This window comes from Podarcis muralis, chromosome 10 (assembly GCF_964188315.1).
Source record: "Podarcis muralis chromosome 10, rPodMur119.hap1.1, whole genome shotgun sequence".
Classification (NCBI taxonomy): Eukaryota; Metazoa; Chordata; class Lepidosauria; order Squamata; family Lacertidae; genus Podarcis; species Podarcis muralis.
In genome coordinates this window covers 47330060-47473714 of record NC_135664.1, presented here as the reverse complement: position 1 = coordinate 47473714, position 143655 = coordinate 47330060, and the positions used below count along the sequence as shown (strand labels likewise).

The 143655-nt window shown below is 44.5% G+C and overlaps 4 protein-coding genes and 1 long non-coding RNA gene across 11 annotated transcripts; 1 reads left to right on the top strand and 4 right to left on the bottom strand.

Moving 5' to 3' along the window:
* Positions 1–5410: 5410 nt before the first annotated feature.
* DNAL4 (dynein axonemal light chain 4) lies at positions 5411–13437 on the bottom strand. 3 transcript variants are annotated; one of them, XM_028746864.2, is made up of 4 exons: positions 13315–13437; positions 10374–10575; positions 8729–8812; positions 5411–6428 (listed from the first exon to the last, which is right to left on the bottom strand). In XM_028746864.2, the coding sequence occupies exons 2-4, from the start codon at positions 10443–10445 to the stop codon at positions 6264–6266; spliced, it is 321 nt and encodes a 106-aa protein (XP_028602697.1). In that variant the 5' UTR covers positions 10446–10575; positions 13315–13437; the 3' UTR covers positions 5411–6263. The 3 variants fall into 3 exon arrangements, with proteins under 3 accessions (XP_028602697.1, XP_028602698.1, XP_077791089.1); XM_028746865.2 differs by lacking the exon at positions 13315–13437 and adding an exon at positions 12996–13308; XM_077934963.1 differs by lacking the exon at positions 13315–13437 and adding an exon at positions 11740–11835.
* A 5389-nt stretch (positions 13438–18826) lies between these two features.
* On the bottom strand, positions 18827–49162 carry NPTXR (neuronal pentraxin receptor). 2 transcript variants are annotated; one of them, XM_028746707.2, is made up of 5 exons: positions 48293–49162; positions 27535–27751; positions 26626–26870; positions 25424–25603; positions 18827–24564 (listed from the first exon to the last, which is right to left on the bottom strand). In XM_028746707.2, exons 1-5 carry the CDS (start codon positions 48920–48922, stop codon positions 24340–24342), a joined length of 1497 nt encoding a protein of 498 aa, XP_028602540.2. In that variant the 5' UTR covers positions 48923–49162; the 3' UTR covers positions 18827–24339. The 2 variants fall into 2 exon arrangements, with proteins under 2 accessions (XP_028602540.2, XP_028602541.2); XM_028746708.2 differs by having other exon boundaries at positions 27535–27748; positions 48293–49028.
* A 10659-nt stretch (positions 49163–59821) lies between these two features.
* CBX6 (chromobox 6) lies at positions 59822–79230 on the bottom strand. 2 transcript variants are annotated; one of them, XM_028746709.2, is made up of 5 exons: positions 78996–79230; positions 78758–78801; positions 78403–78468; positions 78215–78281; positions 59822–71583 (listed from the first exon to the last, which is right to left on the bottom strand). In XM_028746709.2, exons 1-5 carry the CDS (start codon positions 79062–79064, stop codon positions 70627–70629), a joined length of 1203 nt encoding a protein of 400 aa, XP_028602542.1. In that variant the 5' UTR covers positions 79065–79230; the 3' UTR covers positions 59822–70626. The 2 variants fall into 2 exon arrangements, with proteins under 2 accessions (XP_028602542.1, XP_028602543.1); XM_028746710.2 differs by having other exon boundaries at positions 59822–71529.
* Positions 79231–79478: 248 nt separating this feature from the next.
* Positions 79479–91929, top strand: LOC144328990 (uncharacterized). Its single transcript, XR_013394385.1, has 2 exons — positions 79479–80757; positions 88520–91929. It is a non-coding gene; the product is annotated as an uncharacterized LOC144328990 (long non-coding RNA).
* Positions 91721–117204, bottom strand: CBX7 (chromobox 7). Of its 3 annotated transcripts, none has more exons than XR_013394384.1 (7): positions 116780–117204; positions 114464–114507; positions 108461–108526; positions 107416–107482; positions 106049–106385; positions 103393–103544; positions 102189–102324 (listed from the first exon to the last, which is right to left on the bottom strand). XR_013394384.1 is itself a non-coding variant. In XM_077934961.1 (7 exons), the coding sequence occupies exons 1-6, from the start codon at positions 116846–116848 to the stop codon at positions 103522–103524; spliced, it is 606 nt and encodes a 201-aa protein (XP_077791087.1). In that variant the 5' UTR covers positions 116849–117204; the 3' UTR covers positions 102189–102324; positions 103494–103521. The 3 variants fall into 3 exon arrangements, 2 of the variants coding, with proteins under 2 accessions (XP_028601794.1, XP_077791087.1); XM_077934961.1 differs by having other exon boundaries at positions 103494–103544; XM_028745961.2 differs by lacking the exon at positions 103393–103544 and having other exon boundaries at positions 91721–102324; positions 116780–117191.
* Positions 117205–143655: the final 26451 nt, after the last annotated feature.

Sequence of the window (143655 nt, the reverse complement as noted above, 5' to 3'; positions counted from 1 at the left end):
GCCTCCAAGACTTCCCCAACTCCCCCTGCCCTTTTACATACCAGGGAGAACTCACAAGCTAGTACATCACTTTGGTTGGTCTAATAAAAGTATTGTCCTAATGCGGATTTTGGATTTTCGTTGCTGTTCTCGGGCCAAACACACCTACATTCTCTCTCTCTCTCTCTCTCTCTCTCTCTCTCTTTCTTTTTTTGGTAAAGTGATCTCTTGCTCTTCCTGCACAGTGACTTAGGTGGGGTTCTCTCATTTTATCTTGGAAACAGCTTTGTAAAATACAAGGCTTCTCCAGATGATCTATTCATTCAGAATTCATCCTGATTTGCACAAAGCTTACACAGGGGTTAGTGTGGCTTTTATTGAGCATCCAGCCCAATTTGCCTGCAGGATGTTAACACATCTTCTTGTCAACCACCCATCCATTCTGCACTTTTCAATGTGTTTCTCTGTCACTTTCCAAACTGCAAGAAGTCCTTTTTGCTTTTAAGTGGATTTGTTGCAATTGGACAGCAGAGCATTTTAACCCAATTCAATTGCACAAACCTCAAGTTCTGGTGAGTGCTTGAATCTCTCCTGCAAAATAATGATAGCCCAGAGGCTTCCACGATGCTTGTTCTGCCCAAGGTAACCTTTTTGAGCTTTCTAGCTGAATGATGGCACAGCACCTTTTAAATCTTTGGCCCCATCTGCACTATACTTTAAAGCAGTATCATACTGGTTTAAACAGTCATGGCTTCCTCAAAGGATCCTGGGAACTGCAGTTTAAGAGTGCCATGAATTGTTAAGATAACACCTATTCGCTTCACAGAGAATAACATTTTCATAGTGTCTTAATAATCAATCCCTCTTTCCCAAGCAGCTCTGGGAATTGTAGCTCTGTGAGGGGAATAGGTATCTCCTAAAAAAAAACCTCAGCTCCATTAGCAAACCACAGATCCCAGGATTCTTTGGGGGAGGCCACCGCTGTTAATAAAGTGGTTTGATACTCCTTCAAATAGATATGTGGTGCAGATGGAGCCTTTTGTCTTGGCAATTATTTCTAGGACACTGAGGGGAGAGATGTAACCATGCTCATACTCTCTGAAAATACACAGTCACTTCCTCACCAGCATACCATTCACGACACGCAGCCGCGCATTTGCTATGGCACATTCACTTTGTCTCACACACAGAGAACAAATACCGTGAGCTGTGGAGAGAACGACGAGCTCTCGGCTTACTTATGTCCCATGGTGCGGCGGTTGCCTAGTAACTGTCTCCAGCTAACACTTTCAGTCGCCCCAGATTCTGACAACACCATATTTCTTTTTTTCCCCCTTTTCCCCTTGCATTGCAGTAATACCGAGGCGAGGACAAGTCAAGTAAGTTCTATAGCTCCCTCAAGGTGGAGAAATAGGCTCTTGCTTGTGCTCATGTGCGAGGCTTGGGATGAACTGAGCTTTCTGGTCAAAAGGGCTGACCTAAAACCCTGCTTGGAGGACTGAGGTGTCTAAAAATGATGACTGGTGAAGGTGGCAGAGAGCCTTTAAGCAAGGCATTTTTAAGGCAGGGGTGGGGTACATGGGGCCCTCCAGATATTGCAACGTCAGCTTCCATCAGCCCCAACCAGCATGGCTGACAGGTCCAGTGACACCTGGAGATTCAAAAGTCCCCCACCCCCCTTTTAAGGGCTCTTTGTCAAACCCAAGTGGCTCAGGTGATCTTAGCACATTATGTGCTGGCCCAGTAAAGTAACCTACTGTCAAGAAAAACTCTGTGTGTGTGTGGTGCCAGGCCCAAGTCCTGACTGGAAGCAGCATCCTTGTCTCTAGTCCCCAATCTATGATCCTTGGTTCTGTCAGTGGCACAGCACCCCACATGAGCTCAAATACACACATTATTATAGCCCAGGTTTCAAGGGAAGAGGGCATGGAGGTCTAGTACTGAAAACTGGTTCTGAGGTGGACAGTTAAACCTTGCCTCACATTAAATGCTGAAGGAAGTGAGACATTTATCCCCATACAGGTTGCCACTGGAACATGCTTGATGAGCTGATACAGGCCGCTGTTATCCCATACAAGTGATTAAACCAAGATTTGGGGGAAGGCCAGCCCTGGGCCAGACATTCAGTTTGGGGGGGGGGGGGTTGGCCAAAATAAGCTCAAGAACCACCCAGCCCTCATTTTCAGGCCTCTTGTGCAAATCGTGTTCAAACATTAACACCTGAAACTATCTGCATATAACTGAACTGAGAAACCAACAACATATGCATGCTGTGGGTCAGTGCTTCTGGACAAACAACATATGAACCGGGCATCAAAAGTATTACAAATACAGTATAATAAGTTCTTAACATTGCTAATAAAGCATAGCAACACATTAACTTCTCAAGTAGCTATGAACCAAAGACTCTTGCCATCTGCTAGTTATGTTTTCACACTTCTGGTGAGATGTAAAAACAGGGGAGGGGGGAATGTGCAGGGTTTAAATGTGCACATAGTCATGCTTGTGCATTTTAAACGATGCAAGTTATTTTCAAATGCTACACTTAAGCTCAGAAAGAAGAAAGGCAACCTGCTTGAAGATCTACCACTGACTTTTTGTTTCTTTAAATAAAGCACATTTGGTGGCTTATGTGAAAGAGCCTACAGATCTTGGACTGTTTTCACATGGGGCACTCACATTACAAAGTCTCTGCAAGCATTTCTCCAACTTTGTGTCATATGTAAATGCTATTTATAGAGAAGACAAATTGAAAGTATCACCTGGTGCAGACATGTTTAGAACAATTTTGTGCACAAAATGAATCAGGCCTTGCGTGACAATGTCTGAGAGACAGACAGGAAATCTGTAGTTCTCCCTTGCTGTTACAATTTTACTGTATTTTGAGAGTTTGTCACACTTGTCCTGCGCTCTCATTTTGAATCGCTTTGGGGTCTCTTATATGGAAAAAAACAACAGCATTTATAGACAAATAAAAATAATCATTGTTTCTCTATATGAGGGTAGAGAACCTTCAGCATGGGTTCCAATTTGGCCTGTGAAGCCATTTTGGGGGACTCGACTGCATCACTGAATCCTGCAGAGAGCAGAGCTGAAGTGACCACCTATCAGCTGATGAGCAGAGTTCAACCCTCCTGCACCGGCTGTGCAACCAAGTTCCAGCAGCCAATCCCTGCAGATAGCTGCTTTGCAAGTCCTGTGCATGGTGCTTTGCTGGGCCCAGGGCTGGCAAAAACCCAAGTGCCGGAAAACTAGCTGGCTGCCAGGTGCTTGGAAAGCATTGTGCAAAGGACTTTGACAGGCGGGTGCCGCAAGGCATCTGTCAATGATCTGGTGTCATAATGATGCCACATGACTGACAGGTGGGTTGAAAGGCGTGGTCTACCCCCTATGTCATACAGCCAAACCCCTGAAGGGAGCTGCCAGCTATCTTCTCCTTACTTCACGTAATAATAATAGAACATCTCAGGGGGAGGGGAATGATGAGATCCCATGTAGTTGATAGGTTCATGATTGCCTTCAAATGTTAGTCTGATGGCTCAATGATCCATCTTGGAGGAGGCTGGTTTTGTGCGACAGAAGGAAAAACTAAGCAGGGATGAATCTTGCCACCCTCTGGCTTTGCGTCACTTCATTGCTGGCAATATAAACTGGAAGATTTTTCGTCGTTGGGTTTGAGTCTTGCAGTGAAATGAGATTTTCAAAGCCAGCCCTTCACACCAGGCAATCTGTCAATGTGCTTTGTTGCCATGACACCACTGCAGAGCAACACTCAAAATTCTCACCTCTTTTTCCTTGATGACAATGCATTAGTCACATTGTTGCAGTTGCACAGTCACTCCTATTGCTACCATTGGATACATGGTGTATAGCTCAGTGACAGAACATCATGTTCCCATGGCTCCCTCAGTGGGAAAGCAAGTCACAGTGGTTCGCAGCTTAAAAATGGCATGCTAGAGCATTGGGGCCTAGCACTCAAAAGACATGGGTGTTTTACAGCAGTAAATATTACCCTCCAGTTGATCACTCCCACATCTATGACTCATTGTAAAAAGCACCACCGTACGATATAACTCTTGTTATGCCCAATTAAGGAGAAATACATGTTAGATTTTGCAATAATGGAATTGTGGAGCCACTGCATAACAGCACTGTCAAATTTTCGGAATGAAGGCATTGATTATGTGTAACACAGAGGAGGTTTTATGAAGGTAAAGCACACTGAACTGGACTCCTGTTACCAAGGAAGAGAGAGAAAAAATCCCTCTTCTGCTGGAGTTCTGTAGCAGGGAGTTCAGACCAAAGAGCTGGGGATTGGCTAAATAAGGCTGGCCTTGCTTGCTTCATACAGGTCACAGCTACAGCCACATGACCACTAGATACTGATAAGAGACAGGCAAAGCAGCCAACAGATTGTTTGCTGAAATAAGCCCCCACCTTAGCAGTTTGATTTCTGTAGGTCAGCCTGACACTTGGTTGGGTCATCAAGACCAACATATGAGTGTGCGTGTGTGCTTGTTCAAATATGGACATTGTACTTATTTCTGTAATGTTATTAAAGAAACTATATCAATATGCATAGAATCTCATGCCCCATGTTTGCAAGAGAGATAATTATATACCTTCTGCAATGCCATATTCTATCATCAAAGAATGATGTTCTCTCTCATATGCCCATGTAAATCTATGAAAAAGATCAGATGGCCTATTAAAATTAATGCTGAGCACTAAGAAATAAGTTGATGAGTGAGGAAATATTAATGTGTTTCTTGGGTGGGGACTAGAGTCCCACTGATTTTAATGGGATAATTCAATGGCAAGCCATCAGTGAATTATCCCTTAAGGAAGCTTTCAGGTGCACATTCCCATGGTGTCATATTGAATACTATGCATGTTTATCATACAGATATTTTGCCAGATGTATATCAATGCAAGACTTGGGAAGTCCCTCGTTGTAAGGCATGATCATCCATGCAGTAATCCCCCACTATATAAGCATGGTGGACCAAAAGTAGATACCAGCTACAGTGCAAATATCAGCACAGTACTCAGGTAAGTCATATATCATAGGAAGAGGCAAAAATGTGATTCCTGGATATGGTTTAGGGTTAAAAAGTTTTTTAAAAAATAAATTGTGGTATGTTATTTTAAACTTTATTGTTAGCTGCGCTGATCTCTGTTGAGGAAAGGCAAGATACAAATGTTTTAAGTTGTTTTAAGCCCTACCTACACCACCCTGAGTTCTATCACAGAAAGATCAAATGGGGAAATAAGCCACAACTGAAGTACGAAAATTGACATCACAAGCCATCCTTTCATAACATACACGGTAGAATTTGCTCTTCTGGCGAATATATGAAAAGCTCATGCCACCCTTCCACCACCACACACAAACACAATGGATCCAAGTGAATTCTCCAGACATAAGCCATGCATTTAAAAAAAGTTTATTGTAAAAAGTAAGTCCCCTTCACACTCCAAATTCAAATAGACTATATAGAAAATACAATAAGGACCGTTAATCAACACCCTCGTGACAGCATTATTAGACTCTACAAAATGGAAGTACAATTGTACTTAAAAGTTTTGAGAAACTGGCAGCTCAGGCAGAGCTTCTTCCCACGACCAGTTTCTGAACAAGATACAACATATTGGCATCGTGACACTCCCACCCCATCCCACATGCTATGCAAAATAGTCTTATTTGTGTGCCATACGCTTTACAAGCTATATCAGTGCTCTGTAGGTGTAGTGAGGAGGTGGAAGGGCAATTATCCTAGCAACCGTCCACTGGGTCAGGTTTGTCAAGCTGGCACACACACTTCTGACAACCAGGCAGCTGTCATCTGGGCAAAGAGAAATCAGCTGCCTTTTTCTGGTCTTCTCCCAGAAAGTGGGAAGAGATAGCAAGGAGAAGCAATGGGAAGTTTGGATTCAAACTCTTCATGCTCTCTCTGCAATGTATGGCTTCATAAACTGTGACTTGCAGTCACCATCCCCTGATCCCCACCTCTAAGCAAAAAGCCACATTGGTAAAATCAGAGTCAAGCACTCTATGAGCTGGATTAAGTAGCTCAAACATATTTACTTACACTCACGCACACACTCAGTATTTGTCATAAAGCTGGTATATAAATAAGAAAAAGCTCAATATTTTATTATTAAAAATAAGCCTGCCCTTTAAATTGTACAAAAACCAATGCAAAGTCTGGGGGGAAATCTCCTGAATGTGGTGAGCTTGAAAAGAGAGAGAGAGAGAGAGAGAGAGAGAGAGATGGAGTATGTCAGGAGCACTTCCAAACGCAAACAGCAAGACTGCCTCCAAAGAACATGTACAGCAGATTCTTCACCTCGTGGGTGATCTCGAAACCAAAGCCCTCCCCAATCACGACATGCCAGGAGGAGCCAAACTTCTTGTCCATTGTCTCTTTGATCATCTTGGCAGCACTCTGAAGGGAAGAAACAAGAGATTCAACAAGGAAAGGAAGAGGAGCCAAAGGGGAAGGAACAGCAAGTTAGAAAGAGAGAGAAATGGATTCTTTCTCATATGCCGCTGAAGCTCACCAACTGTTTATATATACAGTGAGGGGGGAAAGTATTTGCTCCCCTGCTAAATTTGCCCGTTTGCCCACTGACGAAGAAATGACCAGTCCGTAATTTTAATGGCAGGTTTATTGTAGCTGTGAGACAGAATAACAACAGGAAAACCCCCAGAAACCCAGAAAACAAAAGTCAGAGATTGATGTGCATTATAATGAGTGAAATAAGTATTTGATCTCCTATCAACCAGCCAGCCAGATGTCAGGCTACCTGGTATCTTCACTGTTTGTAATGAGCTGAGATTAGAAGCACCTGCTGTAAGGGAGAGGTGTTACCTGTAATCCCAGCTCGTTACAGTACCTGTACAAAAGACACCTGTCAACAGAAGCAATCAATCCAGCAGATTCCAAACTAGCCACCATGACCAAGACCAAAGAGCTGTCCAAGGATGTCAGGAACAAGACTGTAGACCTGCACAAGGCTGGACTGGGCTACAGGACTATTGCCAAGCAGCTTGGTGAGAAGGTGAAAACAGTTGGTGCAATAATTCGCAAATGGAATAAACACAAAGTAACTGTCAACCTCCCTCGGTCTGGGGTTCCATGCAAGATCTCATCTTGTGGAGTTGCAATGATCAGGAGAATCGTGATGTTGCAGGCCAGAACTACACGGGGGGAACTTGTCAATGATCTCAGGGCAACTGGGACCATAGTCACCATAAAACAGTTGGTAACACATCACACCATAAAGGACTTAGATCTTGCAGAGCCCGCAAGGTCCCCTTGCTCAAGACAGCACATGTACAGGCCCGTCTGCAGTTTGCCAATGCACATCTGAATGACCCAGAGGAGAACTGGGTGTAAGTGTTGCGGTCAGATGAGACCAAAATCGAGCTTTTTGGCATCAACTCGCCGTGTTTGAAAGAGGAGGGATGCTGCCTACGACCCCAAGAACACCTTCCCACCCGTCAAACATGGAGGGGGACATAATATGCTTTGGGGGTGTTTTTCTGCTAAGGGGACAGGACACCTTCACAGCATCGAAGGGACAATGGACGGGACCATGTACCGTCAAATCTTGGGTGAGCACCTCCTTCCCTCAGCCAGGGCATTGAAAATGGGTCAAGGATGGGTATTCCAGCATGATAATAACCGAAAACACACAGCCAAGGCAACAAAGGAGTGGCTGAAGAAAAAGCACATGAAGGTCCTGGAGTGGCCTAGCCAGTCTCCAGACCTTAATCCCATCAAAATCTGTGGAGGGAGCTGAAGGTTCGAGTAGCTACACATCAGCCTTGAAATCTTACTGACTTGGAGAGGATCTGCAAAGAGGAGTGGGACAAAATACGTCCTGAGATGTGTGCAAACCTGTTGGCCACCTACAAGAAACGTCTGACCCCTGTAATTGCCAACAAGGGTTTTGCCACCAAGTACTAAGTCATCTTTTGCAAAGGGATCAAAAACTTATTTCACTCATCATAATGCACATCAATCTCTGACTTTTGTCTTCTGGGTTTCTGGGGGCAAATTTAGCAGGGGATCAAGTACTTTCCCCCCTCACAGTATATAGAGAGAAATACACACATACACACGCTGTTTTATCTGCTGTTCTTGGCTTCATTATGTAACTGCTTTTTAAAACAAACTGTTGTCATTATGCATATCAATTATATGGTCATTTTTGTTAGCTCTGATACATTTATATTTTGGTCTTGAGATGAATTTGTAACTTTTATTGAAGTTATCTTTTTAATTGAAATTAGTTGCTCCACCAATTTAAACAATCATGTGTTTACATGGGTATTTTGTATTAATATGATTCCGGTATCATCACTGAATTATTTCTATTTATTGTTGTATTGGCTAATTAAATTTAATTTCAAGTCAACTGACAGAGAGATCAAACAATTTCCCCCCACAGACATGGGAGCTTAATAGTAATGTGTGGAACGCCCTCCCATCAGATGTCAAACAGATAAACAACTACCTGACATTTAGAAGACATCTGAAGGCAGCCCTGTTTAGAGAAGTTTTTAATGTGTGACATTTTAATGTATTTTTAATCTTTGTTGGAAGCCGCCCAGAGTGGCTGGGGAAACCCAGCCAGATGGGCATGGTACAAATAATAAATTGTTGTTGTTGTTATGTATCTTCCTTATCATTCAAAAATAAATAAATCCAAGCACGTAGTTCTCAGAGATGACCAATACCTCATTGTTGGTGGAGTATTTCTCACACGCAGTGACACACAACTCCATGGTCTCTACTCGCATCTCCTCTGGCATGTCTGTGTGCTGGAAGACAATGCAAGGAAGGCCATCAGCCACAAAGCAACCCACACTCCCAGACCCATCTGGGAGCCACCACCTCTTCTTTCTTTCATGCTTGGCCAGGAGTGGGCAAAGGATGGAAAGTGTAGAAGCCAGGCACAGGAATTCAAGAGAAATCCTCTGTGACTGAGAAGTTTATTTAGGCAACTGGAATATCTCCCTGTTTATAGAAATGGCAGTCCTGAAGCAAGACGTCTTTCCAAGCTAGATACAGCTCTGAGGTACATTGGTTTTCTGTCCCATTCTCCTCGTCCCATCCTTACTGGGGGCAGAAGCATGCCAAAGATTTTAAAACCTAGCTGTTTGTATTAAAATATAGATATGTATAACACTAAGGAAAACCTTGCTAAAATAAGTAAGTTTGCAGTTCTTGAACTTGCCATACACACAGAGACTTTCAAATGCCAAGATAATTTTACCTTTGGAAGATACAAAATGGTTTCCAATCATTCTGCTTTCCTATTACACAGGTAAATGTCTCAGCAGCACATGCTAAAAATTGCAATACTCCATTCCTAGAGATATTATAATCCTGCCCATGTTTATTACTTCTGTGCTAAGAATAATGTGGAGGCAGGAAGTGAGAAAGAACAAGCTAATTCCACCCCTTCCCCATGCAGCAGGGGGACTTGTTCTGCTTTTGTAGCCTCTCCATGCAATGTAAAACCCAATATTTCAGAGTCTTAAATAATGGATGGAGCCTGCATAAGTAGAGGGAATGGCAAGAGGGGTCAGAGCTAGGACACTTGTCCTCACTCTTCTTCCCCAGAGTGGCTGGGGAAACCCAGCCAGATGGGCGGGGTATAAATAATAAATAATTAATTATTATTATTATTATTATTATTATTATTATTATTATTATTCCTCTTGTGTTCATTTAACCCAGAAGTAGTATGTGTATACAGGACTTATACCTCCTCCACATGCATCAAATGTTCCATCATTTTTTCTTGCTGCCCACTTATTGTCCCATCTACTATCAAGAACTCCCTCATAACATCACATGCCTTTCCTCTTTCCCATAGGCATCTGGTTGGCTGCTGCAAGAACAGGTTCCTGGACTAGATGGACTACAGGACTGATCCAAAAGGCTCTTCTTCTGGTACTCTGTTTACCCTTCCAGTTTTCTTTCATGCCTTCATGCACACCACTTTCTTTTGAGCAATCGTTCAGAAATTGTTGAGCCACTGTAGACAATGACCACAATGACTTCTGCTTCTTCATGTGTACTTTGTAAAATACTTGATAATAAACTCTTTGGGGAAGAAGCGTGGGATAGAAATTTAATAAAGAAAGAAGATGGTGTTTGCTGAGCAATAGACACACATCCCCATTTTAACAAGATTGCTGGGAGTGCCTTGTGCAACTGTATTTTTATGAGATATACCAATAAAGTGTCTGCGTCACCCCACACCTCAGTACTCCTATTTAAATTAAGTAGCAAAGTAAAATGGAAGCTAATGGCACCAAGCCCCCACATCTCCTGATCCAAGAACGTATCATACTTCATTATTCTCATTCTTACCCTGATCAGTGGAAAGCTGTGAAGTCTCTTATAGTCCGCCTCCTCTTTTTTCCCCTCCCCAGTGTCTGCCATTGTCTGTCCACTGTGACCCTGGGAAGGGGCAGAGCAGCCTGTAGGGAACCAATCAAGGGCAGACTAGGAAAAGGCTAGGACCTTTTAGAATTCAGTCTGATCTGTTTTGCAGAAGCAGGGTATTCCAATGCTTAAGAGAAAAAGAGAGGGAGAAAATAGTTCAGTTGACGTATCCTCAGCATGAGGATATCACACATCTGAGATCTTTAAAAGAGTCAAAATAAAGAATGAGCCATTCATCTAGTCATGATTATACATGGCTAGATAATATACACGCATTATGATGCTATAGTTTTAGATGATGGTCTTTTTTGCAACGTCTGTTGTTATTAGCATAAGACGTAAAATTGACATGGTAACAATATTAAAATACTGTGAAAATCCCAGCCTGCTTGACTTTGCTACTGCCATTTCAAAATGCCAACTCTATTTTGCAAGCAAAAGCTTACAGAGTAGCAAGTCTTCTGGCTTGTATATTCCTATCTGTCACTAAAGGAACAATTTCCTTTACATCCTGCCTAGTTAACAGCTATTCAATCAAATGTGCCCATAAATACTTTGAGGTATACTGTAATTTAGAAATTATATCCCTCCTGGTCTAACAAAAAAAAGGCTGACACTTAAAAATCCTTATTTCGTCAACTTTAAGAATAGGAACTTAATCCCACAATAACCTTCTCTGATTAGCTTTGCACAAGCCCTACTTCTTGCCAATCTCTGGTTTGAAATGGATTGATTAGCTCACAAAGGTGGGCAGACATCTTTCTCCTAACCTTAAAGATTTCCCCCCAGGCTGGAGCTACTCTAGGTTGAGAGATCATGGATATGGAATCTTTCAAAGGACCTTGGAATAACCCAAGCCAAGCGATGAATAGAGGTATCAGCCTAGGTAAATCCTATATTTTGCCATGTTATGATATTTTTGCCAGTTTATCATCTATCAAAAGCCACTTTTGTGCTTAATTTCCCCCTAAAAACGTACACTCAATTTATAAAAGATCAATTGAATGCTTGTTTAGATGCCTTCTTGGGGGGGGGGGGGCGGAGTACTGATATGAGAACAGCAGGCCTAAAAACAGCTTTTCTTTGCAGTTGTTGTTTATTTAGGGGTATCCAATTAGCCCACGCGGGTGGTGCTGTGGGTAAAACCTCAGTGCCTAGGACTTGCTGATCGCATGGTTGGCGGTTCGAATCCCCGCGGCGGGATGCGCTCCCGTTGTTCGGTCCCAGCGCCTGCCAACCTAGCAGTTCGAAAGCACCCCCGGGTGCAAGTAGATAAATAGGGACCGCTTACCAGCGGGAAGGTAAACGGCGTTCCGTGTGCTGCGCTGGCTCGCCAGATGCAGCTTGTCACGCTGGCCACGTGACCCGGAAGTGTCTGCGGACAGCACTGGCTCCCGGCCTATAGAGTGAGATGAGCGCACAACCCTAGAGTCTGGCAAGACTGGCCCATACATGCAGGGGTACCTTTACCTTTTTAATTAGCCCTTATACTTTGGTGACAGTTCTAGAAAAGCAGTCCTTGGTAACAGCTTAAATAACTAAATGGGCTTGGATTTTATTCCAAGAGATGCAAAGAACCTCTCTGTGAGTGAGTGTAATGGTGGCAGATGTAGGTGCCTTTCTTCCACTGATAGGTGGACATATCTTTGTGCTCTGGTCTCTCTCTCTCTCTATCTTGCAGGCAGGTATTTCATGTTATGCAATGCCTCCCACAAGCAGCCATTTTGTGACTGCTGCAAAATTCCAAATGTGCCCACTGGCCCCCAAGCAGGCAGACGTCATAAGTCAGTGGTAAAGCCCATGCTTTGCATATAGAAGGGTCCAAGTTCATACCATTGCAGCTCCAGTTAAAAGGATTGATTAGCAAGAGGCAAGAAAGATCTCCACCTGAAATTCTGGAAAACTTCTAATAAAGAAGGCAATATCAGAGAGAGAGACCCCTAGCTTGACTCAGTATGTCAGGCTCATATGTTATCGAAATATCAACATCCAATGCTGCTGCTTATATAGGAAAATATCCAATATTAGTCATACTCAAAGTAGGCCCTTTGAAATCAATGGATGTAAGCAGCTTAGCTATATTGATTTCAGTGTGCTCACTCTGAGTTTCCATAGCTGAGCTGTAAATGAAAAAAGCACATTTTAAAAAATTAACGCCTAATGCCAACTTCCTGGAAGAGAAAAAGTTCGCTGTTCTCAAGAGACTGGCAAACATGAAACATCCATTAGCGCCTGGGCATTTGTGTGAATGACTTTCCTCTTCTATTAGTAATGTTCCCTATCTATGAGTACAGCCATGGGCTAAAGGAAGTAACCCGAACAGGAGACGGTATGTTTAGGTTTGTCTTCTGCCTTCTTCATGGATTCTACTGTTCCTAGTTCTCCCCTAGCAGCCTTTTTTTTGCATTTGCATTTGCACAAAACATTGCAAGAAGACCTAAAGTGTTCTAAAGCAGGTGAGCTAGAGAAATGATCTGCAACAGCGGAACATTTGGTGCCTTTGTTGCTCCCTGAGGAAATTCGTTTCATCCAGCCTAGACCTCTTACCACGCCAGAGTCCGCCGCCCCGCCAGGCTCCGCGTCAAAACCCAGCGAAGATGGTAGCCTGGGATGACCCCCCCGCCCCAAGGGGGCCGGACCGCGCGAGGTGCTCAGGGCCAGGAGCGCGCTTCATCCTGTGAGGGGCCAGAACCGCCAGACCGAGCGGGCTGGGGGCGCTTCGAGTGGCCCTTGGCCGGCCGGGAGGGAGGTGTGGTGGGGGGCGCTGGGGTCTCCGGGCGGCGGGAGCGCCCAAGGCTCCACTCCGACGGGGCGGAGAGGGGAACGGGGCGCAGGGAGCCCGACCCGCCTGCCCGGCTTCTCTCACCTGAGTCACCTCGACCCGGAGCCCCAAATACCAGCCTCCCTGCGGTTGTTAAGGAAAGGAAACGTGCTTGTCTTAGCAACCGACGCCGGAAGTCCCGCCTTCCCCCTTCACCCATAGGGCGAGCCGCGAAGGGCGGAGAACGCCGGGTAGGTTGCGAGCGCTTGTCGGTCACGAGGAGGGGGGAAAAGGTCCTTCAGGATCGTCGGCGGCGGGAGTTGGGGGTGTCTATCAGCTGCCGGATGCGATTTGGGAAATAAATAAAATGCCTACATGCTGCAAAGCGGCACCAGAGGTTTCGCAGCTGTGATCGTGTTGTAGGAAGGAAGGTGTGATTTGTCCAGGCAGTTAAAGGTGCTCTGTCCCCGTAGGCACAGTCCAAAGCACCCGGCATTCTCCTGCCTCTCTCCCCGTCACGTTGGGAGGGAAGTATCCCAGCAGGCGGGTGCCAGGGAACTTTTTTTTTAACCTAACCCTGTGTAGACCCTGAATTCTGTATTTATTAAAAAATAAACTGAACGGTTGTGAATAATTCAAATAAAAATACTAAGGGGGCGTGGGGGTTGGGAGAAGAAAGGAAAGCTGGGGGAAATTGATCAAGGCAAGGTGGTCAGAAAAAATCTGGATTTGCTGGTACATCTCTGCATGGTTCTCAGCATAGCTGTCAACTTTCAGGTTTGAAAATAAGGGATCAGCAGCCTCTCCTGTCCCGGGGACAGGCTACAGGATATCTAACAATCCGGGATAGCAGCGGGAAACGGCGCTGGAATAAGGGAATTTCCCGCAAAAAAAAGGGAAGGTTGACAGCTACGGTTCTCAGTGGAAGTGCCTATGATTTCTGACTCCCAATTGTGTCACAAGAGCAGCAACTAAACGCCCTCAATTATACCGCTGGAGTGAGAGCTTTGGAAACGGAGAGTGGGATTTTATTGAATCCTGGAGGTTCTAGTAATGAAACTTTGATCCCACAAGCCTGTTACAGTAACAAAGAACATTAATTTCACTCATGGAGAAACAATGGCCCTATCTGAAAAAAGAGAACAGTTGCAAAGAGAGGTGTGGGTCAAGAAAGCATGGCTGTCAACTTACAGATTTGAAAATAAGGGACCAGCAGCCTTGAAAATAAGGGACCAGCAGCCAAAATAAGGGGCCTGCAGCCTCAACTGTTCCAGGCACTCTAGTCTTCCTGTCCTCCTGCAGTCTGGTCAAACTCATGCTGGTCCAACCAACTTTGTAACCAGAGGTTCAGCTGAATAGAATCTGATTCACATACACCACAAGGCCTATGCAGCCTCAACTTAAGATGGCTCCCCGGCCTGGCTTTGCACTGCAAAGTTTGCAGCAGCACGTGCAACAAAATGGCGTCCAGCATTCAAAAAACCCCTCAGCTTGCATTAACTAGCCACACACAAGGCATGCAAGCTCCACCCCCCCAGTCGTTCTTAGACTTCTTATTGGGTGAGCAACACACCCAAGCAACACAGTTAGAGCCTCCTTCCTCCCTGGCCGGCAGGGAGGGAGGGAGAGGAGCTTCTTCCTTTGAAATTTAAGGGACATCATTTAAGGGACATCTATCAATAAGGGACAGCAGTGGGACATGGCGCTGGAATAAGGGACTGTCCCTTCAAATAAGGGACACGTGACAGCTATGGAAGAAAGGGGAATACTGCTCATCATCTTAAATGACTGGGTGAACTGGCATTGCAGCGAGAGAGAGAAAGAGTGCAGAAGGAGGCTGCAGTTGGAGCCATCCTCCCCTAGGACTGACCCTAGACCCTAGACACTAGAGTTTAGGCAAAGTGGAGCAGTGTTATGAAAGAGCAGCCAGTTTGGGAGGAGAGGGGCTGGTGGTAGGATTGCCATATTTTGAAGAGCAAAAAAGAGGACACTTCCACTTTTAACTATTGATCACTATGACGACTCTACCCATGAAAAAGAGGATGTGTCCTGGAAAAAGAGGACATATGGCAAACCAACTAAGGTGTTCTGCTTCAGGTGTCAAAATAACTTAATTGTCCTCAGGCACCAGGCACTTTGGTTTGATGTGGGGCAGAGGCACCATTTTCTCCTCTGCCTCAGAAAGCAAAATGTCTTGGGCCAGCTCTGAGTCTGAGAGTCCTGACCCAAAAATGATTGTTTTAAACCTCATGCCAATTTGGCCTCATTGGGCTGTAGTACGTGGCTGGCGGACTGCAGCTATTACATGTTAGGCAAACCAGACTGACAGAAATGCTAATCAATCCAAGTATATTGTGTATTTGCAACCCATCTGTTTGGCTATTCACGATTTCAGTTCTCTGCTAACCTTAAGTCTTATTTATAGTGGCTGATGTTTCTGCTTTTTTTTCCATTTGCTAAATTACACATTCTTTCTGGATCCCAGGACCTCTTGAACCATGTCCTATTTCTTGGCTTCCTTTGCAGCTTCCTTTTTTGATTGAGATTATATGTGCTCTTGTTTTGCATCCCTAAATAGCTCCTATGTGGAATTTTAAAGTTTTTAATTTCCTCTCCTTACCTTTTGTCTCCACCATCTCATTTCCTCACCACCACCCCCATATGTCATCATAGCAGAAAGGCTGTTAATATATTTTTTTCATTGTTCAGCAATCTGTTGCTGTTCTTTGTGTGAAATGTACCACGCTGGTCCATATTTATAGTTTTCTTTGCAGCTATGCCATTTTTATTAAATACTTTTGAAATCATTTATTTTTCTGAGGAAAATGTTTCTTTGATCTCAGTCAACCCTTCCTCCCTTTCCTCAGTATTTTCACTCTGCTGTAAAACCCCCCCAAAAAACCCCACACATTTATCTATGGTTCTGTTCATTCTCCTATTTACTTACCACATTTCCTGTGCTAGATTTTTAGTCTGTGACACATATTATCTGAAATGCATGTGTGTCCTGGACTTGGTTATAAAATTCTACTTTTTGAAGCGGTTTTTCTTAAACCAGCCTCACACCAGCTAGAGTTCTTAAGGCATTGCTAATCCATCTCTAGCTATGCAAATACTTATAGACATCCCTGTTACATCAAGGCCCCTGGTGTGTACAAAAACAGAAATGAAGCTGACACTAATGATGCCATGCTGATGTATGGTGAAACACTGGAAAAACAACAGCCTCACCACACTTCAAAGTGGTAATGTGAACACACCCTCTGTGTTTGAACTCCACCAGAGTTTTCTGGTTCTGTTCAGAGCAGATTGGCACATTTCCCGATATGCCATGAATATGCTGCGACAGCAACCACAATAGTTTGGAGTGTAGATTCACTGGTTCAGATATAGCCACCTGTGTGAAGCTCTTAAATGTGTTGCAGCTACATGTGCTTGCAGATCACGTGTGCTGGTTGAGTAAATGTACAACTCATGTTAAACTAACCTGTAGATTTGGGATGGTGCAGAGACAGCACTGGAGAGGCGAAAGCAGAAGATGCTGGCCCAAGCTTTGCAATGAACATTCAACATCCAGAGTCATAAATGGTTCTGTATCAGTGCCATGTGGATATTTCTCTGGTGCTTCCTAATGCCTGTTAGTTCATGGGCAAGAGCAAACCTTGGAGGTAACACAGAGCTGCACCTCTTTATAGCTGCCAGTAGCTGTGAGGTTGGGTGTGAAGGGTGGCAGGAAGATTAGGGCAGGGTATATAAATCCAGGAGCCATCTGTTGGTGGCTGCTTGAATTTCCATTGCTCAAAAAATAGAAGACATTGCAAGATTTACAGTCGTCCTTGTGGTGTAATAAAGTCTGGAATCTGGTGATAGGTGAGAAAACAACACACAATTGAAAAGTCTCAAAAGGATCTGAAGAACATTTCTACACCAATTAGTGGGAATTTATCACTTATGCAACTGCAAATGATCTGCAAAGTTATTGGTACTAGTGTGTTAATTTTGGACCTCATAACTGCGTTATATAAAAATTGTTCTCTGTTGATCTTATTCCGTGGTTAATATTAGACGAGTTCCTCTGTAAGGTGACAGTGAAAAAAAGTATTCTTAGATGTATATCCCATAATTGCAATTGTTAAGTCCTTTTCCTTTTTGTTACAGAATTCAATAAAACATTTAAAAAACAAAACACCCAGGAGTCACCAGCAAATTAAAAATGGGACTTGAGGTCTGGTACCTGGATTGGTGAAGAGGATAGGAAGAGTATTCTTTTGCCTCCTCAGTAGCTGCCCTATTATACCAGGTAAAATTATTTGCCCCTTTAGCCTGGCATTATTTACGCTGAATAGCAGCAGCCCTCCAGGGCCTATTTCCCCCATCTGATCCTTTAAAATAGACATACCAGGGATTTGAACCTCTAACCTCCTGCTCTCAAAGTATGCGCACTAACATTAGCCGTCTGCCACGCACCCCACCCTGGCAACATGCTGCTGTGTGTAGGATCTAGCTAACCTCACTTTCTTCAAGGATGCCAAGCATTTTCCTGTTTCTCTTTTCTTCTCACTTCAATATATACCGTATTTTTCGCTCTATAAGACACACCAGACCATAAGGCGCACCTAGATTTTGGAGGAGGAAAACAAGAAAAAAATATTCTGAATCCCAGAAGCCAGAACAGCAAGAGGGATCTGGCTTCTGGGATAGCCTCTGGCTGTTCTGGCTTCTGGGATAGCTGCGCCAAGCCTCTTCAGGGCAGTGGGATGAAGGCTCCCCTTGCCCGAAGAGGCTGCGCGTGGCTAAGGCAGAAGCCAGGATAGCAAGCGGGATCGCTGCCCGGCTTATGGAATAGCAGCGCACAGCCTCTCCTGGGCAGCAGGATGAAGGCTTCCCCAGCCCAGAAGAGGCTGCGCGCGGCTAAGGCAGAAGCCAGGAGAGGTGCTTCGCTGAAGGGGCGCTGCGTAGCTCTCCCTCTCTGTGCAGCGCCCCTTAAGCGAAGCGGAAGGAGGAACAGAAGGAGCCCCTTCTGTTCCTCCTCCCGCTTCGCAGGACAGGCGCATCGCTGAAGGGGCGCTGCGCAGTTCTCCCTCTCTGCGCAGCGCCCTTCGCTCCATAAGACGCACTCACACTTCCCCTTATTTTTTAGGAGGAAAAAAGTGCGTCTTATGGAGCAAAAAATACGGTAATTTCCTTCTGGAAAGAAAAGTGATTTCTCAAGTTTTTGCAAGTGTTGCATGGAATGTGCAAGTGCCACTCAGTGTATGTGTGTGCGCGTGCGTGCGTAGCGGGTGGGGGAGTAGAAACTGTGACATCACTAACAGGGGGCCATCTTAATGTTTCGCCATCAGAAGCAACAAGACCTTTAACAGTGTGACACTTCAGCTCTCTCTAGCTCAAGTACCTGCAACTGCATTTGCTTAAATTCATCCCTCTCCTTGTTGCCTTCCTTGCTGTCAAATATATATGTAAGCTCCTTGGTGTCAGCGACCTGTATTATTATCATCAAGACCTGTAATGCACATCAATAGTGCCTTATGAAATAATCTCCTGCACCCATTATTATTATTATTATTATTCATGAAGTCTGCCATTTTACACAATACCCTCAGCATCCTAAAGAGAATCAAATACAAACACCAAAGTTTATTGTCAACCATCAAATATACAAAAAAAAATACATATGACACATACATGTGTGAGCACATGTCAAATCCTGTTTAACAACTGTACAAAAGAAGGAGGGGGGAGCGAGAAGGAGAGTGAGAAAGTGACCGGTGGTCTAATTATGCCCTCAGGCTTGATCACAGTGTTTTACAACTTGAACATCATTGCTTCCATCCCCTCACCGACTTCTGTTTAGTCTCCTCCCTCAGAGGGGTTTGGGTTCCCTTGGCAACAGGACAATTTGATAGCAGCTTTATATGTTATAGTTTTAGTGGGTATATCTTGCAAGAGTGGTGTGTACTGACATGACACTAACAACTCCACATACACTGTGGAGAGCTAGTGTATGTGGCTCCAAATAATGGGATGAAATTGGGGGTTGCAATGGATGACCTCAGGGTCCCTTCAGGCCCTGTGATGCTTGCTTGTAAGAGTGAGGTATGCCAAACTGGTTGGACTAGCATGGCTGCTGCTAATGACTCTGGTAATGTAGTCAAGAACCCTTAATGGAGAACCTTGTTAGGGAGATAGCTCTGTGTAGCTGGAGTCTTCCGGAAGAAAGAGCCATTCGTGAAGCAGGTCTTGCCTTCTCCCATGGGGTAATTCTGTACCTATGCGGAATATAAACAGTCCTAACTGTGACTCAGCTATACAGCTGCAAATAAAATGTTTGAAGGGTGTTTTAAGTGCGATATACACTAAATGGCGATGGTGAGCCTTATGGAAAATTCAATGTAGTTTTTAAAACGCTTTTTTTTTTTTTTTTTAAAAGCATTTTCAGAACTTTTTTTTATATGTGTGTAGATTCCACCCCAGTCAGAACATAGAGGGCTGAGCTGTTCTCCAGGAAATCCCAGTGGTGTTGGCAGTTTCTCTGGAAATCTGATGGGGAGCAGCAAACTCTGTTGATGGGTTCAGTTCTGTGAATCTCCACCTATGCTCCATCTGAATATATGTGTAAATAAAACATATATCACAAACTACCAATAAGTCTCTGGCAGCCTCTTTCTGAAGGAAACAAAATCCAGCAATGCTTCACCCCTGGGTTTCTCGCCAGTTGGAGAGTAGTAGGTTTCTGTGGCTTATACTGTATCTACCCTACATGTAACAGGAGGCAAGTGGTTATATGCTAGACCAAAGATATAACCTCCTCCAAATGTTGTTAGGCTAGATGTTGTTAGCTCAGTTGGTTAGAGTGTGGTGCTGATAACACGAAGGAAGCAGGTTCAATCCCTGCAGGTAGGGGACAGCTACATATTCCTGAATTGCAAGGCGTTAGACTAGTAGATTCTCAGGGTCTCTTCCAACTCTATGAACTTCTGGAGGAGCACCACCACATTGGCTATTCTGGTTCTAGATCTACTTTGCCCATTAAAAGTGCAACATATAAAGCAGTCCTTAAAGGAGGAGCCAGAAATCTATGAAACGACTTTGTCCGCTCTGCCTTCCCTCACCCCTTTTGTTCAGAGAGAGAGAGAGAAAGAGAAAGAGAAAGATCCAACGTGTTGTATCACCAGTCATGGCAAGTGGTAAGTTTAAGGTGAGGGAGGAAGCAAAACACGACACAAGCAATCACAAGATCCCCAAAGGAAAGCAAAATAACTCACAGGTGCAGTTATCAGTGGGTTCACAGGTTTCAAAACCATTGTAATATATCAGGCACTCAAAAGGCATACAGACTTCCCCAGCTACTACATTTCTGACCCGTGGCTAACCAGCCACCCTTCCAATCTCTTCCCAACGTCTTCTTTTCCACTAGAGTAGTGAAGACTCTCTCGTCAGCTGCTCCAAGAGTTATCGTAAGTCCCTCCCCCTAAGTGGCACATTGAGAATGTGGGGGGGGGGGAATGGCGGGGATCAGAACAGGAAAAAAGAACACAGCTAGATTAACTGCACAGACGTGGCCTCCCATCTCAGAATATGGCCTGTTCAAGGCTGACGCACACACAGCATTTTCTTTTACAGGGTTCACACAAGGGGTGAAGGGTTATCACAGATACATCCAGCAACAATCACGTGGTCACCAGAGAAGCTTGAAAAAGAATCATGGCAGTCCATGGGTATTCCAGTTTGACGCTTGTCAACTAACCACTTAAAAAAACACCCAAATCCTAGCCTGGGTAGCTTTTAAAAACAGTTTTAAGTCTAGTTTCCAGAAAAGCAAATTGCAAGGCTGTTTCTGCCTGCTCTGCTGCTGCTAGTAGCATTTCTTCTCGTGAAACTGTGCATCTTAAATGATGCAATGCCTTCTGTGCTTAGCACTATCCCTGGGGCCAGCAAAAACCACTGGCTAAGTGCAGGCAACCCTACAAAATTCACGTTACATTTATCTGTGAATGTGTGCTGGGAGAACAATTCAACCAGGCCTTTGGCAGATTAACAGTCTATGTCCTTTTAAATGTGTTTGGAGGAGAGGGGTTATTGGTTTGTTTTGCTCTTGTTCTTTATTTTATTTTATTTTTATATTATTATTATTTATTATATATATACCACCCTTCATCCGAAGATCTCAGGGCAGTTCACAAGAGAAACGTATTATGTGCTTTGTGGTTTTAGTCTGTATTTTTATGCTGCGTTTTACAAATTTGATTAATACAAATTTATACAAATTTATTTCATTTAAATTTAAATAATTAATAACAAAACAATTGGGCCTGTGGATTTGTGTGATCAAATCCATGTTTTATTTATGCGGCAATTGCTTCTTTTGACTGGTGGTACTACTGAATAATCATGCATAGGATTGTACTGTAAATACCAAGTGGTCCATGATATGCAGAGATTGGGCTGGGAACAGCAGGCTACTCTGCAAGCACTTGGGTCACTTACATCATTGCTGTTTAAGCCACAGAGGAGGAGGCACACACGGTTACCGACTCAGGATGAGAAAGGCTCGCCTTAATGAATTCAAAAACAGAAGAAATATTTTGACCTTAAATGTAAACATTGCAACAGGTTGGAGGAAAAAAACAGGGAGGGAAGGAGGGAGGCAAGCTTCTTCTTCAATGCATGCTTTATGCTTGACTTGGGAAATACTTAAGTATCCACATAATTGTGACAATCTGGAAAAAGGGAAAGAGTCTTGAGGGTGCTTCCCAACCACTGCTATTTGGGGGAGGCATTCACAGAGTGGCATATTCAGGCTACGCACCTAAAGCTGATTCACCTGCTTCTTGGAAAAGTAGGACTGGAAAGTGTGGAAACACGTGACATCGTGTGACCTCCCCACAAACAAATCAGAATGGATCCTCAAACATGGTTTTATGTTCTTCATACTTGCGTTCTAATCTCTCATGGTGAGAAGCCAAAGGGAGCATTTGCTATTGCTCTTTCTGGGAAAGAGACTGGGGAGGAGATGGGAGTTATAGAACTATGAAATAATTGAGCAATGTCTAGTCCAGAGCTTTCCAGACTTTTCATGTTGGTGACACACTTTTTAGACATGCATTTTGCAACACAGTAGTTCAGTTTTACCAGCAAATTAGAGGTTTAACTAACCCCTTTCCAGCCCCGGGAGGAGTGGAGGGAGCGGTTGCGTGACACACCTGCACACTGCAGCCGACACACTAATGTGTCGCAACGCACAGTTTGGAAAGCTCTTGTCTAGTCTCTACTACTCATTCCCCATTTGAGTGCTTAAAGTCAATGCACCGCAAGCATTGGAGAAAGTATGTCATGAGCATCTAAACTAATATCTAGAAAGCCAAAACGTAGATGCTGATCATTCTTCTGGTTTGATACTTTCCTCTCTTATTCTGCTACTCCTTTTCTCTCGTTTTCTGCCACCACTTATCTCTCTCTTTCTCTGCCTGAGGTCCAGCAGCCTGGATCTAATTGAAACCTCTGCTCAACACAGAAAATCCTAAAGTAGAGCACACCCAGAAAATGGCCATCTAGCCTCTGCTTTCACAGCGAGGAGGAGTCTTTATGGTTCCTTTCTTGAGCCGGGACATTGGATTGTCAGGAAGTGATCCTGCTGTGACCTAATGGCTGTTCTTCTTCTCATTTACCAGAAGGCTTATAACTGTTGGAAGCAATCTACAAGGGGTCAGCAGCAGGAGAGTCGACCTGCTCATACAATTTTGTGTTGCCTAATCCATTAAGAAGCTGTGTAGCATTAGAGCTCATTCGTGCATGCAAGTCCATTGTTTGATTATTACGGCCACATTGACACTATACATTTAAAGGACTGTGATGCCACTTTAAATAGTCATGCCTTCCCGCAAAAGAATTCTGGGAGCTGTAGTTTGGGGGAAGCCGTGGCTGTTTTAAATGTATGGTGTGCATGTGGCCTTCATCGCCAAATAATAGTGACTTGCCTGGGTAGAGCAGTCATCACAGATCAAAAAGACAGTGAGACTTCCCTATCATATCACACATCTCTTCCAACACCATGCTTTTGAATGGAAGCCATTCACATGATCAGCTGCGAGTCATCAAGTGATAACACCGTCAAGTGACAAGAAATCAAGTAAAAGAACATGCATGTGCGAATCAGCCCTTAGAGGAAGGGAAGAGATGGGAAGAGCAGCTCCCGTAGATAAAGGGTTAGGTAGGAAAGTCAGAATTTTCTGGTTGCCACTTATGCGTTGCCTCTTTAAAAGCTATAATAAAGTATAAAACAATGGATTCTTTTTTTAAAAAAAGAAAAAGCTGTTAAAAGAATTTGGAATCTTAAGTCCCATTAAAAATGAACAGAACTGTGCAAATCACACAGCATTTCAAATGGCTTCATATCTGGGGTGGAATGTTGGATTATCGTAAGGAGAAGAGAACCCGAACCTAGAATTTAGGCCTTTGTTGAATTAAGGAATCTGTTGGCAAAGGGCTGCCTTACTAGTGAAGGCTGGAGATCAGAGGCCAGAAGGCAGAAAAGTCAGTGGAACTTCCTGGTGGTTGCATGCAAAGACTAAAGGAATATTGGCTTGTGTATTCCAAGACAATCAATGGCTTCTCATGGGCAAATACCGCCACTACCAAGCAAATTTTAAAGCCTTCAGAATCCTGCTTGTCAGAGCCCCCTTATCAAATCAATGATGGCACCAGCAAAATGGGAAGGGGGGGAGCAATGTTGGCAATACCAGTTCCACCAACAGTTTCCCATTCACAACATCAGCCCCTGGCCTTCATCACACTGTTGTTGGGCTATGGCCTACCGCTCCTTAACACACACACACACACACACACACAGGCCGTCTTTTTGGAGGGCCTTGCCACTCACGGTATGAATCAGAAAGAGTTTTACTGAAACAATGAAAAAACACAGTGTCACAATTTTCTTTGAAGTTCAGAAGGTTTCCCTGTCCCTTGCACACATGCACACACACACACACACAGCTCTCTCCCCAGACCAATTCAGACTCCAGGATGTTTTTGTATGGGGATAAAGATCTCCCGTGCTGCCTCATTCCTTAAGTAGAATGGAGGAAGGGGAAGTAGCTTTCATGCTCCTTTGGTAGGGACAAGGACCTCTCACGCCTTCATCCTCTCCTCACAGACGTCAAAGCTCCACTTGGCTGCCCCTCCATGGACCTCAACCAGTTTTTCATCCCAGTGGATGATGTTGCCTCGCAGGTGGGCCGTGCAGTTGGCTAAGCCCAAAATCTCTGCCGGGGTCAGGACATGATCCCACATGTTGAACTGAGAAATTTCACCAACGAAGGCCTGAGTGGCATCAAATCTTCCACCCAATGCATCCTGCAGCATCGTGTTGGAGAAAAGGACAGACAAACAAAGGGCAGCCAATAAGATAGAGAAGAAAAATATATACAAGAAATTGAATATGAGGCCTTCCATGGGCTCTGCTGAACTATGGGCCCTGCCACACTGCCAATCCTCTGCAAGTGACAACGTTGGGTCAATTGGTTTCCAAGGAGTTCAGGACCCTGTTTCATTCTCATCTTTCCTTAGCAGTATGGCACAGCAAACTATGGAATAGCTTTGCTCTCTCCCCACCCTCTGCAACTTTCTGCATGTCCAGTTTTTGCATTCAAATGCAAATTTCCAAGTGCTTCCATGCAGCAGTTTATTGTGCAAGCAATAATGCGAGCTTTGCATCACATCCACACAGCACTATCTTCTGACACAGTTTCCTGTTTAATCAAGATTCTCCACTTCTGCCCGAAATCCCCCAAGTAAAAATCAAAACAAAAATGTAGAAATTGTACATCTGGACTGAATATGGGGGCAGTGGTGGAACATAGGGTGCCATTTGGATGAAGGTGGCATCATGTGGGCGCTGCACAAAACTTGCATGCCAGAGCAGCACCAAGTTCACAATAAGCTGCCATGCAGACACATTCTTAGAATTTTAAGAAATTTCTGTGGGCATTTTTTTGGAACCACAATTCTATTAAAGACACACTGCAAATCCAAACCAGAATCCCTGTGTGGTTATAGGCTTCAAGGACAACACATGTGGCATGTCCAAGAGACCAGCTGGGGATCTCTTATACCCAAGTTGTCAAATTTTGTTCCTTTGAGCCCAAAACTTGGGCAGGTCCTTGAATTATGTTTAAGTTAACTACTGCAAAGACAATACATGGATTAGACTCACCTGCTCCTGGCCCAAGATGATCACACCATGAGGTTTGACCGGATGCCAGGATGCCAGGTTATCACCGGCCCCACGCTCCTCCCCATTTTCATATGCTGACCATATGCCATCTCGTGTGATCCAGGTCAGGCAGATGTGGTGCCACATCCCAGACTTTAGACTCATGGGCAGCTGAGCCACCTGACAACAAAACAGAAAAGTGCCTTAAAATGAACACTGCAAACAGTTTTTTGGAGGGAGTCTCCCACTGATGTATTTTAGCATCACCTTCCCCAAAACTGATGAGGAGCACATTATGTCCTTTCTTGCTGGCTGCAGAACAGGAGTGGGTGACACATGCCTTTCTCCAAGCCTCTCTCTCTTAGGCCCTTCCCCAGTCCTGGTCTATGCCATCCTTGAGTGCTCTTTCCTGAATGTGATGATTCCTCCTAGCTGGGTGGGTGGAGAGATGTGTAGGTATAAGCCTCTGATTTATACTGTTCAAAGGTAAAAAGCACATCCACTGCTCCACTCACTTTTGCCTCTAGCCCCACCCCCCACCACAGGGGCATGCAGCCCTCCAGCCTCCTGGCACCATGCCTGAAATTTGGAAGTAGTTTGAACTCTGACCCAATGGGATGCTTCAGCCTATGCTGGTCCATCATCTTCCCGGGTGACAGGGACCAGTGCGGCACCAGCATTGCTTGCAGCAACAACATGGTCAGTGTCTCCTGTTCACTATGACCCTGTCTGGAAGGAAATGTACCTGCCACTGCCTCTCCCCACAATCTTGGCTGCACGTGCCAGGAGTCCTGAACCTGTGACTCTGAAAGTACTTACCAGGTGGAGTCTTGGGTTTGAACCCATTCCCTTCCACTTCATTTTAACGAGGCTGCTAAGAAGTGAGCAGGAAGGAGTCATGTATATCCAGGGCTCCCCCCCCCCCCCAGCCAGAACTCACCAGAACTCAGTTCTGGCACTTCTCAGGTGGGCACCATTGCCATTATAATAGAACAAGGGAGGTGGTGAGTTCTGGCACCTCTTTTTCTAGAAAAAATACACGGTATATATCTGTATCTCTCTAGATTCATTAATTACAGTTAGCTCTTGTTTTCCGAGCTAATGTCATTTTTCCTAATGGAGTGGGGCCTTTTCTCAACATAAGGAAGGTTAGTACGTGTGTCTTCCAGATGCCCATGACAAAGTCTTCCTTCCCTCCTTACCTTGTCATTGATTATCAGCTCCATGGGGTTATTTCCCCACTCCAGCAATACAAGCTCATTGGACTGTCCTGGTACCGAGTAGGAGAAAGGGGTGCCCACCCCTGCCGGGCCCTTAGATTTCAGCCACATGCAGACTGTGAAAGCATAAAGCTCAGGCAAGCTCTTCTTCATCCGCGCATACATATAGTTGTTTCGTACGGGGATGGTGACTTTGAACGCTTCTGGGTTGTTGAAGGCTGTAGTTTCTGGGTGCATAACAGAGAAATGGGGGGGGGGGAGTGTCAAGAAAGACTACAGGGATAGCAGCTGAGAAGAACAAAAGACCACAGACTCCAGAAATTCAAGTCAGGCCTTGCCAATACTGCACAACAACACCACTGCAAAAATGGGTTCCAGTTGTTATTGAACTTGGGTCATCCAATGAACCTGACCGTTCATTGACACATTGGGTAATGATTGGCAGCTTGGATGGCTCAATTTGATTTATTAGGCTTGCATATTGCTTTACCTGCACACAAAAGTCTGGAAGTGATTTACAATGATTGTATAAGATCCAATAAAATATGATCAAACAGATGGCACAATATGCAATATCAGCATTCCTTGCGTATATTTAACTCTCCCTGTGTTTATTTTAAAGGGGGTTCAGCAAGTTAAGTTTGCCAGTGGCTGCTGCTTAGTTATATTATGATGACTATATGAAACCTCCAAATTCAGAGGCAGGGTGCCATTGTGTAGTTTTTACCCCTGTGTAGATTTCGGGAAACTAATGGGCTAGTTTGTCATGCTTGTCATTCATAAATTCGTGTGTCTGGAACGGACTCAGGAAATACATATCTAACAGGCAATCACATATATGTAGCAACTTTGGAGCCCTTAGATTTGGCGCTCTTCCTTCCCAGGACTGACCATGCTCAAGCTCAGTGACCCGGTTCTGGAGGGCATCCAGCTCCTTCTCTACATCTTGCTGTTGCAAGTCGTGGTTGTTGGGGACAGATGGCCGGTCTTTCTCCAGAGCTAAAATCTTGGAGAGGATCTGCTCCTCCAGTTCTTCCATCTTGTTATGGATTGTCTCTTGGGCTGGCACAGGAGCAGAAGTAGCATTCATTCGGGCTGGAATATCCTGCTGCGCACAAAGGAAAGATATATGATATATGGGAAACAGTGTGTGTGTGTGTGTGTGTGTGTGTGTGTGTGTGTGTAATATCTCACACAAAAAGTATCCAGGCAAAACATGTTAACCCAGCAAGAAAAACAGGGCCATGTTCTCAGGGTGTTTCCAGGCTATTGCTGTTTTGGGGTGGGATTCTATCCATAGCTGTCAACCGTCCCTTATTTGGCGGGAAACTCCCTTATCCCAGCGCCATGTCCCGCTGCTGTCACTTATTGATGATGTCCCTTAAATTTCTCGGGTTTCATGCTCGCCCGGCTCAGGAGGGAAGCAGCAGCTTGAGGTCCTCTACCATGAGAGAGCGCGCGCGCACAAGCTGCCGTGTCTCCGCCTCTCCCTTTTCCCCCTCAGGGGCGCGTCGTGAGGAGACGGGTGGCGGTGGGCGGGCAGGCAGCCCCTCTCTTGCGAGACTTCCACCGTGCTGCCAGGGGAAGCCGGAGGCAGCGGCGGCGGCTGAGGAGGCAGCCTGAGGGAGGAGGAAGAGGAGGGGATGGGGAGGGACGCAGAAGGGCAGTGCTTCAGCGGCCACTGCGGTGCTGCAACCACCTCATGCCGGGCTTGTGGGTCGCATGGGCGAGAGTCTCTCTCCCTCCCCCCTCTCTCTCGGGCGGGGAAGGGCTGATGGAACTCCTCATGCCAGGACAACGGCAGCCCCGACGTGCTGCTTAGCATACCCTCCAACCAGTGCAGCATCTTAATGTAGTGATTTCCCCTCTGCATCCCTTTCATAACTCTATTTTTATAAATCATTTGTCCATCCATAGTTCAAATTTTTACTACAAGTTTTCTGTCAATCCTACCAATGTATGTAACTCTTTACAATAGCTTTTCAACTAAATTATAAACTTTCCCCATTCTTAATAAAGAGGTCCTCTTCCTGGTTTCTAATTCTGCCTGTAAGCTTTGCCATCTAGACATCGTTCATCAGCTTTGTCTGCCACTCTTCTTTGGTGGGAGTTGTAGACCCTTAGGATCATCTAGTCCAACCCCCTGCAAAACACAGTCAGTCGCAGCAAAAGCAGCATGGCTCCATCAGTGCTGGATTTCTGTATAAGCTAAGCAAAATCCCTTATTTTGGCTGCTGATCCCTTATTTTCGAGGCTGCTGGTCCCTTATTTTCAAATCTGTAAGTTGACAGCTATGATTCTATTATATACTGGTAAATTTAAACTGAAGTTACCATTGATAGGGAATTCTTGTGCAACAAACCTTCTTCCCCCAAAGATCAGACTTTTTGTGATAAGGAAAGTGAAGGGGAAATGCTGCTTTGGTGCAATGTCATCTAACGTATCCTGCAAACGCACCAGAATGAATTACCAATGTCGTCTAACTTCCCTGCAAACAAATCAGGATGAATGCTCAATAATCAGGTTGTCTGGAAGTACCCTCAGAGGCCACACCCACACCGTGCATTTAAAGCACATCCAACACACATTTAAAACACGTCGCTTCCCCACCCCCAAAGAATCATGGGAACTGTAGTTTGTTAAGGGTGCTGGGAATTATAGCTCTGTGAGGGAGCAGCAACCACTCGCAAGATTCTTTGGGGGAAGTTGTGTGCTTTAAATGTGCTTTAAATGTGTGTTGAATGTGCTTTAAATGGATGGTTTGGGTCACTCAAACCAAGAACCTTTCTGTCTAGGCACTGATGCCCCTTGCGGTGAACCAGACAGGTCCAGCCTAGCCAGGTGTTTCTGAGACAGAAAACAGTCCCATCTATGAGAGAGAGAGACCCTGATTCAACCTCTGACACCCCATCTAAATGGGTCACGTAATAGCAGGTGATGAGCCAGTCCTCTGCCTGAGGTTCCCATGAGCCACAGTCAGTCAGAGAAGGCAATCCTGATCTAGATGGGCTATTGGTCTGGCTGTACAAAATAGCTTCATACAGCTTAGAGACTGGAGGAGGAAGAAGTTGTTGTTAATGGTTTTATTTTTAGCTGCCTTGGAAGTCAGCAACCATCACTCGAAACTCAAACAAGCTCCGTATCTCTCCCTTGAAGAGTTTTCTTATACAACATGGAACGTGTCTGTATAATGACTCTTCCTTGTCTTTCCACGGGATTCAATATGGAGAAATGAGTCAGTGGGACTCCGTTCTCTCAAAGGACACTTTTCTCGTAAAAAAGAAAGAAAGAAAGGAGCAGTCAGGCATGGAGAGAAACGGGATCACAGTTTTTCCCTAATGAGGATGAAGAAGTGTGCCTTTTTTCTGCCGCTTCGAGGCAACGCCTGTCATTTTGACATTACATAGTAGTTCTGTAATCCTCTTAGAGCTCTACGAACTGTGTGAGTCTGTGTGCTGAGAGGTCACAGCAGGTATTACACAGCTACGGCAGGGAGCAGCACCCACAGCTGGAGGCAAGTCCTCCTTATTGTCCGCCCACGCCAACCTGCCAGGGCGCTTGCGCAAAGGGAATCCCAGGTTTTAAAGCTAAAGGTTTGTGTTCTGTCCGCCAGTGGCAAGTGTGATGAATTCAATGCTGTTTCCATGCTGGGGTTAGGTGCATCCTTTCAACACACCCAAACTCTATCAACCTTTAAGACAAACAGCCATGCCTTTGGGTAGAAATGACCACTGTACCATTTACACTATGGCAGTGGCATACCATGCATTGCCAGCACCCGGGGCAAGGCAAGGATTTCACCCCCTAACCTCATTGCGGGCATCGTGCAGGAGGCAACAGGCAGACTTCGCTCACTTGCACCCCTGAAATGGCACCTCCTGTTTCTCCAAAGACAGTCCTGGGTTGGCTGGCAAGGAAATCTGCCTGATGAGAAGGTCCTGCTTGCTTGAGAAAAGCGCTGCTCTGGATCAAGTGTCATTTGTGGGAGAAAGAAAGCTTACATTTTCTGTGACTTGTAAAACCACATAGATCACTGCCCAGAAAACCCCGAGTGGTATATAAACAGACCAATGAGCAGGTAAGCAAGCTGCGCTCAGAGAGCTTATCTGAGAGTATACACACACCATATATTTGAAGGCCATTTAAAGCTCATGACTTCCCCCAAAGGATCCTGGGAACTGTAGTTTGCTAAGGGTGCTGGGGATTGTACGTGGGGTGAACTACAGTTCCCAGAATTCTTTTGGGGGGGGAATCATGTGCTTTCAGTCTGGAGCTTGCCTTTCCTCCTGGGCTGTGCTTGGGGGTTTTGGTGGAAGAACGGAGTCAGGAAGTTCCCATGATCTAAGGAAGAGGAGAGAAGGGAGGCATGACTCAAGTAGTCATGCAAGGCAAGGAGAGAGCAAAAGAGAAGGGATGGAGAGGCCAGGGGGAAGGGGCCTTCTCTCCTCCCCATGACATTTCACAGGCCATTAGTCATTGCCTATTCCTCATTGTTGCCATCAGGACGAACCTTAGCCTTTTTGCCAGCCGGTGTGAGAGGAGAGACGTGAAAGCCAAAAGGTTTGGGGGAGATCTCCGTCTTTGAGGACTCCCTGTTGTGCTCATTTATTACAGCGAAAGCTCATCAAAGGAAACAGGCCTATTATTCCACCACATTTCTGCCCTTTGATGAGGTGCTCCTAGAGCCCTTGCCTCCTAATTACTGCGAGGGCTGCTTATCTCATCATTATTTCAGGCTGTGTTCCCTCTTATGCCAAGTGAAAAAGCAAGCAGCCCCCCTGCCTGTAATTCCTCATAAGTTAATAGGGTACATCCATTGAAAACCGTGTTTTGTCTGTTATGGTGGTGGAGCTTTCTAAAGGGAACTCAGGTAGCAAAAGTGAGGCTCCACAAAGGAGGGGGTGAGCCTGGAGGCAGAAAAGGTTTCAGCCCACTCTGAGTAAGTTGCTCACCTGAAATGTTCAGGGGTGCTGTAACTTCTGCCCCGCCCTGCAGACTTATTGTCAAGAGGATACCCACAAAACTATTGGGTTCCCCATCCCAGGGGAGAGGATATTCACAAAACGATTGGGTTCCCCATCTCAGCATTATTTTACCGTGCTCCTTGGATGCTCACCCTTTTGATTCTAGGAATTCAAAAATGTACACCTGAAGAAGAGGCTCCCTGGTGTGAAATGTGTATGTGAAAGACAAACTCATGCTCAGCTCTTACACTCCCAAGTTGGCCTGAGATGAGGTCATTGCGCTAAAGGCCTCTAGATAATCACAGCTTAATTCATTACTTGGGGAGAGGCCATCTGAGAGTATGACCAGCTCAGGTGAGCTGAGCGGCAAGGAGGGAAAACGTGCTAGTTCAGAACCGGCCTGCGTTGTCAACTGTGCTTTACTTTCTCTGCCCTCGCCTCTCAATACAGGTAACACAGTTTCCTCAGTTGCCTGTTTATCTTGCTTTTATGTAAGTGATCTGTGTCAGTCGCTTGCTGCCTTCCAGATGCTTTTATGTCTGCCCTAGTTTCCCAGCTGAACTTTCTAAATACCTTTTAGATTTGCAACTATGGATACCCGGGAAATGCTTTGTTTCATTTCTATCCTGTCCTTCTCCCTTCCGTGGGCCCAAGGCAAGTTACACATTCAATGGAACACTCTATCCATTAAAACAATGTAAGAATCGGGAATGAAGCACCATAAAACCCTTTAGTGTAGCAAAATCAAAACCATCTCAGAGGGGAAGGAGCTCCACAACTGCAGTGCAGCCATGAAGAAGGTCTTATCCTTTGTAGCTACCAACCTAATTCCTAAAGAAGGCAGTATTGGTGTCCTACCAGGGCTGTTTTAGCAGAGGGCCTGAATAATCTACATGAACATGACTGCACTGCATGATGAGGATCTTGGCTGTAGATGGTTGAGCTCTATGTTGTGGTTCACCATAGGAGCTCACTGGAAGGGGAGGGGGAAGAAGAGGAAGAATAACTTTATTCATTTCACATAATTTATGCTCCACTTGATTGTAAAAAACCTCAGTGGTTTACAAAGAAGAAGAAGAGGAAGAGGAAGAGGAAGAGGAAGAAGAAGAAGAAGAAGAAGAAGAAGAAGAAGAAGAAGAAGAAGAAGAAGAAGAAGAAGAAGGAAGAAGAAGAAGAAGGAGAGCTGGAGGACAGTGGGTGAGCCAAGGAAGTCTGGTGGAAGGAGATTCTTAGTTGATGACTGTAACAGCTGTCAGCATCTATTGCTATACAGTCACCCAGAGGCTTCTGTGTATGAGGATACTATCATTCATGAGCTCATGTGTGAACCAGGGTTGCAGCTTCCTGAGAGTCAGTCCTGTTGGACCGCTGTGTGTCTCCATTGTGATCACTGCTACGTGTGGAATGGAGACATATGTCTGACACATGAAGTAAAGATGTGCTCTGGAGACGCAGTTGCCCAAGGCTCATGTGCATTCTCAGTGACATGCTTCCCTGCCATATATGTGGCACAGAGACATGTGAACAAATGGGAGCTTGTTTTTTCCTGTAAGATGGGAAGCAGCCCTCAACAAGTAAAAGAGAAATTATTTGGATTTGCTTGGCATCTGTTATGCTGCATGTAACATTTATAGGGCTGGTTATGTAAGTGTGCTGAGCAGTGGATGCTGCAAGCACATTGATTCTTTTTTAGCCTCATCTCCACTTTAACTTTGGAAGTTCAGGGCAGTTTACATGGAGTTCCCAGGGAGATTCCCATCCTGGAAGATCCAGGATAGACCTATTTCACTTTAACAATGAAACAGCATCACATGTCCTCAGACCATGTTCCCAAATGTGGTTGAGACAGAGCATAAGAAGATAAGAGCCTGATACATCAGGCCAATGGCTAGCTTGGCATTCTGTTCTTACAGTGGCCCATACGAAACCCTCAAGTGGGACCTGGGCACAGGAGCCCTCTCTCCTCCTGTGTTTTCCAGCAACTGGTATTCAGAAGCATTATTGCCCCTGGCTGTGGAGGGAGAGCATAGCCATAATGGGCAGTAGCCTTGGTAGCCTTATCCTCCATAACTTTGTCTAATTCTCTTTTGGAGCCATCCAAATTGGTGGCCATCACTGCCTCCTGAGAAATCGAGGACCGTGGTTTAACTATGTGCTGTGCGAAGAAGTACTTTGCTAATATATCTGTTAACATACCATTCTGTTTCCTTGGATGCCCGTGTTAAAAGTGTGTGTGATGTATGAAGTGGCCTTGAGACTCCGAGGAAGCTATAATCCTTGTTCACACATGAGCTTATCCATGACCTTTCCACATCATCAGAAGGCACAGGGTGACTGCAACAGCTATCAATTTTGATAGGAGCTGCAACTGTTCATTCACCATGAGCCCCTTTCCAGACATTTTGCACTGCTTTCAGGGGTTACAGAGCTTAGCTCCAGAACTTATTTGCTTAGCCCTCCGAGCTATTCTACGTACCAGAGCTCAGTCTGGGAACATTTAAATTAATAATGAAGGACTAGAGCAATCCTGCAGGGAGTGCACACAAGTTCATTGCTCTGACACTACACTGCTCAGCACACAAATAGACCACTCCTGAGCAGGTATTTGTGAGCCAGCTCTCAGCTCTAGCTGTTAAACTTCTGCATCTCAGGGGGCTGAATTAGAAGACCCTTGTGGTCCCTTCCAACTCTACAGTTCTATGATTTTAAGCAACGCAATGTGGAGGGGGACCCAATTTCCTACTGAATTGGGTTCCTGTCCTGGGTCTTTGTTTTGCCTTGTTTGACCCTGAATGAATAAAGACAAACTTGCAAGCTTTTTATTCAGCAAGAGTTGGGTGCCATTAGATGATCTTTCCACTCACTCCAACTCTATCTTACTAAGATGAAGAGCTGCATTGTTCCTGGACCCATGGGAACTGGCTGAATTTCCCCCCTCCAGTTCTCTAAAATCAAGGAACGCTTCAGGTAACACTTTTGTGATTAATCATATCAAGGTTTTCAAAAGTGATGTGGGAACCAAACCATTGCCTCTGTAGGGAAAATAAGGCATGGAGTGTACTGTGGAGTACAAAAGGGCTTGGATGGTGCCCTTTCCAAAAAGAGAGAATTAACAGGAAAACGCTTCATCAGGAAACGAGAGGAGGGCAATTGTGCTCCTTTATCCCCATGCCTCTGTGGGGAGCAAAGAAGAAGCAGCAGCTTCAATTGCAATTATGACAACTGAATCATCGGCATTAACAAGAGATATGTGAGGTCATTGGCTCTCTCCTGCCTGGTTCAAACCCTGGATTGGTTTCTTTGGTAAGCGGCACTGTTCTAGTTTTAATTCACTCAACGCCCAAGACTCATGCTGTGTCCCCGAGAGGCTGTTCCTCATTGTATTAAATTAGCTGGCCACTGGGGAGATGCTTCCGGGTCTCCACACACACCTTCGCTCTGCTCTGCTTTTGCCCCCATTACATCTGGGCTTTTTCCCTGCAGGATATGAGATGCACAGAATGTGGCCTGTCCAAATGCCATCCAGGTAGAGAATAGAGAGATCCACAAAGAAAAGAGACAACTGGGAGAACTGAGCAGTGACAGGGACAGATGAAGAGGAAGGATAAAAAAAAGTCATTATCCCTGCCCTCCCTTTGGGAATGGCAAAGGGAGACATGATTCCTGATAAGAGCTCATGTTTGCAGATGGTTCAATTGTGCTGCCTGCTGGTGGTCCCTTTTTTTGTTTTGCTATTGATGCTGCCAAGCGACTGGAAAGGTTTTCTGATCCATGGAGTCTGGCTGGTTTTGACAAAGGGTGCAGAGATACTGTCTGCTGCACCCTTTGATTGTTCCAGTTCTGGATTTAAATGCCATGTCCCTGTTTTTCATGTATGACTCCATCTGTTAATAGAATTTTCGCTTTTGTTACTCTTGTTAGCGTCAAGGCAATCTGTCCTACATCGAATAATGAAAGGCTTCTTTACCTCCACCCCATCTCATTCCGTTTTCTGTCTCTGTAATCTCTCTTTTCCCTTTCTCATTTCTGTCATTGCCCTTACTAAATGAATTTCTTGCTCCTATACAGTTCGTTTTTCTTCCTTCTGCTCGCCAGTACCCTAATTTCCTATCATTATTAAGGAACTACAGTCCTGGCTCTTACACTGCCAAGGAGATGAACAAGATTTGTGCCTACATATTCCAAGTATTCGTGTTATGCCACCAAAGATTACTTCTCCCTTCGTGATAGCTGCAAGGGAAATTCTATCAACTTTCCCTGCTTTTCCTGACAGCTGAATCAATTTGGGCAGGTCTAAGCACTGCCCTTTAATGGCACCCAAAACAGGCCATTGGAGACTGATGTTTCAAGTCTACATTGTGGTTTTACACCCCCACCCCCCAGCTCTGCCCCAGTGCCAGCAAACATAGAAGAACAAATGGTTTAGAATGAAAAAATGATCTATAAATTTAGATTACAGTATATTAATTTGCTCCAGTGAGCTTATGGCTAGTGACCAAAGGCCCAGAGTCACACCAAAAGAAAGTGAATTGAAAATTCATTAAAAATTATTGGCAAATTGTGGAAAGTTGTAAATAGTAATGAAAGCTAACTATATAAAAATGCTTACATTAATAAATGAAACAAGTACTGTGAGGCTACTATGAGCACTAAACAAAGGAAATATATGAAGAAATTATAAACGAAAAATGAAATACAAGAAAACAATTATCCTTCTAAACACCCTCCCTACAGTTCTGTTAACCGAAAAGCAATAGGAAAGTTTCACTTTCTTATAAAGGCATTCTAAAACAATGTAGAAAAAGTTACTTAAGATTTTAAAGTAAGAGACAATGGGCTTTGTGGAATAATGAGTCAAAGGTCCATATCTACCAGACTTGGTGTGGTAAGGTCAACCTGTTTCCACTGGAAGATTCTCGAGCAAAAATAAACCATGAGGATTAGGAAAAGGAATAAAAGGAGAACCCTAAGAAAAATCTAGGCTCTATGAGATCTATCCTGACAGTACAAGTCCCCTCTTAGCACAGAAAATTTTCCCAGAGAAATGCAAAAAGCACAGATCTACTCTCTATCTCCCAAGCTAGCACACCTTCAGGGAAGGTGCTGTTGTGGGAATAAAGATTAACCACATAGGCTAAATATTGTAAGACAACATTCAGAGAGAGAAAAGTGTCCTCCCCACTCTCCAATAAAATGCTCCAGTTCTTTATGTGTTTCTCTAATATAAAATTCTTTCACATCAAACATTTCCCCACATTCTGATAGATTCTCCAAAATTCTGTGTCTTCTTTGTTTCTCATCCTTTCGTTGCAACTTGCCTTTCTTATCAAATCTAAGCCATAAATTCTGCCTGAGCTTGGAAGAAGACCTAAGAAGAAGCTAATATTGTACTGTACTTTCTTAAACTAGCAGCCCAAAACAAAGCTTCTGTCTCTAAACAGGGATGAAAATACTGGTTAAAATAAAAATAAGCTTCTAATGTAGCAAATACAGAGTATAAAGGCAAACACTTGGACAATTATCAGACAACAAGGGAAAACATCACTCACCACAACCTTAGAGAGCCCATAATATCTTATATATCCATATTTCAGCTCATAACAGCTGCTTTCCAATTTAATCAGAGACACAGGCAATGCTTAAAATCTGAACAAGAAGTATGTTGTATCAAAAGGTACCCCAAAATATAAGTGTATCAAGGTAATAAGATTGCTCATTCCCAATTAAACAGACATTCTGTGTTGTTCCAGCAGAGGCTTCAATGTGTCACAGAGATATTTCATTTTTCTTATTTTTATTTGTAACAGGGAATAACCAAAATTTGGCTGTCAAGGAGCCCTTTTGGTGCTGCTACCAGAGAACTGTAAACCATTCAGTCACCCATCTTCAAAGGAAGAGATATGGCTCATGGCTATGTTTATCTCACAGTCTGTATGGTTGGGAAAAGGCTCTTGCGGCCTTCAGACTAGGCATATGATTATCATGGCTTCGTAAAACCAAACTTTGGTTCATACACTATGAGTATCTGCTCTTTCTATATAGCAATCAAGAAAAGAAGCCTGAACAGGAGCTTATTAACATACCTTGCCTAAACCCTGCTTATTCATTTGCCAAAATGGCTTCCTCTTATTACTCGTTAGTTTAATATGCAGGCGCTTTGCATAAAGTTTCCCAATTACACATAACAAACTAATTGGGCAATAATTTGCTGGGTAAGCTTCAGAGCCTTTCTGTCTGTATAATAAAATCAGAAGGATGTTGTCAGGCTGCAGTTTACATGGCTGCTGATAGGCAGCTGCACAAATGGCAGCAGGATGACAGAGCAGGAGGTAGGTGACCTAAAGTCAGAAATCATCTTGCTCCTCTACTGTTTTTCTTCTAACAGTGATGCTGTTGTTTTGGTCTCTGACCGCAGCATCAGAGGCCAAGGAGGGTGGAAGTGGCAGCAGAGTAAGACAAGGTGCAGTTTAGGCAAGCTGTAAGGGTGGGTTTGGCAAGGTGTAAAGGCAGGTGGTAGGAGTAAAAGGAAGGAAGGTGGTTTGGTGAGGTGTAAAGGGAAGGAGATGGAGTTGGCCAAGTATAAAGAGAGTGGAGATTGTTACAGAAGGAGTAGGTGATAGGGTTGGCTAGTGAAATAAGTAGGAGCAGCAGCCCCTAGTTCTAAACATGTGGACAATTACTGCAGTGATCCAAGCTTCAGCACTCTTCCTGTTAAATCAATATATGTAAATACAGCTACCAGCAGAAGAGACCACAGGGTAACATTAAATTCCAAAAATTCTGGTGGTATAGAATCTATTCCCAGTGCTTTTCTATTTCTTAACTGGCAGTCAACTAATTACTCCCCTTTGTGAAGCTCGTTTCAGCTTTTTCAGATAGACATGGAAGTGTACCACTTTCTACAAAGAGAGGTGCTCTTCTTATGAGTTGAGCCAAATTGGCAGGTAACAATGTACACCCAGCAGCTCCCATTGCATTTCCAGCAGAGAGATTATTAGTAAATCCCAGCATTCTGGGAAAATGGGAACTGACTGTGTGATTTTGCAAATTCAGACATAACAATTGCCCAGGGATTGAGCAATGCTTGGAGGCTGAATTCCCCAAGCAAAGCTGGAAAGCTTTTTGCACCTTGATGAGGATGGTACATGTCAGATATTTCACCCTCAGCTGAGTCTGCTATGTAGATCACCAGGGAGTTTTGAGCTCTCCAGATCTCATGGCCTAAAGCCTTTCTCTCTCCTATGCCCAATTATCTTATTGAAACCAATGTGGGTTGGGTGGTATTTATCAGAGAATATTTACGGGGGGAGGAGGAAAATGTTCAGAATGCATATTTTTAAAAGCTGTTGGGTGATCTCATAATTTCCCATCTGCTGAAGCGAGGGCGGGGTGTGGGGATTTGCGTATGATTCTTGGCTGCCAAGCCATCAGAAAGATTGAAAGATGCCAGGTAATATTAATCATGTGAAATGTCAACGTCTGGAGTGGGGGGAAAGCGGGGGGGGGGGGAGAGAGAGAAGCACTCTCTGCTTTTGCAATATGTGAGTCTACTTGGGTAAAGGGTAAAGGGACCCCTGACCATTAGGTCCAGTCGTGACCGACTCTGGGGTTGTGGCGCTCATCTCGCTTTATTGGCCGAGGGAGCCGGCATACAGCTTCCGGGTCATGTGGCCAGCATGACTAAGCCGCTTCTGGTGAACCAGAGCAGCACACGGAAACGCTGGAGTGGTACCTATTTATCTACTTGCACTTTGATGTTCTTTCGAACTGCTAGGTTGGCAGGAGCAGGGACCAAGCAATGGGAGCTCACCCCGTCGCGGGGATTCAAACCGCCGACCTTCTGATCGGCAAGTCCTAGGCTCTTTGGTTTAACTGACAGCGCCACCCGCGTCCCTTGTGTGAGTCTACTTAGATGGGATTAATTTCATTCATTGTCAGTTGTACACATTTATCTAAGGAGTTCAAAAGCCGTCAGTTATTAAAGCATCAGAAAATCCAGTGTCCGAGACGGCTAAGGTAAAAGAAGACTGCTTCACAAGCTCATGCCCAACTTGTTAGAAGCTTTATTGGTTTGTTGTGGACTTGTCATTTGAGGACTTATGAGATGCATCCTGTCCCCATCTTTGCAGAGGTTCCCCTGGTAGCTGAAATAGTAATAGAATCACAGAAATGTAGAGTTGGAAAGAGCCCAAAGGGTCATCTAGTCTAACCCCCCACTATGCAGGAATCACAGCTAAACAATCCCTGACAGATAGCCAGCCAGCCAACCTCTCTTTAAAAATCTCCAATGAAGGAGAGTCCATCACCTTCCAAGGTAGTCCTTTCTACTGTTGAACAGCTCTTACCATCAAGAAGTTCTTTCTAATGATTAGTTAGAATCCCCATTCTTGTAATTTGAGCCCATCGTTTCGGGCCCTGCCCCCTGCAGCAGCAGCAGCAGAAAACCAGCTTGCTCCTCCTACATGTGACAGCTCTTCAGATATTTGAAGATGGCTCTCATATCACCTCTCATATTCTTCTCTTCTCCACGCTAAACACATCCAACTCCCTCAACTGTTCCTCAGTCACACAGTGTGCTGGAGTTTCGGAAGCTTAACAGAGCTTGCAAAGTGTGGGATGTGATAAGAATATGTGATAATTAAGAACATGATGCCCCTGGGTAAATCTCAGCTTAGCCACAAACTCATTAGGCGGTTTTAGGAAAACCACCATCTCTTCACCTCAGTCATATTATGGGAATAATAATGGTGACTTATGTTGACGGTTTGGTCTAAAGATTACGGATAATAAGTAATACTGTCAAGTCTTACAGGGTTGTTCTACAGCAGGGTTTAGGAGCCTGTGGCCATGCAGATTTTGTTGGGCTCCAGTTCCTATCAGCCAAATGGTCAAAGACAATGGTGAGCAACTTTTGGAGAGCCACAGGTCTTTCTCATCCCACCCCATTCTAAAAATTAGTGTCAGGGCCGGCCCAGTCATTAGATGGGGTGAGGACACTGCCTCAGGTGGCAGAACCCCCCAAGGTGGCCCTCCCATGGATACCCCACTTGCCCTGCTGTCTCCAACAATAAGGGAGAAGCGATGCCTGCATCAGTGCCAATTTCAGCCGAGATTTTGCTGATTTTGGCTGAGATCTCACTGAAATCACCTGAGAGCTTACAACGTGCACAATATCTCACCCAAAATTGATGCTGTTTCTCCTCCAGCAGTGGAGACGGCAAGGCAGGCGGTGAAGGCAGTGGTGGCAGGGTAGATGATGTAGGCGGCAGCGACGGGGGCAGCAGGGCAGGACAGCGCTTCTTGTTTTGCCTGAAGCATCGAAATGGGACATGCCACCCCAGCACCAAGCTCTGCCCAGAGGTCAGAACTGCAAAATTGTGTACAGACATGCACAGGTGTGCCATCTACGCCAAGCCCCCCCCCCCCAGATTTCAGTGAAGGTCCCGGGCCCCCTCCAAGTTCTGTGGCATCCCCGCGCACACACCGCAAGCTGTCTGCATGACACATCAGCATGTCCTGTGATGTGTGTGAGTAATGTCAGCACACTGCAGGGCATGCTGGCATCATGTGTGCACACTACAGGATGTGCACACACAGAGTGGTGGTGTCATGTGGCCCCGGGCCTCATCAGTCATGGGGCAAGATGGACATTAATAAATTCAGCACTGAATCTAATGGAAAAATACACACATTAAGCAGTATTAAGCAGTTGGGCCCTTACCTTTCTCGCCCTGACCTGGCCACAGTGATCCATGTGACGGTCACCTCCAGGCTTGATTATTCTAACTTGCTCTAGGCGGGGCTGCCCTTGAAGCTGACCCCAAAACTCCAGCGGGTGCAGAATGCCACAGCGAGGCTCCTTATAGGGTCCTTGCTGCAGGATCACATTCATCCAGTGCTTTACTAACTGCACTGGCTCCCGGTGGAGTACAGGGTCAGGTTTAAAGTGCTGGCTTTGACCTTTAAAGCCCTATGTGAGAGCCAGTGTGGTGTAGTGGTTAAGAGCGGTAGTCACGTAATCTGGGTAACCGGGTTCGCGTCTCCGCTCCTCCACATGCAGCTGCTGGGTGACCTTGGGCCAGTCACACTTCTTTGAAGTCTCTCAGCCCCACTCACCTCACAGAGTGTTTGTTGTGGGGGAGGAAGGGAAAGGAGATTGTTAGCCGCTTTGAGACTCCTGAAGGGGAGTGAAAGGCGGGATATCAAATCCAAACTCTTCTTCTATGTGGCCTAGGACCCATGTACCTACAGGACCGCCTCTCCTGGTATGCCCCGCGGAGGACCTTAAGGTCCACAAATGACAAAATTTTGAAGGTCCTAAGTCGCAAGGTGGTTAGATTGGTCTCAACTAGGGCCAGGACCTTTTCAGTACTGGCCCCGACTTGGTGGAACGCTCTGTCACAAGAGACTAGGGCCCTGCGGGACTTGACATCTTTCTGCAGGGCCTCCAAGACAGAGCTGTTCCGCCTGGCCTTTGGTTTGGACTCAGTCTGACCCTTATGTTTCCCTCCCCTTATGGTTTTGATCTATGGGCTACTTTTAAAACGAGGCTGCATTTTTCCCCTATTATGTTTTTACTGTAATTTTACTGGTGTTAGCCACCCTGAGCCTGGCTCTGGCTGGGGAGGGCGGGGTATAAATAAACGTTGTTGTTGTTGTTGTTGTTGTTGTTGTTGTTGTTGTTGTTGTTGTTAGACATAGGTAGCCTTCTGTCTAGAATTGAGCTTTGAGAGGGTGTCCCCACCCCACCCCATTATTTGAGGAGAAGTCAGATTCGCTGGCCATTGTGGGCCCCTCCACATTGGTGTTCTATTGCAGGTGTATTCTGCATTAGTGATGGATTTATTCTGCTTTAGCTTGCTTTGTGATGCTACCATATTATTGATGTCTGGAGAGATTCTAAGCACTACAAAACTGGGACTGAAACATACCAGAACATTTGTGGCATGTTATGGGATCTCAGAAGGACATTGCAGAGTATGCATTGAATGGAAATGGTCTGGTATGACCAGCCCAAATCTTTTGCAGACACAAGCTGTATTGAAAGCTGGATCACGTGCAACTGCTGCGATAGCCTCATGAGCACAAATCATGAATGAGCAAGAAAAAGGATGTCGGGGGGCCTGCACCAGTCCATGGGTGGGGGGTGCAAGTCAGTGGAGATAAAAGAGATGGGAGCTTTTAACAAATAAAGCAACAAGCACAATTTTAATTAGATAATCATAGGGGGCACTTGGAAAGAACCCCACCCAAAGAATGCACAGCTTGCCAGTGGCTCCTGACTCCCCAAAGCTCACTCAGCTTTCAACCTGGAGGGTGGCAAGAGCTCATTTCACTTATGTTCCTAAATACGGGTTGTATCTGGTTGTAATCATGCTCAGAATAGACCCGCTGAAATTAATGGACACGAATAAGGTAGCTCCATTGATTTCAATGGGTCTACTTTGAGGAGGACTTAGCTGGATACAACCCTGTGTCTGTAGGAAGCCCAGGACCACACCGGATGCAAACTTTTGTTGAAAAGTGCACCAAATGGACTCTTTACTTGCCCACTGTCACCCTAGTATCAACCTAATCAGAAATAAGATGCTAATCTCTAAGAAGAAACCAGCAGAAATTAGTCATGGTTAATGGGATTTCAGATAGTCTCAATTAAGGCTGCAAGCAGGGAGCCAACTGGGTGAAAAATGAGGACAGAAAAGAAAGAAAGGCTGGTGAGCAAATTAAACTCAGTATGATTTGTTTCAAAGAAAATGTGGTTAGGATTGTGCTGCATGTTCTGTTTTACGGCTTTCGGTGGGATAACTAATCAAAGTAATGGTTGCTTGTTTCTTTTCTCCCCTTCCCCGAGAAGCGGCCTCAGAAGCTGCAGCCGAGAGTAAAATGGGGAGGAGGGACTGGTTAACCCATTCACTATTTGTCTGCTCAAAAGCCATCCACAAGCAGCTTTCCCTCTGGTGGGTAACAAAACTTGGGGTCCCCAGAACAGATAGTTTTGAGCAGGCAAGTGGCGTGGGGGGGGGGAGAATTAAGTGTCCCCTCTTTCTGCTGCTCTTCCACTCCTGATGCCAGCCTCCAAACCAGCTTTTCACTAAAAAGAAAGGTACACCTGTATACCATGGTTTAGCCCATCACATCTAATTTGAGCTGGATTGTGACCTCAGGTGAGTCCTTAAGGGGTTTAGTCATTACTACCATAAACCACATTGATCTGGGATTATGATCTGGGTCATAAAAACTGGAGCACTTCAGTGTGAATTAAGATCCAAAATCTTTAATACGTATTTGATAAATCTTCCCCAAATCCTGTTAATGTCTCACAGTCATAACACAACACATAGATTATAGTAATAATCTTATTTGAAATCCCTTCTCAAATTTCTGCAGAATCAATGGATGCTCTCTAACGTATGTCAGCATGCAGATAAAAAGTCTGTGGGGAAATCCAGTGAAAGTTTAGTAGTGTTAATTCCATTTGATTTCAGCGGGAGATAATCAATCATGTATTCAATTCCCCTTAAAAAACTTAAATGTGTTTAAATTTGGCTCTATGGGTCTGCTATTAAGAGGCGGTTTTAAATTAAATCAAACTAGTGTTTCACTTACTTGAATTTTGTTTTTTCTGAATTCTTCAGTAAAAGAACCCTTCTCAGTATCTCATGAGGAAACTCAGAGCAAAATTTCTAAAATAGCACAATGCCTGCACAAGATGCTCTGCCTGTGGTTCACTGGGTCAGGCGTTGTTCATTGCTTTCCCCCTGAAATATTAGTTGGGAATGGCAATAACCTGCCTTGCCAGCTTGCAAAGATCCTGGAATCTTAGAATTGGAAGGTGCCAAAGGATCATGCCCTGAGGCAGAACGATCCACCTATCAGGCACCCGTTTAGACTGCAATCCTGCAAAGAAATTTAATAAATGATGATGATAAGTTACCTAGGAGTAAGCTCTATTGAAACCAGTGGGACTTTCTTCTAAATAAACATGCATAGAATCACCCTATACCAGGAGGAGAGAAATAGATTCCTCAGCACCTCCAGCATGATTGGCATGGGCATAGGCATGGGCATGGGCATTCTGCACAATGTGTGCCTGTCAGATTTCTTCTAGACACTCTGCAGACAAATCAATCACATGAACCACCAGGGCTTTCCACCATTAAGGGATCTTGCATGAGAGTGCTGTCTGAAATGAATGAACCATCAGTGTTGCCTCTTAGTGATTGCCATGGACATATTTTAACTGTTTCACTGTCAAAAACGCAGCTCTACAAGACAGCCTATCACACTTGGATCTGAAAGACTGGGGCTCCGAAAGGACTGCTGTAAAAGTGAATGGCAGAAATTTGTATGCTTGAGTTCAACAGTTTTACATGCTATAGGCATGGTCATTAATAGCAAACAAGCATGGCTTTATCTTGAACTAGGAATATACCCATCCATATAGCTCAGCTCACAAGCTGGCCAGGTGGGATCCAAGAGAGAAGTGCATTGCTTAATGCACCCTGACTGGGACTTACGTGAGCCATGGTTCAAATCATCTAGAGAACAACTGTCTCTGGAAAGGCATGAAAGTCAGCATCTGATGAGCTTCTTAGAGGAGAGAGTGTTCCATAAACTGGGTGTAAGGACCAAGAAGGTTCTATCTCCAGTAGTTAACTGCCTTATCTCCAATGGTGGTGGTTAGGGTGGGGCACTGAGAAGAGGGCTTTTGAAGATTATTATGAATGTCTGGGCAGGCTATGACTTTACCCAATGACTATGTACTGTACCGGACGCGGGTGACGCTGTGGATTAAACCACAGAGCCTAGGACTTGCTGATCAGAACGTTGGCGGTTCGAATCCCTGTGACGCGGTGAGCTCCCAGGGCTCGGTCCCTGATCCTGCCAACCTAGCAGTTCGAAAGCATGTTAAAGTGCAAGTAGATAAATAGATACCACTCCAGCGGGAAGGTAAATGGTGTTTCCGTGTGCTGCTCTGGTTCGCCAGAAGCGGCTTAGATCATGCTGGCCACATGACCCGGAAGCTGTTCGCCGGCTCCCTCGGCCAATAAAGAGAGATGAGCGCCGCAACCCCATGACTGGACCTAATGGTCAGGGGTCCCTTTACCTTTACCTATGTACTGTACCAGATCTCACAAATTCTAAAAGGAATTCAGCCTGGAAGTTCAACCAGTGTATAATTACTGTACTAACCATCCAACCTTTGCTTTTTTAAAACAACAACAACAACCTCCCTGATGTATAACGGAAAGCAGGGATACAAACAGTGTCTTGCTAACTTCTGCCAGGATCCAGGACCACAGGAGGCTCTGAACCAGAGATTCAGTCTGGGCACAGCATTAAAGTCTGGCCAAAGGAGAAAACTGCAAGGCTGGTTGCAGATGAACATAAAAATACAGCAGTGAACCTACTGTAGAAGCGCACACATACAGTTTTCTGTTGGTACACATGCAGCCCCACAAATGTAAACTGGGAAAGCAATAAAAGCATGTGTTTGCCAATATCCTTGACATGAATTCACTCATCAGAAAGGTGGGATTGGCTTCCACTCCTTTGGGAGTGTGCACTCAGTGGCAAATAATATAACGTGCAAATTGCACCTCTCTGATTAGGAACCCTGCTCTCAGCATCAGCTAGTCAAAGCACATCCACAGAGCATGGGAGTTCAAAGCTCTTTCCTCCCTCTCCCTTTCTCACGCAGCCGTAAAGCAGAAAACATCTCTCTAGGGAAACATCAGCAGTAGCTCTTTGTGTGAGGTTTGCTCTTATCCATCTGTAATCAGGCAGGAGGCAGAAATCTGGGGCAAGGATTCCAAGATGAGTAATAAGAGAATCCTGGTGGTGTGGGGGGAGAGGTGGGGGGAAGGCCCTAGGGCCAATATCTTGAATGTACAGGGGTGTGAAATAATATCTAGCTTCATCAAACAACTTTCGAGATATTGTGATTTTTAAAAACCAAAGACAAAATGACCTAGTGGCAGACCCACCAAGCATTTTACACTGGCCTACTAGTAATACCATGTGCAGTGCAGGAGTTGACACTGGAGTATAACTATGTCTTTGACTTTAATAGAGTTCTTAACAGGAACAGAAGAAAATAATAAATGAATCCATTTCCAAGAATTTATGTTGTTGCCTTTATTAATCTGAGTAACTGGTGGGTATACGGATATCAAGCAATGCGGCATGAAAATAATAAAATTAATGTTTTAAGCAATTAATAACACAGAGACAGGAGTATGCTCGTGGGGAATTAAAGCAATAATTAGTTCAAAGCAAAACTGAATAGGATTTGGATCCCCTAATGCAGTATCAAATTTCATAAACTTCTACTATCAGGTGCTCTAATATGTAACATGCCCCCAGGTTTTTCGTAATATATAGTATTTCAACAGAAGAGAAGAAAACTCTGTCTCCCGAGAATTAATTAAAATGTGACTAGAAAGAAAATGTGCTCTGATGATAGGGACAGAATGGCTGTGGGGTGTGCGATGATAATCTGACCCAAGCATGTGTCTATTTGGTTTTTGGTTTTTTGTTTTATCTCAATATATCTGTTTGTTCATCTGCTTGTATGCACATTTCTGCACATAGCCTATTTCTTTAACAGGTAATGTTTGTGAGCCATCAAAGAGATTGCTTACAGAGAGTACTAGAATGCAACTCACATGTATGTGCTCAGTGCAACAGCCAAGTACAGTGGTGCCTCAGGTTAAGAACTTAATTCGTTCTGGAGGGCCATTCTTAACCTGAAACTGTACTTAACCTGAGGTACCACTTTAGCTAATGGGGCCTCCTGCTGCCGCCACGCAATTTGTTCTCATCCTGAAGCAAAGTTCTTAACCCGAGGTACTATTTCTGGGTTAGCGGTGTCTGTAACCTGAAGCGTCTGTAACCTGAGGTACCACTGTATTCATCATCCCCTCATTATACACACACACACACACACACACACGTCACCCTCCACCCAAGTCCCAAACCTAGACACACACATCTTACCCAGTTAAGGCCAAGTGATTTACCAGAATATACCACAGCTATGATTAAATTGCATGAATTATTAAAATGCAATTTAAAAACAACAACCTTATGGGCAGAAGTAGAGGGGAACATGACTGTTCACAAACTAATAGCCTATCCTTACGGGAGAAAGATTGCTCCCATATACAATTTAGGTGATGGTCTTGCGGGGGGCAATGTGTGTGATAAAATATTGGCAATGTGTGTGATAAAATGTGAGTGTGACTGACACACACACACACACACACACACAGAGAGAGAGAGAGAGAGAGAGAGAGAGACCATGAACAAGGAGATGCAGTAGTAATAATGGAGAGAAACCTGCCTGGGACTGAGGGTATGTGTGCCCATCATCTTCTCTGCAGTATTTACCCTGAAGTTAATTTATTATAGCAAGATGAAGTTGCCATCTGTCCTCTTGCTATGCTGGAAGTGGGGCTGCAGTTACTTCCTAGCAGATCTTGGTTTCCCTCTTGCGAGTCTCCCCTAACCACTGCTTATGAGTAGGCTTTTAAGTGCCTGATAATATAACTCCTGATTACAGCAAAGGAGGTAAAAGTAACGTGTGCATAAGGCAGAGGGGAAGCGAAAGGATGGGATAGAAAAGGAGAGGGAGAACCTAAAAGGAACTGGCTTACGAAGGGCGGTGCATTTTCATTTTTTACCTCTATCTTGTCGATCCTGTCTTTCAGCGACCTGACAGCCTCCTCGAGCTCCTGAATCATGGCCGGCGAGTCCCAGGGCAGGTCGCCCATGGTGTCTTGCCTGGGGACGCCCCAGACGGAGGGGCTATCCTGGAAACTAAGTTCAAGGCCGTTCTCGCAGCGGCTCAGCTTGGTGGTCAGCTCCCGGATGGTCTCCTGGTCAATGAGGATCTGGTCTTTCTGCTGCTGCGCCGTCAGCCGCAGCTGCTCGGCCGTGCTCTGGAGGAAGAGCAGCTCTTCGCTGGCGGCGGCCGCCCCGGGGCTGTCCCCCTGCGGGCTCCCCTCCGACGGGCACTCGACGGTCAGCGGGGTGCACAGGAAGCGGCTGAAGAGCTGCTGGTGCTGCTGCGGCCGGGCGCTGGCCAGCAGGTCCAGCAGCGCGTCGTGGGGCCCCGCCGAGAAGCCCCCGTAGGGGCTCTCTCCAGCACCATGGAGAGCGCCCAGCGTCTTGTCGGCCGAGCCCGAGGCGGGCAGCAGGGCCGCGGCCGCGGCGTTGGAGCCATTGTCAGCACCTTGGAGAGCTCCTTTGCCGCCGGCCGCAGGGTAGACGCTCGCGATGATGCAAATGATTGCACCAAGGAAAGCCAGCATCCCTGCGGCCAGGAGCACCACCAGAAACTTCAGGGTGGCAGCTTCGAGGGGGACCCCAGCCAAGAGAAAGCGGCACCCCGAGGGAGGGGAGCCGGGGGTGGGAGAGAGAAAAGGGGCGGGAGGGGAAAGCGGCACGAGGTGGGGGAGAGAGGAGCCGGGGAGCTGGAGAGAGAGAGAGAGGGGACCGGCTGCTGGAGAAGCCCCGGCTTCCTTCTGCCACTTGAACCAAGGCTGTTGATTATATCTTGATTGGAGAGCGCGAGCGGGGACGTCATCGACTCTTCCTCTCCGGGCCCCTCCGGCGGCTGCCTCGTAACCCTTTCGGCGCCGGGAGGAGCGGAGGAAGGGCGCTGTTGGTGCTGCCTCGAAGAATCACCAGCTCTCTCGCTCTCTTTGTCACACACACGCACACACACGATCCAGCAGGCATGTTTTTTTACACTGGGGCGGGGAATGGAGGGCAATAGCAATCGCCCTGGGAACACTTCTTCTTTTGGGAAAGGGGAATGAAACCGCGGTGCCCGGGATTGTTTCCCGTCGGATTGAGATGTAAAGAGAGCAGCGTGATGACGATCGAGAGCTGGCAGTGAAAGGGCGAGGAGGAAACATGAGAAAGTCACGTTTCCTAGTTGCTCTTTGCCCCTAGCCCTTCTCCAGCGAGAAAGGTTTGGTCCGTATGTGACCCTTTTAGCACTAGCCATACTTTCGAGTTAAGCGAGGCACAGGTTAGGTTGGAGGGTCTATAATATAATGCTATAGAGACTGAGGGGGCTTTCAGTGCTCCGGTAAAGAGGCCAATCCCAGATTGATTTATTTCTATTTTTGCTAAAGGACCAACAAAATCACATCAGAGCTCCTTAACGATTCTTGAGTGAATATCAGCTCGAGCAACCCCTGTGGCACATTCCTTTTTGTCAATTGCATGTCTGTCACCTCTGTGTGAAATAGCTCTTCAGATGCAGTACCGGGGGAAATGCTTCAAGTGTGGATCTTTCTCCATCTCATGCAATTAAGAATGAGTCAAGGAGTTCTCTCACACTTTCCCTTTTGTCTGTGGTGCTTCTTTTCCACACCTTTGCCATCTAATAGTCCTTCTACCTCTCTGGCTGGTATCTGGTTTCTGACGTACTTTAATAAATTTCTATGATCCTTTGTTATATACTTCCTCACCTGTTTTGCTTAACTTGTTGTAAATTTATGTTTGGTTTATCAGGATTAACCTGTTTTAAAATTCTCCATTTTGGACAAGGCTGCCACTTTTAAAAAGCTCAGTGCTTCAATTTAATTACAGTGGCATCCTTTTAGATGTGTTCTGAAATTTCTTCTAATATGTTTTATTTGAAATCTTACTTCCTAAACAGATCTTACCTTTCAGTGCTCTTCTAAATAGTTGATTCATTTGATAGAACTTTGTAATGGAATATGAATGCACTGGATTTTTTTATCATTGTAAATTATTATTTATGAAAGCAGAAAATCTTATATGACTACATGGCCTTCTAATATGCTTCAGGAATACAAAAACAGGGGACAGGAAAAGAATAAATGAAAACAGGATACAGGACCACCACCATTTGCTGCAAGTCTAAATAATTAATTGTAAAATGCAGTATGACAAAACATGTTAGCATCATTATAACTCTGGCAAGGTTTCTAGTTGTGTGCTTTCTGTATGAACTCTACTATTCCAAAATATCACATTTCTGTTAATACTTTTTGTGCAATAATAATGCTTTGTCATGACCGGCTCACACCTTCAAAAGTGCCAGCAACATAGCATTTTTGTCTGGATTTTGAATTTCTGGATTTTTTAAAGCAGTTTTGCATTCTTGTATCTGTTGCCTGCCCTAATCAGAGTTCCCCAGGAGCTTCAAGATGCTTACAATAGACCCTTTGCACATTATAGCATTAAAACAAGAATAGTATTTTGTCTTGACTGATCCAAGACACAATTGTTTGTTATTTAGAAATTGTTTCTTTAGCATGACCTGAGTTTACATCTACCTAGTCTTCTGGCAGTTAAAAATCGCTCATTAGTTTCTTTGCTTTTGCTCCCTTCCTGATTTTTTAGTATCTGCAACTCAACTTTCACCATTATTATGAACTTTCACCAGTAACAGTTCCTAGCACTATTTTGCTTTCTTCCCCTCTCTCTCACCCACCCCTCTCTCTATTCCTCTGTGGGACTTCTGTATGTAGTGGCCAAGACCCAATGAAACCTCCAACAACTTTTGCCTGCCTATGGGGCTGTGGATTTTTGTGACTACTAAGACCCAGCATGGGTTCTCAAAAACAAGTCACGCCAGATGAATTTCATTGCTTTTATTAATAGAGTTACAAGCTTGATAGATCAGGGGAGTGTTGTGAACACAGTAGAAATCTGCACTAGATTGCTGATTTATTTTTTTTAAAGCAAGCTGATGTGAAAATGCAGAGGACCATAGTTAAGATTAAGAAAATGAGAAAACAACATGGACATATTTGCACATCTCTAGTTGGAGCTAAGGAGGTTGATGAGGGACTGTTGGGTATTGCAGATAATAGCAGAGAATCAAAATGCTTTGTCTATGCTTTGTCCCAGGTGCCTGGGAGCAATGATTAAGACTAAAAAGCTAGAAGAAATGATGCCAGGAAAAAGCAGCTGTACAGGAACTGAAGAAAGCCACAGTAGATGCCCACAGTGGAAGCTGATTATTGTAAATACTGGAGAGGATCATTTATTTTGAATGGTGGTTTAAATAACCATTAAATAGTAAGCTAGTTGCTTTGATCAGCAGCAGGCTGGTGGCAGAGGTGTGGGAAAAACACTTCATTGATTTCTCTACGCCATGTATTCTGCAAAAAGGAAGAAGGCAGAATTAGGCTCCTGTAACTGACAGACCCCTCTTTGGAAGTATTGCATAAGTCTGCCAGCTATTGAGGCAAAAGCAGACTGGGAGGTCTATCGGCCAGAGTTAAGTATCGTGCCCATTATAAGCAATTGGGATGGTGGAGTGAAAGTGAATTACTGGCAGCTGGCTTGATTGGATAAGCCAGGGGTAGGCAGCCTAAGGCCCAGGGGCTGGATGGGTCCCAATCATCTTCTCAATCCAGCCCACGGACGGTCCGGGAATCAGCGTGTTTTTATATGAGTAGAATGTGTGCTTTTATTTAAAATGCATCTCTGGGTTATTTGTAGGGCATAGGAATTCGTTCATTCCCCCCCCCCCCAAAAAAAAAATATAGTTCGGCCCCCCACATGGTCTGAGGGATGGTGGACTGGCTCATGGCTGAGAAATGTTGCTGACCCCTGGGATAAGCTTTCCTGGTCTGGCAAAACAAGCAAACGAAACAAAAAAACAAAGACTCGTTCAAGGCCTCAGATCTACAGTTTGGATCACAGCATGACTCGCTTTGGGGGTTCTGGACTTGGCACAAGCTAGGGAAGCTCAGGTGCCAACACTGGCTACAAGTGCTTAGGTTACAGCTGGCATACCAACTGAATGAAGAACTCTGGCCTTCCCTTGGTTATCAGTGCATTGATGACATTTTGGCAAGACTACTACAGCACATTTGACCTAGGGTTGCCTTTGAAGATGGTTCAGAAATTTGAGCTGCTGCAAAATGCAGCCACCCAAATACTAGGGAAGCCCATTCATGTGATACCTATGTTGCACCAGCTACACTGGATGAGTCGTTCAAAGTTAAAGCCTGAAACTTTCTGGGTTTGAGTTACTTAAAAGACCACCTTCTCCCAGACCAGCCTGCTCACATGTTGAGTTCTACATTGGATACACTTCTCACTTGCCCGCCTCTGAGAATAATTAGGTTGGTTGGCCTGAGAGGACCCTTTTCTGCAACAGCCCCACGCTTTTTCAGTCGGGCTCCATCCCCCATTAGGAAAGTCCTCAAGACCCATTTCTTTTTGCTGTCTCTTCCAAGGGAGTCTGGGTTGCAATTATGTATTGGATTTTAGCATTTGTGTGGGTGGGTGTCTGTTTTATTATTGTTGCTGGCATTTATTAATTATTTGGTGCTTGTGCTTGCATTGTATTCTGGAAGCTAATGGAGAGCACGCCTGTAGAGATATGATGGCTTTTAGAATTAGGGCTGCAATCCTAAACCCATTGGCTAGAGAGAACTCAGCACTGAACACAGTGGAACTTACTACTGAGTAGACCTGTACAGAATTGCACTATGCATGTTTTGATCATTCCTCATGACAAGGAGTTGAAATAAATGCTTAGGAATAAATGCTTTATAAGTTTTAGTGTAAAGCAAAAGATAAACGGGGTGAGGAGGAGGAAGGGAACTTGGTTGCCAAACAGATCAGTCTGGAGTGTAGGTAATTAAAGAGAGACTGTTGGAAAGGATGAGTTCTTATGTTTTGTCCAATCCACTTCCTATAAGGGATAAATATTCTATTTTGCTAATAGTAAATGCTGCCTCTAATGGTCTGGATGAGGATAAGAGTGTTATCTGGAGAGGAAAATATTTATTGGCGTTGGGAAACTGACTGCAATTACTCGAAATGCTTGACTAGAGGAGAAATGCCTTTGTAAATAATTAACTGTGAATCCTGCTGTGTGCTTTAATTTTTGCATGTGTATCTGTGTAGATATTATTTTTCCAGGAAGAATGCTGTTAAGCATTATGAAGAACTTGTCTGGGAACAAACAGCTTGGTGAAGGGGGATGGTGGAATTTTAACAAAGGGTTCTTAATGGTATTGACTGGTCAGCAGGTGTCATAGTCTGGAATCCAGTGATCGGAACACAGGAAGCTGTCTTATGCAGAATCAGACCACTGGTCCATCTAACTCAGTATTGTCTACACTGACTGGCAGCAGTGACTTTCCAGGGTTCGCTCCTCCTGTGGTTTCAGGCATACAGCCTCTGACCATGGAAGCAAAGCATGGCCATCACAACTAGTAACCATGGATAGCCTTTACCTCCGTGAATTTGTCCCATCCTCTTTTAAAGCCATGCAAGTTGGGAGCCATCACTGCCTCCAGAACTGTTTTCTTTTGTCTGTGTTCTGAGAAGGTGGGGCAACTTTTCTTTTTCCACTTTTCCATGCCATACATAATTTTATGCACTTCCATCAAGTTGCCTCTTAGTCAAACCAAAAAGCCCCCAGTGCTGCAATATTTCCTCATAGATGAGTTGCTCCATCTCCTTGATCATTTGATTGTCCCTTTCTGAATCTTTTCAAACTCTTTGAGATGAAGCAATCATAATTGTCCATGTTATACCAAATGTGCTCACACCATAGACTAGGCATAGGCAAACTCAGCCCTCCAGATGTTTTGGGACAACTCCCGTCATCCCTAGTTAACAGGACCAGTGGTCAGGGTGATGGGAATTGTAGTCTTAAAACATCTGGCGGGCTGAGTTTGCCTATGCCTGCCATAGACCTATATAACATATTTGCAGTTTTGTTTTCAATTCATTTTTCTAATGATCCCTAGCATGGAATTTACCTTTTTCAGAGCCCACGGTTTTGTTCTAGGTCAGTCACCACCAGTTCAGACCCATAAGCATATATGTGATTCTACCCCCCCCCATATTCCTACTCTCTGCTTACTGTTTCTTAACCAGTTCCTGAGTCATAGGTGTCTCCCTCTCCTGCTGTAACAAGCTCCCCTCCTCTCTCCCAGAACCTGAGGGGGGCTGAAATGGGCGAAGCAGCAAGAGGCTGCACACAGACGCAGTCTCCAATTGCTTGGGGAAAGCCCTGGAGAGGAGAAAACTGTTGGACAGCTGTGGGGAAGTGGAGACTTTCAGTCTCAGCAACTGATTCATGGGTTAAGATCTACCAGAGATGAACTGCTGTGCTTATTAGGCCTAACACTCAGCCAAGTCTTGGAAGGTTGTGTTTTTGCTAATAAAGAGTTAACTCCAACTTTGAACAGTGTGATTCACTGCTGGCTCGCTCTGTCGACAGACAGACATTTATTGAATGAATGGATAAATAAATCATAGATGGACAAATAACCTGACCTGGTATAAAAGCAGTTTCCTAAATATGCTCAGAACTATAGTATATACAACAAAACCCAGGATGCAGCAGTGCAGATCAGAGTAGGCTTTCTCCTTAATGGCTTAGGTTGCTAGAGGCTAGCATGGGAAGAGAGCAGATTTCCTGCTACTTCTGTAGCTTCCCTAAGTGCACTCCTTTACTTACTCCTGTGCAGAGTGAATGATTGTCATTCCTTTCCCTTAGAAATGTAAAGTGCTATACTTGAGACTGCTGGTATGGCAGCAGCAAATTCTACCCTCCACTCTGGATAGTGGGTGGTCTCGCCTTCACCAACAGGAATCTCAAAGAGGGCACTACAAAAGCCCTCCTTTTAAATCCATGTCTCATGATGGGTATTTTGCTAGCATTATAGAAGTGCCTCTAGCACATGCAGAGTACACATCTTTCCCCAGTCATCAACTGTCTATTGCTGCAGGGTATTTGTTTTCTTAGGAGTGAAATCAATATAAACTACAGATTTTCATCTTTTGCCTTGCAATCCCAGGTCAAGAAGCAGTGTAGAAATTTTTGAATAAAGAAAACACTCTATACTTGGTTGTGCCCACTCACATGCACCATGGCAGGCTTGCTATAGGGATCATGACTGGCTTCTTGGACAGGACTTTGTGCCATTAAGAAAAATCCATAGAGCATTTCATGAACAATTATAGTCCCTGTGATGAGAACACCAGTTCCTTTTCAAATGATTTTTGATGTGGAAACACAAGAGAAGGATGTTTTCAGTTCTGCCAGTATATGGGGCTTTTGGTCGAGTTTTGCAGTCACTCTCTATGACGCCTTTCAGGATAGAAAGGCATTGTGATTCATTTTCAAACAGATGGTGGTATACTTAATCACAGGGTATATTTTCAGGCTATATTTAATTCAATGGCCTGTACTAGCTCACCTTCTTTCTCGTATTTATGACATCTTGTGTTACATTGTGGAAAATGTATTAGCATGACTACTAGCTCATAGAAGATAAATGCCATTGCCTGCTGAGTGCACAGTGCCACAAATTACTATATAGAATCATGCGTTCCATTGCAGGGTCACAGGTATTCGTGGATATTAGTCATGGTTATGCAGCATTGACATCTGCAGGGAAATACATATTCTGTTTTTGTTTAGCTGCTGAGTAGAATCTCATCTTGAAATCAGCACCTATATGACAAAGAAGCACCCCTAACACATGACCACTCTGGGTCTCCTTAAAACTCCTCCAGCAAAAGATCCTCAGCCACCAAACAAAATTAAAAGAAATATAAACAATGCTCTTTAACTAGAGTTCTTTCATCTTCAGGCTAACAGGCTGCTTGCCTACATCCATTATTATGCACTTTCATATCATTCACAGGATTAAAAAATCCAGGGCTTGGCTGCACAAAGGAAGTTGTGGAGTAATCCTAGACAATGAAAGGTATTCTTGATCAGGTAGCCTATGCTAGCAGCGCAATTCTGAGAAACACGGGAAGATGTGGAACAACTTCATTGAATTTTTTTATAATCAAGCAGGCTAGGTGGTGAACATGGATGTTGGCAGTGCTGTGGTCTGGTTTCCAGAGTGGAACTGAGTGAGAATTCATGAGGCTTATGTTTTAACTTTCAACAAAATCCTTCTTTATTAATTCCATTTATTCTTATTCACCTTTGTCAGTCCGTTAGTTTCCTACATTATGGGTGAGAGTCATGGACAAATGCCCTGTCTCAGGGAAATGTAATACCAGGATCACAAAACCTTAATAAAAAAGAAAAGGAGAGAGAGACACCAACTTCCAGAGTGGTCTGCAAGATCAATTTAGTTGCCTGCTTGCTACAGTTTCAAAGTTTTTTCTTTTACTTTTAAAAAGAGGCTTTAAGATGGCTTCAGCATATGAAGAAGGCTCACAGTAATATTAATTATGTACTGGTACCTATATTGCGGGGGGGGGGGGGGGGGAGCGGCGGATATAGCACATAATTTCTTGCTGTAGATGCTTGTGAGCAACAGTCAGAGTAAGAGTGCGGGGTGAGAGGCACAGAGGAAAAAATGGAAATTCTTACTGTGAATTTCTATCCCCAGGGTTCCTGGAGGGCAGTCTTGCTAGGGGCTGGCTCCTCCTCTTTTGCAGGCAGGTAGGATCCAGTTTGAATCCTTCTGGGGGAGGGGCCATCCCACCCTCTCCAGTCTGGCCCTACCTCGTGTACAGAAGGGTCGGGGTCTTTTGAGCTCCGGAGAACTCAGCGCAAAATCCTCCACCACCCCCCCTTTTAATTTTCCTTTTATACAATTTCTTCAATTACTGACAGCAGTTGGGGTACTGCTGTGGCAGCAGCAGCAGCGGCAGCGGCAGCAGCAGCAACAACAACAACAGGGAGCTCCAGGCAACTAAATTCAGCCCCCAGGAAGGAGGGGATCTCTGGGCAGCATCCTCAACCCCTAGCATGACCTCAGCCACCGGCAAAAGCAGCCGGCCCTTGCAAAAGCAGCAGGTCCTTGCTAGCTTGCCTGATGGAAGTGAAGCCACCTGGTGCAGCTTTGTAGCGCATCTGAAGAAAAGTGCATCGCAGATAGACTCACAGACATTTCGGATGCATCTTTGAGGAACGAATAAGGAAAATCCACTCCCTGACGCAGATGATACGGGAAGCCAAGGTTGCAGATATCATGGAATTGGCAAAATTGCAGGTGCTCATGGTTTCCTGCAAAGGTCTGGTGGATTGGACAGAACTCCACATATGACCCGTTACAGACGCTACTGCTGTTTCAAGAAATGATTGTGACATCCAGACACCGAAGCATTCCTATGGGCTGCCATAGGTGAAAAACAGGGGAAGGGAATGTTGCCAAGACCTTTGGCTGCTTCATCTGTTTGAATGTGTTTGTTTTTACCTAGATATTTGGCTAAATTATAAATATTGATTGTTGTTATTGTAGTTTTGCATGTTATAACAGAAATTGTTACATTATTGCTAATTAGGTCTGTTTATATGACTGTGTCATTTTTGTATATTTTTGTTTTTTCTGTTTATTGCTCCTTCCTCTCCCTGGGATTGACAATATTCAACAAAGAGCTGGCTATAATCATGCAACTTCAACTCTGTATATAAGAGTTGTCACCTTAAGCTTCAAACTGTTGAGTCTAGGATACGGATGGGGAACATTTTTCAGCTGAAGGGCCATATTCCTCAAGGGGAAACCTTATGGGGGCCACATGGTAATATTAGGGAGGGGAAGAGGCAAAAGTGGCTGAAGCTGTGACACTTACCCTTTGTACAGTCAGCTACGTTTCAGCCACACTAATGTCTGAGGCTTCTTCTCTCTCACTTCCTGCTCTCCACGCTCTATTCAGGAACGAAAGAAACTTGGCATTACCAAGTTCAAGAACTCATTCCAACCAACCAAAACACTTGAAGGGGGCCAGGGTGGGGTGCAGCCTAGGAAAAGTACTTAGTAGGCCTGGAGGGTTAGACAGTAGAACAGAAGCTCCGCACCCTTGGTGCAGGACGTATTTCCTTAAATGCCCACCCTATTCCAAAGGCGTAATCATTATCCAAAGGATGAATAAATATTTTAAAGGAATTCTGCCAAAAGCTAGGACTAAATCTAGCAGATGACACCATTCCAGCTCACTGTCTACAACAGTGCCATGCCTACATGTAACTGTATATATGTAAAGAATCTGGCACAGTTAGACTTTTAGCAGTTCTGGATAATCCTGTGTTTCATATAAATTTTAAAGTGCAAAGTATCAGTTGCTGTAAATGGAAAATATAGTTGGACATAACTCCTGCTGGATTGTAGCCAGGTTATCAAGGTTAACTCTATTCAAGCTGCTGAAAAGTCCCCTCGTTGCTGAAAAGCCGTGTTGGAGATGCTTGCCGCCCCGCACCGTGTTGAGGTAAACACTGACGTGGCCTTTTGGCCTTGGACACTTGGGTTTTCAAATGGCCGTGTGGGCTGGGTTCGCAACATTTTCAGGCCGCATCCGGCCCCCGGGCCGTAGTTTGCCAACCCCTGCTCTATTTGGACTCATGCAGTGTTCTTCCCATTCCAGCTTCCTAACCCTGCCTTTTTGGGAAACAACCATTTCTCTTCTCCATCCTCCCCTGCTTCCTTCAGAAAGGAAGGTGTGGCACCAAGCAGTATTTGTGACAGATGCTAGTTTAGAAGCTTTGAGAGAGATTAAAGGATTTCTTTCAAAAGGCTGCCTGTAATTAACAGCCAGTCAGGATGCACTGCTGCTGCCAACTCTCCTGAAGGAACAGGATGCAGAAAGGCAAAGTACCAAGACAGGCCAGGTTCAAATGGAGAGGTGGTAAAGTACAAATTGAACCGAATTTCCCCTCTGTTACCAGCAGGGTGGGGAAGAGGGCATTTCCGCCTCCATCAATCAGTCCTTTTTAGCGGCGGATACTGCAAGTTCTAATCCTGTATCTAGTAGGGGTGGGGAACCATTTTCAACCCAAAGGCTACATTGCCTTCTGGGCAACCTTTTGAGAATCAAATGCCAGAGATGTGCAAAAGTGTGTGAGGCAACAAATATAATTTTTACCTTTGCACAGAAGGCTAGTTTCTGTACACTCACACACCTCAATACATCTATGAGCAAAACTTGCAGACAAAGCCCAATGAGATGCAGTTCTCTGTTTCAAATGTGAGGTGAAAGAAAGGCATTTGCTATTGAAGTGAATGAGGTACTTGGATGCACAAGAGCTGTGTGCATTGCACTTCATACCAAAGGCACTGAACTGAGACATGAAGATGTATATGATGCACCCCTCCCCCAGCCCTGCAATGAACCATCAGAGTGAAACAAAGAGATTCAGCCCATTCCAGGGCAGAGGAAACTTTCACTTGGTCATTCGTATTTTTGTAAGTTAGAAGGGATCAAACATACATACAACAAAGGCAAGAAGCTTTGGAATGTAACAATTTATTGGGGTTCATCTTTTTAACTCCCCATTTCTGGCATTGATACAATACTCAAGAGCAGCAGAAAGACCAAAATGTACAAGCACACAAGAGTAATTAGCACAACCCCCCGCAAAACCTGGAGCAAGCCACTTTTCTGATGGAAATGCCAATGGGGGGTGGTGATTCAATCACCCACCCCACTATGCTTCCCATCCATCCACTCTAGACAGTTTAGCCAGCTGAGAACTGGATTTTTAAAAGCAATCAAGCAAATGCAAACACTATATTTAAAAATGAATAAGACAAAAATAATAGATAACACTTCATTCATGCACAATTGTTTCATTAAATGCATTTTTTTGCCAAAATTAAAAAGTTACCAGATATATATTTAGTTATTGGTTTTTAAAGCCTATTTCATATGCCAAGAGGCAAGAACACAGCAACTTCAGCTCACCCTTTGACAAAACTTAGCATAAGGCCTCAACTTTGCAAAAGCCAAATGCGCAGACTTACACTAACCCTCTCGATTGACTGCAGTTTTTTAAGGTTTGAAGCAAGTGCCACCATCGCCTTAGAAAGCCCTTACGTATTAACAAGGTTCACAATGGGATCACACTGACATCAGCAGCACGTCTGGCAAGGTTGAGGCCTGGCACTGGCAAGTGCAAGGGTGAGCGTAAAAGAGGAGCAAACACCAATTCTGAACCTCCTGGAACAAGAGGCTTTTCTTCAAGAGAACTCACAAAGAGAAATGTGGCAGATGAATTGGTCTGAGTATAAAATGTGGGGAGGGGGAATAAGCACCGGGTACATCACTAAAGCCATGGTTAGATATATTTACTTTAGGCTGGTGGTAGCAGCCACCATGAAACAAACTGCATCCTTAGAAGTCCCAGCTTTCTGCCAGTCACTTGCCCCCTGTGGCATTCATCTTGGAAAATATCCACCACCTAACTTGCTGCCTAGCTTTTGCATCTGCACAGGTGTCCCACATTCTTTGCATGTCATGCCCTATGAGCAACAGTATTCTCCAGATTAAAACCATAAATTATTCCCAGGTTAAGGGGACATCTTTCTACTACTGATAATGGCCTATGAATACCACAGGGCAATCTTCCACTAATTACATGGGACACTTACAGCAGTCTCTGGAGAATAGCTGAGTTGCTACATTATTTTTTTGCTCCACTGAAAAGCTTGACTGTAAAGAACTAGGAGTTGCTTTCCCACATTACTATACATGCAACATTGGAAAGATCCTCTATGTCATTCCAGCACCAAAAAAGTAACATACATGTGTTGACTGCATAAGGACTGATACTGAAAGACTCAGGAGTCTCAGCAATACCTTTGTCAGTCTCCGAGTAATAAATATTCCCCACTATGCTATTTAATGACATAGGACAATTCCTACAAGTCATTCTTGTGTCTGGAAAAAAACAGTATGGAATGGCTGTTTCTGTGAGAGACTAGAATAAATGCTAAACATGGTGATCAGGCAAAGAACAATGGAAGAGGATACCCCATTTAAAATAGCAAAGTACTTCACATTAGAAGCCACAGTATGAGAGTGCTGAACTTTTAAAGCATGTGCTTGCAATATTTTTTAAGTGCTATACAAAATAGGAATGGGTTTTCAGCATATTGGAATTGGGACTTAAATGAATCCAATCAAATGTTAAGCTGCAAAACATACTCATCTGCAAATTATCGTTTTACTGCCCATTGTAAAGAAGAAAGTTTCCCCCCCAGATCACTTGCATGCCTTTATTTCCTTCGGTGAAAGCTTCAGACTAACAAGGAATCATCAGCATCCAAGTACAGCTTGGGAATGCTTCTTCCTTGTCAACAGCTACAATGTTGAGAGCCTTACACAGCATCATCCTGTGCTACACAGAAGGAAGAAATATAGCCACAGAAAGGCATACATTTTAATCCCCACTTATTCAGTACTGGCAATGACCAATTAAGTGACCGAAATAATCCCCAGATGTTAGCAAACCAGAGGGACCAACTTGATCCCTGCAGAATCTTTGTATATTGTAGCTGCAGACTGGCAAGTGATCAGCAACCCAAAGAATAAACAATCAAGCATAGTGCAGCCTTCAGGCTGCCTATTACATATATGGCACCCAATAAAGGTTACCAGTAGAGACAGCAATAGGTGGTATATGAACCTTTGGCCTAACCCTATCAAGTTCTTATGTACTGAAGCAGCTCTGAGACCACACAGCTTTCATCAAGATGTTACTTTTACTTGACATGGCATCAGTAATGGGTCCCTCATGGGAAAGTGGACAGGCTGCACATACCAGCGATGGACTAGATAGCTCACTTGAATTCTCTGCTGCAAGTAGAGATAGGGCTCCCCTTTCTTATTGCAGCACAGAAACATAAATTGAGGAAGAGTATAGCCCCTTTCTCCACGGGCAGCCCATTTTACTGCCAAGCTGTGAAGTGAGGAAAGGGCTCCTTTTCTCACCATGCAGCACAGGAAATACAGCAAGCTCCCTCTTCCTCACTGCTGATATGTAATCTGAATAGCTGAACAGCATGTGTGGGGATCTCCCCCACCACACAGCTCAGCTGATTGGAGATTACCACTCAACAGTGGGGAGAAGGGGGCCTGGAGAGAGCGAGTGGGGTTTGGATGCCAAGGCTTGGTGGACCAAATATTTCGCATCTCCAGATTAAGTCTTAATGAAGGCTGAGTGTATTCTGTAGTTCAAGAGATTATGTATCTCCAACAAGATAATCTAAACTTTGCACTCACCCAAGGTTGCTACATGCCTAAGTCATGCAAGGTTAAGCACATCTGCATAGATTTGCTTACTTTGCACCATTTACTCTGCTACTGCTAGTCATTGGGAGGCACAAGCGGAACTATGCTGGGCTGTGAACCCATCCTCAGGCCTCGCTCTGGCTTCTTCACCATGCATTGCTCACACATTTTCAAACTTATATTTGCAGCCATAAAAGTTAGCTTTTTTTTTAAAAGGATAAAGAATGCAGTTTCTTATGAAGCTGAATTTCAAATCCCATACAAGATGCTGAATTCCAGAGCCGAAGCTAAATTCTACACTTGAACAATCTACACACAGCCTTGGTCCTATGATCTGTGGCAATGGCACATCCAAATGCACAGATGCATTTCTGTGTCACACCACCTTCCTGTTTCAAGGAAAATCTTTTGGCTGAGACTGGAGTAAAAGAGAAATGAAATTGATGGCGCAATTAATTGTTCTGGAAAACATGGAACTGGCACAAAGGGCATAACAATGACATTGGGGGAAGCTCTTAACTCAGTGTTCAACCGCATATTATGAAAACAATAAGGGGCCACGTTGAATCTCTAATGCCCCTCATTAAAAGGGGCTGGGGAAAAAATCTCTGTCTGAAATGTTTAAGATATTGGAGTGCCACTGCCCATCAACCAACATTGGGTTGGTTGGATCAATAAGAACTAAATGGGACAAAGGTGGCTTCAGATGTTGTTCATATGCCATACATTAGTAACCCTGACACTTCAATCTCAATTAGACCCAGTAGACCTCTCAAGTAGGGCAGGAGAGACTGCGAGGCAATCAGGGTGTTGCTGTTGCATTAACTGAGAAAGGAAGCCATACATGGAAGAAGAATATTCCAACACCAGGCTCCTCTTTTGTGGCTGTGCAAAACCTGACTTGGGTGAAAGCTAAACATTTTATGGGGAAAATACTAAATACAATTAGGGCTGTTCATAAGTGCTGGGAGCAGCTTTCATAAGAACAGCCTCCTTCAGTACATACTTTGGAAGCCAAGTGGCTTGCAGATCACAGCATTCAGACATTCCTAGTTCTCAGCCTTATGGTCATGCTACTGGCCCATGCTGGCTTTGCATAACACAAAGCACTGTGGTGGGTTAAGTGGAGGATTTTACTTACACACACACACACACACACACACACACACACACACACACACACTTCAGTAATAAGAAAATAAGATCCCAGCTCTTGCACCACTAGTGGACAGTCAAAAAAGCAGCAAAGCAAGCAACACTGGAGCACAGGATGCACCAGGCAAAACAGTGCAAAGCCTCAAGGGAAGAGGCAAGGGGGGAGGGGGAATAGCAACATGATGGTTCATAACAGAAGGACACTGAGCACTAAGTGTGAAATCCATTCCAGGCCTATTACATTTCCTTACCAAAGGCCCACTTGGAATCTTATACCTCCTGAGACCAAGGGCCTCTCCTAATTATCTGGCATGGGGGGGGAATGCCTTTTCCTGATTTTCTCCTCCATCTCAGTTACCCAAAATGTTGTTCACTCACACAACTGCAGCTTCCATGGATGGTGGACAAGAAATAATGTTGCAAAGCAACTAAACCTCCCCTAAGCACAAGAGGGGGGGAACATGGGAGCTTATTAACCAGGAAGACTCAGCTCAGATAGCACCCATTTTATAATGGAGGTAGGATTGCAGGTAGTTCTCCGTGGCCAAAATGGGTACTAAGTTATTGAGCAAAGAGGGGAATTCTCCTGAGACGGGAGACACTGTATTTCAGCAGCTCACCAGGAATCACAGGCCCAGAGTATTGTTCTCAGAATTTCCCTATCACTGCCCGTTGCATGCACCCATAGCCTATTGATAACCAATTATTACATATAGGTTAGCACATACAGAGACATGGGACTCAAGTCCCCCTGAGGAAGGATATCACAGTTCAACTGGTTGGTAACAGATGAGAAAAAGAGATAACAGTGAACAGATAAAAAATGAGTTCTCTGCACAATACAGAAAACTGGACAACCTAGCAGGAAAGATTTAGCTTTCTGGGAGATCTAATACTTTTTCCTAAACAGATTCCAAACTTCCATTTCAACTATGCTTTGCTGTTAACTACAAGAAGTGAACAATTAAGAGCACAGAAGCAAAGGTGTAATTTTGCAAGCAACAGATAAACATGAAAGCTACTTCCACAAAGAAATATACTGCTCAAATAGGACAGTCTTCCTCCCAACAAAAACTGTCAAACTTCATCCTTCTTGTCTTAGGGTGTATCCTATAAACACCAGGAGACTGTTCCTCTGCTGTCTGAAAATTGATACTGAAGTGGACGACGGGTGGTCTCTTCTACAGATTTTGCATTGGCACTCATGGAAAAAAAGCCAATCTGGACACTTTGGAACAGGAGGGAAAGTACCAGCCCATTCTCCACCAGTCAGTGCCACATAAATTCTGGGGACAATCTTCACATCCAGCCAACACTCCCCCTTTTAACAGAATCTCCCCTTCCATGATGTCTTTTTTGCTAAAATCTTGATCACATACTTGCTCCTTTCACCTTGCTTTCCCTCAGGGCTCAGAATGAAAGCAATCACTGCAACCCAAGCTGCCATCATTAGTTTGGTGTTTGCTATCCTCACGAAGGTCCTAATCACTTTTTCCTCACATATCAAGGCTGTTACCCACTTGAGAACATCTTGGTAAAATGTACCTGGAAGATGTAAAGTGAATTAGATTAGTTAGAAGGAATTCTTTGTTATGAAACCCAGTATACATTGAGGTTGACCTATTACGAGGAAAGTTTTGCCAGCTTCTAATAGTTTGTTTGGTTCACAGCTAAAACACATATTTCCTGCTTGCCTGGTATCTTAGATACTTTTACTTACTGAACAACCACAAAGCAGCAACATGTCCCACTTCATCAAATAGCTCTCACCTCAGTAGGTCATATTGATGCCTAAACTGTTCATCTGCAAGTGGATAACATGCCACATAGCCCTTCTGACAAAGCTTTGCCAGAACCAGGCTGAACTCTGGATCAATCATATCCAGAAAGGAAGGAAAGATGGGAGGCAGTCTTCCTCCCTTCGCCCCAAGTAAAAGAAAGTAGAGGGAAGAGAAAATAGGTTTTTATGGACTTGCTTTCTCAACTCAGACACTGTTACTTTTTGCTCTTCCCTTGCCCAATTTGAATGGCCTGAACACCACCCTCCCTACCACACACAAATACTAAAAATACTCTTTTCTTTAAGGACCAGCTAAAATCACTACAGTTTGTGCAATCACTGCATTTAATATTTTTAAATTCTCTATCCTTCTGTCTGTAAAAATCTCATTACCTTTAAAAAAACCTTTTTTCTTTTCTTTTTTTGCAAAACTAGTTTCTTTCTCCCTCCCCTCCCCCCATTCAAACTCTCCTCTCTAAGAACAAGAAGTACAACAAACATAGCACAGACGCAAAAGAATACAGGATGTATCTTATCCTCTATTATTACATGAAAATTCACAATGATTCAAGGCAAAAAGACAGCCCAAATCATGAAGCAGTTAACAGTAGCCCTCTGTCACCATCTGGTGGCTAGAATGTGTCAGGTACAAGGTTTGCCACTTAACTGGAAAGATGAACACAATCTGCTTTTGGAGGTTGTGTGCCAAATACTGTAAAAGGGAAAATTTCAAGGCAAAACCAAGCAACCCTACATTCCAGCATTACATGCACCTGACCCTCCCCCTTCAAGACTGATGGTTCTTTCTAGAGATGGAGGGGGAATGTTCAAGCAAATGAGCTACCAGGTTGGTAAAATCTTAGCAGCATAGAACTCCCTAGGGATGTTGGTTAGGAGCTGTGGTTGCTAATGCCAAAGAAGTGGTCAAAATGCTAGCCAAAACAGAAGGCTTATCTTTGCATCAGAGCGACTCCTGGTACTGCACAAGTGGAGTGACTCTTGCATCTGTGGGCTACTTACCACAATCCATATCCCTAGCCTCTGATCCCAACAAGTCATCATACTGCATGGAGATGGAGAAGATGCCACTGATGCAGTCAACTAAACCCTGCTCCATCCAATTGGTTTCACAATCACCTATCTGCCAAGGCTTTGCTTGTCACCTGCCTCCTCAAGGGAATGGCCTTTAAAGTACTTTCAGTGATGTAGTTTTAGAGCATCAGTAGTAACTCAACCAGCTCAACTCAACTATGAGACAGACAGGGATTGCTAATCCCTTTGATGGCCACCATCTTGGAAAGAGGATTAGACAAATCTATGGAGGATAAGGCTATCAGTGGTGACTATCCATGATGACTGTGTTCTCCCTCCACTGTCAGAGGCGGTATGCCTCTGAATGGCAATTGCTGGGAATCACAAGCGGGAGGAGAGCTGCTGTGCTCTGGTGCTGCTTTCACACTTCTCAAAGGCATCAACTGGACTGATCCAACAGGCTCCTATGTTCTTAATCCCAGCCCAATAGCTGCTGTTCTAAGTAGACTAGAAGAATCAGCATGGTACCACCTCATCAGCCATCACTGCACCAAAATTATGGTGCTGGATGCATCCCGTGTGTTGGCACCATGGCACAAGAGTAGCTGGTATCTGTATTCAGGAAACAGAAGCTTGTGACATGAGTGCCAGGCGGCATCCCACTTTCATACTAATGCTACTTCACATGTTATCAGAAAGATTAATTCCCATTTGTTTATCAAGTGCCACGCTAACTAATCTGTGGAGAAAGCAGACACCTGAAGACACACTTTCAACACAGCCCCAGTAACCAATACGGTGTAGAGGTTTGCATGTTGCAGTGGATCTGGGAGACCAGGGTTCAAATTACCACTCAATCATGAAGCTCACTAGGTGAGCTTGGACCAGTCGCTATCTCTCAGTCTAACCTACTTCACAGGGTCATTGTGAAGACGAGAGGGAGAACCACAAGTGCCATGTTGGGATCACAGACTAGGGATGTGGGATGCAGTAAGTAGTGGCATATAAATGTAATTCTAATAATAATAGCTAAATTCACCCTCTGGGCAAGGGTTTATTCCACTGCCTTCAAACAGGTGTGTCCCCTCATCCCACTGCTTTGAGAGTCATGAAGGAGAAATTAAAAACTGTGTTTAACATATCATGCAAATCTGTCCTCCCACTAGACCATTTCTAGTCTGGGATTTTTTTTCCCCTGGAACAAATTCCAAAGCTACTGTTGAGCCCCACCCTTTCACTACTGACAAGTTGTTGGGGGAGGGGGAAGCCAACCTGATGCCATTGGAGGTACCATACATGAAATCAGTCAGCTTCTAACAGACAACAGCTCCCAACACCTCCAATAAAGGTGAATGTCCTACTCTTTTGAAACACAGAGAAACCAAAGTGACAAGAGACTCTAGGGAAGGGGGGGCGGGGCGGGAATCTGCCAAGAACATGTGTTAAAATATTTGAAGAGTTTCCTATTAAAATTCCCTTTTATATTGTCCATTTACTTTTTTCAAATATTAGACAAACTTCAAAACCATACACCACACAAACATACCAAGCAATCTCAAAACACGATTGACTAGTATGCACCCCCACCCAGTATAATAGTTCCTCTCTTGCAGCTTCATAAAATATTTCATTTTTTTTCTCCTTTAAAGTCTTCTCTTTAATACAAGTCTCCCTGCTCCATCTCCCATTATACATCTCTACCCCACAACCCAACCCACCCACCTTTGAAGCTACAGCCATTAAAATAAACTCCCATAAAAAAAACCTCCACACTTCCTTTGAGGCAAAGCAATGATACAGCCTGTCTCACTGAACTCATGAAAAACAACAAACAGCTATTTCAAAGCATGCGCCTGTGGAATTACAAGAAGCCTTAGACTTACACATTAGTGGAAGGAGTGTGGAGGAACTTAAGCCTGCACACCATGTAGATTTCACTTGTTTTGAAATAATTTTAAAAGACACAAAAGGTGTTATATGATAGGATAAAGGAAAACCAACATTTTGAATATGTCTTAGGTACTGACTACACTCAAACTGTCACAGACAATCACACTGTTTAACATTATACAATTTGCTTATGGAAGGCATCTCTATATATAGACACTCATATTTAAGTTTATTAATAAGGTATCACCACACACCGTCTCTCAATCCTGTACTTGGCAAAGTCCAGGCTTCTTTTTAAACACAGATATAGCCAAGTGGAACTTTGCAAAGTCAATGAGGGAAAGGTGAGACAGCTTAAAAAGGTCTGAAGACCTTCCTGATGTGAGATACCGATGAGCTAAAATGCCACAATTTTTGCAGCACCAGTCTTTACATGTATTGATAAATAATTAACTCAATGTAAAACTGAACAAAAAAACCTAAGCAAGCCCTTGAAAAAAAGAAAGTTCACACAGGAATACAGGGAAGAGAGATGCCATTAAGAACTGAATGCAGTTATTTCAGTGATAGCATAGCATGCAGACAAGCCCTTGAGAAATATTACTACCTCACACACACACACACCTTCCCCCCAAAAAAACAATGTAACGAAGATTACAAATAGTATGACAGGCAACACTTGCACGCACACATGCCACTGGTAACAAAACAGAGGCACCCAGGAGGGGAAAGAGAAACTTGCAACAGGGCTAGAACATAAGATGGCAGAAGAAACACAGAGCAGAACTTTGCAGAAATTGTTTTACTTCTGCAGTGAACCTTGGACACAAATATATGAACTCATGGTTATTCACCCATTATGCGGGATGGTGAGGAGATAGCCAAAGAAGCCACATTTTTACCTCCTTCCAAGACAGGCTGTAAAGGTTTCAGCCAGAATGAATTCATGAAAAGCAGCATGTTGTTGGCAGGTGGATGGGAGGGAGAGGCAAACACACACTGCACATGCACTCCACACACACACACACACACACACACAAAGATCCAAGAGACACACAGTAAGATTTTACAATAGGTTCTTAGCACCTTTGGTTGGCAACTGTAGAGGCAGTTTGAGATCCTAGGAATTGTAGATGTGAATGTTCTTCCATCTCACTCACCTAGAGAGAGATGCAGATGGGGAAATGTGCAACAAGCAGGCCCTCCTCCTACCCACCTCACTGGAAGGACGATGGAGTTAATAAGAACAGGGCTCACTCTCACTGCACAACTCTTCCATCCCTCCTACATTGGAAGATGGATGTGTGGCGCCTCTCCTTTTCATCATAACAGGTTTCAGGAAGGGGACACACATGCCTCAGACTTTAAGAAGAGGAAGGAGCAGGGCACAAGACTGACAACTTAAGAAGGCTGAAGAAACTCTAGTTTGGCCCGCCACAAAAAAAATGTGCAGGGTGTCTTAGAACCAGGACTGAGAAATGGTTCAAGACAGATGGAAGTGATAGAATGTGCCCAGGCTGACTCCAAGGGCTACCACAATTACCAAGTTAGCACTTTTGGCATATGCAAGGAGGAAGAGTGCCCAGCAGCAGAATGAAAATTTAGGGCACATAAGTTTCCCCAGATGTTCTGTAGCAGCCCCCACCTAATCATAGTGATCTACTCTCCAACCTCCCTTCCTCTTAAAAAGCTGCTTCTTCCTAGGGTATAGTCAATACAATCTCACCAAAGCTACAGATATAAGAGCAAGGTGACGGGTACAGAGGTGTAGAGAGCTGGAAAGCAGGAATGCAGACTCTGCCTGTGTTGACCAAAGGATCTCTATTTCATTAAAGAGGATGGGAAAGCAAATCCTTCCCCTCTTAAAGATACGAACCCGTTCACCCAAGTTCTTATTCACCAGGTCCAAGTCAGCGCAACATAACCCTTGAAGACAAAAGGGAAACTCATGCCCCACCATAACCCCTAGCAGCTGTGACATTTGGAAACTTCAAACACATCCATTCCCATTCCTCTACTACCGTCTTAATTTCCAAGCAAAGAGAGAAAGAATGGATAAGTAGGAGAGAGAAGAAAACAGGCATTCACACCATGCATGATCTTGCAGTAGAGCCTCCCTGTCCCTTCCCCCTCCCCCCAACTGCACTGAAGGAAGAAGGCAGCCTCTCATTTGCTGCCTCCACCACCACCTCCAGCTGCTGCCACCTTTTCGAAATCCTCTGCATTGCAGAATTCCTTGATGGTGACCGTCAGAAGGTTGCTGGTGACATCAGTGACCACCACATTAGAGCAGGGAGACATTTCAGGGCGCCAATCCCCAGCCTCCTGCTCTGGGTCAGAAGAGGATGGAGATGATGGCATCTGACCCCCTCCTCCGGAAGGAGAACGCTTGCTGGTGGCTGCTGATTCTGGTGGAATTGATAGATCAAGGACTTCCGATTCACGCCAGTCAGGAATGGCTGGGCTTAGTGTCTCAGGAAGCAGCTTTGGTGGGGAATCATCTGGATCCGATGAGGAGTGTGGAGCTGGTGAGGGGCAGTCAGAGGAGCTCGAACTGCGGGCATCATAGGCAGAAGAGCCCATGAGCCCACAAGAGGCACCCTGGGAGCCTCCTGCCTCTGTCTTCCCCTCCAAAGATGGGACTGGAGTGGACGGCTTGTTGTACAGCGGGAAGTTTCCAAACTTCATGTGGCGGATCTGGTTACGAAGCATGCTCTCGCTGAATTTCTTGCTCTTGCCAATGACACGGTTTCGTGAAGGTATCTTGGATCGAGCCAAACTTCCTCCCCTGCTTCCCACTTTCCCATCTTTATCAATCACCTTCAGGTTGAGAATAATGCGACTGCGCTTGGGCTCACGTGGCTTCACCTTGCGGTTGATGATGCGGACGGTTTCTGAAAAGGGAGAGACAGGAGGGCGGATGCCAGTGCCCCCACCAACTCCACTACTCTGGGGGTCTGGGCGGGGCAAAGGGCGCCGAGACATACGGTGACATCGCCGGATGTCCTTCTTCAGTCGGTGCACTGCAGCACTGGAGTGGAGTTTGGGAGAGGATGTGCTAGAACCAGGCTTGACAGAAAAATGTACATCCCCAATGTGTAGGGCCTCCGCCTGGGCCCGAGCCTGCAGTGGAAAAAATGGAGTTAGATGGGAATAAATCACATTCTGCATACTAAACTGCAGGCACCTGACATCTTAAGGATATGAAGCCTAACTGGAGGAAGTGGAGGCTGAGCTCTGCACAGGCCTGGATTTCAAACTTAGCACGTTCCCAACCCAAAATGAATCCATCTGACCAAGCATAAATCACCCTAATAGTGGAAACCATGAAATCCATTTCCATACATTTTCACCCTGGGTTTTGAATTACAGTTTGGGATACTGGGATTGTTCAAGACTTAAAGAACATTAGGAGATGCTCTTCAAAGAACATTTGTTAGTTATTACTAAGGCTACTCATTTAGCAGACTGCAGCACAGTACAAGTTAAAATCTACCAAAACTTCATGTGTAACAGGAGAGTTTGCAAAGTAAGCATTTAAAAGAAAGGCATATTTTTTTCCTGTAATATGTACAAACAATGTCTTGAGGTGACTTGCAGCCAGATCATACATCCACCACTTCTTAGAAGTAAAGCTAACTAGGATAACATCAGGTCTCCCACGAAAATGAACAATAAATGCAATTAATTCCATTTAGAAAAGGTTTATTTAATCCTGCTTTAGGTCATACAAAAGCTTTCCCACTCTGTGCAACAAAACAGAAATCCATTTGAAAATTATCAGGGTTTGACTAAACCATAAGTAAACGAAGCAAGATTTAAGAAAGGATATTATGCTATTAACATGCAGATTAAACCTTTAAATATACAATATTAGGACATACAGACTATTGGCTGGGAATATAGGACTGCCTTCTTCCATCTTCAGCTGGTATGTTAAGCTACAGCTATTCCTGGACAGGCATAACTTGGTTACAGTGATGCAGGCCTTGGTAACCTCTAAACTGGACTACTGCAATATGCTCTATGAGGATTTTCCCTTGAAGTTGGTTCAGAAATTACAACTAATGCAGCTAAACTGAGTCATGGACCTTATTTGAGGAATTTAAGTGCAGTTTCCCCAAAGTTCCTCTATTAAGATACAACTATAGCTTCCAGCATTAGAGTGAGCGGAGATATTCCTGGTCAAATCTCATCCCATCCATGAAATCAGTACTCTTGGGTCATCTATAAGACATGACGACGATACTGATCTATGTTCAAAGTCATTATGAGGATTACGAAATTAATGTCCCTTCTGCCCTTGTAATAAAGGATAATAATAATAATAATAATAATACCCTGCCCATCTGACTGAGTTTCCCCAACCACTCTGGGAAGCTTCCAACAAAATATTAAAATACAATAGTGCGTCAAACATTAAAAGCTTCCCTAAACAGGGCTGCCTTCAGATGTCTTCTAAAAGTCTGGTAGTTGTTTATTTCCTTGACATCTGATGGGAGGGCATTCCACAGGGCAGGTGCCACTACCGAGAAGGCCCTCTGCCTGGTTCCCAGTAACTTGGTTTCTCGCAGTGAGGGAACCGCCAGAAGGCCCTCGGTGCTGGACCTCAGCATCTGGGAATAACGATGGGGGGTGGAGACGCTCCTTCAATTTAGTTTTATATTACACTGTTGAATTTGATTTAGTTTACTATAAAAGGTCCCCTCCCTTTTAGAAAACTAACATCCCACTGTGTGATGCTTACAACTAGATATTTATTGTAGACCAGATGATTCAAGTCATTCAATGCGCTAACAAAAATAGCTAACTTCTGTATTCAAATACCATCAGACTAACCAAATGTATCTGTCGCCCACCCCCTTAGTTCAATTAGCTTTTCCCACCATCTGGTGCCTGCAACAAGAATTGCAGGTGAATGCTTCTGTTCCTTCCCATTTTCTTCCTACTTACTTTCCACACAGATATATAAGCACCAAAGACTCTGGTTATGCAGCAGCTCCAAAAGTAATAGTAATAAGCTGGGAATAGAAAGGAAGGGGATAATAGAGAGATGCTATCATAGGAGAGACAACTGAATGTAAAAGGAGTAGGAAGCGGGGATGAAAGAAATTGGCAGGGGGTGGGGTGGGCAGAGGTACAAGATAGGTGTGAAAGGAAAATGGGAGAATAAATGACAAGAGATGAGTGAAAAATACTTTGAGTGGCATGAGGGGGAGGGGGAGGGAAGGGGAAAATATACAAGAAGCTTTCTCTACTCAGAGCCTCTGGATCAGCAAATTCTACCTAAAAGGGGAAGGCTGAGTCACAACACCTTCAGAGCCAATGCCTATACTTCACTTGAGACAACATGCAAAAAGTACAGTGTTACCATTCAGCTAGTTTAAATGCATGCAAAATAAACAGTGTTCCTTCATTGCAATAATTGCTGATAACACAATCACCTTGCCATACATATTGTGTTTTCTTTCCAGTGCTGAGGAGTAACTCTCTAGTCAACCAGCAAGATAAGTTGGCATAGCAGAGAACATCATCAGAATCTCATAATTATATTAGTTTCCACCTCCCATGCACCTATGGCACTGTACTAATTTTCTAAATAACCTCTCCCTCTTCTAGTGTTTAATATTGCAAATCCTGTACTACAGTACTAGCAATGTACTTAATAAATGTCCACACCTTTAAGAGAAGCCCCACAAAATGATAAAGACATTGGAAGTGGAGACACAAGAATATAAAAGCAGTTCATCTATATTTCTTTGATCAGGAAATCCAGTTTTGGGAAATGAATGTAATTTTGTAATATTGGGAAGTTAAACAATGCACTAAGAATTAGTCAGACTACAGACGTGTACATTTGTGCTTTTGGCTGCATTTTAAAGGTGTTTTCCCAACCAAGTTCACATATCAGTGCATTCAAATTACTACAATACAAAGTTAACATGTTTCTTTCCAATGATGACTTGTGTGAAGTACTTTGATACACAGAGCATAAACTATGGTTATGATACTACAAGATGCAGCAATGGCTGCCAACTTGGACGGGCTTTACGAAGTGTTTAGACAAATTCATGGAGGATAAAACTATCAATAGCTACTAGTCATGAAGGCTGTCTACTACCTCCAGCATCAGAGGTGATATGCCTATGAATACCAGTGACTGAGGAACAACAGCAGGAGAGCATGATTATATTCAAGTGCTGTTTGTGGGCTCCCCAAAAGCATTTGGTTGACCACTGCTAAAAGAGGATGCAGCATGGCTCTTATGTTCTAATGTCTGTTTCCATATATTCATGAATTGCTTATACTTCTGTTTTTTTAAAAAATCCCCCTTAAGCAGAAACTGGATTCTTTGTTTATACCTTGCCAGAAGTTCTATTTTAAATATTTGTGTCTTTAGGGGAATACCACTCAGTGCTATACTTAATTTATTCTATTGATTACTCATAGTTCAGCTTCCACTTCTGCAAACCTACATAAACAGAAAATATTGGCACATTAGCTGAACAGGTAGGAATTTTTGTCTTTTGTTATAAATCATTCAACCCTTCCTTCTCGGACATCCCGTTTTGCAGACCAAACCTTCTGCACACCCTGGAAGTGAAATATTGCTATCAGTTCAGAAAATAAACTCAGAAGCAGTGATGAACATAGGAAGCTGCCTTATACTGATCGAATTCAGAATGATTGATACTGACTGGCAGTGGCTGTCGAGTTTCAAGGCAGAAGTCTCTCCCAGCCCTATGTGGAGATGCTGGGGGCTGAGCCTAGGACATTTTGCAACCAAAGCATGTGGTCTTAGCACTGGGCACATGGCAATAGTAGGCAGGATTATCTTCTGTCCAGGTTCCATCACTGGAGACAGGGGCATTGCCACTACCCTCACCTGACTCTAGTGTATGCAAAATTCCACAGCTACCCAAACAGTACTGAATTACAACTTTCAGGATCTTCCCTCGCCCCTATTCCACAAAGCTGTGTCCAGAACTTGAGTTGCTTACTAGAACTCAAAGTTGCTTCCTAGAACTCAAAGACTTACTGCTACAAGGTGTATTTTCCATGAACTATAACAAACAAACTCGGATAAAATTAGTCCTCAGCCACACAGCCCAATGGCCAACTGAAGGAGACTGTGTTCTACCTGGCCAGCCCAGCGCTTACCCCTTCTCACAGTAGGTTAACCCAATTTTCTAGCAGCTATATACTCACGAAAAGCCAGTAAAATGTACATAACTGCAAGCATTTTCTTGCATGCTTTTAAATCAGTAACTTCTCATGAACATAGTATAAAGCACCTGATGTACTGACCAAAGGTAATATATAAAAGGATGTTTTTATCCATTCTGAGAGTAAAAGAAGTCGTGCAGACCACTCTACTCATGCGGTTAAAATTCTCCCTTTATGTATTACCTTGAGTCAATAAATTTCTAAATGACTGTTTATACTGTGTAGCAACTGTGTTCAAGTTGCTAAAATCATCAGTTTCTGCTCTGGGAGTTTCAAACATCTTGTAACTACATGAGCAAAGCTCTCCTCACCTGATTCCCTCTGGCTGAGAATAAAAGAAATGGCACTGAGGGAGATAATGAGGGTTCCAAAATTCTAACTTAAATAAATTATAGAAGATTAAAAGCAAAACTGATTTTTAAGTGAAGAGAGAAAGAACTACTTGTCAAAGAATGCAGCCCCTCCCCCCATTTCTCTGTAGACCACAAGCTACATCCTGCAAACTGTGACTGGGAAATTCCCTAGAGAACTAAGAATCCATTACTTGCTACTGACCGTCTAATTTATTCCTACTAGCTTACATCTACCCACCTTCATGTTAACAATTTATACGATGACCCAGCATCACATTCTTTGCAAGCCAGAGAGTTGGTCAGTACAAAGCAGGTCATACATAAGTTAAAGCATTATAGCATGACAAAGTGGCCCTGTACTTACACAAGGCCAAGCTGATGGGCATACAATATTTTAGTTTCCATTATCCCAGAGCACCTGAATGCTATCTTGAAAAGCATTTGAAGTGGTTGTTGTTGTTACAGGTGTATCACCATCAATTCAAATGCATTCCAAGATAGCGTTCAGGTACTCTAGGAGAATGTAATAGAGCTGGGTCCAAATTTGCCTCAAGTGTTTCTTACTACACAAAGGACGTACATGCCGCAAACCCGGAAATAAGCATTCCAATTTGCGAACATTTTTTGGAAGCCAAACATCTGTTTCAGCTGTTAGCATTGTTTCCGGGGCCAATGAGAAGCCGCACCTTGGTTTGCAAACGTTTCGGGAATCGAACGGACTTCACAAACAGATTCTGTTTGACAACCCCCAGAGTACTGCCATCAACCTTGCTGCCATTTTGGTGTCTTTTTGTTTTCCTGGGCATTTGGGTACGACCAATGATCTGACAGATGGTTAAATCTATGTTTAAAATAAGGTTTATGTTTTTTTATAATTGCATTTTTTAGTTTGGTTGTAAATTGCTTCAGGACATTTAGTGGGAAGCAATGTATAAATTTAATAAATTGAAACCACTGTCTGGGAAAATGAGTGGCCCCTCAAATTATTAAATTAGTCATCTTTAGCTTAATATAGCAGTGAGGAACCTGCAACCCCTCAGATATTGTTGAATTACAACTGTCATTAATACTGACCATTGGCCATGCTAGTTCTTATGGAGGTCAGGATTTTCTGAATCATTTACATCTGCAAATAAGCTATCCAGTTAGTTTCCAGATCAAATCAATTATCAGACCACCTATGTCATCAGAAGTCAAACACTAGACAAAGTCATCTTTATAAGTCCTGAATGAATATTTAGGAATTTGTTGAGAAGAGTGGTGAAATTTACACAACCAAGGTTTTCTTAGTCCTGACAAAGTGCAAATATCCACTTTGGGTGTTAAAATCTTTATTCTCCATGATGGATCATCCTTTTCCAAACTGGTTTATACTGGTTTAAATGCCAACTCTGCAAACCCTCCTCAGCATTTGAGGTTCAGATTTCTACCCATGCTTCCAAAATTCACATCAGTAAGAGCTTCTACTTTAAATGAGCTGAAAGCAGCATTAGTGAGAACCGAAACCCCAGCCCACTCTGCCTCTCATATAGTAAGCACTGCCTCAGCAAGACTGGGAGGAAGTTTAAACTCTGATATACTGATATACACATACACTTTTCTCACTTTTTACAGACAAGAAACCTCAAAGCAGGTTTTAGTGCTGCAATCACAATAGCCTTAAACAAATGATATTTTGGACTGTCTGGTCCAGAAAGTTCCTGAGCACTTTAGCATTTCCAAAGTTTAATTATTTTCTTTCAATAAGATTTTAAAAACTACTGGTTTACATTGCCCCCTCTTCAAAGTTCTGAGAAAACACTAAACAACAAAGCCTTCAGACAAGTCCGTGAAAAAGGGTGGCAAAGCGCTGGCCCATTTTTAGACAGCAAGAAGTCACGAGGCCAAAAGACCAACTTACATACACTTTAAGCAATCACTTGCAGTAAAAATGAAGATAGAAAGAGATCAAGAGCATATTTGTAGCTTTCCAATAATTTATGGCGTCCCTGAACACATACTGCAAAATAACATGTGAAGCTTTAATTTCTAACTACTTCCTTTCCCCAGCTGACTCTGTTTTTTGTTTTATTTTTGTTAAGAGTTTTTAGTGGGCATTTAACCATACTGAAGTTATCAGATCCCAGAAACTTGAACTGGTTCAATTAGAGCCAAGTTATTAAAGTGAGAGTTACCTTCAGCAGAAAAGTTTTGGGCTTGGGTCCTCTCTTCTTAGGTCCGTACAGCTCACGCTCACGTTCCCTTTGTGGGGGGAAGAAATTAAACGCTTTTTTTAAAAAAGTCAAACCTCTCCATTCTGCAAACAAAACAAGTGATAACTCCTAATTCTCCCTCTGCTATCCAGAATCAATCTCAAACTCACTTTTGCTCAAAGGCTGCAATTAGACGGGAATCCAAGATGTTCTCTTCAGGTTCCCAAGTGCTGTACCTGCAGAAGTGCAGATGGACACAGTTACAGGCACATGCAAAGGAATGAAGGGGGTGGGGGAGAGAGAGAAATATTAGCACATGCTGAGGAGTTCTTGGTGGGTGGGGAGGCGAAAGGGATAAAGCAACCCTACAGGCACTCTGTGAGTGTGTGTGCACGCGCGCGCGCGCGCCTTGTGCGCACCCAGGGAAGGGACACATAATATTAGCCCAGCGAGAGGCCCACAGGAGGCGGGAACGGGGCTTCTTCACGCAGACAAGACACAGAGAGGCGCTAGGGGGGAACTCACTTGATGGCCCAGCCTTTCCATTTCACCAGGTATTCGATGCGTCCCTGCAAAATACGGGGGGGTGGGGTTTGGCAGAGGGGAGGGGGCAGAGATGAGGGGAGGGGGGTAAAATGGGGGGGGCGGTGGGGAAGAGGAGAAACGGGAAGCGCAGGTTAAAGAGGTGGCAACGGCAGAAACACCCCCCGCCTCCCCAAAAAAGCCGAGCCCCGGTCTGGGGCCTCGCTGGCCCGCCGCTCACCTTTCGGATCCGTCGCTTGATGATGGATTCGGCCGCGAACACCCGCTCGCCCACTGCAGACAGCTCCATTTTTGTTTATTTCTTATTTATTTCTCTCTCTTTTGCTCAGCCCTCAGCAGCAGCAGCAGCACCCACAGCCCATAATAATCCCGCCCGCTCCCTCGCCTTCCTTCCCTCCCTCCCTCCTTCCTCAGTGTGTGACTGACTGACTGACTGAGGCGGGCGAGCGAGGGAACGGCTCTGAGGGCTGCTGCTCCCGCGACAGCGGCTCGAGGGGCTGGCTCGCGCCGTGAACTCGCACGCACGCACGTACGCGGGCGAGCGAGCGAGCGCGCCCCCTCCCCCGAGCGTGCGCACCGTCTTTGCTCGCGCGCGCCGCCACGGAAAAAGGGGGCCGGGAGTGAGGGAGGGGGACACGTGACGCCAGTAAAGCCCGCCTTCGGCTTCGCGCGCCCCGTTGCTTAGTTTTCAGAGCTTTCCTGCTTCGTCCCCCGCCTCCCGCCCTCGCCTCCTTCTGAGCGAAGGGAGTAAAGGTCTGCAGAGCGCAAGCGCGGACCCTTAAAGGAGCCGTGCGGGCAGCTTTTTGAAGAGCGGGAGGGTGGTGGACGTGCGGCAAGCAGAGGCAGGAAAGTACAGCGTGGACTCGCAGGCGGGGCGGCGCCCCCTCCTCGCGCGAATGTTTCCCGCTATTTCCATTTTCTCAGCGCCCCCCCCCCCCCGCTCATGTTCTGCCTCATTTCTCTGCTCCTGCCTCTGCTCAGGTTGCGATGGAAGATTATGACCACGATGTTGTCATTGTCGCTGCAAATAAAAGCAACACTTTCGAGGGCCGTCGCCTCCGGCAAAGTGCAGCCGGGTTTCAGCTCGATGGGTGCTTTAAAAAAAAAAAGGGGGGTGAGCAAATAACTCTTTGACTCCGCTGAGAGAAAAGCAAAACAGTGGGATTCGAGAGCTTGTAACTCTGGAACATCTTTCTGCAGGGGAACATATTTGGAAAATATAGCATATTCCAGGCCGTTTTAAAAGCAAGATTGAAATCGCATTTTCGATTTGCTGCTGAGAGATTTGATGGGGTCTTTGGCTGTAGGCCTTCAGCCCTGCAAAAATGTTGAGGCTTACACCAGCCATGGAGAATCTCCATCATCCTTTGCCATAGGCTATGCGGCACCAATATTTAGTATTTTTCTTTGCCCTCCTAAAAAAAAAAAAGAATATGTTTAAAAATGGGGGGGGGGGAATCCTCAGGGGCTTTAATAGTACAGTCAATCCTATACTTGTTTATTCAGAAATAAGTTTCAGTGGAGTATTTCCCTACTCCTAAGGAAAATGTGTTTAGGATTACAGTCTGAAAGTCAACACACATCTCTCTCTTGTACACACACATAAACACTTGAGAATCCAGCTCCTGTCACAATTGGTTGCTCTGATTCAGTCCTCCATACAAAAGGATATCACAGACAATCCTCAGCTCTCCCTACTCCACTCCTGGGTATTTATTTTGTGTAGATTTACAGGCAATTTGCAGGAAGTGGTGAGGAACATAGGAAACTGCCTTATAAGGAGCAGTCAGAGGTCTCTCTCTCTGCCTTATCAGGAGATACTACAGTATTGAGTATTGAACCTGGGACCTCCTTATGCAAAGCAGGTGCTCTACCCCTGAGCTACAGACTCTTCTCCAGGAGGATAAAGCTGGAAGAAGGAAGCTGGAAATGGATACAAAGAAACAAGCTGAATAAGATTTAGTACATCGAGCAATGATGAGGTAAATGGAAGGTCAAAGAAAGGAAATCTTAAAAAATTAACCAGTTCATCAATTACTTTCATGTGTTTTCTTCATTTGTTGAAGTTATTAGTTCCTGGGAGGAGCGTAGCTCATGCATCTCTGGCATAGTAGGATATGTTTTGAAGCTTCACAGTCACAGATGCTACTAAAGGAAGAGCAATTAATTTCCACCTCGTACGTTACACTATGTAAATAAGAGAAATAGCCAAACAAAATGTGTGAATGGACACTTGGGCATATGGTCAGTGTGTTCATGATCAGACAAGCTCTCAAAGCTCTCATAATAAAAACAAAACTTTATTATAAACATTTACATTTAAGTGTGTAGGCAAAAGAAACCTAGCCACTAGCCTACCATATTGCTAGTGCCAAGGACTGATTCACACCTGCATGTGTATCATTCAATAACACATGACTCAATGACTCACAGCTAAAGTTTCAAGCTGTGTTACACACATCCTGCCTCTGAATACAGTAGTGAAAACAGCAAGGGTAACAGTTTTCGTTGCAGAAGAGTACACTAGAGATTTACAGTGCAATCCTGCGGAGATCTACTTAGAAAAAAAGTCACATTGTGCAACATTACTTGCTCCCAGGTAAGCATGTGCAGGATTTCAGCCTTATAGAGTCTTTGTTTAATTTGCAACTATTACAAAACATAGCATTATGAAAGCAAACCAACACGTGAACAACGTGCAATAAATATATTGGCGAGCAACTTGTGTAGCCATTCCCTGAGGCTCTATCAGCCAAGTTTCAGCCCTCTGTCAATTCAAGTGGCATGTTGTTGTTCCCACCCCAAGTTGATGTTAATGAGATGACTGAAGTAGCTTCTGAGCTTCCAGTGACTGCTGTGGGCAGTTTCAAATACTACATTTTTACAGACCATGCATGTGTACATAGCAATTTAATAATGCAGGCATGCAACAGATATGGTTGTCTCCATATCGCTTGTAGTTCTTGTACTTTTAGTCCGTGTTTCAGGCCCAGATGGGCTTGTAGAGTATCTTACAACATTTAAGATACAGCCAAAAATGCTGCTAGAGTGGGGATACCTACCTGGGTTGAGTCTGGGAAGTTTGGAAGACTGCTGCCTCCCCTCCCTCTTATGCATCAAATAGGTACACATGCCAGGATGCTGAGACTAGCCGTTGCATATATATGCACAGCAGTAAATCTGTGACGTGTGAAGCACTGCCATGCATGGCCCCATTTAACCCAGACAGTGACTCTGTTACATAAACCACCTTTTCAAACCATGTTCACTGCAAAAAGTAGCCAGACACCACTGAATCTACCATTTGAATTGCAAGCCACTTTCTACACAGTTCAATAGTGGTTATCAATAAAGTGGCCTTTCTTTACATTGTACATAGCAATTAAGTGCTCTGATAAGCTGCAATGGTGCTTGATTACATTTCTGAAGCAATCAGCACTCTGGAGAGCACTTGCTACCTTGTTTTGTTTACAATCAGCAGATGCCCTGAAGGGGAAGCATACAAGGAAATTAAGCATGCAATCACTGTGCAGAGCCAAACTGACAAGGGACTTATTGGAGAAGTCTTAAGGTCAGGCACATAATTAGGGCTCCACATGAGTCCATTTGAAATGCTTTCAGTGTCTCCTTTTATCCTGTTTTCTCTCCCTCTGTGGAACCAAGGTGGTAACATCACCACACCCTTGGGATGTTACTATGAGATACTGTGAAAGCTGGTAATATAACTGGCTTAAAAGCCAGTTAGATGAACTGACAGAGCGCATAAATGGTTCTGCAAACTGCAATGCTTCAGAACCAACTTCACATCCATGGCTGGTCTAGATCAGTGTTTCCCAACCGGTGTTCCGCGGCACACTAGTGTGCCGCGAGACGTTGCCTGGTGTGCCGCGGGAAAAATTAAAAAATTCGAAAGATATCCGGAGAGGCGGCCTTCAGGCGAGTTTTAATTTTAATTTTCCTTCTCCCACTTAATGCCCCACGCTCGCCCGAGCAGCTTGCAGTCCTCGGTAACCACGGCGACCCGAGGGAGGGGAGGGAACAGGGAAGTCGAGGGCGGCGGCGAGCCGCGATGACGTCAGTGGGCCGCGCCGCCTCACCCTGGCACGGTGTGAGAGCCCCGGCTAGTGGCGCGAGCTTCAGAATAAGTGGGATCCGCGTGCGCGAGACCGAGATCGCGGGTAAGGAGCTCAGCCCTGGGCAGGAGGAAGCGGGGCCGCGCGTGCGGGCCACATCCCCACAGAGAGCGAGCCTCCCCCGGCCCACCACTCCGGGCAGGTCCACTCGCATGAGGGGGCGGCGATGGCGACGGCCGGCAGCTTGCCTGCAATGCCATCCCTCGAGCAGGCGAGGAGCCCGGAGGCTACCAGATGCGAGTCCTCTTTCCCACCCTGCTCGGGAGTCCAGAGCACTTGGTCGCATTCAGGATCTAGAGTGGGGAAGCGGGGCTAAAGGGAAGTCCTCTTTCTGCATATAACTGCTAGTTCTCCTTCTGCACAAAACTGCACAAAACTGCTGCATTTTGGGGAAGCCTTGCACCTTTTCTCTTGCTTTCTGAGAAGTCTTGCTTATAATCTTCTCCCTGCTTTTGCACACACTGTACAGATCTGTTCTAAACACCAGGACATTCTTTTCCTTGTTCAGTCATCCTAAGCTCATGGAAAACAACATGACCCGCTCTTCATGCCTAGCTGACCACATCTACAGAACTTGATTGTTATATTGTTTCATGCCATGATCCATCATTACAATTTAATTAGGAGGCTTCATGCCTGTCTAGTTCTACCTTCGATTCCCAGCCTTTAATCCACCGATAATAAATGATCATACGTAACCCCCATTTCTCACATGTAATTCCCGCCTTAGTACTTATGTTAACCAATCAGCAACAAGTTTCTTTGTGTATGTATGTATCAACCAATCAGTGACAAGCACACCTGTGGCAATGCTTGTAATATTCAATAAAACAGGCTCCCAGGGTCCGCCCTGGCCAGACGCTTTCCCCATTTCTTATGTAAACCCAGGCACAGCGCAACAACAGGTGCTGTATGAAACCCTTCCTTACTCTGTAATGCGAGAATTGAGAAGGGCCATTGTTGATTCTGGTCTCAAATCTTCTTATGTGACAGGAATGCTGGATGGAATAGCAACTGCTTCAACTGCAATCGCCCAGGTCATTTTGCAAAAGAATGCAGAGCACCTGGCGGTGGGGCGCACAGGAATGGTGATGCCAATAAGGCTAAACCTTCCAAGAAATGCCCAAAGTGCGGTAAAGGCTATCATTGGGCAAATCAGTGCAGGAGTTCGGGAAACTCCTTAGGGGCCCCACTCCCGGGCCAGGACAAATAGGGAGCCCCCCCCCCCCCGCCGTTAGTCTCCACTATTAAAACCATCTCAAAGGATACACACTCTGATTTTACCATCGACTTAATTAATCAAAAAACCAAAGACACTGTTTTACCTGATGAAATTGTGCTTATGACCACCCAATTACCTCCTAAAGTCGCAGGCTTAATCTTACCCAAATTTTCTGCGGCAAAAGAAGGAATCCAGGTTATTCCTGGCGTTCTGGATCCTGACTATGTAGGCACAATAATGGTTCAGTTTTGGAGCCATATGCCCATGCAATTAAAAAAGGGTGAGTCTTGGGCGCATTTGGTGGTGCTCCCTTCTCATCCTACTGCTTCCATTATGGATATTAATTTGCACGAGCTTTCTTTTATCCCTCCACAGCTTTTAACTGTAGTCCAGAGGATTGGTGAGAAGAAACTTCTTTGTAAGTATAAAATCAATGGAAAAGTTCTGGAAGGCTTGATTGACACGGGCGCAGACATTTCTGTAATTTCCAGTGATTGCTGGGACCCCACGTGGCCCCTTGAGTCCGCTTCTGCAGTCTGGGGCGTGGGTGGCCCCCAAAATTCTTCTAAAAGCGTACAGTGGCTGCCTGTTTCTCTGCCTGATAGTTCTGAAACCATTGCATACATCCAGCCCTGTGTGCTGAAAATCCACCTTAACCTGTGGGGAAGAGATTTATTCCAACAATTACAAGCTACCATTCAATTTAATGAGCAAGCTTGCACTTCCCCTCAACTGGAACTCTTCTGGTTGTGTCCTGGCTATACGTTTAATTACATTCCAGCAAACATCAGCCATGGCACACCTTGCTGTTTAAGCCATTTGTCCATCATTTTACCCAAGAAGCATCATTTATCCCGCTCTCGAAATCGCCGCTCTGAAAAATTGACTAACAATTGTGATGCTTTTGTTTCTCTTCTCAGTAGGTCTGAATATATCTCTTCAGCTGTTTTTTCTCCTAGAAGTCCCTGGATTGGCTGTACGCAACAGTAGAAACATTAATTCTTCAGCTTGTTCTGCAGCAAAAGCCCTGAATTTTACTTCTCAAGTTCTTCATCTTCTGAATAAAGAACAGAGTGGACTATATAATGGACTTTTACAAAAATCGTGCTATCGATTATTTGTTCATGTTTCATCATTATGGCTGTGAACAAGTGGCCGACGTGTTGTTTTAACATCACAGATAATTCTAAAGCCATTCAAAGCCAGATTTCTCATTTGCAAAATCTTACACACCACATTAAACAAGACGTTCGGATTTTCTGGCCTCTGGGGTTCCTTCACCCAGTGGCTTACTGCATGGCTACCTAATCTTACTTGGCTTCGTAATCTCTTTCAATATGCCCTTGTCATTATATGCATCTTAATTTTGTTATGTTGCTTCCTCCAATGCGTTCCTGGCCTCATAAGTCTTTTCTCCCGGCTTCTCTCTCCCCCTCAACCACCTAATAAACTCCTTGCTGCCTACTTTGCGAAATGGCAACACCAACAGTAAACCTAAGGTGAGATGTGGATGGGCTTATTTTGGGCATGCGCTGGCAAACCACGTATCCTGAAATATTTCTGTCCCATCGACCCTGGCGAACTTATTTTGGGCATTTGCTGGCACACCACTAATCCCGAAATATTTTTGCTTTATTTACCCAGAATGCCTCGCAAACAAGAAAAGAAAGGGGGAGATAAAGGGAAGTCCTCTTTCTGCATATAACTGCTAGTTCTCCTTCTGCACAAAACTGCACAAAACTGCTGCATTTTGGGGAAGCCTTGCACCTTTTCTCTTGCTTTCTGAGAAGTCTTGCTTATAATCTTCTCCCTGCTTTTGCACACACTGTACAGATCTGTTCTAAACACCAGGACATTCTTTTCCTTGTTCAGTCATCCTAAGCTCATGGAAAACAACATGACCCGCTCTTCATGCCTAGCTGACCACATCTACAGAACTTGATTGTTATATTGTTTCATGCCATGATCCATCATTACAATTTAATTAGGAGGCTTCATGCCTGTCTAGTTCTACCTTCGATTCCCAGCCTTTAATCCACCGATAATAAATGATCATACGTAACCCCCATTTCTCACATGTAATTCCCGCCTTAGTACTTATGTTAACCAATCAGCAACAAGTTTCTTTGTGTATGTATGTATCAACCAATCAGCGACAAGCACACCTGTGGCAATGCTTGTAATATTCAATAAAACAGGCTCCCAGGGTCCGCCCTGGCCAGACGCCTCATGTTGCACCCGCCTCTCTCGTCTCCTGTGATCTTTCATTCCAACACGGGGCTTGTGTCTGGGCTGGACACATTGGGCTGCCTGTGCCGCTCGACCTGCGGGGAGAAATCAGGGTGGGAGTCACGACCGTGAGGCAGGGCTGCCAAGTGTGGCAGAAGAGGACACGGCCGCCGCACCTGTCCTTAGGTAGGAGCTTCTTCCGTGTCGACCTGCTGCCCTAAAGTCTTGGCTTTTTGGCGGTTGGCACAGAAGGAAGGCAAGGGGGAGGGGAAAAAATTGAAACTTACACTTTCGTGCGTCCCTCCCGGCGTGACGCTGCGCGCTGACGTCACGGGGCTGTAATGGTGGTGTGCCTCGAGATTTTTTTCATGAAACAAGTGTGCCTTTGCCCAAAAAAGGTTGGGAAACACTGGTCTAGATTTCTGTGCACACCCTCCAACTCCCCACAACTTGTTTTAAAGCCATTCAGTCATTTTGATTTATTTGATTATTAGAGTGCAAGAAGCCTGGAATGAGAACTATAGCGAGGGGCAAGCTATTCATTTTGTAAATACAGTTCTTTACAGTGGTAAATGTTATGAAAAAGCATCGATACATCAGATCTGGATTGCTAAGGCACACAGATAAGGGCTCTCAGCTTCACAGTTACAGAACTTCCTACCTCCCCCCAGCCACCCTGCCTCCCTCGAAGGCTAGCTTGCATGCATTGAGAATGGGTTAAATATTCATATCTGAAAAACATGGATTGTAAAAAAGTTGAAAGCTGCCCTTGAATTGCAGACTCACCAGCCAAGGACAGTTTTGCATTTATGTTGACATCCAGTTTGATGAAGGTTAAATCTTCCTGCTGCAAGTGCTTCGTAGTACTGAGACACCTTATTTGTCATCAAAACATGGGAGGCTGCCTCATACCAGGCCCAGACTGTTTGTCCAACGAGCCCAGTAGTGTCTATGCAAGCATCCCATACAGAGTAGGACTAACCAAGATCTCTTTAACTGGAAAAGGCAGGGATTGAACCTGGGACTTTCTGCAAGCATACGCAGGGACCCTTGCTCCAAGCTTGCAGAAGCATGCATGCCTCTCTGTATTATTTGTACTACATAGCCTTGTCAGTCTAGGGCAGTTGTGGGGGAAATTTGCCCCCCCCCCCGATGTTGCTGAGCTACAACTCTCATCAGCCTCAGGAAGCATGGCCAATGGCCAAGGATGTTGGGAGTTGAGGTTCATCAACATTTGGAGAGCCAAAGGTTCCCCACACCTGGTCAAGGAGCTCCAGATGTTGTTGGACTACAAATCCCATCATCTCTGACCATTGTCTGGGGATGATGGGAGTTGTAGTCCAATAACATCTAGGGACAAAAGGTTGACAAATACTGTAGATACTTCAATCTAGGTCCTAGCAATATGGATGTGGGAATAGGGAATGTGGAACATGTGACCCTTCAGATGTTGTTGGATTCCTGACTCCCATGGTCAAGGGTCAGAGATTTGGGGAGTTATATTCCAGCAACACCTGAAGAGCTGCAGGTTCTGCATTCCTGCTCTAGCCTCAAGCCTTGGCAGTGGCTCTTAACTCAATTATCATTATCTTAGCCTCAGTAATGCTTACCCAGCTGCCTCATAACTTCTGCAGCACTGTTTGGCATGCTATTCAACTCATTACATTATGGCAATGCCTCTTCTTACACTTTTAAGACAGCATATTTCTTCTATACTATCACTTCATTCAAAATAACAGTGCCAGGGTTTAATGTGTCAGATTCAAACCAGTGCTTAACCATGCAGTAGACCTAAGAACAGCCTATTAAGTCACTTTTGTAGCACTAAAGTAATTTCACAGACAGATGGATAGGTTATTGATCACCCCTTTCAAGTTAGAATACTTACTGTGTGGTATTTTCCTTTAGACATATGTGCCAGCAAGAAAGAGAGAGAGATTGTATTAGGTGTTTTTTTTATATATATAAAAAACTCATTCACTTGTTTAGTACTGTACTGTTGTGTCCGCCAAATGGTGGACATTTTGACTGAAAGCTTCCTCTCTCTCTCTTATTGGCTCAGTGCAAGTAGCCTCAAGACAGCTAGCTTGAAGTGTAGATTTGAAACACTTAACCTTCATCAAGTCACTTTTCATCAAGTCCTCCCATCCTGTCCAACAGCTATGGAAGCCTATGCAACTATCTAGATAGCAACTCTCATCATTTGAAGACTTGCTGTTGTATTCTGCAGGACTGTGGACATTACCTTTGAAGAGCAGATCCCAGCTTTGTGTCCCAGGCACATTTCAGCCCCACCTCTTCACCCTCAAATTCCAAAAGCAGTTTGTTGAAGAGCTGTATTCAATAAAGAAAAACTTTGGTTGGTTGCAAAGAATTTATTTCAAGGGCCTCTGGCTTGTAGACCAGCTAAGCTTGCACGGATCAGGTTTCCCGACCTTTTCCAAGTCTTCTCCATTGTGATTAGGAGTGAGAAATTTGTGGCTCCTCAACTCCTATTGGATTACAGCTCCCATCTTTCCTCACCATTGGCCATACTGGCTGGGTCTGGGTCACACCCACACATTTAAAGCACTCTTATTCCACTTTAGGAGTCATTAAAGGTAAAGTGTAAAGTGACCCCTGACCATTAGGTCCAGTCGTGGCCGACTCTGGGGTTGCGGTGCTCATCCCGCTTTATTGGCCGAGGGAATAACAGCTTCCGGGTCATGTGGCCAGCATGACTAAGCCGCTTCTGGCCAACCAGAGCAACGCATGGAAACGCTGTTTACCTTCCCACCGGAGCACTACCTATTTATCTACTTGCACTTTGACGTGCATTCGAACTGCTAGGTTGGCAGGAGCTAGGACTGAGCAACAGGAGTTCACCCCGTTGCGGGGATTCGAACCGCCGACCTTCTGATCAGCAAGTCCTAGGCTCTGTGGTTTAACCCAACAGCGCCACCCGCGTCCCAGTTAGGAGTCATTGCTCTCCCCCAAAGAATCCTGGAAACAGTAGCTTGTTATGGGAACTGAGAGCATTAACAAACCAGATTTCAAGATTCTTGGGGCAGGGGGAGCCATGAATAAGAGTGCTTTAACTATATGATGTGGATGTGGCCTTGGTCTAGTTCAAGAGCACATGGAAATGAGTACAATGATCCACCACAGAAATCTGCTTAGGCACACAGATAAACCTGTTTGTGTGGAAGTCAGAAATCTATTGTATTAACTCAGCACTCCCAGAATCCCGCTATTTTGGGGTGGGATTCAATCATATACTGGCAAATTCAGGTTGCCAAGCTGTAGTTGATAGGGAATTTTTATGCAACAAACCTGCTTCTCCAAAAGATCAGATTTTTTTGTAGTAAGGTGAAATGCACCAGAAAGCATGAGATAACATTTGCTTTGGTGCAGCAGCAGCATCTAACCTCTCTGCCAACCAATCAGAATGAACTGCTCATCAAATAGCCAACATCATCTCATTTACCAGAAAATAAATTACGATGAATGCTCAATAAACCAATGGTCTGTGGAACAAGAGCCCGTTCCTTTCCTTTGCCTATTCCCCTGGCTCAGACACTGATGGGTGCATGAGCAGAGCTTTCTTTCTGTTTTTCCTGCCCCACCCTCAACTCTGCAAAATATCCATAATACAGCCAGAATGTTGGTTTATGTCTTGAACTGCTGCAAGCTGGCAGCTGCAGAAAGCCTGATATTCTTACTCCAGTGCTCTTTGCTACAGTAATTCTTTAGCAACGCCGCATACGGCCAGCTGTTGAAATCTCTTTCAGTTATGATACTGGTCCCCGGAGATCTGGCTACAACTCTGCTTGTGAAGTAAGTTTAGAAATATCCCTCTTCATACCTCCTTGTGTCCTGAGAGACCAGTCGACAGGGAAGCTTATTGCAGCAAGAGGGTGAAGACAGCTCAGCTTCCTCACCAGCCTGTCCGATCTCTGCCTCTTGGCCCCCTTCTTATCCAGCTTCCACTTCTGCCTCCGATTCTGGACTGCTCTCTGCCACGGCCTATTCCTGCTCACTAAACCCTGTTTCCTCTTCAGCTTCTGACACCTCCTCCTCCCAGTCTTCCCCCTCTGGCCACTCATCCTTGTCCTACCACTAATCCCCTGAGCTCTGAGCCTTCTTCCCTTGGGGGTTCCATAGCTGGTACCTCCCACCATTCCTCTGCATCCAGCCAGTCCATGACAGCAGGTTAGGGCTGGGACTGACTCGAATAGCTGGGTATCTTTTTTTCAGCCCAAGGGCCACATTCCCTCGTAAGGAACCTTCCAGGGACACAGCTAGAGGCAAAAAATGGGCAGAGAAATTTTATTTATTAAATTCATATCCCACCCTTCCTCCCAAAGGAGTCTAGGCAGTAATGAACGCAATTCCATGTCAGCAGACAGTATTCCAGCCATGTAGAATCCAGCAGTTTTTCACCTCTCCACTCAAGCAAGCAAGAAGCAACCACTACAGTTCAAGACCCCATTTGTTGTTATTGTTGTTTAGTCATTTAGTTGTGTCCGACTCTTCATGACCCCATGGACCAGAGCACGCCAGGCACTCCTGTCTTCCACTGCCTCTCTCATGCTGGTAGCTTCGAGAACACTGTCCAACCATCTCGTCCTCTGTCACCCCCTTCTCCTTGTGCCCTCCATCTTTCCCAACATCAGGGTCTTTTCCAGGGAGTCTTCTCTTCTCATGAGGTGGCCAAAGTATTGGAGTCTCAGCTCCAAGGCCCTATTTAGAGCTATGCAAAAGCACTCTTGGATCAGGGCAGTAAGGCATAGTGGGTACACAGTCTTGAAGGTGCTGCAATTGCCAGGGGATTCAATATGCAGCAACCTGAGGGTGTTCTGAATACAGGCACCCCAATTGTGCAACTCTCCCAGCCTTGATACAGTGTCTTATAAGCTTTGGTGCCCAGACAACTTATTCAACTTGGGGTTGAGTCCGTGTTGTTTCACTTTGCAAGCTACTATTTAACTGGGTATGCGCTCTGGCCTGTTTTTACTGTTTCCTGATAGACTGTGTGGTTTTATAGTGTTTTATCAGTATTGTACACCACTTTAGGAATCTTTAATAATAAAAGCAGCATAAACAAGTTTTATAAAGTGAATAAAAATAAGTAAAAGAGAAAGTGAAATTCCAAATGCTAGATAGAGAGCCTGAGAAGCTGGTGGTTGTCTGCGCACCCAGAGGTCAAAGGTTCCTCAACCCTGGTCTAGTCACTCTGGCTGTGTGCTATTCTCAATATAGTAAAAAGAGTGGAATGGGCTATTTTTATATATACACACCCACACATATAGCACAGATGCTTCCAGAAAGAGGGCCTAGCAAAGAACAATAAGGGTTGAATGAAGACACAGAAACAGGATGTTAGTTAAATGTCAGTTCTCATTTATTTTATTTTATTTTAATAATCTTGTTTGCAACATTTACCACATAAATCATCTAAATAAATAGATGCTGTACAGTCTCTTAACCATCGTCAGTACAAAAATAAAGCTGCACGTTGAGTCAATTAAAACTCGCTCTGGCCCTCTCATTTGTATTACAATCTCTGTTTGCATCAAACACTCACTCACGCACAAAAAGGCATTAAAACTTTGATATATGTCTGTATCTCTTAAATTTCGTTTGGAATTTTGTTCCCTCAGCCCCTCCCTCCCCCAATACATTCAGTTAGTCTGTACAAAAACATAACAAAAACAAAGAACTGAGAAGCTCATTCTGTGCAAAGGAAGCTTTCGTGTGCAAAGGTTTTAACTTGGGCGTCACGTCAAGAAAACACCAAATTGGATTTCAGGCCAAAAAGGAGAAGGGAAAGAAAACCACTGAGCGCAAACGCAAATACACACACGGAAATTCAATCTTTTTTTAAAAAAGCAACACCTCAGGTCGGTTTCTCTTTTCCCACCCGTTCATAACTACTTTGCCCCTTTCTAGCTCCAAAGAAAACAATATAGAATCAAGCAACTAACTCAGACCGAGAGACCAAACAGTGCAAACGAGGAAGAACATAGCTCAGACACCCCACCCCCCTCGACAGGATATGGCAGCCTTCAGTAACCTGGTGTCCTCCAGATGTTTTGGACTACAACTCCCATCAGCCCCAGCCAGCACAGTTATAGCAGCCAGGGCTGAGGACAGTTGTTATGGACAATATGTTTACCACTTTTTACCTCAAAGCATACTTTTTGTGCCTCAAAGCGACTTGCGTTATAAATATTAAAACCAAAAAATAAAAGCAGCTAGAAGGCCTAAAGTGCTCATCCAAGAAGATATTGATAAAAGGAACAAATCCTACTCGCCTCACTTAAATGGATGAGCACCAATAGTTAGTTACACTCCCAATTATGAACCAAAAACCTAGGTAAATAAGATTTTTCGCCTGGCACCTAAAAACAGATAATGGCGTCAGGTGTGCATTGCACAGAGGGTTGACATAGGGAGAGGCGTTCCTTGAGGTATTGGGGTCCTGAGCCACATAAGGCTTTGTAGATTCAAGCCATCACTTTGAACTGAGCCCAGAATTTAACTGGTAGCCAGTGCAGTTATGCCAGGATTGGTGTTATGCACTCAGGCCCTCTTGCCCTGATCAGCCAGCTACAGTTTCCAAACTCTTCAAAGGCAGCCCCAAATATAACACATTGCAGTAGTCTAACCCAAGGCTACCAAAAGATAACAGAAACTAGTCTAGAGGTTGTAGTCCTAAACATCAGGAGGGCACCGGGTTGGCAAAGGCTGATATATGGACTCCTTCAGAGATAGGTACTTGGCACTGAAACAAGCCTCCTAACCTCATTAGCCAATTATAATGCCCCCTTTTGATTTCCTGTAAGCTTTCTACTTCATGGTATTTCCTTAACCCCCCCTTTACAAAATGGGTCACCATTTAATACAACAGTCAGGAAGAAAAAGCTGCTGCATTGCTTACATCCCACCCTAGAGCCTGACCTAGCCCCACAACCCTAATAAGCTGTTAAAGTGCAATTTATCAAGGGGACGGGAGTCCGAAGAGATGCATTAAAAATACATTATATACACATACTTATAAATGGAAGAGATCCACAACGCTGCATTTGACTGACTTGCCCTAGGTCAGAGGGATTGATACTGCAGGCAATTTTATTGCTGATGCCTGGAAAGTTTTTCAAAGAGCTGTATGGAATCCTAGAGTGGGAAGTATTATGCTCTCCTTGCCTGGAATGAGGAGCCTACGGTAAGAGTCAGCCAAAGCATGAAAGGCTAACTGCAAGTCGTGAAGAGGAAGTTTAAGAGCAGCTTTGTGGCCTAACGTGACTGCACCTGTTATCTTGCCAGATGCCATTAGAAAGCACCAGAGAAATAAGCTTTTACAGTGGAATCCTATGCATGTTTCTCCAGAAGGAAGTCACGGGTTCACTCCCAGTTAAGTGCATAGGGACCGCAACTCGGGTGCCCTTTCCTGTGCGCTTCAGGCAATCTGCAAGCTGGTTGCCAGTCAAGATACATAGGAAGCCTAAACAATCTGCATTACAGGCAAGTGCAACCTGTCTGACTGTGGGGTTGGTCTGGAACCCAACTGTTACTGGTTTCCCCCTCTACCTTAATTCCTGGTACACTTTGTCACAGGACTATTCATACTGTGACAGTGTTGAGATAAGTGTTGAGGGGTGTTTTGGCAGCAGTAGGATCTGTATTTTCCCCCATAAAAGGGATAGATCAATATTTTTGATTCATCTTACGAACTTCGGTACCAGCACAACATTCACCTCTTCCTCAAAGATCTTGTTTCACCTCCTTTCCTCCCATCAATTCTGTTGGTTTATAAGCTTCAGAAGAGGACAGTATTCCATTCTCACCAAGAAAGGCAAGCTAACACCCAACATGGATTTGAAAACACACCTTTCCCCACTTCTTAGGACTCATCAAAACCCAGCTTTCACTTCTGGGCTTTGCTTGCTTTGTGGTAATTTTTTGTTCAGAACATGTTTACTATGCTCTTCTATATGTGCAAAATTTACAGTGTTCAATATCAAGAGGAAGAGACAACGGCTGCCTCTTCCAAGAAAGTCTCTTATCGTTAGAAAGGAAAACCTGATCCACATCTCACCATTTCTTCACATGCTCACATCTCCTTCCACTTCTTAATGGATTGCTACACTGCAGGAATGGCTATAACAGGTTCACCATTCCTACTTTATACAGTCTTATGAAGCCAGCAGCATAAACTGTCTTATGAAACTGCATACAGTTTCCTTACTTCTTTGCTCTATCATCAATTTTGGCTGAAGATGCACCAATACCTGAAGGAGCATCAACTTCACTATATAGCCGCTTACGAAATCAACTCTTTATAACCTATATAATATGGTTGGGGGGGAGGAGATTATATTTTGTACAAGTGAAGTACCATCAAGAAAACATGCCACTGGAGAACATCAAACGACAGTGCACATAGTTCTCCAACTTACGATGCATTTCATTTTTAGATAAGAAACATATTCCTCTGTCTACTGTGTTTCATCTTTTCTCTACATCCACCCACATCTGCCATTACCTGTTCCCTAGTATAGTTTCAAGCCAAATGCTTTTCTGGATTAATACTCACACACCAACATGGAACATTACAAGATCCCAAGCTCTCTCTAATGTAGGGCATCAGAGCATACTATGCACATATAGCATTTATACACAGTAGTTACATTAATTGAAAATATGGCCCCCTTTCTACACCTCTCTTCTCACAGGAACCATTGTCCACACACCAAAAAAAAAAAGGGTAACAAGTTAATGGCAATGCAAGGGGCATAAGGAGAGTTATGTAAACACCGGCTGATAGCATTCATCATACTGTGTGAAGACCCATTATATTAGTTGACTTGAGCCCCTTAAGTCCACTGACTTCAGCAGGTCTATTCTGGGTGTGACTTAGTAGGGCATCACCCATTCATAATAACTAGCCTTCCCCAACCTGATGACCTCCAGATGTTTGGGGCTGCAACTGTCATCTACCCCACTTGGTCAGTGGCCAGGTATGGAGAGAGTTGTATCCTAGAACTTCTGGAGGACACCCAGGTTGGGGGAAGCTGCATAAAATACGATGATTTTATTTAAAGGAAGTTTGGTTTAGACTCATCGCTTTGGCATCACTTTATATAAAATGGGTTGTTTTTGCCAGGAAGGGGGTTCCTATTTGCAACGTTACAAATGCTCCACGTTACTGAAGTGATGCAGTCCAACCGCAACAGTGCAGCAAGGACGTTACTAGAAATGGAAAAGAAAACAACTGTACAACTGTTTCGGAGATTTAAGAATAAATACTGCCAATGGACAGTTCCTTGGAATGACCCAAGGGCACTCTTCATGTGATCAGAATTTCTCAATTGGTCGATTTTTATGCCATGCATACTTGCCAATCATAAACACGCATACAGTAACAGTAATTGTTTGTAACATCACCACATCCCTATCTATCATTCTATTGCCAGCTAAATCAAGAACACTACAGATTTAACTTGTCTGTAGTTAAAAAGGGAGACAATAGTACTAATACTATTGGTACCAAGGTCAGCACCCTGGAAACTCAGCTCACGTACCTATGTACAAACCTGATACAAAGCTTGGAACTTGCTTCCGCCATGTATGTTAATTCTCTAAAGTGCCATAAAAGTTGCTACAGACCAGGGATGCTGACCCTCCAGATGTTGGGCTACAGTCCCCATCTTTCCTGACTACTGGCCATGCTAGCTGGAGCTGATGGGAACTGAGGTCTAACATCTGGATGGCCACAGATTCCCCATTCCTGCTATGGATGAACAGTCTTACTTCTTTCAGAAGTCACCAGATGCTGCTGCGAAGCTTCTTTAAAAATAAACTGAAGGTGACTAGCAAACTCTTCCACCCATTAAGTCAAACGTCTATTTCCTCGTCTAGATCTTTGAACTGAAACGATGTACAAATTACTGCGACGTATTTTGGCAAGGTGTACAGTGTATGGTTTGTTTTAACAACTAATACCCTGCCACAGTTTTAACAGAGAAAAAAAAAGGGGGGGAGACTGCAGAGCCATGGCAACCATGAACCCCACTGCACACAGTAAGGCATTTTTGCAAGGAATGAAAGATAATTACAGCAACACCCATCAAAACCTCCTGCAAGGTAACACATCTAGGGCTGGCGATACCAAGGGTTGCCAGCTGCCACCACCCTGGCAAGCCCCCTTTGTGTAACCGCTGTGTGGCACACAGAGATTCAACAGACACAACTTTCCCCAGCATGAAATGCAGAACTCTGCAGCTGCTGAATTTCTGCCTATCACACAGCTGTTATACAAAAAGGCACAGGAACCCTGTCTGGAAGGGGGAGGGAAGAGAAGAGAAGGCACAAAGCCTAATGGCAAGTCACTGGGCACATGGAAAAAAGTCTAATGGGGTAATAAGGTTACATAAAGTGCAACCCACATAGAAAATATTGCTTTAAAGAGCACATTTCTTTTTACACATGGCATATCCTCAGGGGCAACTCAGAACAGTCACATATAACTTAAGCCAATCTTATAACCAGTGGATTATAACTATTGGGACCATCCAATTTCAACTGAATATTATAACCACCTACTGGAGCCATGCAAATGTTCAATTTAAGATGCACATGCTCACATGTACAGGATTGTAGTGGATGGGGCCATTTCCCCTTGTCGTGATATTCAATTTGTTTGGCTAAGGAACAGGTTTTGTTCATTTCTATTCCCTAAGGTTTACAAAGCCACTAAGGTGGGTTAGGGGGACAATGCTGCATTCTCCGCTTCTTCAGCATTCGCACACAATTGCCAGATAAGAACTCAAGGAACAAGCTGCTTTGGAATTGCGTTATCGCACCAGAATCAAGACTTTTTGCTCCTGGTAATTAGAAGGAGACTCCAATTTCAGTGTCTCCCTGACCAGGTTTGTAAAGGGAGAGGGGGGGGGGGAAACCCTGCACAAAACATCTTTTCACTAGCAAAAGCAACACTGTTTGAGAGGACACAGACTTGTATCACAGAGCCAGCCACAAGACAACACAGTTCAAACCATCAAAGAGGGAGGGGAGGCAAGCATCCTTTCTGAGGCCGACAGCCCAGGCCTTCACATTTACTGGGAGGGATGTTACACATACATTTTGATAAGCCTTATTTTCACATGTGGCACTGGACCACAGCATGAGCTTTGAGAAAGGCAAATCATGCCACTGATATATCTAAGGAGAGGTGAAGTGCCTTTTCCCAGCTGAGTTTGATCCTCTTAAACTCAGCCTCTAACAGCTGTAAAAGTTCCAAATCAACAGCAAAGATGATCACTCTCTTCTGGTGCACCCAACATGGCTAGAAATGGTTTCATGCAAGGACAGATGTCAGTGACCAAATTTTTTCAAAGTTACAAAACACACACACTTGAAACAGAAGCAGTTTCTTTTTCACTGACTGCTAGGGCTGACTCCTATACAAACCCCTATAGAAACCTTTTTCTTATTATTAAAGTGGTGGCAGGGAAGAAAATAACGTTTTGGATACAGGCCTGGGAAGAGATTGAGGGCACACCTGCATTGCCATGCAGACATGCACCATTTTGTCAGCCATTCTCTATCCCTTCCACAGAAAACCCTGACAATGACTAAAGAATTTTCAGTACCCTTATTAATTCCCAGGATTCTCTGAGGGAAGTAAGCCAACATATATTTGGAGTGTCCGCATGGCCTTAAAGGAAGAAACAAAAGTGCCAACAGAAATGGAAGTCACATAACAATGCTTGCTTTCTGCTGTTTAAATTTAGCGAGATGGGGAAACACCTAGGAAGACATGGCTTTCCTTTTGCAAAAGCAGGTTAAAGCAGAGCAAGTCACAGCTGCAGCGAGCTTCCTAAACTCTGTGGGGAAAATGGGGCCAAGACTTCATAGTGCTTAGAAACCCAATATTGTTTTAGATTTAGATTTAATTGTTTTAGATTTAGATTTAATTGTTTTAGATTTAGATTTAATTGTTTTAGATTTAGATTTAATTGTTTTAGATTTAGATTTAATTAAGTATTGGTTTATAAGTACAATGTGCAGTCAATTTGTATCACAGCAGAAACCCATGGAGGGGTGGAAGGAAGTCAGAGAGTCAAATTGAAGCAGTAAACATGATGTGAAAACTGGATGTTATGAAAAATGGGGGGGGGGGGATGAGAGAGAGACCCAATTTTGTTATGCAAGTATTGTAGCCCAGCCCTTTATGGATCAGAAACTATACATGGAGTTGATCTTGAGTTGCCAACTTTTCAACTGACCCCTGAAGCTCTGCTGTTTGATCTGCAGGAATTTAAACGGGAAGGATTTTATGGCACAGAGAAGCCTTTCAGGGCATTATTGCCTGCTAATTTCTGCAGATCAAGCCACTGTTATGAGGCACAGCTTCAGAGGACGGTGAAGAAGTTTGTACTGGTTGCCAACCGAACCCATGCATTTGCATCCTGCAATATGATCTGCTGATATGTCTCAGTGCAATAAGTACCTGATGTTTTTTTAAAAAATGAGGCCATTTTTTCATTTCTGCAAAATGGTCCATTAATGTACGGTAATATAGACCCACCAGGCCCCCACAAGAGACAGCAATGGGCGCAAAAACTTAAATTTCAGCAGTGGAAATAACAATGTTATCCTCAAAACACTTGAAGTAGCCAAAGCTCCCATGAAACACAAGAGATCTATAGCTCTAGCCTTTTGGTGGATTAGACTAGAACCTAACTAAAGAAATCAAATTTGGGGGAAGTTATCCCAACCTATGCATACACAATAGTAAAAAAATAATAATGCCATTTTTATCTGCTTCTAGTTTCTGGGAAGAGCCTGTCCAGCTCTCACATTCTGTCCAGGCCTTACATTAAAAAGAAATCAGCACCGAGTCAAGCTCTTGCATCACTAACATTGTCTGGAAAGTGGAATATTTATAGCCAGGCATCCAGATAACCCAGATGTCCTGGTATTCTGCAGCCTGATGGAAAGACAAAGACGAGGCCAGAATAAACTGAGGGACCATGTCCAAGAAGCCATCCCCCTTCTTTGTTAGCATGAATAGTTTAAGATAGCATGATTTATACCTTCAGACCCAACAATGACCTTTCTCCTTTTAACAGCTCTGGGACAGGAGAAAATCCATAGCACTTGCACTACTTTTAAAAACAGACACTATTATTGAGGATGGGAGGTGACGCTCTTGCACAGTACTGAAGTGTTCCTCCAAAAACTGGTTTCGGGTCTGTAGTGAAAGATTTATTGCAGGTATCTGGGACTAGAAACTCCACAGGGTGTTAAATTCAGCTTTCACAATCTCTAGAGACTAATGTAATTTCACACACCTAGGGGAAGAAATGTTCTTTGTAAGCTAGACGATGAGGTCAGTAAATAAGATCATCGGAAGGTGCACATCATCATTCTATTGCTCCATCAGTTTCTCTTTCACCCCCTAATTCCTAAACAAGTCGTATATGCAGATGTCAGTCCCATTCATTTCAGTGGGATATAAACTGAAGTACCTGTGGCTAGGATTGCAGCCTTGCCTTCTAGCCTGCCATCCTCACTCTCTAAAGGAAGATAAATTTTGTGGAACTTTCCCTTTTGCTTAAGTAAACTTAAAGGAGCACACAAGCACAAGAAAATATTCTAAAGCTATACAGTTCATAGATACCACCGTTCCTTATATTAAAAAAAAAAGTCACAAAGAAGTCCAGCACAAATTTCAAGGCATTGAAGTGCAAGACAAGGCTCTATAGAAGTGCAAGCAGCTTCTCCCTGGCAAAGGCTAAGATGTTCACACACACACACACACACACACACTTATTTGTCAAGAAAACCACACACAAGCATCAGAGGCTCCAGTGTTGAACATCAAGGGCAAAACTGAAGTGGAAGAATTTTATAAGTCTCATAAACATATCTCAACCCCATTCCCTTTCGCGCCAATATTTCTGACCCCTTACTTTGATCAGACAGGACAATATTGGCCAGTGTCCATATCTGCTACACTACCAATTCAACAAGGCAACAGCTACAGTTCTTCTGACTCCACAAGGAAGTTCTCACTCTATCATCACCTCCACTCTTACCCACCCAAAGCCCCATGCCTCAAGCGATATATGAAGCCAGTTTCATGACAATGGGCAGATAATGGAAGTCCACAGCAAAGCTTGAACATGGATAGAATTTTATGCAGCGTTTCTCTAGTATCCTGAGCCTGGCAAATATTTAAACACAAAACCAGAGAGATTCCCAACTACCTCCTGGAAGTTGGGAATGCCTTCACCACCACAATTGATAACGAGAAGAAATGTCCAAGTGGGGCAGGCTGAAGCAGTTGTTTAAAATTAACAAAAAGTCTTCCAGCTATTTATATAAGCAGAATTGCAATCACCGGGCAACTCCATCTGTATGCATCCAAGAACGGCAAAAGACGGGCATGTAAAGCTACAGCTCATTACCGGATAGCCGTAGTGGCTTAGTTCTTACACATCACATTATTCCATCAGCCTGCCAGAGGAACAAATATCTGCTTCTCATGTGGTTATGTTTGTTCCAACAGGGGTTCAGAGGTTTCACTGGCACTGCATGCGTGCTGATGCACATCCAATCCCTCCTCGCCATGACCCATCATCAGTCCTGCGGATCCTCCACACAGGACACAATCATACTCTGCTCTGGGAGGATTCAAGCTTCCTAGGTCCAACTGTTTGCGAAGAATCCCTGCACATCTGCCAGAGAACCACTGGATGATGCACATTGTAGAGCAGCCTCCCCATACCTTGTCCTCTCCAGATGTTTCAGACAATGACTCCCATGATAGCTGACCACTGGTCAAGCTGCGTGAGGCAAACAACAGTTGCAGCCGAAAACATTTGGAGGGCACCAAGTTGGGGGAGGCTGTTCAAGAGCATGCTCTCAGTGGGTGTGCAGTGATAGTCAGACCTGGTAGGATTCACTTTACCCCCTACTTAAACCAAATGTAATTTGGCTGTGCACAGAGAGAAGTCAATGAAGACGTTCCCTGGAGTGACACAACAAAGCAAGCCGGAGTACAGGAAGTCTCCCAAATGTATAGCATGTGTGGAAGCACTGTGGAGGCCGCATCTTGTACAGTACAGAAAAGGGAGGAAGCAGCAAACATGGGAACTCAGCCACCCAAAGGAGGGGGACCACTGCTTTTCACAGACACCACTGGGAAGTGATGAAGTAAGATCAACTCTGAAACATGGAAGAATACAGGTAAATTTGTATTTAGCATCTTCCTCTTTTCTGAACATTCCCCGGGTCCTTCCTTCGATTGCAGATATGCTATAATTGATATAGGGAACGGACATTTTTCCAGAATGCACTGTGAATAAATGTCTTTGCCAGTGAAAAGAGCTTCCACTTCCCAAATGGACAAAGCAACAACACATAATATCTATATACTCTCTCTGTGTCTTTATAACAAATGAGGAGAGAAAAAAATGTACAGGCACCCCCACGTTGCCTTCTTTTTTTTCTTTTTTTCTTTTTTTGCTTATTTGAAAGGGGAGCAAGGGAAAGAGAGAGCCAGTGAGATCAACAGTCAAAATAAAACCAAAATCCTCTGTAAACATTTGTGAAGGAAATTTTTCCGGATTTTGTTTGTTAAATAATATAATTAAATCCACCCACCCCTAGAAAAATCTGATTGGGAGGACGGCGGGGGGCGGGAATACACACACACACACACACAAATGAAAAACAAAACGAAAAGGAAACAGAAATCTTCCAAGCATGAAGAAAAGAAAAACGATGAAATAATAATAATAGAAAAATGCAGATTCAGAATGGGATGCTCCTGTCTCGGAAGAAGCCCTCTGCCATTTGTGCTTCTCTGAAAGTCACGGTAATGGAGTTTGCTGTGATGTCCGTCACTGTCACTTCATTTGGCGGCAGGGCGGGGCTCCAGGAAAGATTGCCTTCTGCTGCCTCGGAGCTCACTGTGGAAGAGGAAGGAGGAAAGAGAACAGCATGTGAGAGGGAGGGGGAAATGGGAGACCAATAGGAATCAACAATCTTGTTCTTATGGAACAGGCTGGCCAACTACGAACTGACGCAAATGGGGGGGCGGAGCAAACACACAGTCACAGACCAATAAATATGTGGCCTATGCAAACCACCTCAAACCCACTTTACAGGCTATAGGATTGAGACCTGCCCCCACCTGCTTATTCACTAAGCCAGTGGTTTTCAACCAGTCTGCCATGGCACCCTGGGGTGCCTTGAATGATGGTCAGGGCTGCCGCAGGCAACAATGGCCTCTGTCCCTCTTCCCTTCCCTCCCTTCCTCTGATGCCCTCGTGTCTCTGCCTCCCAAAAGCTTGCATAGATGTTTGTGGCAGCAGCTCTGGCTACAAGCTCACCATGTGAATGGTGCCTCTGGGGCTGGCCAGGGGGTGCTTCCCAGGCCCCTGTGGGGCAGGGCTAGGAGGCACCTCTCTTTATGGCAGCTCAGAGACCAGGGGCGGCTGCCTGCAGGACTCCCAAGGAGGCTGAGGGAACACTCCACAAGGGAGGGTGTTTGAGAAAGGGTGGGAGCTTGCCAGCTCTGCAGGCAAGGGGTGACATAACTGGTCAAGGGAGTCGTGGACCCAAAAAGGTTGAAAACCTCTGCACGAAGCAAATCCTCTCACTTAAAAGGGATATAGTTTGGTATTGGGTTTACACTGTGCAACAAACCAAGGAGATATTTTCCAGATGCTTGTTATATGAAAAAGGAGAATTCGCCACAGAAAAGTTAAAAGGAGATGCTGTGCTTTCCAAATCCCTCAAAATGAGTTTCCTTTTAGTGTCAAGTGGGAATTTACATTTCCTCTCCTCCATAGGAGTTTCATGACACATTTATTTACCCAAATGGCCTCAGCAACAGCTGAGAATGAGGGGCCCGCTTCCTAGACTTCTCATTTGGGACCTTATACATAAAAAAGCAGCAGCAATAATCCCACCCCCATGCCAAAAGAGATACATGGAGAGGGGAGGGAGGGAGGCCTCCATCTTCTCTTATTTACCTGTTCTGCACCCTCCTGTCCCACCTGGGAATGGAAAGTGGGCCCTTTAACTGGGTATTCCTGGCATCTCTCTCGGATATCTGAGGTGTCTCTACTCTCACCTGAGAAAGGCTCCATTTCTCCCCGACACTACCCGGGATTCCACATGTGTGCTCACGTTGAAGGGAGAATAAAAAAAATAAGGTTTACATTTCTCTAGTAGAATTTGTCAGCTACACCTCAAGGGGCTTCACAATGAAAGCTACAATGGAAGGCTCCAAAGTACCCCACAAAATGCAGCAGCCATATTGTGTCATTGGGACTTGAGAAGAACTAGTCAACATCTTGGCTCGCAGCTGCAAATAATCTAAACCCCACTTTGCTCTTTCCAAACCAACAGTGCAGAAAGTGCAAATATCAACACAGATGGACACTCCTGTCAGGTGCCTGTTTTATTTATTAGGATATTCATATACCACTATTCATTTTTTTAAAAAAAATCAGAGCGGTTTACAACCATCATACACAAAACCCTATAGAAAACCATATAAAGATCTAAAAGCAGAGGTCAAGTAACAATTACAGAAGGGTATTTTCTGAACTGCAACCATGAGCTTGGCAGCATTTCTACCTCCAGGGATAATCTTCTGCTTTCCCCGCCTGTCACTGTGGGGAACCGCAGGCCGAGGGGGCCAAATGCAGCCCCTGAAACTCCCCCCAGGCCACACTCCTTCACTAGCCCTGCCTCACACCCCAAGTACTCCCTCCCTCCATATTTATTTATAATGAAACATAAGAAAGTATAATAACAGATGTCAAATAAAATAGCAAAAGTATGAGAGACTATCTAGAACTAAACATATAGGAACAAACTTCCATACCAAACTCACACATAATTAGTATCCCAAGGTCCCTACATTTTCACTTTTAAACAGTTTTTTTTTTTTTAAGTAAGTTTTCTAGGCCTAAAGGTTGCAAAGGTAGGCTTTACCATCTACAGACAATGCCTGTTGAAACTTTAGAAGCTACAATTTGCATGCACTTGACTTTAAAGTCCTTCTTGGATGGGCAAAGCTCCCTGACTAGAAGATGTAAAATAAGTTATTTTTAATGAAGCAAGTTTGCTTTATTTGCATATATGCAAGTTGTAGAATGCAGCTTTCTTGGCACATGATCCAGTTTTCCACAGGAACATCCCCCTCCCCCTCAAAGAATGGAGTCCATACAAACCTCCTGGTGAGGATGGCACACTGGGTTTCAGCAGTCCCACTTAGCCCCCCAAGCAATGCATGTGTGTGAAGATCACTATAAAAGCTCTCCAACACGAAAGTGTTCCTCTACTAAAGAAAGAGACTTCCTATATACTAAGAAGTTTATATGCATTTTATACCAATCTAGGCTTTCCTTCATGAAGCCCAATTGATACAGTTCAGCTGAGGGTGTGTAAACCGGGGAAGGAAGGACCACCAGCCCAAAGACCAGACCTGGCTCCTTCCAAATACAGTTGTACCTTGGTTCTTGAACACTTTAGTACTCGTACGTTTTGGCTCCCAAACGCCACAACCCCGGAAGTGTTCCAGTTTGTGAATGTTTTTTGGAAGCCAAACATCTGACACAGCTTCTGCTTGACTGCAGGAAGCTCCTGCAGCCAATTGGAAGTCGCGTCTTGGTTTTCGAACGGCTTTGAGAGTCGAACGGACTGTCGTAACGGATTAAGTTTGAGAACCAAGGTACCACTGTAATTTTTTGGGCCTGAGGCGACTTCAGCACATGGTTCTTGAAGGGTTTGCTACAAGTCCACCACAAAAAATTAGCTACCCCCAGTACAGATTGATCTCTATTAGATATTCTTTGAGATACCCACTAGCCCTCTCCTGAGCTACAATTCCCAAGGTTTTCAGGAAATAACTCTTAAACCACTTTAAATATGTAGCATAGATATACACCCAAGAGACCACAGGGAGGTGGGGAGAAACTTCTCTACCAACATGGCTTCTTCTTCTTCTGTGATGGTCACGCAGAGTAAGAACCCAGACAAGAAGCGCATTCACAGGCCAGCTGTCATTAAGAAGCCGTGCAGAACATCAAGCCTGAAGGATGACATTAAACGCTTCCTATTGTGGGGATTTGGCAGGAGAGCGGCAGCACTGCCTGCACAGACCCTGCTGGTCTGCCCGGACTAGTGAATGAACAGCATGGAAATGAGCACCAGTGTCAAGTGGTGATCAGATTTAGAGTGTCTACTAACCAAACACTCAGGGTTGTCTCCATCTAAGCCACACGCAGCTGAAATCAATGGACTTGACTAACTTAAGCCCATTGGTTTCAATAGGTCTGCTCCAAGTAGGACTTAGCTGGGAACAATCCTAGATCAGATTTAGTCTACTAACCAAACACTCAGGGTTATCTCCATCTAAGCCACACACAGCTGAAATCAATGGACTTGACTAACTTAAGCCCATTGGTTTCAACAGGTCTGCTCCAAGTAGGACTTAGCTGGGAACAATCCTAGATCTGAGATTTTCCCCTTCAGGTCAACCTGCAGGGGTAGCTGGCAAATAAAGGGTGAGCCCCAAATGGCATGCACGGTGTGCAACAGTTAAGAGAGGAACCTGGAGGCCCAAGCAAGTGAGATGAGATGGGCTCTACGTAGCTGGGGGTGTCTGCCAGCGCTTACCTTCTTTGCTGGCAGGTTGCGTGGCCTCATCCCAGTCGCTGGGGGTCTGCCTCTCCTCCAATGCCACTGGCTCCTTCAGGAAGAACTCCCGCCGACGGTTCCGATTCTCCAGGCTCGCCATGCGGGTGAACTTCTTCCTCGAAAGGCGCAGGTACTTCTGGTTCTTGCTCTGCTTCCGAAGCGGGAAGGGCAAGACAGTCGCTCCACTCTTCTCGGGCAGCTCAGTCTGCCCTCCCTTGGCTAGGCTGTTTCCTCCTCCCCCAAACCGCCGTGACAGAGAAAAGCAGAGTTTCTCTTTCCCTTTGTGTGCGCTTCGCAGGTCCATGCTATACAGCCTCTGCAAACGGAGAGGAAAAAAAATCACAATTCTGCAAAAGCCCCTGTATTTCTATGAACACCTGTAGCCACAGAACCATAACATCCTTGAAGAACTAGCTCAATATGCTCTTCACCTTATGATATATGTGTACACACACACACAAACATATTAATAATAATTATTTAAAGGTAAAGGTAAAGGTACCCCTGCCCGTTCGGGCCAGTCTTGCCAGACTCTAGGGTTGTGCGCTCATCTCACTCTATAGGCCGGGAGCCAGCGCTGTCTGCAGACACTTCCGGGTCACGTGGCCAGTGTGACAAGCTGCATCTGGCGAGCCAGCGCAGCACACGGAACGCCGTTTACCTTCCCTATTTATCTACTTGCACCCAAAGGTGCTTTCGAACTGCTAGGTTGGCAGGCGCTGGGACTGAACGACGGGAGCGCACCCCGCCGCGGGGATTCGAACCGCCGACCTTTCGATCGGCAAGTCCTAGGCGCTGAGGCTTTAACCCACAGCACCACCCGCGTCCCCAATAATTATTTACACAGAAGCAAAAAAACTGTAATGGAGAATGATCAACAGGACCAGAACACATTAAGCATTACTTTGAACACACAATAGTGTGCAATGCATCTATCTGATGGGAAAAATTAAGCCAAACTAGAGATCTGTAGGGTAACTTTGCCTGAAAATGTGTACCCAGCGATTCTTACATTTTAAAGAAAAGTGTTTTGTTTTAATTAGCTTCAAGATTTGGAGCCGGTGAGCTGCGTTCAGAACCATGATTTGACAATAATTGCACTGATTGTTTTGGCCTTGGTGGTTGGGGATGAACTTTGTGTTTTTTCTTGTTATGTTTGCTTCCTTTCTTTTTCTGTCAGCCGCTTTGAGCAACTCTTTTGTGGAGGGACAAGCAGGGCATATATTTTCAAAATAAATGTAGAAGTACTTAAAAATATATATATGCATGTAGTGGATAGCTGAGTCGGTACAGCAATGATGGGACTTAGGAATGGACAGCGTAATTCAACAAACTTGGGCCCTTACCTGCAGCAAGAGACGTTTTGGTTTGGGGCCTCTCTTCCTGTAACCTGAGGCACGATCTTTCTCTTCCCTGAGGAGACAGAAGATACCTAGCAATTCTATTTGTTAACACAGCAAGAGCACCAACAAGGTCGCTTGTTGATCCAGGTTATTTAAGGCATATCACAGAGCTGTTGCTTGTGCAAATACAAATCGTAGTGGAGAAGGGGGGATACTTTCATTTGGCTTGGTTGGTAGTTGGAGCTATACTCCCCCCCTCCCCCACAACCTAATTCAGCAATGCTTTACCGAGTCGATACCTACCTGCTATACAAGCAATAACTGGGATCGACAGTTTGGTGCATGCAAGCACACAAGAATACACAAAACCCTACGTGATGGATATCACAGTCTAAAGCCGGCTTACGCTGCTGGTTTCACCATTGAGCATAGTTTTGTGGTTCACACACAGCGGGAAGCTCTGGTTAACTGCTATATCCTGCCTTGTTTTGTTGCCGGTTCAAAGGGTGAATGGCAGGAAAGGGACTGAGTACATTCACACATAGCTTGTGCATGCCCTGCTTTAGCAAGTCAGGATTTTCAGCTTAGTGTTATGTGCTAATGCAACCAATGGTAATTCCCATTGGACTAGGTAAGATACTGATATTTTAGACCCTAACTACACATTATGGGAAGACACATGGCTGCTGCTGCTGGCATACATCTATCCGACATGGGTTGGTGGCACATATTGATTTTCCTAGTAACATGCAGTCCAGACAGCTAGGAATATTGTCATTTGTCTTATTACTGGGCAGGTGAAGAGGCTGCAGCATATTCTGGGAACTCTTCACACTGGGATGCTCTCAGGTAATTGAGCCACAGCACAGAAGCCTCTGTTCAGCTGGGTGCCTGCTCTTTAGATTAGAATAAAGAGCTTGATTATTAGCTCTCCGTGCCTTGAAAGGGGAAGAGAGAAACTCTTGAGCCAACCTGACCATGCTAGATCTCTTTGATGCAAGGCCTCTCGTTTTAACCTCTCCCCAAAATAAAAAGGAAATATTCTTACTTCTCTTCATAAGCCATCACCAGGCGAGGGTCAAGAATGTGATCCTCTGGCTCCCATGTGCTGTATCTAAGAGGAAAAAACGTCAAGAGAAAACCATCAAATGGTTTCTGGTCAAGTAGGGTGTCGTTAGCACTGTCAAACTTCTAGCACTTTCCCCCTTATCAACTGGAGACTACAATCCACTCAACAGCTGAAAAATAAAGTATTTGCATTTCCCACCCAAGGGTTCTGCCAATAAATTCTTAAAATAAAATTTATACCATACCCTTCTACTTCCGTACATGGAATGGATCAAATAAGTGACCATCCTTCTTTGAAAAAAGGGGATCATAAACTCTGTGCTCTCAGTCTTAAATCTGCCTGTTGCAGCCAACAGAAAACCGGATTCCCACAAAACGTCTCCGATGCAGAACCCTGTGCATTCCACCAGCTTATTCTTTCAATGGCAGGATCTTACTAGGCTACTAGATTTGGAGACGCTACAGTGTTTCTTGCCTGCGTAGTTAATGACTTTAGAGCTGTGAAGTATGATTCATTAAAGCTTTTTTTTTAAAAAAAGAATTCAGAAACTGATCTCTGAACACATGGTACTTTAGAAGTATTTTTACCCTTCCTGTCAATCAACTACGGTTCCAGAAGGTGGCATAAAATTTAAAAACCAACACAAAATACAATACAAAGCCACCCAGCAGGGAAGAGGAACAAATTCCAACCAGGAAATCGGGGGGCGGGGCGGGGGGGAGAGACAAAAGACCCTCCAGAAAAGCATCGTCATAGGCTTCAAGCAGGCAGGAATATGGCAGGGGAAAGAGAGAGAATGAATGAAAGAAAAAAACAAACACTGTGACCACATTTCCTGTGGTGGATACATACATAGAATGGTCCTCTGAAGATGATTTAAATGCCCAGGTTGACATATGTGGGAGAAGGCCATCCTTAAGATAGGTAAGGTAAAGGGACCCCTAACCATTAGGTCCAGTTGTGGCCGACTCTGGGGTTGCGGCGCTCATCTCGCTTTATTGGCTGAGGGAGCCGGCGTACAGCTTCTGGGTCAAGTGGCCAGCATGACTAAGCCGCTTCTGGTGAACCAGAGCAGCACACAGAAATGCCGTTTACCTTCCCACCGGAGCGGTACCTATTTATCTACTTGCACTTTGACATGCTTTCGAACTGCTAGGTGGGCAGGAGCAGGGACCGAGAAACGGGAGCTCACCCCGTCGCAGGGATTCAAACCGCCAACCTAGTGATCGGCAAGTCCCAGGCTCTGTGGTTTAACCCACAGCGCCACCCGCGTCCCTATCCTTAAGATACCCTAACCCATTTACAGATAGGTAGCCGTGTTGGTCTGCCATAGTCAAAACAAAAAAAATTCCTTCCAGTAGCACCTTAAAGACCAACTAAGTTAGTTCTTGGTATGAGCTTTCGTGTGCATGCACACTTCTTCATATACCAGGTATCTGAAGAAGTGTGCATGCACACGAAAGCTCATACCAAGAACTAACTTAGTTGGTCTTTAAGGTGCTACTGGAAGGAATACCCTAACCCATATTACTTTTATGGCAATTAAAAAATCAATCAATCAAAGCCAGCCTGTTGAATTGTGCTCAAACTATAAGACATTACAGTTTCTATGAAGACACTACAGTTTCTATGAAGACACTACAGATTCTACAGTGTACTTCAAGTGACTCACCATCATCAACTTCTTAGCAATGTATTCTGGGCCAGTGGATGCTTCCAAACATGGCAGCTCCATGTACAGTACATTACTGTAATCTAGCCTGGATGCCATCAGAGAATTACGCTAGCGCTCTCTCTCTGTATATATATATTTATATATAGTACAGCAATGCTAATAGATGTTTATGGCTCACTGTGATGTGCAGAAGCAGGCCAGTGTGGTTGCAAGAGGAGAGGATGTTGCAGATGTTGATGGCGTCAAGGTGAACGTTAAGTTTTTAACACATTAGGGAGGTGAAAAATCTTCAGTAGTAAAAGTTATTTTGAAAACAGTTAGAGAAGAGCTGCTGTTTATGCCACAGGTATAATTTCTTCTAAATGATACACAAAATGTGTTTAAAAAAAAAGATAAGAGAGGGAAGAGGTGGGGAATGTGTTAATAGCTGCTAAAGTGCTTATAGCAAATAATTTGAGGTAGCTTTGGTAACTTAGTCACCCCATATTATCTTGTAAGCCAGTAGCAGTTTTATGACTGCACAGTGGAAAGGAAAAAAGTCTATGCAGAGATGTATGATGAAATGGCAGCTATTGATATTTCTTTTGGTATGAAAAACATTCTGCAAACAGGGTTTATGCTTTAAAGAAAAACTGTATATATAATATACACAGACAGGGTAGCAGTCAATTAAGTTTGACTCCGAAAGTAGACCTATGGAAATTAATGGACTTAACTTGGACATGTCCATTCATTTCGGTTGGGTCTATCTGAGTAGAACTTAGTTGAATCCCACCCATAGAGACACAGTTGCAGCACCTACACGTCAAGGTAAACCATAAATCATTTCTCACAAGCCAACTGCACCCAGCTGCTCCTTCCTGCTTGTACTGGGGAGAAACAAAGCATGATCCCTTGTTCAAACCTGGCGCTAAGCCATGGATCATGGCTCATTTCTCTCCAGGACAAGCAGGTTAGAGCACAGCAGGCATATTTGGAACAAGCCAGTGTTTATGGTGTGCGCTGATACACAAACCAGGTCAGTGGGATTGCAACAGAAGATAATGTAGATTTTCTCCACGTTTACTTTTCTAAAATAATAATGAGATTATCTTTCTGCAGCAGTAAATAAATAAATACAAAAAAACCTTCCATTCTGGTGACCTGTCAAAGAATTAGAAGATGAATCTCAGAGGCAGCATAGGATCAGGATTTGAGATAATCTCAGCTTTAATCCTAACTCAGGAATTGACTTTCTGGGCACCCCTAGGCAAATTCCCATCTCTCCAAGTTATCACAGCTTTTTCTTGCCAAGCTGAAAGGCGGGGTATAAATATTTTTTTAAATCAATAAATTGCTCAGCCTTGATTTTCTCCTGCAATGTGAAATGGAAAAAACCCAGCGGCTGACTCCCACATGCCTGCCTTGCAGCAGGCTTTTTTCCCTTTCTTTTTTTTTTTACCTGCCCTGAGGCTTTAGGGAATGAGGTGTGATGTTAAATAAGTCAATACATTTACTTCAGAAGATGTCTCTCACATCCAGCTCTCAGGGGAAGGGCAAGGTTATAAATAGCTTACATCGCCAGCTTCCTTTTCATTAATTCTTATTCAGCCCTCATCATTAGCCAAGCTCTACCTCCCAGTAAGAGCTCTTCCTCCACCCCTGCCATCTTCCTTCCAGCCTGCTGTACCACCAAATAAAGTTACCAAACCAGAAAAATAAAAATGCGAGCTGAGCTTGCTTTCTACCTCCTTGCTGCACAGAATGTTGGCATTTGTTTTAAGCTGCGAGGGAAAGAGAGGCTAAGGATTCCTTACAGAAGGCAGCGGAGCTGGCAAGCGTTTGGGGTTGGGGGGGAGAGAAGAAGACTAACGGATAGGGAATGTATTAGATCTTTTTTAAAATGTCCTATGGGTGTTGGCCATTCCTCTGCAGTTTAGCTTCTTGCTTGACTGCGGTGAGAAAACACTGCATACAGTATAGAAAAACATTGCAGCTCGGCACACGTAGACACACACACAGAGAGAGAGAGAGAGAGAGAGAGAGAGAGAGAGAGAGAGAGAGAGAGAGAGAGGCCAGACTGCAGCAGAACTGCAGACCACGCATTCTGGAAAATACAAGTCACATGATTGCCTCCCTCCTCCCCCCCCTCCAAACCCAAGTTGTAAACAAGCTTGCAGCTGACTCAGAGCCATAACCCTTCAAATCCCTGGCTCTGAGCTCCTATGGGTGGGGCATGCAGGCCATTTTCATTATTATTAAAAAATTGTTTGGAAAAGGCATCCAGAAAATCAAGAGGAAAGGAAGAGAGCCTGAGCAGGGGGGAAACTAGGGAGGAGAGAGGCCAAACAGTTTGAAGCATAACCATTTGCCTGCTTTCTTCAAGCCACAGTGGAAGAACTGGCACAAAACCGGGAAGGGTTATGGAGTAAGATGGAACGCAGACACACAGAGATATTATGCAGGTATCAAAAGTTGAGATAAGATGAACAGGAATGTGTTAGGATGAACGGATGCAGAAATGGGGGGGTGCTGTACATTGCTAGTGGTTTACAACATATTCAGTGGAAATCAAGAAAATGAACAAAATGTATTTTTAGCTGTATTTTAAGCACAGCTACAACCTTCATGTTCTTAAAATAAATTATCGGTCGATCTTCAGAATGGTTTGTTCATTTATTGGTGGATCTAAGAAGCCCTTATTTTTTCAGTCCTAGGAAAAGCTATGAGCTCATCGTATCCTTATTTTAGCGTTTGTTTCACTATGGAGCTTGAGGGTGGGGGGAGATAGAGCAGCGGAAGACGGCTGTGTGGAACTTAAAGAGTGCCACTGAAAAATAGTGGAAAATCACCATGGATTAGGAAACAGCAATAGTACACTCCTCTCTCTCCTTAAACATGATGTGACTAACGAATAAATCCAGCCAAACTCTAATTTGAAGCCATCTTGGGGGAAGTGTTTAGCTAATGAGCTTGACAACACCATGTTGTCAGCAGCAGCACACATTGTTAATATGGAAGACAGAACGTATGGTCAGGACACAGCTCTCTTCCTGGTCCAAAAAGGAATATTTTTTGCTGTGGCTACACAGAGAGCTCAGACCGAGCAGGAAGGTGGGTACGCTCTGCTCTGTTTTTGCAGAGTGGCTATATTCTTGCAAGTTATTAAATTGCAGCTTCTGGATTGCATCTGACATGAACAGGCACTTAGCCCCTTCTCAGTTATTTCATTAAAACGGGGTGGGGGTGGGGCTGTGACCCTCTGGGTGCTGCTGAACTACAACTTCCAGCATCACTGGCCATGCTGGGAGAGCTGGAGTCCCAACAACCTCTTGGAGGGCTTCAGTTCCCACATACCCCTGCATTAAAATATGCAAGATACTACTCTGCCCGCACTATAATCCCACATGGGTAGAAGAAAGCAGATGCCTCCCTATTGCAATGCAGTTTCCTCTGGGGAGGCATTAACTAGCAATAAACACCAGGCATCAAACTTGCAGCTGTTTAAGCGATATCTCGGTGGAAACGCCTCTGAAAGAAATAACGAGTGGCAGGTACTGCCTCATCCAAAAGGAGGGGTGAGGGGAGCATTATGCAGCCAAATGTATGTTAATACCTCACTGGAAGCTTATTGACAGGTATCCACAAACCCACTCAGGAGGGTCAGGGGCAAATACACCCAGCCCTCCTTGGACAGCAGCACTGTAAAGATATATTGCAGTATTTTGCAGCTATAATGAGGAGCCTTATTTTCACTGCAGTTTTCGATCAGGTGAAAAAGCACTGCTCCTTCTCTTCTTCATACTGCCCCCCATATGAGAGGTGACTGTGCCCCTCTCCCGAGTCCTCTGTACGCACTAGAGAATGCTGCAGAGAAGGGGACATTGCGACCGACCACAAATAATGGCTTGGTGCTAAGCCAGCATTTGTGGACCCCTGTTTACTGTTCTGCTGTCACTCTACTGGAGTTGGAGCAAACACTTAGATCTGCATCCCATGCTCTCTAAAAAGACTTGAAGAGCAACTATTTCCTTGGGACTACCCCTGTGGTTTCTTTTTTTTAGAAGACTTAAGTTTAAGGTACTGTATCTTTAGGGTTCCAGAGGAAAAGGAGCCACCTGCTAATGAACGAACTGTTTCCATCACCAGTCCAGGGATACGTATTTGAAGAAAATGTTTAAGAAATTAGAACTCTTGGTTAAATAGGGCCAGGAAGGGAAGTAAGGAAAGAATGGTGTTCCTTTTGGAAGTGGGGTCAACAAGAAACAAAACACAAATGACAGATAATTAACACAAATGCAGCTTTACAAATATACCCCAGCACTTACTTGGGGGGCCATCCTTTCCATTTCACAAGATATTCCACTTTACCCTATGGGAGGGAAAGGAGAGACAAAAGAAAAAACAAAATCAATAACCGAAAAAAGTAAAGTAAATTGGGTTGGCAGGATGTGAACCATAATAAACCCCTTCACAAATTTCAACTTGTCCAATTCCTCGCATTGGAAATTTAAGCACCTCCTCACTGAGCTACATCCCTAGGTAAGTTTGCCATGCAGACCTAAGCAATGGCCCTTTTTCAAGAGGGTCTTCTTCCAGAACGATCAGCTAGAAAGCATATACAGAGACCCAAAAGAAAGACGAATCAAAGCATATGCATGCAATTAAGAAGGAATGCTTAAGCATTGGAAATAAAAATGTCCTTTTAAAAGAAATTCTGAAGGATCCTGCCGCATTGCTTGCTCGATATCTGTCTGCCTTGCTCTTCTCATTCCCTCTCCTACGAAACACCTCTCTCTTGGCAGGCAAGCTCTCTACTTACAGCATTCTGTAATATGATGGATCACATGTCATCTTCTAGATGGTCTATAATCTTATAAAAATGAATGGAAATGGAGCATGTGGCTGGGCTACAGGAATGGTTCTCAATGTCTCAGGCAGACCTATCCAGGTAGCTGCTAGGGGAGGTATCATTTCCCACTCCACCCTGTTTACACATCCTCATTGACCCACAATAAAGGATGCCAGCCTACCTGTCAATTTAATACAGAAGGTTTTGTTCCTCTACTGCATGATCAGCAAGCCAACCCTAAAGTGATGGTTTCATTTCCTACCATACATGGATGGATAAGGAAGGCAGGGGGAATAAATACTGAACAATCAGCAGCGTTCAGAGATTATAGGCGTGCTGAGCTAGTATGATGTGATACGGTTCTTTTTGGCCCTGTGACAGTTGTTTCCAAAGTGAATAACTCATCCCCTCTAGGAAGGACTGTGAAGATGCATAAGACCAGAAGGACAAAAAAATTGGGGGGACCCACCACCTATCATTATCATAAATTTTAAGTATGATGCTATTTCCATTTCCAGAATGGGTTGCCTTAACTTGCAAAAGTCAAGGAAAGGTTCCTAACCCTCTGGTGTGAAATTATACATCTAGGGATAACAGCGCAATCTTAACCATGTCTGCTCAGAAGTAAGTCCTTCTGAATTTAATGGGGCTTACTCCCAAGTAAGTAATATTAGGACTTTACCCCAAGTCACCCAAATGTCAAGATGTTCACAGCCTCTCAATGTCCAAGTTGTTGAGAAAGCCCTTCATACAGAGAGATGGGTGGTAGTCATATTTTCCATTGCAAAACAATGGGCTGGCGGCCCCTAAGAAACTGATAGCACAGAGACCCCCCAAAGGCAGATAAAGCATACAGTGAATTGCTCACTTGAAATGAATGGCCTAAACAACAAGGCAAAGCTCTGACAAGAACACCATCAGGTCCATGCAATAACACTCAGATGTTCCAGCGCCCATCTCAAGTTTCAATCATGCCTTTGGTGCCAACCACCATATATTTAAAGCTGGCAGGGCTTCCAGGAGACCCAACCCGTTCCTCTTTCCCATAGGAGTGGCAATGAGGGAAGTGGAGGAAATGGTAGGGGCTTTGAGAATGCGATACCCGCTAACGGGCATGTTGGATGTTTCTCCAGGAGAACTCCTTCTACTGCAACACCTCCACTTTACTATGGGGGCAAGTAAGGTTCCAAAGTGAGCCTAAGGGTGTGCAATCTAGATGCACACTTGCCGCTGACCTAGGAGTAAGCCTTGTTGAAGTCAATGGCATTTACTTCCCAGTAGAAACAGGCAGAGCAACACTGGGCGAAGTCATGCCCCCTGTGTCCACCCTCCAGCAAGGGTGCCAAGCGGTGGAAACCATTTGTGCCAATCACCACAACTACCACACAACCTCGCCTGGAGCATGACAGCCAACCTATGCCCATGCCTTCAGGGGAGGGAGAGTGACAAGGGCTTCACTGCCGCCCCCTGGCGGCGGGATAACGAGACGCTCCGCCGCCACGCCCCCCTTACTCGCACCGTGGCATGCGTATGAGATGTGGGGCGTGGGGGTGGGAAGCATACGATACCAGGCTGTTACTTACAGCACCACCACTCCTAGAGGCTTCTCCTAGGCGCGTTGGAGCCGCTTTGACCCCTGCCTAGGAGTCAGTCACCTAGATGAGGCTTAGAAATAGAAATCAAAGCGGGGCCCGCGTGCCTCCCTCCTACCTATTTGACCGCTGTTTGCAGCCGGAGTAGTGGGGCGGGGGGGAGAGAGAACACGAGTGGGGAAGACGCCAGCAGAACCCACCTTCCTTATGCGCTTCTTCCTGATGCTTTCCACCGCAAACACCTGCTCCCCGATAGCGGAAAGCTCCATACAGGGAGAAGACGGCGAGGAGGAGGAGGAGGAAGCGAAGGCGGCTGCTCGCGGATTCAGCGCTGCGTGGCGCGGGCTCCTGATTTTGCTGCTGTTGCTGCAGCTCTCGCGCTTACTTACTCCACACTCACACGCGCGGCGGGGCGGGGGGGGAGAGGGAGGGAGAGAGATAGACGCACGCACACCCCTCGCGCGCTCCGGCACGCCGCCTCTAACGTTCCATTTTAGAACCTGCGCAACATTTTCCCAGGCGCGCGCGCTAGGGAGAGCAGCGCCCCCGCCCTCCTTTTCTCGCGAGCGCCGGCTGTCAGCGAGGCACCGAGCGCACGGAAGGAGCAGCCGCGCCAGCCTCAGACCTGATTGAGCGGCGGCTCCTCCTCCTCCTCGCACACAACAAGTAACCTGCCCGAGCGCGCGAGATAAGTCCCAGCTCCTTGGCGCCCGGGTCTTTATTTAGCGCGCCCGCGCGAGCGAACTGCTCCTCTCCGACACTCCCTCCCTGCAGGCAGGGAAAAGAAGCGCCGAGCAAAAATAAATAAATGCATATGTTAAAGATGGGGCGATACATACCGGAGGGGGGGAGTGGGGGAGAGAGGGGAAGACTCGCGCGCACCGGTGCTTAAAGCTGGCGGCGCGCCTGGGAACCCTGGAGAGCAATAGCATTCTTATGCAGTACACGCACCCGTGGCGGAGGCTGCGATCCTCTGCGCTTACCTGGGCGCGAGCTGCGGGGGAAAGAGGTCGTAGCTCGGCAGTAGAGCGTTTGCTTTATACGCAGCGGGTCGCAGGTTCCAGTCCATGGCATCTCCGAGGCAGAACGGAGACGGATACTGGAGGGAACCGCGCAGCTAAATCAATACAGTACTGAGTTCAGTTGTATGGGCCAATGGACTGACTCGCTGTAAGCAGTTGCCTAAGTTTCTGCCCCACCGCTTGAATCTGTGGGGCTGACTTCTCTGAGCAAGCATGCGTAGGATCGCGTCGCACAAGCAAAAGCGGCACCCGGGAGGGTCCTAGGGTTACTCAGGCACAATCGCCCCCGGTTTGTGTCCGCCCCAGTCGTCGTCGCCCCCAACACCATTCTGCATCGGGGGATTTTCCTGTATAGAAGAGGGATCGCGAACCCTATTTAGGCCCCTTAGTCCCGTCCCCGCCAGGAGTATTATTCGAGCAGTTTTTCAGCATGGCTAGTTCTATAAAATTAATATCAATGAGGGCTTCGTCGCGCAGCAGACATGAGCTGCAAAGATTTGGCATCCTGCCGTCCTGCCATAGATCCTACTGACCCTAATTCCAAATAGCATTATATTTCCCTGCCTCAGTTTCCTGCTTCCTTGACACCTGTCACCATCGCTTATTATTATTATTATGAAGCTACGTTGCAGACAGACATTCAACAGGTGGTGTATTTCACTAACGGAATAACATTTCTCGACACAAAAGTGACCGTTATCTCACACGTGAATTTCATTCTTCGCATTTGCAAGGTTCTCCGAGCAGTGAGGGTGGAAAACGTCAAGCATTCGTAGGTAGGCTCTGGACAATTGTTGTCAAAAGCCCGCCTATAAGTTTCGTTTGGAGGAGTGTGCGTTTAGAAAAGCAATAAGCCCCCCAGTCCCACTCCCATGTGCTTTTTATAAAGTCGGAACTTTCTTTTTAAAACATATCCCTATACAACGTTCCTATTGGTTCATTTCTACCCAGGGCCTTCCTTCCTTTGGCTTCATTGGCCCGTAGCTATGCTTGTTTTCTTTCCGTTCCCCATAATTGGTCGAGGTCGGTTAATTATTTCTCTCTTAATCGTGAAATCATCGCGGCCTTAGGGCCTGTCTCCGGGATTTCCGTGTGATTGGTATTCTTAGACTCGCGAGCGGCGAGCAATGAGGATTTGCATTTGAGTTGTTTTTCTAACAGGATTATTACCACGTAGTAAACAAAGGAGTTAGCAGCAAAGTCGGGTTTTTTAAAGAAAAAAATATTGGACGTCTGAATGAAAGTACAGTATAGTGTACACACACACACACACACACACACACCACAAGTTGCTGTCACCCAGAATTGTATTGGCTTTATATTGGTTTTTCTCTCTCTCTTTGATTGATTCTGCACAATTAAGGTGGCTAGTTATGCAGTGCCAACGGAGAAAAATCTACTTCATCAGATGCGTGACATTTTATCCTGAGTTACAAGCCAATATTGATATTTTGTGTTTATGTGTGTACACACAAATATGCCATAAATATGCAGGCACCAAAGCCTGCAATAAACCCAGATGCCAACTTTGCTGCCACATACACCCGGACAACACCATTACTGGCCCCAACAACATCACACATACCATCTCGGGACTATTTAATTGCTCATCGTCTAACATTGTGTATGCCATCAAATGCCAACAGTGTCCTTCAGCTCTCTATATTGGACAAACAGGCCAAACCTTACGCCAAAGAATAAACGGACATAAATCTGACATCAAGAATCACAAGACAGAGAAACCAGTAGGAGAACACTTCAATCTCCCAGGACATTCTATACAAGATCTCAAAGTAGCTGTTTTACTACAAAGGAATTTCAGAAATAGACTGGAAAGAGAAGCTGCTGAATTGGAACTCATTACCAAACTTAAAACCACGGAGAGACCTGGCCTTAACAAAGACATTGGATTATTATCTCATTATACATAACAAAGCCATTTTTCACCTTCTCACCCCTTCCTTTTTCCTGTAAGACCTACTGCAGTCGTTAAGAGTCGTCAACAGGCTCATCACAGCTATCTGCCAATCACCCATTCCCACCACCCCTCTGAGTAATACCCCTCCCCACCTTCTCACTATATAGAAGGATCTGGCAACTTCTGTTTCAGTGTATCTGAAGAAGTGTGCATGCACACGAAAGCTCATACCAAGAACTAACTTAGTTGGTCTTTAAGGTGCTACTGGAAGGAATTTTTTTGTTATGCCATAAATAGATTAGGCTTAAAGGTGCCACACAGGCACTTGTTCATCTGGGAATTTTTTAGCCCAAAGGTCACATTTCCTCATGGGGAGCCTTGGGACATACCAGTGGTGAGCCGGACCAGAGGCAAGGTGGGTGGGGCTAGAAGCAAAAGTGGGTGGAGCAACAGGAGCGTCTCTTCACTTTTTCCCTGTACACAAACATCTCTACCATACTTCCTGCTCAGCAAGAGGCATTAACATGTTTCAAGGAAACATCCCGCCCAGGCAAAAGCAGTCAAGGAGGACTAACACAAATCTGGACCAACAGGCTGTGGCTTAGAGTCCCAGGGGCCTGATATAGAAGTCTGGAGGGCTACATCTGGCCCCCTGTAGGGCCTAAGTTTCCCTACTCCCCAGAATAGCACAGCTACTGCTCTGTGAATTTATATGTACAGATGCAAATTTAGAAATGGTGGAATGGATCGGACAGCCCTTCAAACAGAGGATGCTTTCTAAGAGAGGGCTGCCCACTGCAAGCTAGGGCACATGGCCACCCTAACCACAATGGGAGGGAGCAACATGGGGGGGGGAGGAATCCAGCTGGCACACTCTTGCAGTGCAGCCGTCTGAGCTCTTGCTGTATGGTAGTTGTAGGAAAATCTAATAATAGGATGTTGAAGGCATCTTGTACCACTGTTCTTGTGCATTTGGATAGAATGAGATTCAGATTGTTGCAAAGCCACTGTGCAAGCAGATCAGCCGACTCAAGCAATGCGGCCCTGTGCCACGGCAGGTAGGCTGAGGCAAAGGAACCAAAGCCCAAGAAAAGGCAAGGCTATGGTCTCATAGAAAGGCAAGCATGATGCATATGGTCGATGAAAACTTCAGCTTCAGGTCCCCTTTATGTGTGTGTGTGGAATCTTTTTCTTTTCTTTTTGAGAAGCAAACTCTACACATGCTCAGGAGAACTCAGCCTGAGCTGCCAGAATTTTTGTAACATGTGGCAACTCCAGCCCTGACATCTACTCAGCAGATCAATGTGAGTGCAATGCAACGTAGGCTGGGGAGGGTGCCCACCTCCACCCAGATGTCCAGTTGCAGCCACATTCAGAATAGAAAACAGCTCCTGGAGAACGCAGCGAATCTCTCTGAAGACCTGTAGCTTTGCAGAGCCCCAAGAAATGGCCTTGCTATGTTGTTGTTGTTGTTTAGTCATTTAGTCATGCCCGACTCTTCGTGACCCCATGGACCAGAGCACGCCAGGCACCTCTGTCCTCCATTGCCTCCCGCAGTTTGGTCAAACTCATGTTGGTAGCTTTGAGAACACTGTCCAACCATCTCGTCCTCTGTCGTCCCCTTCTCCTTGTGCCCTCCATCTTTCCCAACATCAGTGTCTTCTCCAGGGAGTCTTCTCTTCTCATGAGGTGGCCAAAGTGTTGGAGCCTCAGCTTCAGGATCTGTCCTTCCAGTGAGCACTCAGGGCTGATTTCCTTAAGAATGGATGTGTTTGATCTTCTTGCAGTCCATGGGACTCTCAAGAGTCTCCTCCAGCACCATAATTCAAAAGCATCAATTCTTTGGCGATTAGCCTTCTTTATGGTCCAGCTCTCACTTCCATACATCACTACTGGGAAAAGTATAGCTTTTACTATACTGTACGGATCTTTGTTGGCAAGGTGATGTCTCTGCTTTTTAAGATGCTGTCTAGGTTTGTCATTGCTTTTCTCCCAAGAAGCAGGCGTATTTTAATTTCGTGGCTGCTGTCACCATCTGCAGTGATCATGGAGCCCAAGAAATTAAATCTCTCACAGAAAAGCTGCCATTATTTCCTTAATGTCGTAAGAGCTGGCATCTGTTCAGGGCTGATCTCCAGAAGCCATTAGCAGCGAACAACTGCAGCGTCCTTGACTGTCCAAGCTTCTGAGCAAAGCCTGTGGATTCCCGAGCTGGCAGCAGATGGCACCCTCTACACTCACAATGAATGTGTGCTTGTCTTGGGAGGGAACATGATTCCCTCTCCACAAAAGCGGCTGCACCACTTCGGAGCGGTGATGACTTCATGCATGGCCGCCCATAATGATATAAATTGCTTCCCATCCTGTGGAGAATTTATATACTTGTGCTACTTGCTGCTAGGGGAGGCTCAGCAGGTTGCAAAGTACATGCTTTTGCCTGCAGAAGATCCTAGGTTCAATTCCTGTTTACTGTTAAAAGGTTCGGGTAGCACAGCCTTCGTCAACTTGGTGCCTTCCAGCAGTTTTGCACCACAACTCCCATCAGCCATTGACACGCCTCAGTCAAAATACTGTATTTATTTATTTTTAATCGCTCTACAGGCATCAATTCATTTACCAGTGTCAGGGTGTTTGTTTTACCATTAACACAGTGTTTCCCAACCTTTTTTGGGCAAAGGCACACTTGTTTCATGAAAAAAATCTCGAGGCACACCACCATTACAGCCCCGTGACGTCAGCGCGCAGCGTCACGCCGGGAGGGACATGAATTGCTAGCAAATTACATAATCACCTCCTTGAGGGCTGGCTCATCTTCTCCGAAGGCAGAACCCCATTAATTAACAGCACAGACTCACACCATAGCCAAGACGAGGGGGGAAAACCTCAGTCATGCACAGTCATGCACATGTGGGGGCTAAATGAGGACGAAGACCGGGCAGAGAGCAGGGTTCAAATCACCCCACCTGGCCAGGACAATCCCTGGGTGCTCCCTTGGGCCACTCGCCTGACCCACCTCGCAGGGCTGTTGTTGCGAGGATAACATGGGGAGAACCACGCGCGCCCCCGGGAGAGGAGGAGAAAGCGGGCGATGAATGCAATGCACGAAATATATGAGAGGCGACCAGGTTTTGCAGGTGAGGGGCCCCCGCCAGCCTCCGCTTCCAACACCCGGCGCAACGACGCCGAAGTTTCCCCCCGGGCTCGGTTCGGGGAGCAGCGCCGCTCCCCCCCGGCTCCCCTTTGCCCTCCCGGCTCTCTCTGCCGCCCACTGGGGATCCCCATCACCTGCCAAGTCCGGAGCGCCGGTGGAAGTTGCATGCATGCATGCAGGGCGCCGCATTGCCATTGCATTGCACTGCACTCCATGCAACGCCTGCACGCATGCATTGCCTTGCATGCCCGCCAAGGGGTCTCCCCGCGGTGCGATGCGTCCCCTCTGGCGCGGATGCAGCATTGCAAAAATTAAAAACCCCCGACGCAGCCCTACCTGGGGGGCAGCCTCCGCCTCCGCCGCTCCGCCTCCGCGGGGATCCCCGGCCTCCATCCTGCGCCCCGATCTCCGCGGGGGTGCAGGCAGGCTGCGCGGGGTCTGCGCGGAAGAGCCCCTGCCCGCCCGGCCGCCGTCGCGCTCATTCCATGGCCGGGAGAAGAGCGCTTCAAACAAAAAGCCCGGCCCGCCAGGCCACGCTGGGAAACGTAGTTTGTGCACCCCGCGCGGGCGCGGAGCCCAAGGGCAAGGGGACTACGGATCCCGGCAGCCCCCGCGCCGGGGACAGAGGGGGAGAGGCCGGGTGCAGGGATGGAGGGACGGGTGGGCGAGCGAGTGAGTGAGTGGCAGCCGCCAAGCCTTGGCCGAGAGCCAGGAAGGGCCTCCCCGGAGGAGGAGGAGGAAGGAGGCGCAGAGCGGGAGGGAACCCCAGGGGTCATCTAGTGACGGCGCCCCAATCGAAAATTTGACTTTTAAAAAAAAAATCTTTCAATTTTTTAATTTTTCCCGCGGCACACCAGGCAACATCTCGCGGCACACTAGTGTGCCACGGAACAGTGGTTGGGAAACACTGCATTAACACACAGTCACTGAAATTACCTTTACATTTAATGTAATTATCATAGTCTGTATTCCTTGCGTTTCATATCCCTCTGACTTCATGGCTAACATTTCCCCATCCTTCCCATGTTCATTTCATGACATTAATCCCTAAACTACAGGAATATAATTTTAAAATAGAGAAACATTTGTACAGCATGTATCTCTGACTAAGCAGCTGATGTTTTCACTGAGACTATACGTTACAGTGTGCAGCTCTACTTTATTGCTGTTTGACTTTAATTTTGCATCATGAATGACACAGACGTGAGACAGTTCCTGCCCAGAGGGTTTAGTTAGTATTTAAATTGGATTGACAGCTTTTACCAAAGATAGTCCTTGCTTTACAAAAAAGCTCTGGCAGGCTGCATCCTGTCCTCTGCTTGTTACCCTTTAAAGTGTCGTTTGCACAGGATCATCAGGGTTTTTGCAGTCGGGTTTCCTTCCTCATTGCAAAGGGTAGGCCCAGTTAACCTCCTTCAGAATGATTCTCATCCATCAACCCATTGAGCATGCAGACGGAGGCCTTCAAAGAAGCAGCCCACAGCACACCTGCCTGCCGCAGGGGGCCTCACACTTCCTGGGCTGGTCACTGTCGGAGACACATTACAGGGTCAAATGAAGCATAGGGCTGATGGGGATTGGCAGGCCCTGGTGCTTCCGAAATTCCATTGCGAGGAGGAGCTGCTGCCATCTGCTACTCAGGTTGGACAGGATGGGCACAGGAGGACACAGCAAATGGCTCCCATCAGGCATGGCCAGGAGAGAGGAGGGATGCTTGGAGGAATAAACAACCAAGAGTTCTGCAGCACCTTGAAAACTAAAAAAAAGACTGTTGTGAAAAAACATCTATTGACTTGTGTCTCCATCATCAGATGCATCCTCAGAGGAGGTTACATGAGAGGCAGTATTCCTTCTTTTTCTTTCTTGAGGAAGCAGTTAGAAACAGGCTGAACCCTGGTGTTGACCCCTGATGGGGAACATTCCTAGCCTCACCTGGAGATTGCCAAGGATTGAACCTAGCCAAAGGAGATGTTCAACCATTGTGCTATGGCCTTTTCACCTATTCAGGTGGCTCCTATAGCTTTAATAGTTTAGAAAGTGGCATTTTGAAATGTGCTGCATTTCCATGTTGGCATCTGTCTGCTTCCAGAGACAATGGAGTGCGCCTCTGGGGATGAAGTCAACCTGCTGTGTTATCAGCATTGAAGTGACCACCCCCAGCCAGTGGGTATTGAGGTCCTGGGCTGCGCAGATAACAAGACCCTCCACCCTCAGTCTTGCTAATGTGGTCAAAAGGAAAGCAGAGCAATACATTTGGTACCAACTTGGCTGCAGGAGTTGCCGAAAGGAGGCGTACCAGGCACCATCCAACAGTCTTAGGGACTCCACCTTTGTGTAGGGTTTACTCCTTAGCCTTTTCTTCTCCCCAAGATATGCTGCAAGGCAGTGGAAGTTTTCCTTCTCCTAGAGAGACTAACTTCCCAGGTTGACGAGCCCCATCTGCCCCTTACTTCCCTCTACAGCTCATGCAGAAACCGCCTTATTGATCGTTGGACCCACTATTAGTCTGGTTTGCTTAATCCGACGGATCTTGTCTTCACATGCAGAGGCAATCCCTAAGTCACAGAAAGTTTGAGACCCATTAGCTACCTCACCTGGTTTAGCCAGCCAGTCGAAGTCATTTCCTGGGCTGTGGCTGCTGTCACATGCTGACAGCTTCTAGGAGCTGCAAGTGAGTGCTGAGTGCATGGTGAGGACAGAAGGTAGACAAACTACCCCAGAAGGTGCACAACCTGTCCCCTACCAGAGGTACTCCTCCTCCCCACATACCCCATACACCTAAGTACAGTGGTACCTCCGGTTACGTACTTAATTCGTTCCCGAGGTCCGTTCTTAACCTGAAACTGTTCTTAACCTGAAGCACCACTTTAGCTAATGGGGCCTCCTCCTGCTGCTGTGCCACCACTGCACAATTTCTGTTCTCATCCTGAAGCAAAGTTCTTAACCCGAGGTAATATTTCTGGGTTAGCGGAGTCTGTAACCTGAAGTGTATGTAACCCGAGGTACCACTGTACTGTGTCAAGAAAAGCTCCATTTGCTGAAATTTCTCTAACCTATGGGATGTACAGGAAGGTACAGGATAACTGTAATGCTGAAAGATTATCCATCTCCACTATAAGAAAGGAAGAAGAGCCCCAGTGAATCAGGCCAAAGGCCCAGAAAATCCAGCATCCTGTTCTTACAGTGGCTAACCAGGTGCTTGAGGGATGCCTGCAAACAGGGCATGAGTTCAATTTGAGATTGATTTTTCCCTGTATCTATTTCAACACTCCCAAAATCTGAGAGCCACAGATGTGATGGTGTGGTGATCTGTTTTGAAACAACCCCACTGAAGAAGATAACAGTGGTTACTAAAACCTCATTGCTGATCGCGAAGGGACTCCCATGACAGTTTGAGCTTCAGGGTCCCCAAAATGTAGTTTCACTACTGCTTGTTCCTGTTCCTGTGCCTTCATTTCTGATATGGTGGCTTCTAGGCACTGAACAACATGTAGGTAGAAAAGGTGTTTTCATGGCTCAGCATGCACCCAGATGGTTATCCAAGTGCCATTTTAGGAGGCCACTCAACAGTTTCAAAAGTGAGTTGGCAGTTGCATGATAAATAAGGTTGGACTATCCATATAAATACTTCCACACACAGTCAGCTGCAACATGGGACCATTCCTATAATATCATAAATCTGTGTGGACACTGGCTATAGAAACCAGCACTCATGGGCTTATTCTTGACTTGAACATGCAGAGTTTTGTTTTTTCCCCTTTCCCACTAGATGGCACTTTGGACCTCTGGTTGCCAGGGAAATGTACATTTTATTATGTTTCTGCTAGTAGTAGTTGCTTCAGACAATATTCCAGAGGGGGCACCATTTCTCTCTATCCCTGCATGATATTAAAAAATGAGAAGAGAGTCATAAGAAAATAAGCAAGGGAAGGTTGTCATTTTGACTTTACACATCAGGTGTGAAAAAGTCTGTGAGTGGAAGGGTTGGCAGCTTTGAAAAGGTGTGAATTTGTTTGTGATGGAAGACACTTGGCGCTTACCCAGACACTGAGCAACTGGATGTCCTAATTCCTAGCAAACCTTTGCATTATCTTTCCATACTACACCAAGGATGGAGACCCTGGTTGTCCTTCAAATGTAGTTGGAGTCCAGCTCTCGTCATCCCTGGCCATTGTCCATTCTGGCTGGGGCTGATGGAAGATGGAAACCAACAACATCTGGAGAACCACAGGTTCCCCATCTCTGGGCTATAGTGTGATTATTATACTCCTTGATATTGCACCATATTATAAAATCTCCATGTAACAGAGGGATAGTTTTGCTGTAAGCCATCCTACTATTGTGCCTGGCCCCTTTGAAAAACCACAAAAATGATATTGAGGAGATGAGTGTGAAACTTTACCAAAAAACCCCTAATGGAATAAAACACAAGGAAATTCTTATATTCATTGCTAGGGGTAGGTTAAGTTTGTTTTAAAGGCTAGCTAAGTGCTCCTGAGATAGAACAGTGTAGCTAGGGATCACTCAGCTACAAAAGGATTTTAAAAATAAAGCAAGACTTTTAAAAGTTGTAAAACAGGACAGGATTTACACAGGAATTGTGTCATTGCTTCCCTAACTGGTGCCGATGACAGTCACATTATACACAACACTTGGAATAACAATGGAGGCCAAAATAATAACATCTCCCCAGCAAAATAAATTTTAAAAATTGCTGTTTGATAGCAAGGGGAAAGCAATGTTCCTGCATCACAGCCAAACTGTACAATATATCTGCAACAAATGAATAATAAACATGCGTTTCGTGAGCTGAGCAGTGATTGGGTGGGAAAGCTTCTGATTACATTGGAGAACAAATTCTTGTCTTTTGTCATGAGACAAAACACTGCAACCAGCTGTTTTGCTTATACCACAGTTTTGCAAAGCTTGTGTGACAAGTTCCCCTTTAGAGATCTTCTTCTTATGATTTTATCTATCAGACTTTTCACTCTGTTCTTCCAGAGCAGTTTCCATGCAATTTTGCATCCAAGTGCTGACCGGGCCAGGCTGCGTTAGCTTCCGCAGTAGAACTGACCCATGTGGATTCGCTATAACATCCTCACTTCCAGCATCTTCCCTTGCATTGTGTTGTAAACTGGTCATTCCATCTTGTAGTACATGCTGCAGTGTGGCCAAGATTTATGTACACCTCCCTCCCTGGGGGGGGGGGGGAGTCAGTTCCCCACCCTGGCCACATCTACTGCACATTCAACAGCTTCATAACCCTCAGAAATGTAGCTAGTGGTGGTTTTCCTTTCGTGTAGATAACTGTTTTGAGCGGGGAGGGAACTTTTATTGCCAAATTTCTGTTAATGAAGTCATTTTTTTCAAAAAAAATTGTTTTTTTTATTAAAGATTTTGTTGTTACGAAACAAATAAGTGGAGAAAAGTACAAATGGGGGACAGAGAGGGGAGGGAGAGAGATGGGAAGAAGAGTTTGGATTTGATATCCCGCTTTATCACTACCCGAAGGAGTCTCAAAGAGGCTAACATTCTCTTTTCCCCTCCTCCCCCACAACAAACACTCTGTGAGGTGAGTGGGGCTGAGAGACTTCAAAGAAGTGTGACTGGCCCAAGGTCACCCAGCAGCTGCATGTGGAGGAGCGGAGACGCGAACCCGGTTCCCCAGATTACGAGACTACCGCTCTTAACCGCTACACCACACTGGCTCTTTCATTTCATTTTATTGCCTAGAATAAGTGTAGGGGTTGTGACAGAATCGTGTTTATATAGGTTGACATTGTGACAGGTTCGGGGGTCCAGAACTAATAAAGCCCTACTGGGAAAATGCTGGCAACTTCAGACAGATACTCCCCCTTCCTTACTGGGTTCCGGGTAGAAACCAGATGCAGGTTACAAACAGTGGCTAGGGATGTAGAATAGCTCCCACTTGGTTGGTTTCAGGCTGTGAGAACCTCCCCCCTTTTAAAGAAGAAGAAGAAGAAGAGTTTGGATTTGATATCCCGCCTTTCACTCCCCTTCAGGAGTCTCAAAGCGGCTAACATTCTCCTTTCCCTTCCTCCCCCACAACAAACACTCTGTGAGGTGAGTGAGGCTGAGAGACTTCAAGGAAGCGTGACTGGCCCAAGGTCACCCAGCAGCTGCAGGTGGAGGAGCGGAGACGCGAACCCGGTTCCCCAGATTAGGAGACTACCGCTCTTAACCACTACACCACACTGGCTCTAAAAAAAAAGGAAAGAAAAAGGAAAGAAAACCATGGCTCATAATGTGGGATTGTTCCCATGTCTTTTGCCTTTGGAAGTAGTGAAACCACAGCGAGTGTTTCTAATATGTCTTGTGGTAGATAATAATAGTCACATACCAAATGTTCTAGTTTTCATGAAATATTCTCACATTCCTCTTTCTCTTTCCCCTTGAAACTCAATGTTGCATGATAATATCCCAAGGGGCTCTTTCTGTTTAGCTTCCAGTTGATGCCATACTGCAGACAGGACTCTTGTGAGAAGGAATCTCTCTTGGGAAGCAGTATGATATCCGGTGGAAGTCAATTCCCCAAATGTGGGACCTGCTCAGTCTACATTTAGCACTCCCCCATAGGAATAGAAAGATTCTGAGAAGGAACTTAATGCACAGGCTGGCATCCTCTTTCTACATCCAGGGTATATGGGAGTTGGAGTCCAACAGCATCTGAAAGACACCATGTTGGCTAAGCCTGTTCTACATGGTTTCCTGTATGGCAGAGCCCACAATACATTTACCTGAGCTACCCAGCACCCTACCCATCTTGGTCCCATATCTTTGTTAAATTGCCTAAAGCATGATATTTCAGGCTAGGAAAGAGCCATATGGCAGCTTCCCCTTCTCACTGGGGGGAATATGTGCCCCAGTCTTCTCCACACTCATTGCATGAGATGTATGAGGATTATGGGGTAGCCAGCTGGGGATTACAATGCACTTAGTTTCAGACCGTGGTTGTCTTCATGTTTGCAGAATAGGATGTTGTGGGAGGATGATGGAGAAGATGCACATGTGTGTCAGTGTGTGGCTAGGAAGGGTGAATACACAAAGAGGCTAGGTGGGTGGACCAGAAGCCTGACTTAGCAGAAGACCCCACTACCCCCACTAGTCCTTTCATCTGGCCCTGTTCTGTCTCAGAGTCATTAGCCCTGGCTCACACCTCATAAATATGCACATGACTCTTCAAACCCTACATCTGATCTTTCTTCTTTGGCAGCACTCCCTACTGATCTTGATTTGGCTTCCATTTGCTCCTGTTTATGGGATCAGATTTTCTCCTATTAACCCCATTCTGAGTCACTTGACCTCAAGTCCTCTGAATGCATAGAAAGATGGCTTGAGCTATACCCAAGTAAAACAAAGATTGCTTACCGAGGAATTTGATCCCGTTTCTCCTTGCCTAATGAATGGTGGTGTCAGAATATTCCCTTTTCATGCATGGCACATGGGGTGTGTGTTTGTTTGTGTGTGTAGGAAGCAGCTGGTCTGGAGACTTTGCCAAATTCTTATGTGTGTATGTGTGCTAAGTATAAAACTGGATCCCCCCACCCCCATATTTTATCGCAGTTTGACAGGTTGAATCCATCTCTTTTCACTCCCCTCCATGTCTTGACATGTCTTAGCCGGGAGATGCCTGACTGCATCCCATAGCCTTCAAACGAAACTGCAGGTGTCTGTTGAAGAAGAGATGGGATGGGGTGAAATTGAGTGGGGAAGACAAGGAAGAGTCAGGGTTGGGAAGCACAAGGAGGGGAGGGGAGTCTCTCATCATGAAGGAACATGGGGTTGAGTGCCAAATAGATCTGTGGATAGACATTAATATCAGGCAAGAGATTAGGAAGCTTCATGACTTTTTTGTAACATGGCAACACTCTTATTATGGGGGCTGAGGTTTCAGTCTAGTTAGCTCTGGCATGGGGTCGCTGAAGAAGCCGTTTGAGCTTCCAGAAAGACTAGGGAAAGGAAAATATAATAAATAAACACAAAAAATCAGCCCAATAAATGCCTTCAGGATTCCGGCAGGGCCACAACCCATCAACAGTAACTGAGAATGTGGGGGCAGTGTAAGCCCTTCTAGTTGGCAACCCTAACCACATCCTCATGTAGAGAAGGGATGGGGCTCTCCAGTTGTTGCTGTTCCTCCAAATGTTGTTCAACTATGGGCTCTTCCACATCACAGTTTATTGTACACTTAGCACTGCTTGTGCATGTAAGTTTTGTGCCGCATCCTCACAACATCATTCTCATGAAAATGCAGTCCTACATTGTTTCCCCTTTTCATCTGAATTCATCATTTATGTGGAAAACCTGATGAGCAGAAAAAAAGAAAAGAAATGGTAAATGTGGATTCAATAGGGTTGATGAGATGGCATTTTGATGGCGGCATCAAATAGGCACTGTGCAAAACTTAAACAGATGAGCAGTTTCAAGCCAAATTGCCATGTGGAAGCACTGGGCAACACCTACCTATCCCTGTCCATTGGCCACGCTGGCTGGGGCTGATGGGACCTGGAGTCCAACAACATCTGGAGGACCACATATATCATCATGCAATAGGTGCAGTTGCAGTGGCTGAATTTGGAGCTGTTGTAGATTTATCAGGAGACTTACTAGGTTTCACTAGAACTGAAATCTGAGTATAAACTGGATGGATGTGTGTGTGTGTGTGTGGTGGGGGTGGGGATGATACAATCTGGATTTGCCCAGGTCAAATCTTGACATCTGGAAAGTATTACTCTACAAGGCGAGTCAAATGGCACACTCATTCCTAGTTTTCTCCACATGTAGGTGGCCTCCATAGTCTAAAATTTCCCACAGAGTTTTTACACAGAGTCTGATATTTAGATCTCACTTTTTCCTTTGTATTCTTGCCACAAATTTTAAATAGTAGATTTAATGCTTCTTTTCTCCTCCCATACAGCATTCCAAAATAGCCCACCTACAGAACAATCTTTCAGGCCTCTGAACTTGTTCTTGTTTTAACCCTTTTGTTCAGAGGCTTCATTTTTGTAAACCCAGCTGCAATTTCCCAGCCCAGGAATTGCCAAAGGATTGCCATCTCTTTGGTTCTGATTTTCCTTTTGTTGTTGTTATCATCATCATCATCATCATCATCATAAAAATCATCATCATCATCATCCTAAGATTTATATACCAGTTAAAATACAAAAACATTTTAATAAAATAAAACATTATAATAAGAAATACAGAGAAGTGTGTCAATACGCCCTCCACCCACCTCAGCCCCAGCGTCTCATCCCCAGTCTAGAGACAGGTCACAGCTGGAGGTCCATTTCTGTCAAAGGCAGAACATATTAGTGAAATTCTAAGTAAGTGAAACTTCACTTACTAAAACTGAAACAAAGTTTACCCAAGCAATCAAATTCCTACATTTTTTATTTGGATACAAACCAGCTGAAGGCTGAAATCTCAACATTTAAGCTTGAAATTTAGATTTGGAAATCTATTTTCAGTATAGTACTGTATATCTTCAGCTTTTGGTGTGTGTATACATTTTAGTTTATTGCATTAGCCAATGGATGCACCATTTTACAACCAAGCAAAAATATAACATGCAGCCAAATACCGTACTCAGGATGAATAATACAGCAATCTTAATATGCTCAGGATAAAGGAAGCAACGCCCCTGAATAAATTCAGCTCTAGCTCTTGCAGTGGCAGCAACCTTTATAGAATTTTTTACATTCTTATCTTCAAGAGTAAAATAAAATGTCTATGTAACAGTTAAACCTCCTTTCCTATCTAATCTACAATTCTGCTAAAGGACAATTAAGCACCTAGTGCACCTGGGACAATATATAGAGTCACGTAGTTCACAACTAGTTTGTTTGCATAATATTTATATGGTGGCTGTATGGGTGCATTGCAAAAAAAATCCCGTTGTGAACTATGTGACTGTATGCTGTATATGCTGTATCACATTAGCTGAACCCTCAGTGACACAAATATTTTCCTCTGCTGGAAATTAGTCAAATTATTCAGAATAGTTTTGTAGCACGAAGCAGCTGTTGGGTCAATGATTTTTTCCCCTTTAAAATAATCATGTGAGAATCTAGTGTTGCTAATCTTACTAGGTTGCCATATTTTTATCTTCTGCTTCCCTGCAACTATCATTTCAAACTACCATGGCCAAGTTGCAAATGTACAATAGTAACATCATTTATTCAAGACTCCCATGATGACTAACTCATATATTGTCATGTTTAGGAGAGGTTCAGAAGAGGGGAAATCTATCACAAAGTCAGTAACGTCTCCTTGCCATTACTGACCTGGAAGCTTGTGTTGAAGTTAAGCAGTACTGTACAGTTGTTGCTGTTATACATTGAGTATTAATAAATAAATATTATAATTGATAAATAACACATGTATTGTTAATAATAAAAGTGTAATAGCAGACGTAGTAGCCACACTGATGTTCAGCCATCTCTCTAGTTATGTTTTCAGAAAATTGAGTAAATAGTTGACAAACACATATATGTCTTCTTCCGAATGGACTGTACTCCCATCTCTGCCTTCAACGATGTTGTATGTGTGGGCCTGTGAATGCTCAAAACTGAGCTCCAAAAAGGTTCTTTTAAATTCAAATGTAAGTTTTTGCCAAGCAGTGTAAGAGCTTTGGTTTAAACCACCTGTTTGGCATTCCATTTGTCAGTTTGTAATGTAATAACTCCACTGAAAATCGAGGCATCGGAAATGAAATTTGACACATGTGTTCAGGGCACAATCTAATGCTTCAAGTTTGTTGAACAGCCGCTCATTTGTCACATCCATTTTCAAAGTAGGGAGGAAAATGAAAAATAGAGTGCAAATAGAGTGATTTCTCCCTTGAAACCTGAGGCATCACAATGAATGCAGGTACATTTCACTTCCACCCTGCTTTTTAAGGGGATGGAAGTAAGATGCATGGTAAATTGGCATAATACAGTATCTGAAGACTTTCTACACTATGTTTTACTGGTTAATTTTGTACGTGTCAATTTTTAAGTTTAAACAACATTTCATGGAGAGACAAAGAGAGAGATTCTGGAGAGATTCATTGCAAGAAGGGGGGGATATGCAAACCCCTTGGCTTTTCTCTGTTTGTAGGAAATACTCTTTAATATTCATTGTGCTAACAAATGAAAACAGAAGGTCCTTGGCCTTTCTCCAGTCATTTGACTCTCCTCCCCCCCTGCTTTTGTTTTCTGCAATTGTCCTTCTAAGCATTTGTGTGTGTGTGTTTTGAAAGAATTGACAATGGTCCGGAGTAAGGTCTCAACACACTTCCTGTGTTTTGGCGCACAGAAAGCCTGGTCACTAGGCCTCACTTCCTGTTGCAGAGACAATTGCCAAGGCAATAGAAGAAAGAGCTGTCTCTGTTTGGAGTGATGAAGCATCAGTTACATCACCAGAATGCCAGGAGGTTCTTGTTTAACCTTGACTGTTTTCTGGGGGGGGGGGGGGGGGGAGGGGAGAGAGAGAGAGCTGGTATCAGGGGGAGTATAACAGGAGTGACTCAGTATCAAAAGAGCAGCACATTTCTGAGCTCTGACTCACCCGCTCTTAGGAAAAAATTCCAATCACATTTTTTCCCCAGGGAGGTAAACAAGGTCACTATGTCCAGCAAGATCCTGTTTACCTGAGAATGGACATGTTTTTAGAAGTGATAGTGGTACTCACATATGCTGTTGTGAGTCAGTGCTGTGGGCGTACAGATGCTGTTATTTCACCAGGGGCAGAAACTTCAAATATCTGCCAAGAAGATATTCACCTTTGCATAGATACTGTCTGGATTTAGGCATAAGGTGTCTCTCCCTCCCGCCCACAGGGATCTTTTTTAAAAGTCGGATTCAAAATGTAAATGTGTCCAGAATGCTCATTTTCATTACAACCATCTCTCCTCCCCACAATCACACCAAGGGTGGGTGGGACTTGAATTTAAATGCCATCAGAGACAGTAAGCCTCACTTGTGAAAATGCCCTGGCTATGCAAATTAGGACTTACTCCTTAGGGCCAAACTAGACAAAACTATAGGAAGCTGGGATTATTATAATTTATTAAATTTATATACCGCTCTTCATCAAACGATCTCAGGGCGGTTCACAGGATCTTCTTCTTTGGCAATCACTTGTAGCTGAGTGAGATTGTCGTCCATGAACACAGTCTTAACAGTGAGTCCGTAAGTGATTGTGGAGTCCAATTCTGGATCCACACGTCCTTACAAGGTGGGGACATAGGTTTCCCAGTGGGAGTTGATCTTGGTGAGGGTTTGCCAAATGTGACTTTCTCTTAGCACGTTTCTCTCTTTTGTCCTGAGTTGGAGTGTCTTCAGAGTCCATGACACCTTTGGTAAAGGTTGTTCTCCAGTTGGAACACTCGCAGGCCAGTGTTTCCCAATTATTGGTGTTTATACTACATTTTTTTAGGTTTGCCTTGAGAGAGTTTTTACACCTCTTTTGTTGTTGTTTCCCAATTATTGGTGTTTATACTACTTTTTTTTAGATTTGCCTTGAGAGAGTTTCCATTTTTAAATTCAGAATAGAGTAGTTGCTTTGGAAGATGATAATCAGGTATCCAAACATTGATGTTGAAGAATCATTGCTTCGACACTGGTGATTTTTGTGTATGATCATGGCAATGAAAATAATAAATAGAGTTGGGGTGATAACACACCCCTATTTAACACCTGATCCCACTGTGAATGGTTCACTTTGATAACCTTTACCTTCTATTCTATTCTATTCATTTAATGCCTATACCACCCTTCATTAGAGGATCACAGGGCAGTTTACAATATAAAAACACAAAAATACATAACGTAGCAACAAACAAAATAACCAACTCTGCTCTGCTCACCCACCCAGGTCTCAGCAATACAAACCAGTTCTGTATATTCTAGATAATGTTCTAGAGATTGCCAACCTGTTTTAAAAAGGAATGATGACTACCTTGACTTTCTGGTAAAACAACTTTTTCAGGGATTAACTTATTAAGAGTTTCCATGCTGCCCAAAAGTAACTGACCGTTTTGCCAATGTGTTTGTGGTTTAAAAAGCAATCCCCTAGGCTCACCCACTAATGACAAGCTCCACTGTTACATTCCCCTGCATAAGTATTGCATGGCTCCCATTCATTTCAATGGAGATTGTGTCCTATGATTGTTTTATTGATGGCATTGTAGTTTGGGTGGCAGCATGTTATTCTCACATTGTTTTTATACTCTAGCTCAGAACTTTCCAAACTTTTCATGTTTTCATTTCACAACACAGTACCTTAATTCAATTTTAGTAGCAAACAGGTTAAACTAACCCCTTTCCAGCCCCGGGAGGAGCACAGGGAGAATTTGTATGACATACATACATACTGCAGTCGACCCATCAGTGTGTTGCGACACACAGTTTAGAAAGCTCTGCTCTAGCTTTTATGGCAAGAGGCAATTGCCCAGTCCATACCAGATGCCCTTCCAAAATATTCTAATAACTAAGTCTTGATTGCCACGTGATTCATCAGTACCTATTCCAGACGCTGACTATGTGTTTTTTCCTGATAACATGATGTGTCTCTCTCATGACCCCAGCCACCACCACCCACCTCTCGGTGTGTATCCTGTTCTTGCCCTTCGGCTGTAGCAGGAGCGGGAAAGCACGGAATGACTTCACATTCCTGGAATTCTTGGCAGGCAGTCAGGGACCTTGCTACAGCTAAGTGGCTTTGTGGGGGACAGCTTGGCGCATTGCAAAGCTAACTAGATGTACCTGGAAATACCCACTTGCCCTTTCACTTGATCGGCAGAACAGACATAGTGTCCATTTGTTGGCTTATCTGAAATGCGTCAGCCAAAGAAGCAAGAAGTCTGGCCCTATCTGAATGTGCCCTGTAGAGTTGTCAGTGCTGCGTAAAAATTACTGTTATTCCTAACCGTTTATATAGCACTTTCAACATGCAAAGCACTCAACAGTGTACAACTTACGATTACAATTGGAATCATTTTGAGCAGGAAGGTTGTTGCAATCCTCATTTTGCAGAGGAAATGCATGCCCATGTTTAGCTAGCGGGTTTCCAGCTTGATACTTCAAACTTCCTCATGTATCACAGGTCCTACACTCAACTGATTCTGTGTCACGCTGAATAAGTATCCCTTATTTCAGGAGTCCTCAGCTCCATATTTGTTACTCTATACCAGGCATGGCCAAACTTGGCCCTCCAGATGTTTTGGGACTACAATTCCCATCATCCCTGACCACTGGGATGATGGGAGTTGTAGTCCCCAAACATCTGGAGGGCCAAGTTTGGCCATGTCTGCTCTATACTGTATAGATTCAGCATCTGTAGAACCAAATCAAGTATTCTAGGGAAAATGTTCTAAGACCATAAAAAAGCAATTCAGCAACCATTCATCATCATCATCATCACCATCATAATTTATATCCCACCCATCTTGGGGGGGGTATATAAAAACAATTATTCTTATTCACTTTAGTGATGCTTTCTGGAATTGAGGGGCTTGGAACTGGGAGCCTGTTCCAAGTCTAGCAATGTCTAGTTCTAAAACTACGTCTTTCCAAGAAAAGCGAGGGGTACAGAGCTTGTTAAGCAAAGCCATGCTCAAGAAGGCATTTGATCACAACTGTTCCTCCTACAGAGGAGCATCAGAGATTTGGCTAATAGTCTAATTAAGTACCCAGTATAATAAAATATGGTATGCAGATGTGAAAGTGACTATTTGTGGGGCTGTAAATTGCATGTGTTCATAGTATTCTGTCTTGAAAGAAATCTTTTGGATGTGGCCAGAGAAATGGCTGTCTCAGCAATTGGACACAGATGGCACAGTGATGACAAGGCAGGTGAAATAAGTAATGGCTCTGCTTAGTTTTGAGGATGCTGAATAATGCAGAATAATTATTTCTATAATTTGTTCATTAATTGTTAAGACTTTTGTGTACTGTACCTTCCTTTGCCTTTGTATGTTTATGTGCTGTGTTCAGTCTTAATATAATTGTTTAAGATTGCATTAAAGTCTGAACTGTGAAAATTCTTGTGAAAAGTCTTTTCAACATGCTTGGTAAGAGGCATAATATTGGTATTTTCAATACAGGTTATAGTCAAGAAATCTGTATATAGCAACACTTATGGATACAGGGTATCCATTGATTTATAGATCCATATTGTCCAATTGAGGCAATGGATTCAATGGATTCATATTTACTGTAAGAAAAGCATGCTTGTACCTATAGTCCAGGTTCACACACAAAAACCAGTGATTCGTGCCTAGTTCATGAAGTATCCAGTGGATTTGGATGACAATTACAAAACCTTGAATTTTTGTAATATTTCTGTAATACTGCATTGCGACATAAGATAAACTGGTGTAAGAGGACGTCAGAAGGTTAAACATTCTCTGTAGTTGCTAGGTAACAATGTTTTGCCCACAGGCTCACAGATTGGCCAATAAGATTGGTTATGATGATGCAATGCTGAGCATTTGGGTATTGGTTGAGTGTGTGGTCATTCAGTTTTCTTGCACGTTTGCTTTTAAAGAGAATTGTCCAGAATAGCAGTGTTTGCTTTTATTATGACTTTTTTCTCTGCCTGGGTATGTCTGTGGCAGAACATTTTCACACATGACACAAACTGGCCTTTGATAGCTGTCCTTTGATCGCTGTCCCATCCTGCAGCTTGAGGCGTGCAAGGATATTGCATTTGGATTTGGCTGTTAAAAGTCCTGCTGTTCCTTTTTTATATAATTTTTTATTAATTTTCAGGAAAAAACAAAATCATTACATTAAAGAAAAATAAAAAATATATAAAACATAAAATAAAACATTCAAAACAACTGTATACATGCTTAATATTAAATCCACATTATGGGATTACTTGAATCCCCCGATTTCCCTCTACTCCCTCCCCTGGTTCCTTTGTATTATCTTCCTTTATGCATGTCAATAAAGTCTTTTTTCTCTAATTACCTCCATATTTAAACATTATCCATAACATTACAAGTGTTTTTAAAATCCTGCTAATGTATTCACTTCCTTTTGTAAAAATGCAATAAACATTTCCCCTTTTTTAATATTTGTTCTTGTCTTGATTTCTAAATCTCCCACTTAGTTTAGCCATTTCCGCACATTCCATTAACTTAATTTGCAAATCTTCCTTAGTGAGGACTTTTTTCTTCTTTGCAGTGTTGGGCTAGCAATATTCGAGCAGCCATTGCTGCATACATAAACGAGTTCTTGTATTCTTTAGGTAGATCAGTTCCTGTACTTTCTAACAGAAAAGCTTCTGGTTTTTTTTAACAATGGTTATTTAAAACATTTTTTTAACTTCCTTTTACAGTGGTACCTCAGGTTAAGAACTTAATTCGTTCTGGAGGTCCGTTCTTAACCTGAAACTGTTCTTAACCTGAAGCACCACTTTAGCTAAAGGGGCCTCCCACTGCTGCCTCACCGCTGCAGCGCAATTTCTGTTCTCATCCTGAAGCAAAGTTCTTAACCCGAGGTACTATTTCTGGGTTAGCGGAGTCTGTAACCTGAAGCGTCTGTAACCCGAGGTACCACTGTGTGTGTATATATATATGTGTGTGTGTGTGTGTGTGTGTGTGTGAGAGAGAGAGAGAGAGAGAGAGAGAGAGAGAGAGAGAGAGAGAATGATATACAGTGGTACCTCGGGTTAAGTACTTAATTTGTTCCGGAGGTCTGTTCTCAACCTGAAATTGTTCTTAACCTGAAGCACCACTTTAGCTAATGGGGCCTCCTGCTGCCACCACGCCGCCAGAGCACGATTTCTGTTCTCATCCTGAAGCAAAGTTCTTAACCTGGAGCACTATTTCTGGGTTAGCGGAGTCTGTAACCTGAAGCATATGTAACCTGAAGTGTCTGTAACCCGAAGTACCACTGTATAAAAGTCCTGCTGTCCCAACCATGGAAATTCGGACACTGCTACTACCTCTTGCACTGAGATAGCAGCAAGATGTTGACAGGCAAGTATGGCAAAGCAGCCCAGCAGCATAATAACTAAAAAAAGGAAGAAAATGCAAGCAACAGCGATCCTAATGAAATCATCTTAAGCAATGCTCTTGGAATGGGCAATGGACATGATCTGTAAAGGAAAACAAATCTTCCTCTTTCAGATAGGCCTGCTTCCTCTCTCTCCCATCTGTGGTTTCAGTAACATTTTGAATGAAACCCACACGCCCGAAACCTTACTATTTTTAAGGCAAGCAAACAAACAAACAAAATAAACCCCCCCCCCCCCAAAGCAGACAGTCTTTAATCACCAGCTGCAAGAGGGTGTGCTTGGGAAGAGGAAGAAACATGGCAGAAAAGGAGCGGGATGTCGTACAGTCATGTGGGAAACGTGATTAATGAGGAACTGAAAGTGTGTTTGTTTTCGTTAGACCTTCAGCTCACAAAATGTTTTGAAAAGGAGCCATAAGTGTGCAGAGCCTTGGGACTGACTTCATTGTGAGGCCTTTTGTCTCCCCAAGAGAAAGACTTTTAAATGCAAATCAGATGACATTGGTGCACCAAAACCCCATGTAAACCCATTAGATTTAAGTGCTTAGTTAAAATGTTCAAGCACCATTGATATCTATGGGGTTTAGGGGTGCTTAACTTTTTCTGAACTCAGCCTTTAATTTTTACATTATATAATTTAAAAGGTACACAAACTGGTGAAGACATGGGGTTGTGGTGATGACTTTGGCACTATCCAATAGATGCCTGTAACATGTGAAACCGTAGGATTCCTGGCACTCATAATGACTATATGGAGGTGGTAGCTGCAGGGTATTATCGATCGTTAGTATATACTGTGTCTCTGTGTGTGTGTGTGTGTGTGTGTGTGTGTGTGTGTGTGTGTTTTAAACCAACCTCAGATGCAAAACCAAGGAGCTCAGGACAGCCCCCCCTATTTTCTCCTCACAACAACCCTGGAAGGTAGATTAGGAGGGGAGATGGTGACTGGCCCAAAGCTCCCAGTGAAGCATAAATCATGATGCTCACAGAGTCACTGGACTGAGCTGTTTCCTTTTATGGTATAAATATAGTCCTATTACAGCAGGGTTCCTCTTTCCTCTGAACTGTGTTTTTCTTTTTTTCTAAATCACTAATCCCTCTCATGCTGCTAAAATTAAATATTACAAAGCACACATATGCCACGGCAATGTTGCAATCTCTGTAGATTTACTTATTTGTCTTTCAGCGGTGCAAAGACAATAGAGAATGGAAATTGCTTGGGTTGAAGTTTCCCCTTTCAGTTGTGCAATTGTTTCGTTTGCTGGTTCAGGCCTGAACCAAACAGAAGCAATACTCCTACAAGCTGGTGGGTATTATTATTATTATTATTATTATTATTATTATTATTATTATTATTTAATAGCTGTTGTTGTTGTTAATTTATACCCCACCCATTTGGCTGGGTTTCTCTAAGCACAAGTGTTTTAGTCTTCTTGTTTTTTACAAGCGGAAGGGTATACGGCTTTTGTAGAAAGACGGAGAAGCAATAAAGGCATGCAGGAATGCATGTGATATGTGTACCACTGGAAGTTGAGCCAGAGATGAGAAGCCCATGGTTTCCTCCAAAGAATCCTGGGAACTGTAGCTCACTCCTCATATAGCTATGGTTCCAAGCACCCCTAACAAACTATAGTTTGTTATTCCCCCGCAGCTGAGATCCACTTGCATTGCCCATTCCTTCGTGACTGGGAAATGTGCTTCTGCTTCAAACTGCGTATGATGTTAATGACCTATCATTCAACTTCTCTTCAGCTGTTGGTCAATTGGGAGGCAGAAATTAGCACAGATTTCCCACACATTCATTGATTTCCCGTGAGTGACTGCAGCTCAAGGAGCTGCTCCAAGCAGAAAAACGAAACATGGGTGTGGGTGAACCACTCATGATTAACATAATGCACAGTTTGAGGTTGCATGTACACCATTTAAAACATTTAAGGGTGCTGGGAATTGTAGTTCTGTGAGGGGTAAACCAGAGTTCCCAGGATTCTGTGGGAGCAGGTGGGGTGTCTGTGGATGTGCTTGAAATGTGCTTTTAAATGTATGCTGTGTATGCAACCTGAGCCTATGCCACCTGGTAATGGGGCCAAATCATTCCTCTCCCTGCCTTGGCCGCTGGGCCTGATCTGCATGATTAATATATGCAAATAAATTCACCAGCATGAGAGGTGACAACTTTGTCTGAAGGCAGTATTGCGCTCACCTTTTCTCTTAACAATGTATTTACCATTTCTTGGAAAAAATGAATGTATGCACACAGTGGTTATATGTACAGCAATCCCCAATGGAAATAACAGTGGAGATGAGGGGAAATAAGAGAAACGGGTTGTCAAGGGGGAAATGGCTAAATCTCTTCAGCTGCTCCTTTCTGTTTCTTGAAGGACAATGGAAAGCACATAATTAGGCTACTGTACAGTTCCCACCCTTTGTAGTTGAGCCAAAGGGGGGGGTGGGGAATCTGTGCCAAAATTGAGGAGGGCCAGTTCCCATTCCAACCTCTGGGAAAATACTCGGTCCATCATATAGATGCGATGCCTCCAAATTATTTCTTTAGACAATCAGTTAAAATTAATCACGAAAACAGAAAACGTAGTTGAAATGTGTTCAGAAACTGAAGGGTCTTTGCCAAGTGCCTGAAGTTAAATAGGCATAATTGTCCTACTGCTAAATATTTTTTCACAGGATGGCTTTTACGGAGGTAATGTGCAAGTAGTCTCTTTGAATGCTCTAAAGTGCTGTAGTGTATAAATATTATTGTTAAAATTATATAATATACAGTGGTACCTGTGGTTACATACTTAATTCGTTCTGGAGGTCCATTCTTAACCTGAAAATGTTCTTAACCTGAAGCACCACTTTAGCTAATGGGGCCTCATGCTGCCGCCGTGCCGCCAAAGCAAGATTTCTGTTCTCATCCTGAAGCAAAGTTCTTAACCTGAGGTAATATTTCTGGGTTAGCGGAGTCTGTAACCTGAAGTGTATGTAACCCAAAGTGTATGTAACCTGAGGTACCACTGTAATAGCATTATTATTATTATTTTAAAAAGGAAATTTATAAACCACTTACACTCTCTTTCTCGATCTAGAAAACATCTCAAAAATACACAAAACAATTAAAAACAAATATGCATAAAACCATGGTTTTAACAAAAAGATGAAATCAATAACATTTTTAAAACCCACAAATGTTACTAAAATCAGGCATCTGCATAGACTTGGTGAAACAGAAGTGTTTTCAGAAGGCATCTCAAAACAGTTAGTGAAGGCATTCCTAAGCATAGGTGCTGCCACACTAAAGGAAGGACTCCTTGCAAACGCAGAACAACCTTTTTGTGGCGTCCATAGAAGTGTACACATTTGGCATAAGGAAATCATAGAATTGGAAGGGTCCCTGAGGATCATCTAATCCAACCCTCTGCAATGCAGGAATATGCAGCTGCTCCATTCAGGGATCAAACCTGAAACCTTGGCATCGCCAGTGCCACACACTAACCAACTGAGCCATCCAGGCTACATCTGTTAAGCAAACTGGCTCCAAGCTGTTATGGGCTTTATATACCAACAGTAACACTTTGACCTTGGGCCCGTATTTATTCATTTTTATTTCACTGCATTTGTGTTCCATCTTTTTATCCAAGGTGCTCAAAGGTGATGTACGTGGTTCCCCAGCTCCTCATTTAATCCCATAACAACCCTGTGAGGAACGTTAGGCTGAGAAGCAAGGTCACCCGGTGGGCTTTGTGGCTCAGTGGGGATTTGAACACTGGCCTCCCAGGTCTTAGCCTGGCTCTGTAACCACTGCACCACCTTGGCTGGATTGGCAGCTAGTGCAGATCTCTTGAGCCGAGGTGTAATATGCTGACAGACTTTTGATCTCCTGTCAGCAATCGTGCCGCAGCATCCTGCAGTTTCAAGATTGCTCTGTGCTGCTCTGGAGGGCAGGGTCCAAACTAGT

Bases quoted from the DNA above. Each gene is read 5' to 3' on its own strand.
- DNAL4 (XM_028746864.2), bottom strand. From the start codon at position 10,445: ATGGCAGACACTGGGGAGGGGAAAAAAGAGGAGGCGGACTATAAGAGA. The intron at 8,813-10,373 runs GTAAGAATGAGA...ATTGTCTTCCAG, and splicing joins ACAGCTTTCCACTGATCAGG to CACACAGACATGCCAGAGGA. The intron at 6,429-8,728 runs GTATTGGTCATC...TCTTCCCTTCAG, and splicing joins AATACTCCACCAACAATGAG to AGTGCTGCCAAGATGATCAA.
- NPTXR (XM_028746707.2), bottom strand. From the start codon at position 48,922: ATGCTGGCTTTCCTTGGTGCAATCATTTGCATCATCGCGAGCGTCTAC. The intron at 26,871-27,534 runs GTCAGTCCTGGG...TTATGCACCCAG, and splicing joins GGTCACTGAGCTTGAGCATG to AAACTACAGCCTTCAACAAC. The intron at 25,604-26,625 runs GTAAGGAGGGAA...TTTTGTTGTCAG, and splicing joins AGCTGATAATCAATGACAAG to GTGGCTCAGCTGCCCATGAG.
- CBX6 (XM_028746709.2), bottom strand. From the start codon at position 79,064: ATGGAGCTGTCTGCAGTGGGCGAGCGGGTGTTCGCGGCCGAATCCATC. The intron at 78,802-78,995 runs GTGAGCGGCGGG...CGTATTTTGCAG, and splicing joins TCAAGCGACGGATCCGAAAG to GGACGCATCGAATACCTGGT. The intron at 78,469-78,757 runs GTGAGTTCCCCC...GCACTTCTGCAG, and splicing joins TGGAAAGGCTGGGCCATCAA to GTACAGCACTTGGGAACCTG.
- CBX7 (XM_028745961.2), bottom strand. From the start codon at position 116,848: ATGGAGCTTTCCGCTATCGGGGAGCAGGTGTTTGCGGTGGAAAGCATC. The intron at 114,508-116,779 runs GTGGGTTCTGCT...TCCCTCCCATAG, and splicing joins GGAAGAAGCGCATAAGGAAG to GGTAAAGTGGAATATCTTGT. The intron at 102,325-106,048 runs GTAAGCGCTGGC...CCTCTTCCACAG, and splicing joins GCAACCTGCCAGCAAAGAAG to TGAGCTCCGAGGCAGCAGAA.